General features: G+C 49.8%; 1 protein-coding gene across 3 annotated transcripts; it reads right to left on the minus strand.

Moving 5' to 3' along the window:
• Window positions 1–29,673: 29,673 nt before the first annotated feature.
• LOC144752070 (uncharacterized) lies at window positions 29,674–112,797 on the minus strand. Of its 3 annotated transcripts, XM_078640101.1 has the most exons (5): window positions 112,625–112,797; window positions 105,394–105,522; window positions 34,371–34,449; window positions 32,923–33,893; window positions 29,674–32,673 (listed from the first exon to the last, which is right to left on the minus strand). In XM_078640101.1, the coding sequence occupies exons 4-5, from the start codon at window positions 33,198–33,200 to the stop codon at window positions 31,200–31,202; spliced, it is 1,752 nt and encodes a 583-aa protein (XP_078496227.1). In that variant the 5' UTR covers window positions 33,201–33,893; window positions 34,371–34,449; window positions 105,394–105,522; window positions 112,625–112,797; the 3' UTR covers window positions 29,674–31,199. The 3 variants fall into 3 exon arrangements, with proteins under 3 accessions (XP_078496227.1, XP_078496307.1, XP_078496176.1); XM_078640181.1 differs by lacking the exon at window positions 105,394–105,522; XM_078640050.1 differs by lacking the exon at window positions 105,394–105,522 and having other exon boundaries at window positions 29,674–33,893; window positions 112,625–112,780.
• Window positions 112,798–144,179: the final 31,382 nt, after the last annotated feature.

Raw genomic sequence — 144,179 nt, forward strand, 5'->3', positions numbered from 1 at the left:
CCCCATTTATGACATATTCTGTTACGTTTACATCACATGTCTATGTATACGCCTCTTGTTACACCTACTTTCACCCTTATCTTTCGCGACTGCTATTGACCACACCCACTGCTCCGCCTATCATATGTATTGTAATGCAACTGTTTTAGTATATATGTTCGTGTATTGTTATTAAATGTTAGCGCGCTCATTCCAGATCCTGCCCGGCAGCTGTCGGGGCCCCCCTGTCAGGCTCTGCCATCCTATTCCTATGCAGGTTGTCCTGTTCCTGTCCTTTATGCTGTAATAAACCTGCAAACTCCTACTACCTCGAATCTTGACTCTTATTTATTGAGCTGTCTGCTATTGCTATGCCTAGTCAAACCTAGATCCGGTATTATTTATTTATATACCACATAATGGCGCCCGAATAGGGACTTGCCCTTTCCCACGCGTCGGTGAAGCCACGCCGACCCCCTGACCCTCTGCAGTCGTGACGGAACTCTTCTGCGCACCGGCAGATATTTCTGCTTCAAGTATCCCTCAGGCCCACGGAGGAGACGGAGGAGGCGGTCCAGCATCCAGACGAGACGGTGGAGGAACGCGGCGAGTCCCGACCAGAGCCCAAGCCGAGAGTCCAAGGTCCGAGGTATCCGGAGGCCCACCCGTAACAGAAGTCCGAAGTTCGTCCGTCCGGCGTCGAAGCAGTCCAGTCCAGTCCGAGGCCTTCCGTTCTTGCTGCCCGGTGAGTACCGTTGCTGGGGTAGTATCTAGACAGGGTCAATTTAATTGACTCTGGTCCGTGGGTTGGTGGTACACAGACCCACAAAACGAAGTGTCCACTTCGGTGGATGCGGGTCCTGACGTGTCTCTGTATGAGACCGGTAAGTTTCGTACTGTTTTAGCAGTGCATCTAGTTTCTGTTCTAGTCAGTTCTGTTCTCGAGAAAATTCATGTATTCTGTTTTCCGTATTCCAGGTGGTATTCTGTTCGAACTGTTATTCTGAATGTTATTCATGTATTTTAATGTCGTGGTATGAGTGTGAAGTAATTATCGTGTTTATTGTGTATTGTGTTGTGTCCAGATTATAGTTCAGTCATGCCGCTCTTTTCAAAACTGCGTCAGTTAAAAACCAGAAAAGGTCTGCTAGAAGCAGCAGTTCCTGTTCCGCCTAGGGACAGTCCAGGTCATTTTATGTATCAGAAGCATGGCATAAGCGCCATATTGTATCTAGATTTATGGGTAGAGTATACCAAACAGTTAGAAGAAAAGTATAGATGGCCCGTATCGGGTACATGGGATGCCGAGTGCATCATGCGAGTAGAAGAAGCATTATGGAAAAAGAAAGCCAGACAGTCACAGAAAGATGCCATCGAGTTATGGCGCAAAGAATCTCATAAAAGAACCGAAAAAGAAATCAGAAAGTCAGAACTAAGTAGAGAATCTTTGGAACGAGCCCAAGAAAGGGAACTAATCGAGATAGGTGGACGAGTTAAAACAGAACAGTCAGACAGACAGAGGCATGCTCTTATTAAGGGTATGTATCCTCTTCTTGCCGAGGGCTTGCCAAAAGCGACCCCAGAGGCATCCAGTAATTTCCCGCCACCACTAGTTCCGCTCAAGCTACGTCACAAACCAACCGCAGCTGATATTTTCATTTCGTCCTATTTGGACGACACAGTCCCAGAATATGCAAATCCCGCTCCGCCAGTCCCTGTAAATCAGGCACTTCCCGCTCCTCCAGACACCGGAGTACCTGTTACGGTACCCCCGGTCCAGCCCGCCATACAAGTCCAGCCTGCATTTCCATTTCCCACTCTGCCAGGACGAAGAGCATCAGTAGACGACTCTAGTTTAGGGGCCGCAGGGGGAGGTCCTCCAGGAACCCCGCCGCCACACAAGCGTTTAACGTTAGCCGAATTACATGCACAAGCGTCACAGCGTACGCCCAGATATCAGTCTTTTGCAGAAATAAGAAAAGCCCTTACCGAATGTGGCTATGATCCAGTCCCAGGCGAGGATAATATGGTTTTATATTCATTACGCGTGAGAAAGGTGACCGAGTATCTAGTCACCCTACCAGATATGAAAGAAGATCTAGACAGAATATATCGTTTCATCCGTACAGGGGATGATCCAGAAAGTATTAGTGACGTCATGTGCCAAAGAAAAGTTGAAGTCCAGCTCATGCTATTAAAGTTTCTGATTAATTGTCTAATAAGAGAACAAGATTCCCCGACTAAAGATCAGGCCGAAATGAAAATCCTGACAAGGTGGAGTGATAATATAGCCGAGGGTAAACACAAGACTATCAGTAGTATAGAGAGTATGTACAAGAAAATCCGTAAAGAAATAATAAAGATACACGAACAACGTAAAGCAGCACAAGTAAACGAGAAAGAAAATGACTCTTCTACTGAAGAGGTAGAGGACGAGAATCCCGCCAGAATAGCGTATGTAGGAAAATCTAGATTTCCAGATCGCCATTTGCGCCTAGAACACAAGTCAGTTTTACATCATCCAGCACCAGAACCAGGTTCTCTAGAACAAGTATTTCAAGCTACCGATCACATTCTGAAATCACGAATCGGTTATAGTGAGTTAAGTACTATGCATGAACAAGAACTAGTCCGATCAGCAGTCCGATGGATTACTGATTCTACCACTTTTCCAGACGAAATAGTGGCACAAATGTTTCTGAAAATGCCCCCAGCCGAGCAACGACTGGTGGGTATGTATATGATCCAGCACCTCATTACATTGTATGAGGGTCAACATTCTGATCCAGGTCCGTTACACGATGTCCTGAATGAGTTACTCCAGTATAGATGGAAAGGTTTAGGTACCGATTTGATTAGTGTCATTCTAGAACAGCGCCACAAATACAGAACGTTTTTGAACCCGCATTTTGTTCATGTCTCACTTCCAGAAAGTAAACCCTTTTACATAGACAGACAGAATCCGTTACGAGAAGTGCATCCAGTTAAGACAGAGGGTGGTGAAATGCAACGAGTGTTTGTTTACACCCCTATCACAAAGATGGAACTCTTAGAGATGAAAAAATTAATTCCCTGTCATGATAAAGATCCAGCAGGGTTCCACCGAGAATTAAAAGACATGCTCCGTATGGGAGAATACACGTATCCAGATATTATTAAAATGTTAAAGGTCCTGTTGCCCGCAGGGGTATATGAGAAACTCAAAGAAAAAGAATGGGAGGTGGGAGAGAAAAAGATCGATTGGACAGTTCTAGAAGCTGAAGACAAGGCACGAGTACCAGGTACCGGTCTTGGAGATAAATGTAAAGAATTACCAGAATTATTAATACAAGTTTTGCCTAGGTTATTGACAACTAGAAAAGAAGACTGGGATGCAATCTCAGCCTGTAAACAGAAACAAGATGAAGATATTAGTGATTATTATTCCAGATTTGAGAAATGTTTTACCATAAACAGTGGCCTCAAGACAAGTAGCGAGTCATACCCTCATCTTTTTGTTACTAAATTAGTCGAGAATTCAAGTCCACAAATTAAAAACCGAGTTTTGAAAGTCGAAAGTACCTGGCAAGCTAATACCCCGTCCCAGATGTTACAGATGCTTCAATACCACCAGAATAGAATCAGAGAAGAGCAAGAACACGAAAGGAAACGTATGAAAGACACGAAAATGAAAGTACTAGTTGCACAATCTGTTCCTCAAGACAGTCAGAAGAGGGGTACGAATCAAGCCAGTCATCCTGCAGTTCCCGTTAAAGGGAACTGCAATTATTGTAAACAACCAGGTCATTTTATAAACGAGTGTGCAGTTCTGAAACACAACATAGCTACCGGTAAGACTAAAGAAAGACCACGTCCGCCTAGACAAGAGCAAGTTTCACAGACTTCTCAGCCACAGAATGCACAACAGACAGTTACTGTACCGCAGCCCATCGCTGCAACACAGCATGTTACACAGCAGATGTACCAGTATGCACAGTCCGAGTATCCAGAGTATCAGCCATATTCATGAAACAGCCTAGAGAGGGAGGTAGGCTTGCCTCTCATCGAGATACCTGTAGATCAAGAAGGTCCCTATGTTCACAGTCAAGTATTAGGGAAAGACAGAAAGTTTCTGATTGATACAGGGGCAAGTAGGACCACTATAAGTCACGCCGAAGTTCCAGGGGCTCCGCTCTCAGGCTCTAGAAATGTTTCCCTTGGATTTTCAGGAAAACCTATCGTAAATGAAATTTCAAAGCCAGTTACTCTAGAAGTAGGTCCATTGTCCCGCACTACTGATCTGTTACTTACTAAGTCATGTCCAGAAAATCTGTTAGGCATTAAAACACTGAAAGAATTAGGTGCAGTCATATGCTGTTCCCCAGAGGGAATACGCCTGTTTCTACGTGACTTCAAGGGTCACTATGTATTACGAGATTTTGATCCGAGATTGTCTAATGTTCCGCAGCATCTATGGGCGCAAGGTCCAACTGATGTAGGTTATATGCAAATCACACCCCATCGTGTGACTCTCAAGCCAGGTGTAGTGTTACCACGAATCAGACAGTACAGATTGCCACCTGAGGCTGTAGCAGCCTTATCCAAAATTATTGACGAGCTCATGGCTCAAGGAGTAGTTGTAGAAACTGACTCCAATGTACGTAATTCTCCGATCATTCCAGTCATTAAACGTACTGATCCAAATGCACCCCCAGTATATCGATTAGTGATTGACCTACGAGAACTTAATAAATGTATTATTCCCCAGTACCCAGTTGTCCCAGATATCTCTTCCCTATTGACAGCCATTGATTCCGAAGCCTCATTTTTTACAGTCATAGACCTCAAGAACGCGTTTTTCAGTGTCCCCATTCATCCAGACAGCCAGTTCCTTTTCGGATTTTGTTTAAATGGAAGGAGCTATATGTTCACACGAGCTCCTCAAGGTTTCACAGAAAGTCCTAGTATTTACAGTCAAGCACTCAAGAGACAACTAGACAACATTCACATGCCAACTGACACTGCCCTGCTCCAGTATGTCGATGATCTCCTAATCACAGCCCGTTCTGAACGTGCTTGCGAGCAAGCCTCACTTACAGTTCTGTATTTCCTAGCCGAGATGGGACACAAGGTGTCCCCTTCGAAGCTTCAATTCTGTGTCCAGCAAGTGGTCTACTTAGGACACTTACTGTCCAAGAGGGGTAGGCAGTTGACACCAGACCGTATCCAGTTAATAGCGAGTCTTCCTCAGCCCAAGACCCAGAAGGAGGTACGTGCTTTTATTGGCCTTACTTCTTATTGCAGACAATGGATTCCTCAGTATGCATTCCTAGCTAAACCACTGATACAGTTAACGACACAGGAGGCAGCCGTATCGACTGTCCTCCCTTGGACATCTGAACATACACTTAGTTTCAATGAGTTAAAGAAAGCCTTATGCCAAGCTCCTGTTCTAGCTACACCGAACTACAGTAAGCCTTTTACACTTTTCGTCACAGAACGCGAAGGTACAGCATTATCTGTTCTCACACAAGATCAAGCAGGACAATACAAGCCCTGTGCTTATTTTTCGAGCACACTAGATCCTGTAGCCCAGGCTCTGCCTGCGTGCCTTAAGTCAGTTGCAGCCACAGCACTAGCTATCAGACAAAGTGATTCCATAGTATTAGGGCATTCCTTGACAGTACAAGTTCCACACTCCGTGGAAGTTCTTTTAAACCGAACACAGACTCAGCACTTGACAATTGCACGTTTAACAGGTTATGAATTGACACTGTTCCAGCCACACATAGAAATCAGACGCTGCAACGTTCTAAATCCTGCCACATTGTTACCATCAGTTACTTCGAATTCTGCCACACACGACTGTGTGGAAGTAGTTAACATCATGACAAAGCCAAGACAAGATCTGACAGATATTCCATTACCAGATCCCGACCTGACACTTTATGTGGATGGTTCATGTATGAGAACAAGTACAGGAGAACTAGTAGCCGCGTATGCAGTGACTACTGACACTGAAGTTATTGAAACACACCGTATTGACACCCTGTCTGCTCAAGCAGCAGAGCTAGTTGCTCTGACACAAGCCTGCATACACGCTAAAAACCTGAAAGTTAATGTTTACACAGATTCACGTTACGCATTTGGAGTCGTACACGACTTTGGAGTGCTCTGGCAGGAGAGAGGTTTCATGACTTCTCATGGAACCAAGATTCAGCATGGTCTCCTTATTCAGGCTCTGTTAGATGCCATACATTTACCGACATCCATTGCTATCATGAAATGCAAAGCACATACGAAAGTTACTGACACTATTTCTCAAGGTAATGATCTAGCAGATCGCACAGCCAAGCTTACAGCTCAGACACCAGACATTCCAGTTAATAAGACACCGACATACACTCCAGATCTGACTACCTGTATGACAGTTAAGGACCCTACTCAAGATGTCATAGATATCCAGTTACATGCTACTCCCGATGAAATCAAGAAATGGTCCGAACAAGGAGGGGTCCAGACAGATCAAGGATGGTTAACGAAGGGTAGAGCCACATGGTTTCTCCCCGACTCCATGGTTCAAGTCATTATTAATACCGCACATAGTCCAGCACATTTAGGAGAAAAAGCTATGTTAGACAGTATCCAGAACATTTGGTTCAACAAGCATTTACGAGCTGCAGCCAAGCAGAAAGTCCGTACCTGTATGATATGTTGCCAGTTCAATCCAGGTAAAAGTGTCCCGGTGGAACAAGGTGGATTCCAACCTCCTGACCACCCTTTTGAAGTCCTCCAGATGGATTATATTCAGATGGAGCGATGTCGAGGTTTCAAGTATGTCCTTGTAGTTGTATGCGCTTTGTCCAGGTGGACGGAGGCATATCCAGTTTCAGACTACACAGCCGCGACCACTGCCAAGCAGTTGGTTCGTGAGTTCTTCCCCCGTTACGGACTCCCTAGGGTCGTATATTCTGACAACGGCCAGCCATTCTCATCCGAGCTAATGAAACACGTTTCCCTTTTGTTAGGGTACCAGTGGAAGTTCCATTGTGTACGCCATCCTGAAGCAGCTGGTCTCGTAGAGAGACATAATCAGACCCTGAAAATTCGAATTGCAAAAGTTTGTCAAGAGAAAGGTGTGGACTGGCTCATAGCTCTGCCGGTCGCCCTGTTCTATATGCGCATGGTCGCACATTCCAGATCAGGTCTGTCCCCGTATGAGGTCGTTTTCGGCCGCCCCCCAAACATGTGGGGTACTCCTAGACCCCGAAGTATTACCGATGTTTCAAGTAATATGCTGACAGATTACCTAGCTTCCTTGATGTCTGCCCTCAACTCTTGTCGTTCACAGGTTGCCGCCGCATTTCCAGACAATACCGAGGTGGCACCGCATGAAATCGTTCCCGGATCCATGGTCCTAGTGCGAAATTTTGATCGTTCAAGTCCGCTGGAGCCTCGCTGGAAGGAGCCCCGACAGGTCCTCCTGGCCACCCGCACAGCCGTGAAGTTGGAGGGACGCAAAGGCTGGGTGCATCTTTCGCATATCAAAAAGTTTTATGGATTGAAACCAGTTTCAAAGAACATTTCCGAGGATTTAAAGGACTGCCAAAGTACTATTCTTAGGGACTGTCCCGCAAAAGACAATGATATTGCACCCTCCCTGTTAGAGACAACTCCGCAACAGGAGTATAAGAAAAAGTTAAGGTCTAGTAAAATAAGTCAGCCAGTTTGATTGTCTAAGTCCTCCCCTAGGTGAAACGGTTAGACCGGTTTCTGACATGTATAAAATAGACCCCCATAGTGAGAGAGTTAGTCAAAACTCAATCCGATGTATCGTTTTTCTATGTTTCATATTATTTCTCAGTATTATGATTTCCTGCACCAGTTATGCGTTTTATCTGTATTTTCCAGTTCCTCATGTAAATAAGTCTTCTAATGTTACAGTAGAGCACACGTTTAGTGATCTGCCTCCTCATGAACTCTCTTACCGCCTCGCTATGCGTAACAATTCTTTTATCCGCATGTTACATTATTCACACCAGACCAGCAATGCCACTAATTGTTGGGTGTGTGGTCGACTCCCCCCTTTCCAGACACTGAAGGGAGTTCTGCCACTCTTTCCTTATCCATTTTCACATAATGGTTCGTGTGGAGCATGGTCCGCGTTAACGTCATCCTCAACAGATATGTCTTTTCTTAACAGTACATGTTTCCCAGACAAGCAAGGTCTTCCCCACAGAACAGGGTTAGATCTAGAAAATGAAGTTTATAATTTAGGTAATTATTCTTCGAATTTCATGGTCCTGAATGTTCAGTCTGATTCTACTCCAGACTTACCTGCTATTTCAGTACTACCAGTCAAAGGTGAATTATGTGTCCGAAATAATGGTTCCGTACATGTAGGACATAGCGATTGTACTACTATTGTCAAATATAGTGACAGTGGGAAATCTATTTTCAAAGCTTCACGTCATTCTTATTTTATTTGTGGTCAGACCGCATATGTCCGTCTGCCCCTCGATTGGGAGGAAACCTGTTACATTGCCTTCCTACTGCCACCTGTTTTCCTAGCTCCATCTGATTATCATAGAAACACACGTCTAGTACACCTTAGACATAGAAGGGAGATTGAGTTCCCAATTGTCGATTATACTGAAACTGCTCTAGAACAGTATACAGATTTCAATAGAGGTTTCTTCTTCTTTATAGGACCTATCCAGAATAGTAAGCTAATCCGTAGGTTAACCAGAACCCTTGAAGCAGTAGTCAATGAGACTGCCTCTGCTCTAGGTAACTTAACTGCAGAGCAATCTGCTATGAGATTTGTCGTTTTACAGAATCGTCTCGTCCTTGATGTCATATTGGCCGATAGGGGCGGGGCCTGTAGAGTCATCGGATCTAGTTGCTGCATTTTCATTCCTAATAACGCGCCGTCTGTTTATTCAGCTATAACCAGACTTCATAAAATTGCCCATCTGTTACACCAAGACCCAGGCACCTGGACATGGTCCGGTTGGTTCTGGAATATAATTTCCTCCTGGGGATGGAAAGTCTTGTCCTTTCTAGGTATTACAGTAGCAATCATATTCAGTTGCTGTCTCTGCATACAATGTGGCCCTGCGATTTGCGGCATTTGTGCTACCTCTTGTATTCCTAGTCCCAAGTCCCGTTCTAAATCCCGTTCCAAGAAAATTCGAGACGAGCAAATGATACTGTATGAAATGATAGATGGTATCATGAATATTGATGTTTCCTGATGGAAACGTAGTGACAAGGAGGGAATGTGGAAAAGTAAATTTTGCCATGTTCTGTGTCCCTACGCGTCCTCCATCATATGTTATGTGTGCATGATTAATATGCATATGTATTCCCCATGTTCGATTAAAGACGCAATTACAGTTGTGTCCATTTCTAGTATGCCAGTTTCCAGTTCTCGTGAATACTACGAATATCAGGCCTATGTAAAGCTACGTTGCCACGTTTCTCAGTATGCACGTTATTTCATTGTAAAGTCCCCGTTTCTAGGCCTCAAAAGGGCCCGGACACCAGATTCAGCTCCTGTCTCCTGAGCTTCGCTGAGGAGCGATACAGCCCCCACCTGTATCCCTGACCCTTCACTTACTTCCTGCCTTGCAGTGCCCGGTTCAGCCTGGCTCTGCCTCTGAGTCTGCCAAGAGTATGTTATGATTCTAGTTATCAGTCCAGCCCTCCTTCTCTGCATTCCTAAGCTACTGAATCGCATCAATAGTTTCCGTCATTGTCTAGCCTTTACATCTCCATGTAAGAGAAATAATGCATTTAATGGTCATTTAATATTCTTCATCACGCATTACATGTAGAATAATGCATGCTCCAGTCTTAGAATCAAGTTAGCCTCTCCCCTCCTGACTCTTAGTTTATATCGACATGTTCTCTAAACATCAGATACTAGATATTGTTTAGGTACATGTCGCCCTGACTCTCCAGACTTCAGTCTCTGCTCCTAGCACAGAGTTCATAGCCCCCAGCTTCTCCTAGTAACACGTCATTGTCAGTTTGCGCGCACCATTAGGTCAGAGGTCCCGGCTCCTTAGGTAGCCCCCTCCATGTTTCCGCCCCATTTATGACATATTCTGTTACGTTTACATCACATGTCTATGTATACGCCTCTTGTTACACCTACTTTCACCCTTATCTTTCGCGACTGCTATTGACCACACCCACTGCTCCGCCTATCATATGTATTGTAATGCAACTGTTTTAGTATATATGTTCGTGTATTGTTATTAAATGTTAGCGCGCTCATTCCAGATCCTGCCCGGCAGCTGTCGGGGCCCCCCTGTCAGGCTCTGCCATCCTATTCCTATGCAGGTTGTCCTGTTCCTGTCCTTTATGCTGTAATAAACCTGCAAACTCCTACTACCTCGAATCTTGACTCTTATTTATTGAGCTATCTGCTATTGCTATGCCTAGTCAAACCTAGATCCGGTATTATTTATCTATATACCACAGGCCAGGCATCTCGGGCACGCCGCATCTCGCACCCGAAAGTGCCGGCGGAGTTTCCCCGGGGTCAGATACGCTCTATGCAGAAGGAAGAAGTGTATTTGCTGGAACCTGGCATTCCTGCTACCCTTCCATGTCCGAGCCAGAATGTGGCCCCACTCAGTTTCCGGAATAGGTTTGCCCACACTGTCCTCCCACGCAGCTTTCAGCGCCGTGAGAGGCTCCAGTCCTTTGTTCAACATCCGTGAGTGGAGACAGGTCACCGCCTTGACTGTGCCCACGGCCATCACCACATATTGGCAGGCCATGGTCGTGCTCGGCTCCGTCAGTCCCCCCTGCCAGTGCTTCTGCATCGCCGCAGTTACCGCAGCGTGTAGGAGAAAATCCCCGTCCGGGAGACCAAACTGCTCCCGGAGCACCGCAAACGGGGCCAGCACCCCCTCCACAAACAGATCTCCCACCATCTGTAGGCCCAACTCCTCCCACCCTGCCAGCTGAGACCAATCACCCCCATGCGGTAGAGCCGTCAACATCCCAATGGGAATCTCCGGGGCATACAGCCGCCCCGCTCGAGCCCGCCTCAGGCTCCTATTCCAACAGAGTCGGAGGGTTTTTTCCTCTAAGGTAAGCCCTCGCAACGCCAACCGCTGCTGCATAACAATGTAAGAGAGAACGTGTCTCTGGATGCCCATCCCCCGGACCCGGTCAGGACCCCTAAACTCCCTAGCCACATTCTGCGTCAGAACCTGGAGCTGGGCTGCCAGATAGTATAATTCAAAATCTGGCACTGCCATCCCCCCCTCGAGTTTGGGCCGAGTCATGGTATGCAGCGCCACCCTACGCCTACCCTGTCCCCATAGGAACCCAATAATAATTGACCGCCGCTCCTGAAAAACCCGCTGCGGGATCCAAATAGGCAATGTCCTGAAGTAATATAACAGTCGAGGGAGCGCCACCATTTTCAACAGTGCTACCCGTCCCTGCACCGACAAAGGCAGAGTAGCCCAGAAGGACATGCAGGCGCGCAATCCTCTGATACCTCGTCCCACATTCCCCTCCAGCAGGCTCTCTGCATCATGGTAAATCCGGACTCCCAGGTACGTAAAGCACCTGTCCTCCCACACCACATTCGCCGCAAGAGTCGGGCGCTGAGCCTCCGCTCTCAGCGGAAAAACACAGGTCTTACCCCAATTCACTTTGAGCCCTGAGAATTCACCAAAGGTAGAGAGCAGTCTCATGGCTCCACTCAAGGCCAACTCGGTGTCTTCCAAGTACAGCAACAGGTCATCGGCATATAAAGAAATGTGGTGAGTACTTCCGCCGCAGCGGATTCCAAGAAAGGAGTCCCCCGTCCTGGCCTGCGCCGCCAATGGTTCCATCGCAAGGGCGAACAGAAGGGGAGAGAGCGAGCAGCCCTGTCTGGTTCCTCTACGCACCGGGTAAGCAGAGGATATAAGCGGCCCCACTCGCACCCTGGCCGTGGCCGACGAATATAGTATCTTCGTCCAGCTCACAAACCCCTCACCTAGTCCGAACCTCTCCAGCACCGCATCCAGGTAACACCATTCAAGGCTGTCAAAGGCTTTCTCGATATCCACCGACAGAACAGCCGACGCGCCGTCCGAGCCCAAGGCATCCTGCAATACACCGATCAGCCTGCGCGTGTTGATGGCTGTGTTCCTGGTAGGGATAAACCCCGCCTGGTCACCGTGCACCAACAAGGTCAAGATTTTATAATCTACTGTCAACATGGACAGCGGCCTGTACGACGCCACCTCCAGTGCATCCCTACCCTGTTTCAGAAGCGGGATTACCAGCGCCTCTCTCATAGAGACGGGGAGGCGCCCCAGTGTCATCGCCTCCGAGTACACTGCTAACAATCTGGGCGCCAGTACATCCGCGTATTTGGCATAAAACTCAACAGGTAGCCCATCAACCCCCGGCGTCTTGTTCCTAGCCATCTGTTTAATAGCCCCACGGATTTCCAGCAGTGTAATCGGACCCCCCAGATCCTTCGCCGGCTCCTCGTCTAACACTGGGAGCTGTACCCCCTGTAAATAAGCATTGATATCCGAGGGACCCGCCTCCAACCGAGTATCATACAAGCTCATGTAATACCGCTGAAAACACTGCAAAACGGCCTCCGGTGAATGGACCACCTCCCCCGTTTCGGTTCTGATGCTCAGAATCGGGCCACTCCTCGGCACTGGGTCAGCAATCTTTGCCAACAACGTGCCCACCTTGTCCCGCTCCGCATGGACCTTTACGAGGTACAGCTTATAATCATAACATCTCAACCGTTCCGTCTCCCTTGCCACCACTTCCTTTGCTTCCAGCAGTCGTTCCTGTAGATCCGGTCGTTCCGGCCTATTCCTCTCCATGTCCCTCAACACACATTCCGCTTTTCCCAAATCCGCCAGAACAGACGTCCGCACATTCGAGAAACTGCCCATGCACACACCTCGCACCACCACTTTCATTGCATCCCACTCCAGCGCTCTCGTTGCAGTCGAGCCCTCATTCTCATCAAAATACAGCGTTAAGCCCTGTCCAACCGTGTCCCCAAACACCTGGTCCTCTAAAGTGTCCGGTCGCAGCCTCCAGGTAGGGATCTCAGATCTCGCCCTCTGCCACCTGATCGCTACCAGCAGAGGGTTATGGTCCGAAATGGTCCTAGCAAGATACTCAGTATGGGTCACCATGGCCGCCATATGGGCGTCACACAATATAGAATCAATTCTGACATGTAGATCGTGCAGCGCCGAATGAAAGGAATAATCCCTATCAGTAGGATGCTGCCTCCTCCACACATCCAGCAATCCCCACCTGTCCTGCCATTCCCTCCTACGTTCCGACAGCTTCCGCACCGGGGATTCCGCTAATGGCGGGTGGGACCTATCCCACCCTATATCTGTGATAGAGTTAAAGTCCCCCCCCAGGATAATGGGACACGTCAGATAATGGGCTAAGGAGCCCGACAGAACATCAAAATAACGGGCCTGGTCAACATTAGGGGCATAAACACTACATAACACCACCTCAGACCCATGCAGCCTCCCTCTCACTGCTACATATCGACCTCCGGGGTCCACCACCCGATCCGTAAGGAGTAGTTTCTGTCCTGTAACTCCAGTTCTGTAGTAGGGGTATCTCTGTTATAGTCATAATCTAGTGAATAGTCCCGCCCATGTGCGTGGACCCCGGAGCAATCAAAAATAATCTCTTACAGTGTCAAAAAATGCAGAAAATGCATAGACACGTAAGAGAGAATTTAAAGACAGATAATGCAGCCAAAAAGGCTACACTGTCCAGTACTTCAACTAGAAATTCCACCATAAAATCCACAAAACAGCAAAGCCTGTACAGATTTCCCTTGCTTAACAGCAAAATCCCTCAGGAATGATAGAGAGAAGAACCTGGACAGACAAGCCCCATAGGCTGCCATTATGTGGCTTAATTAGGATACTGTGCCTTTAAGGAACCTTCCAGAACCTTCTCTCAGTATCCCAGAATGCATAGCAGGTCCAACTTAGCCTCAGTTCTTTTTGAAGGCGCAGAAAACGCCAGACCTGTAGCATTATGATCATGAACAACACTCCACCGGGGAGGAGGGAGGGCGCTTATGACTATAACAGAGATACCCCTACTACAGAACTGGAGTTACAGGACAGAAACTACTCCTTCTGTAGTAGGGGATCTCTGTGTATAGTCATAATCTAGTGAATAGAATGGCAAGCCCATCCCCACACCAAGCGGCGGTGGAGAATAAAATAACGCCACTACTGTGCGAACAGATTCCGCAGCGAAGCCTGCCCAACCTGAGCGTCTGCCCTGGCATCAGTGTCCAGGCAGTAATGCTTAGCAAAGGTATGGACCGACTTCCAAGTGGCCTCCTTGCAGATCTCTGCAATGGGAACATTACGAAGCATAGCTGTCGTAGCAGCCTTGCCCCTGGTGGAATGAGCCTTAGGTTTGCCCCCTAAGGTCTTATTAGCTTTGCAGTAACACAACTGAATGCAGGACACAATCCACCTAGAGATGGACTGTTTAGAGGTAGCAAGACCCGTCCTGACTGAGCCATAATTGATGAACAATTGGTCTGACCTACGAATATCTTTAGTCTTATCAAGATAAAACTTCAGCACCCTCCGCACATCCAGGGAATGTAAAGACCGTTCCGCCGGAGATGAAGGATTCTGAAAGAACGTAGGCAAAGTGATAGTCTGATTGATATGAAAATCAGAAACAACCTTGGGAAGAAACTTAGGGTGAGTACGCATAACAACTTTAGCATTATGAAATACAGTATAAGGTTCTTGGCAACACAATACCTGAATCTCACTCACCCTGCGGGCCGATGTAATGGCCACGAGGAACGCCGCCTTCCAGGACAGGTGCTGCAACGAAGCCTTATGAATGGGTTCAAAAGGCTCCTTCATCAATCTGGACAGCACCACATTCAAGTCCCACGAAGGCGAAGGAAGCCTGACAGGAGGGAACACTTTCTTCAAGCCTTCCAAAAAATCTTTGATCACAGGGATCTGGAAAAAGGAAGTCTGTGAAGGGCCTTTCCTGTAGGCAGTCAAAGCAGCCAGATGAACCTTAATGGAATGGACATTAAGGCCCGACTGCGCCAGATGAAGCAGATATGGAAGGATGACATCTTCCTTGCATGACGTAGGGTCATAGTTCTTAGACTTGCACCAGATGCAAAACCTCTTCCACTTGTAAGCATAGGAAGTCCTAGTGGAAGGTCGCTTAGCCTCCTTCAGTATGCCCATACAATCCTCTGGGAGATTCAGATGGCCATATTGCACTATTTCAGGAGCCATGCCGCCAAACTCAAAGACGAGAGGTTGGGGTGCACCATCCGCCCCCCGAACTTCGTGAGAAGGTCCGGCCTGCACGGCAGCTTCATGTGAGGAAGGAGAGATCGGTGAAGCAGGTCCGTGAACCACCACTGTCTGGGCCATTCCGGGGCAGTCAGAATCATTCTCGCCCTGGATTGAGACAGCTTGATGAGAACCGCCGGAATCAGGGGAATTGGTGGAAAAGCGTACAGAAAGCTGTTCGACCAGTTGATCCATAACGCGTTCCCCAGCGTCCCTGGCTGGTAGTACCTGGAGGCGAAGCCTCGGCATTTGCTGTTTTCGGCGGTGGCAAACAGATCTACGTCTGGAGTTCCCCACCTTGCGAAGACTTCTCCTAGTACTTCGTCGTTTATGACCCATTCGTGGTTTTCCTGCACGATTCTGCTCAGTTCGTCTGCCTGAACATTCTGCACACCTGGCAGATGGGTGGCCGTTATCGACAGTCCTCGAGCCAGAAGCCAGTGCCAGATCGCCTGCGCCTCCTGCGACAGAGTGCGCGATCTCGAGCCCCCCTGCTTGTTGAGGTAATACATCGTTGTCGTGTTGTCCGTCTGAACAAGCAGAGAGTTGGTCTGAAAGGACGGATGAAAGGCCTTCAGTGCCAAGTGAACAGCTCTCAGTTCCAGGAAATTGATGTGGTACGTGGACTCCGTCGGGGACCACGTCCCTTGAATTTGCAGGTCTCCGGAATGCGCCCCCCAACCTTGGAGAGACGCATCCGTCACGATGGTCTGTGTGGGAATGTCCTTGTGGAAGGGAACGCCTCTGAGGAGATTCTCCCTCGAGCACCACCACTTTAGAGACTGAAGAGCATGTAGAGACAGCCGTATCCTGTCGTCCCAAGAACCTCTCCTCTGGTCCCACTGATCCTCCAAGCACTCCTGCAGAGGTCTCATCTGTAGCCGCGCGTGAGGAGTGAGAAAGATGCAAGAGGCCATCGATCCCAGTAGAGAAGACACCGTCCTCACAGTCGTAGACGGAGTTTTCATGAGAGCCTGAGCCTTCCGAACGAGTGATAAACGTCGCTCTTCCGAAGGAGACACGCTTGCTGACAGCGTATTGATGGAGGCCCCCAAGTACTGGATGCACTGTACCGGAATCGGGACCGACTTGGACATGTTGATGTGCAACCCCAGCTTGTTCAAGAGAACGCACGTCTTCTGGAAGTGTGCTTGAGCTTCCGAGAAGGAGGAGGCTTTGATCAACCAATCGTCCAGGTACGGGTAGACAAACACCTTGTTCTTCCTCAGGTGTGCCGCTACCACTGCCATACATTTTGAGAATGTCCTGGGTGCAGACTTCAGTCCGAAGGGTAGCACCGTGTATTGATAATGATTGGTGCCGACTTGAAAGCGCAGAAATTTCCTGTGTTTGCATGCAATGGGCACGTGGAAGTATGCGTCCTGTAGATCTATGGCACACATCCAGTCTCCTCGTTGCAGCTGAGGGTAGATCTGATGCAACGACAGCATGCGAAACTTTTCTCTGCGAATCCACTTGTTTGCCTGCCGCAAATCCAGAATGGGCCTGAACTCGTTTCTGTCCTTCTTGCGGACAAGAAAGAACCGAGAGTACAGACCTCTTCCTCTTTGAGACAGAGGTACGTCTTCGATCGCCCTTTTCCTTAGCAGAACGTCCGCCTCCGTCTGAAGCTCGCGCAGTTGATACTGCGAGCTGACGGGAGGAATCGATGGAGGAGGGCTGGTGAAACGTAGACTGTATCCATTGCAAACAATATTCAGCACCCACTTGTCCTGAGTAATTTTTCTCCACTCTGCCAGAAAAAATTGAACGCTTCCCCCCACCGGAGCGGGTAACGGACGAGGGGGAAGTAACAGCTCAGGGACGGGACCCGGCCGGGCCCTTGGTCGCGGTAGAGGACTGTTGACGACCTCTACCACCCTGTCGCTTCTGGAAGGGCCGCCTGTACTGCTGCTGCTGCTGCTGCTGTTGATGTTGTCCAGCAGACTGCCCCCTTCCACGACCCTGCGACCCAAACCGACGTTGGTACTGTCGGAAGGGTTTCTTTTCCTTGGGCTTCTCCAAGCCCACTGCCGTCAGGGTCTCCGCTTCGGCCTTCATCCTGGCCATCTCATCATCCGCGTGTTTCCCGAAGAGGGTATCTCCGGAAAACGGGAGATTCGCCACGCGTTGCTGTGCCTCCGGTTTCAATGACGTCAACCTGAGCCAAGCGTGGCGTCTCTGGTGAATCCCGTGGCAATATCCGTGCGCGGACAGCAATGATATGTCCGCTGCGGCGCCGATGGCCTGATTAGAGACCAGCATCCCCTCCTGGACGATCTCCACAAAGTCCTCCTTGCGGTCTCGAGGGACAAGGTCTGCGAACTGCTCCATCGAGTCCCACAGGGACCGGTCGTAACGTCCCAGCAAAGCCGAGTCACTGGCGGCCTTCATGGACGAGGCGGATGTCCCACACGCCTTACGACCAGCAGAATCGATCCAACGGCTCTCTTTGTCCGGAGGCACCGTGGACGCAGGGGAGGTGGCATGAAGCTTCCGTGCAGCAGTCACGATGACCGAATCCGGTACCGGGTCCTTCCTCAAGAAGGCTGGGTCTGAGTCCGGAGCCCTGTACTTTTTTAGGATCCTGGAAGGTACAGACTTCACCGTTGCCGGCGTCAGGAATAGCTGTTCGGCGGGCTCAAGGAGCCCCGGCACCAGAGGTAACAGGGGGCGAGACAAGTGCCTTTTGTGTAATGTCTCAAATATCACCGAGGTAGAAGCCGTAGGCGCTTCAACCTCAATGCCCAACTTCGCCGCTCCACGCAGGAGAACCTCCTGAAATGTGCTTATATCGTCTATCGGAGACACCCTAGTCTCCGGCGAATCGGACAGCGTGGGCGAGTAGGAACGGGTCCCAGATGGAGAACGTGACCTGGACCGACGTCTCTTGTGATGACGCCTGGATCGTGAGGAAGATCCATGGCCACTCCTTGATCTGTCCCGTCTCCCCGAGCGAGACCTCGACCTCTTGGGCCTCGGACGCTCCTTCGGCCTCCCAGGGTCAGGAGTCCTAGGTTTCTTAGGAGTCTTCTTCGGAGGCGTCGGAAACTTAGGCATCGACACCGCCCTCGGTGGGACCGGGGGTGGAGGAGCAACCGGACGCAGGGTTCTGCGGAGCCGGCTTCGGAGGTGGGGTAGGGGCCTTCGGAGGCGGACCCTTCGGCACAGCAGGCCGCGAAGGAGGTGTAGAAGGCTTCATCGGAGTATCCACCCCGGAATGCGCCGTTCCCGGCGAGCCACCATCTCTTCCGGAGCGTGGGGAGCCCCCCACAGTCCTGGGCCTGTCCTTAGGACCTCCAGACGTTGAAGACCGGTGCCCAGACGACGACCGATGTCCCCTCGACGTCGAACGGTCCTTCGGCGTCGACCGAATCACACTTCTCGACGTCGAACCGTGTCTCCGTCTCGACGTCGACCCCGACCAGATCGACGAGCCACGAAACCTCGACGACGGGCGATGGTGCCTCGTCGGCGACCTCGACCTCTTCGCCGGCCTCGACGTCGACTTCTTGGATCGCTTCGACGTCGACCCTTTGGACCTTCTCGACGTCGACCTCTCTGACCTTCTCGACGTCGATCTCCTTGACCGTCTCGACGTCGGTCTTTTGGAATGCTTCGACGTCGACCTCTTCGGCGCCGGAGACGCCTTCCGTCTCGACGGCGACCTCGACGACGAGGATCCCCTCGACGACGATGTCCTCGACGGCGAACGGCGGTGTCGCCTCGACGGCGAGCGCCGACGCCGGGCCCTCCGATGTCGACCACTCGACGCCGACAGCGACGACGAGGATATCGACACCGGCTTCGACGGCGGCCGGAACACGTTCCTCGACGTCGACGGGCGACGTTTTCTCGACCCAGAGCCCTGGGGAGACCTGGAACTGGCCGTTGACCGTCCCCTCGACGTCGTGGTCAGCGCAACTGACCCAGACGGAGATCTTGGGCGAGGGCTGGTCTTCCTGCCCCTGGGGAGCCCCCCAGAGGCCTCAGCATGGGTAGAAGGAGCCCCTCCTGACCCACCTCGTGCCTTCAACTTCCTCTCCTCAAGTCCCTGAAGCCTGATCTTCTTCCTCTCCTTCAGGGTCCTTCCAGAGAAGCTTCTGCAGATCACACACTCCTCAGGAATGTGGGAAGAGGGAAGGCAGAGAATACAGACCTCATGGGAGTCTGACCTGGCCTTCTTTCTTGAGCACTCAGGGCATTTGTCGAATAATGCAGGCATTATGGACAAAAAAGAGTGCAGAAACACAGAAAGAAAGTCACCAAAGTACTTTAAAAGTACCAAAAATCGAAATTAGTGTAAAACACTAACAAAAACCCTTGAAAAGGGAGAGCTCAATGCTCCAGGGTCCTGCACAGGAGCCGGAAAAAAGAACTGAGGCTAAGTTGGACCTGCTATGCATTCTGGGATACTGAGAGAAGGTTCTGGAAGGTTCCTTAAAGGCACAGTATCCTAATTAAGCCACATAATGGCAGCCTATGGGGCTTGTCTGTCCAGGTTCTTCTCTCTATCATTCCTGAGGGATTTTGCTGTTAAGCAAGGGAAATCTGTACAGGCTTTGCTGTTTTGTGGATTTTATGGTGGAATTTCTAGTTGAAGTACTGGACAGTGTAGCCTTTTTGGCTGCATTATCTGTCTTTAAATTCTCTCTTACGTGTCTATGCATTTTCTGCATTTTTTGACACTGTAAGAGATTATTTTTGATTGCTCCGGGGTTCACGCACATGGGCGGGACTATTCACTAGATTATGACTATACACAGAGATCCCCTACTACAGAACCTGGAATGGGACCCCCGCCCTGACCCATATCAGCACCCCCCTCGCAAACGCCGAATAAGAGGTCCCAAACACTTGGCCCCGCCACCTTTTCTGCAACGCATCACATTCAAGTTTGGTTAAGTGAGTCTCCTGGAGCATGGCAATTTGAACACCCCGCCTCACTAAATAAGCATGCACCTTGTATCTCTTAGACATTGTTCTGAGACCCCGAACATTCCATGTTAAGCACTTCACATCAGGTAACGACCCCATCGCTGTTGTCTCTCCTCCCCTCCGCCAGCATCAACCACCCCATCACATCATTGCAGCTACACCCACCCCCCCCAACACCCCAAAAAACTTCCCCAACCCCACTCCCCAGGACAGGACCTAACAACAGTGCATCAGCCTCCATCCAAACCCACACAATACACACAGTATACTAACCTGTGGCAGCCGCCACAGGAGCCGTAAGGGCAACAGGGGGGTAACCCAGCACCAACCCGCGGCAGGCCAACCCATGCCCCATGTCCAAGATCCCACATGAAAATTACAACAGAGTACCTGCTGAACGCTGGTCAACTGGATAAATGTTCACCACTGCCGAGTCTTCAGCGCTCCCCCACAATTACCCATTAAACAGTCCATCCGCCGTTTGCGGTGTGACCGGCGGCCCCACAGAGCTGTCCGCCTCGGAAAGTTCTCCACCCGACTTGCGGCCTCCGCTTTCCGACTCCGAGTCCTCCTCCAGCTCCCTGAGCAGCGAGCCTGTGATCGTCGCCGTGGCGGCCAACGCTCCTCTCCGTTCCGCCGCCAGCGCTTCCTCCTTCATCGCCTGCTTTAGCCTGTCGCGTTTGCGGATCCTCTGGGACTTGCGGATCTGCGTCGGTCTCTTCTTCTCTTTCCCATCCTTGTGTTGGCGGTCAGTACCCATCCTATAGCTTTCTAGCCACGACCAGGCCTCATCAGGGGTGTGGAAAAAATGAGTCTGTCCATCCAGTATCACTCTCAGCCGTGCCGGAAAGAGCAGCGAGTATTGCACACCCTCCTCCCTAAGCTCCTTCTTGACAGCGAGGAAGGTCGCTCTACTCCTCTGGACTTCCTGGGTATAATCCGGGAAGATAGTCACTCTGCTATTGTCCACCTGGAAGGGTCCCGCCGATCTCGCCCTCTGTATCAACAGGTCCCTGTCCCTGAAATGCAGAAGCCTGGCTACCATCGGTCGGGGAGGACGGCCCTGCATGGGAGGACGCGACGGGACCCTATGCGCCCTCTCAACGTAGAAGAACGGGGATAAGCCTTCAGGAGCAACCGTGGATCTGAACCAGTCCTCCATATAACGCACAGCATCGTCCCCTTCAATTTTCTCCGGCAGGCCCACCACCCTGATGTTGTTCCGGCGATTGCGACTTTCGGAATCCTCCGCTCGTTTCTCCAGCGTCGCCAGTCGGGCCAGGATATCAGAAAGTTTATGTTCCGCGGTGACCACCGCAGGTTTAAGCTCCTGAAGAAGCGATTCATTGTCTTTCACCCTATCAGACAGTTTGGCGTGATCCGCTCTCAGGAGGCCCAGCCCCGTGGCCACCTGACCTATGTCCTGGTGCAATGACTCCTTGGTCGCAGTAATCGCCTCCAATATACCATCCAGGCGAGCATTCAACCGGCGTTCCTGCGCCGTGGTATCCGGGCCTTCCTGTTGTGCTGCAGCCCCGTCCGGCCCAGCCGCCGCGCCCCGACTCTGCCCAGCCGCCATGTTGTCAACCACATCCGCCATCTTAGAGGCCCTCCAAAAGTCCGTCCCAGCACACGAGGGTGAGCTGAACCGCCTCAGCCCCAAATCCACAGGCCTGATTAACGCCCCGTGCCAGCACAGCTCTCACGTCCGAAGCAAGTGGACTCCACTCCGCAGCTGGTCGCCCGGCACAATGAAGCACCCCCTGGTCACAAATATCGAGCAGTGTCCACCTGTGTCCCCGGGATCAACACACCCCAGCTTCTTCTGCAGGCCCCAGGTACACCGTAGCGCAGATTCGCTTTCCACTGCGCCTACCTGCAATTGTGCGGCCCTCCGCCCGGGGCCCGAAGGCAGAAAAGGAGTGGGCCTGCCAGTCCGCCACCTCCGGGAGTCCCTCACCGCAGTCCTCCGGGGCAAGTCCAGCGGTAGTCCCCAGCCGTGCGAGGCAATGGCCACCTTCGACCTCACTGGTCGTCCTCCGAAGCGCCGGCTTGAGCCCCAGGCAGGGCCGCCCCACCTCGTGCAGGCAGCACCTCTTGCGACCTCTCAGTCCCGGTCAAAGGGCAGGAGCGGCCCGTGGCCTCCCTTCAGTTAGCTGCTCCACCTCTGCCTGGGGGCCACTGCAGCACGCCGACACCCGGCAACCACCGGGATGGCCGCCGCCTCCTCCTCCCCTTAATGAGCGTTAGCTATGGCCCCGGTTCTGTAGGGCAGCCCGCGTCCGGGCCCCACGCAGCAGTGGGGGAAGGGTCACCAGCCCACCAGCCGCCGACCCCGCGAGCGCCCCCCTCAGCGCGGACGTCGCTGGCGTCTGCAGCGCGGTCGGGGCCACGTCCCGCTGGGCCCCCGCCCGCAGCCGCTCCTCTCTCACCACTGCCCGGGAGCCCCGCCGACCTCCGCCATCGCAGCCTCAGGTGCCGCCGCTGCCATCTTGGGCGCTGGGGCGCGAGTCCGCAGGAGCTCCGCTCCGGTGTTCTCCACCGCCTCTGATCCCCCGCCGGTCCCGCAACGTTCACTTTCGCGGGTCCGGTGCAGGGGGCGAGCTCTCCAGTATTTTCACCAGCGCAGGTGCAGGGATCTACAGGAGAAATTCGGGATCGCGGACGGAGCTCCGGGCTCACGCCGCCATCACAGTCGGCGCTCAAGCCACGCCCCCTCTTATAGACACATATATTTTAGTATTATTCCAGGAAACCCAGGCCATGGAGGAGTTCAGGCAACCAGGTTATGTGGCCTTTTCCAAACCTGCTGTGTCTGCAGTGCGAGGTAGACGCTCGGGGGGGGGGCCTACAATCTGAATTGCCAACTTTTTAGGTTCCTCAGCAAGGGAGATTGAGATGGGGTCCCATGACCATCTGCTGAGATTCACCTCTGCTAGAACTCTAGTTTTGGTTAATGTACACTCAAGAACAGTCAGTAGGAGCCAAGAATCCCCAGCAGTAGAGCAATTATCAATCATCCTGTCTTTCCTCCAATGGCACGGCGTCAAGATCATAGGGGGTGACTTTAATTGCCAATTTGAGTCACTGGGCATCAGATTGAGCAAGACCTTAGACAAAAAAGTTAGGCAGAGGGCAATACCTGCTACAGCGATACCTGCTACAGCGATACCCCTCTAACTCCTTCAACGGGCGAGCAACGTCAGATAAATGTGGCTATGTTTAATCTGGCTGGGTCCGAGTCCATAATTGATTATGTCTTTGTGGACGCAAAAATGTGGGACTCAGTTCTCGATTTTTTTATTTTACCACCCCATGATAGCGACCATAATGTCTTGGCATTGAATCTGCTAGCGCAAGATGGGAATATACAGGGGAAACACAAGGGCCCATTCGATGCTAGATTGCTTCTGTCAACATCACAGAGATGCATCCATTGGGCCAAAATACAGGAAAAAGGTTCAAGGAAGTGGCCGCAACCCACTCATGCTATGTCGCTGCACTGAGGAACCTTTTTGATGCTGGAGGAAGGTCCAGAGAGAATAAAAAAAAAAATTCCATCCTGGTATAACGGGCACCGTAGAAAAGCCAAATCTATACTAATAATAGCAATATAATCTAAGGATAAAACTCGTATCAGAAGTTTTAGAATAATGTATAAGGATGCCACCAAACAGACCAAGACAGGCTCTTAAACAGAAAGATCCAAGAGCATTCTGGACTATAGTCCCCATCGGCAATCCGGAAGGTAGAAACAATCTAGAGCATAACATCGCGTCCGAAGCCTGGAATGATCACTTTAGTTCACTCTATGATGTCCAGGATCCCCCTGAGGTAGTGACGGTGAATAATGTAGATCTTCAATCATATGACCTAAACCAGGCTGGTATAAAGGCTAATGAGGACCTCCCCATGGTTTCTCTTGAGGAAGTATGTAGAGCTATCTCAAACATAGCCTATCATAAGGCGCCCAGAATCAATAAGATACCTGGGCATGTGCATCTCTCTGAACCTGTTGTCTGGGACCCCTAGTCATCTTTAACCGCATGCGTGCGGTCGATATTCTGCTCCTGCGCTGGGAATCTGTAAAGCCCTTTATTCATGACGAGCTGGGCTCGTCATGAGCGTGCGAGGAGGCTACCTCATGACGAGCCCAGCTCGTCATGAGCGTCGAAGGGGTTAATGCTGTATTGGGTGGTATGCCCATCACTGAGACATGGGCTGCTGCTGAAATAATCCCTGTGTATAAGAAAGATTCCCCCTTCTATCGGGGAATTACAGGCCCATTAGCCTCATCGATGTGGTACAGAAGGTTGTCTCAAGGGTCACCCAAGAAGGAGTGGATAAAGGTCCACGATGCTCTTAGCTCTTTATAAGCAGACTTTAGAAACTGAGCTTTTACCATTGACCAGATATTCTGCCTCCAACTCCTCTACTGGAAAACGGTGGTGCTGGAGAGTGGCAGTCTGTGTCTAATCTTCGTACATCTAAAATCTGCTGTCGACCTAATTCCGAGAATGAAACTCTGGTCTGTTCTATCCAACATGGGGGTTCCCACCTACCTCTGTAATCTCATCATGAGACTACATGAGAAGCCAGAAACATCCCATCTCCATGGAATGGGCCATGCTAATACACAGATTCAAACAGCTGACACTTGAGAGAGCTCCGGAAACTCCCCCGCCCAGTTTCGCCACCCCTGGCCCCCGATGCAGTCATGATCCCAGTCCTGCGGCCCCCTCTCTGATAGCACCACGATTCCGCGATACACCTAGTCACATCCAGTCTCACCAGACCCATACCGACCCCTTTCCTACGCACACTTCGCACCCACATGCTTCTTCCCCTGGTTTATACCCCACACGTTTCTTGCTACTGCTAGCACACGGACCACATGGACCCGACCCACACGCCACTGTTCCTCCATTCTCGACCTCCACTGTTGTTTATGCACCCTATTGTGTATATATCTCATGATATGGTCTGTATTGTGCAATATCGAAATGCTAATAAAAACAAGTTTAAAAAAAATGAGACTACATGAGAAGAACTATGCACAGGTTCAATGTTGGAGACTAGGGGAGCTTTCTGAAGCATTTTAGTAACTAGTTGTGGACAACAGGGCTGTGTGTTGGCCCCAACACTATTTTGTTTGTACATCAATGGGTTGGTGGATACTTTAAATGAGGTCAATAACAACGACGTTCCCAAGTTTTGTTCTACCAAAAATCCACCCCTGATGTTCACTGATGATTTCTTTCTCCTAATCAAAATCTCCCATGGGGATTTAAAAGGATACTCAATGGGTTTAAATCGTTTTGCATCGAGCAGGGCGTGAGAATATTGTTGCCAAGACGAAATGCATTGTTTTCAATTCCATACATTCCACCAGAACCAACCCCATGCTGAATGGAATCCTACTGGAGAAGGCTGGCATTTTTTAGAATTTGGGGATTACAATCAATGAGCACATGGACTGGGCCTTTCACATAGGGAATCAGAGGTTGAAACTAGCACAGAGCACAGGTGGCCTGGCTAAGGTCTATAGCTCTTCATTCTCTAAGCCTCTTAGCCCAATGATGGAAATATACAAAACCCAGTCTCCAGGAGCCATTACTTATGGGGCAGAGCTATAGGGACACAAATTTGTTACACACATTGTATTGGTAGAAAATGTATTTATGGGGGACTCATTGATGCTTCCCCTTAGCACCCCTTGACTCCGCTCCAACTAGATCTAGGACTGTGCCCCATTTTAGAGACCATTGCCTTAAGACTTCACTTCTGGAGGAGAATTTGGTCGACCCCAGACTAGACCCCATACAGACAATCTCTAAAAGAACTGGGAATCCAGGGACAAAACCCCTACCCTTATTTTCTCATCTTAGGGACACCCTGACTAGTATAGGACTAGTTTTTGTATGGGATGACCCTCTAACAACTTTCCTGGCAATTTCCAAGAAGAATCTTGTGGATTGCTACATGGCTTCCAGACTGTCCCCTCTTATGAAGGGCCCAACAGAGGTCATTCTGACGAGGAATTTCCTACAGATTAAAGACATTTAAAGATATGAGACTTTCTTAGATGAGATCCAGCCAGTTCTAGCCAGGAAGTTGTATGTGCAGTTCAGGCATGGCTCGCCCCCCTGGTCGAGGGAATTCAATTGGAATTGTCCCTTCTGTGGAACAGCAGAAGAAACTGAAGCACATGTACTTTACTATTGTCCACCATATAAAAGAGTTAGACAAATGTGGATAGTACAGATCTGCAGGAACGTTGGGATCCCGAACCACCTAGAGACCCCTAGATACTGAAATACAATTTCAACCACGGAAAAGAGTTCGCATTATCTAGATTCCTCTTTTTCAAATGGTGTTTTAGGACAGAGTTCCTAGAATAAGGGATGGACAATTTATATTGACTATAAAAGAGGGTTTCTCGGATGAGGAAGACTAGGCTTATGCTGACATGGCATTTGATTTCGATATTACGTCCAGGGGGGCCAAGATAGTAATTAATTCTATCTTAAGACTTATTGTTAATTAATCAGCGTTTTTATTCAAATCAGACCTTAACGTGCATATATTTGACTTATGTGCTTTTAATGTTTGATGATTTGTTTACGGTTTCCAAAACCCGAAACAAAGACTAAATGTATGAATGAATGGAAATAATACAAACAACTTGGGAGACATAGCGGACCCTATAGGAACATTTTTCTAAGGTCTCTTATTGAGGTTTTGGTCTCTGGTCTTGGAATTTAGTTGGGGGCAGTGTCTGTCAATTTTTATTTTATGACTGAATCTTTATTTTCTCTTTTTACATGTACATTGATATCTGGATGTGATCTGTTTTTATGATCTTTTTATGTCTGTATAATGTCGTATAATGTCATTTGCACTGTGCACTTTTATGGTTCATCGAACCAAAATAAAGCTAATATGACGATGAATTTGGGATCTTATTAACTCTCCCTATAACACATCAATCAAACGTGGAGGTGGGAGAGTTAATACAAATTCTGACCAGAAAAAACAGAAAGATTGTTACCGGAGGTAAGTAACCTTTTCTTATGATGACTTAGTAGAGGGTTGACACCCTGACAAGATGATGTCTACTACCACCCGTGGCAGCTGCAAGCAGTTCAGATGTCCCTGCTGAATCTCCAGGCATGAAGGAGAACGCCTCGGAAATTGGGATGCAGCACCATTCTCTCCAACTGGGAGAGAAGGTCTAGTCTGCATGGGAGCTTGAGAAGGGAACATCTAGGGAAGCGCTAAAGGTCTTCATACCACACTCCCCTTTGGCCAAACTAGGGAGATGAGAATGACTTAGAACCGGGTCTTGGTGTATCTTCCACAGAACACTAGAAATGAAGAGAAATGTGTACTGCAGTTGAACGTTTCACCTCAACACCCCATGAAGGGATACTGACGGGCACAGACCAGCTGCCATTGAGCATTTTCCAAAAAGGCAAACAAGTCCACATGGGGAGTACCCCACCAGGTGAAGATATCCTAAGCTAATACCTATAGCGGACGCCACTCATAATCGGCAAACCACTTCTGCTGCAGCACTGGGGGAGATTATGATAGAGTCAGACAGGTCTCCCCCGTACTGTAGCCACTGCCCATAGAGGCACCAATGCAGGGTTCACATGTGCCAAGGAACATGCACGACTAGGAGAATGCAGAGACCCATCAGACTTGGGAGTCAGAGGACCTTCAGAACTGTGACTCTCGCGATGGGTTGGAGAGAAGGAACCGTTGCAGTCCTTTGAGGTAGAGGAAAGGCCTGGAGAAGAGCAGTGTCCAGTACTGACCATATGAACTGGAGTAGTGGGGGTCAGGTGGGATTTTGGCTCCTTCGTCCAGAACCCAGGTCAAACAGTAGGGCTACACTTGACTGTAGATGGGGAGATACCGCCTCTGGAGATCCAACTTTGATTAGCCAATAATCCAGGTTTGGGAAAATAGGGATACCCGACCTTCAGAGATGGATTGTAACCACTGCCATCACCTCTGAAATCTTGAGGTGCCGATGTTAACTCAAATGGTAGCACTGCAAACTACTACTGCGTAGAACCCCCAACAAAACACAGATACCTCTGATGCAAATGCAGGACCAGGATGTAGAAGTATGCATCCTGCAGGTGTATTGACACCGTACAGTCTCCTGGTTCCAACGCCGGTTACATTGGAGCTAGAGTTTGTCTTTGAAATTTTCAATTTTTACCTGTAGTGTGGTCGGAAGCGGTGTCAACTGCACTCTTCATCCCTGGCCCAGACTATGTAGCGCCTCGCCTCATGGTACTTGACGGCCTTCAGGTGCTTGCTCTGGCAGGAGTAACAAGACCAGTAGTCGTGGTCTGAATCGAGGCACTAGGGGCAGATAGAGAGGGGATCTGTTCTAGATCTCCGTCTTTCCCAGTACCTACAGGGTTTGAACCCTGATCTCTAGGGAGGAGACACAATACTCCACGTGTTGGAAAATGCCTGTGGGTAAACATAAGACTCTTTGAGAGAGTAAGCTCTGGACCAGTGCCTTAGGACTAAAAAAAAGGGAATCGATGACCTTGTGCTGGGATGCTTTGGTGATGTCATTGGCTGCTGCTTTTGCTACTGATGCAATGCTAGAGTCTACTACTGGCAATGTGATAGCCTTGAAGATTCCTGATCCAGACTGGCACCTGGGATTATGCTATAGGTGAGGAATCATCAGGGAGAAGAATCCATGAGAAGTGGTCTCTCATTAGTCAAAGGTGCAGAGATGCTCGACTCTCACTGGTTCACAAAACCTTAAATGCAAAACATGCCATGATGGACAGAACTCTGGTGGCATAGATGTGCTGTGCTCAGTCTGGTATTTAACAGCAACTAATAGTTTCATTTCCAAGTTCTGACAGTGACCTCATCCCAAACTACCACTACAAGATGGTTGTGATGATGCACAGCAGCAAGGACTAGGCACTTTGTTAAAATGAACTCAGTGGAATGCATTTGTTTCTATCATCTTTGGCTACTGAAGATGTTTCCTTTTTTTTCTTCTCACGTGAATATTTTATCGGTGAACTCCTTCCTCTATCCAAAGCTGGGTTATGAGAACACTGTATTTGGTGGCTCCAGCAACACAAAAGCAAATCTCAGATGATTCTGAATGCTACGGACTATCCTATTTCTGGTCTGAGAAAGGCTAAAATGCATCAGAAACTTTCACTCTGCTCATGAGGCAGCATATGCTTTTTAAGTACTTGCATTTACCAGCAACGTTTATAAAAAGAGGGTTCTTTTTAGCTCTTAAACACAAACCTGAATATCATTTGTGTTCCTTTTCTCCTGAATCCAGATTTCTTTCCAAGTGTAAAGGTTGCAGAAATGCATAACAGAGAGTCGATACTTGTGGATTTCAGCTTCTAGGAGCTGGAATTCTTTAGTGCTCAATATTGAATCTTTACTTAACTGTCAAACCTTAAGAAACCTCATTAGAAGTAAACATTTCAACATCGTTTTCTCATATCAATAATTTTGCCATCATGCACTAATTCTATCTATGACACAGTTAGGATTTGGTCAAATGATTATCTGCAAAAAAGAAACTCATAAAATATTTTTACAAGCAATTAATCAAACAATGAATTATTGACATAGTCAGTGGTGAGCAGTCCAATCCCCCAAGGATCCAGCTGTTGAACGTCACTGGGGAAGTGCCACTATGGTGGGTGCATTCACAGATGCATGTGATGATGGAAATGAGCATCGCTTCTCCTGTGTCAGGTCTCGGGAGGTACATGTGCACTGCAAGCACGAACCCAGAGAGTTTGAGATCACAATGTCCTACTTTCACTTCTCATGATTTTGGACTCTGTTCTCCTGCTACAGCCGTGAAACCATCAATGTTGCATAAAGCACCTAAATCACACAATTAACTATAAATATTCTCCAGTGCCTGCCAGTTAAATCAGTTTGAGTGTATTTGGTTTATAGGTTTTAGAACTAATCCCTAAAGTTAGCTGAAAATACCCTTGTTAGTCCAAGCCCTGTCCATAGTGTTGATTTTAAAAGTAGCATGACCAGGCGTGTGTGGATGTTGTTCTTTAGAACTCTACTTTACCAAAGTAAAAAACAACACTATTTCTTTCCTTTTGGTCTGCACTCTGCTAATGTCTTAATGTGTTTCCTGCAACTTCATTTATTTTCTTATCTGTAGAGAAATGAAATGATCAATCACTGAGTAGACATGATTATTCTACAAATATCTGTGTTGCTTCCATTCTGCTAGTCGGGGTGTCTATCTTCTACTTAACATCCTCCGGCATTTGAATGCCCCACATAATTGTAACTTTATCATCTTCTGTACTTCGCTGATGGCTTTGTAGGCTCGGTAACCAACTGAAGCTCTTCTCTTACTAACTGGACTTGAATGGTTTCCCCCGGTGCGTTTTTTCTGATGTCTTTTGAACTCTGAAGATTGACTAAAGCTCTTCACACATTTACTGCAATGGTATGATTTTAACCCTGTGTTAGTTTGCTGATGTCTTAGGAGGTATAATAACCAACTAAAGCTCTCATACATTCACTGCAATTGTATGGTTTTCCCATGTGTGTGTTCTCAGATATCCCTGTAGGGCTGGTCATTGACAAAAGCTCTTCACACATTAACTAGAGTTGTATGTTTTATCCCATGTGTGTGTTTGTTGATGCGTTTGGGTGTGTGATAACCAACTAAAGCTCTTCACGCATACACTGCAGTCGTATGTTTTTTTCCCTAGTGTGTGTTCAATGATGTTTTTGTAGCTCATATAATTGACTAAAGAATTTTGCACATTACCTTCATTTGAATAGCTTTTCCCGTGTATGTTCGGTGATGTCTTGCTGCTCTGATAAGCGACTAAAGCTCTTCACACATCCACTTCCATTGAATGATTCTTACCCTCTGTGTGTTCGTTGATGTCTTTGTAGGTCTGATAACTGACTAAAGCTCTTCAAACATTCACTGCACTTGAATGGTTTTTCCCCTGTGTGTGTTCGTTGATGTCTTTTTAGGTCTGATAATTGATTAAAGCACTTCACACATTCACTGCACTTGAATGGTTTTTCCCCTGTGTGTGTTCGCTGATGTCTGTAGAGGTGTAATAACCAACTAAAGCTTTTTTCACATTTACTGCAATGGTATGGTTTTAACCCTGTGTGTGTTAGCTGATGTGCTTGAAGGTGTGATAACCGACTAAAGCTCTTGACACAGTCGCTGCAATGGTATGGCTTTTCCCCAGTGTGTGTTCGCTGATGTCTTTGGAGCTGTGATAACTGTCTAAAACTCTTTTCACATTCACTGCAGTGGTATGGTTTTAACCCTGTGTGTGTTCGCTGATGTACTTGAAGGATTGATAATTGACTAAAGCTCTTCACACATTCATTGCAGTGGTATGGCTTTTCCCCTGTGTGTGTTCGCTGATGTCTTTGTAAGATTGATAATTGACCAAAACTCTTTTCACATTCACTGCAGTGGTATGGTTTTTCCCCTGTGTGTGTTTGCTGATGTACTTGGAGGGCTGATAACTGGCTAAAGCTTTTCATACATTCACTGCAATGGTATGGTTTTTCCCCAGTGTGTGTTCGCTGATGTACGCGTAGGATTGATAACTGACTAAAGCTCTTCATACATTCACTGCAATGGTATGGTTTTTCCCCAGTGTGTATTCGCTGATGTCCGTGTAGGATTGATAACTGCCTAAAGCTCTTCCCACATTCACTGCAATGGTATGGTTTTTCCTCAGAGTGTGTTCGCTGATGTCTTTGCAGGTCTGGCGATCGACTAAACCTCTTCACACATTTACTGCACCTGAAAGGTTTTTCCCCAGTGTGTGATCGCTGATGTGTTTGGAGTTGGGATAACCAACTAAAGCTTTTCTCACATTCGCTGCAGTTGTATGTTTTTTCCCCTGTGTGTGTTTTCTGATGTCTGTAGAGGTGTGATAACTGACTAAAGCACTTCAAACATTCATTGCACTGGTATGGTTTTTCCCCTGTGTGCATTCGCTGATGTCTTTGGAGATCTGATACCTGACTAAAGCTCTTCACACATTCATTGCACTTGAATGGTTTTTCCTCTGTGTGCGTTCGTCGATGTCTTTTCAGGGTTGATAACAGCCTAAAGCTCTTCACACATTCACTGCATCTGAATGGCCTTTCTTCTGTGTGTTTTTGCTGATGTGCTTGGAGATGTGATAAACAACTAAAGCCCTTCTCAGATTCGCTGCAGTTGTATGTTTCTTCCCCTGTGTGTGTTTTCTGATGTTTGTAGAGGTGTGATAACTTACCAAAGCTTTTCACACATTCACAGCAATGGTAAGACTTTCCGCCTGTGTGCTTTCGCTGATGTCTTTGGAGATCTGATAACAGCCTAAAGCTCTTCACACATTCACTGCACCTGAATGGCTTTTCCCCAGTGTGTGTTCGCATATGTACTTGGAGGTGTGATAACCAACTAAAACTCTTCTCACATTCGCTGCAGTTGTATGTTTTTTCCCCTGCGTGTGTTTTCTGATGTCTGTAGAGATGTGATAACTGACTAAAGCTCTTCAAACATTCACTGCAGTGGTATGGCTTTTCCCCTGTATGTGTTCGTTGATGTCTTTGGAGGTCTGATAACTGACTAAAACTCTTCACACATTCATTGCACTCAAATGGTTTTTCCCCTGTGTGCATTCGCTGATGTCTTTTTAGGGTTGATAACAGCCTAAAGCTCTTTACACATTCACTGCATCTGAACAGCTCTTCGCCTGTGTGTGTTTGCCGATGGCACTTTAATATGGATGAGAAACTAAAGCTTTCGCTGCATGTGTATGATTCTTCTTTCTTGATTAGTGTCTCTGGGTCGGGGATATATTTGTCTACATCCCATGACTGTGTTTCCTGAAGGGCCAGCATGGTTGATAAAGCACCTGTATTATTCCCACATTTCCTGCATTTGTTGGCATTTACAACATTTGATTTCCAATTTAAAAATAAAGTACAATGGCCACTAAACACTTGGCACACTCATAATATTAGACAGGCTTCCTTGCAAGAGATTTTGTCTTCGGATTGGATAACAGGTTTTGACACTTGTGGGTAAAAATAAATCCTTCTCATTGGTGCAATAGGGACAGAGCTCTCAATGTTAGACAGCAGAACTCCTCTTTCTTTTACACTTTAGTTGTTTGTCTCCACTCTGTTGTGCTCTACACTGATTGCTGTGGTATAGCCAGGAAGAGTTTACAATACACCTAGAGCATTGAATGATGGTCTATTATCATTTTGGGAATCAACGCACTGCTGTAACCACGTTATACCGATCCCATGATCACAGCTGAAGGTGGTTTGTCAGTGTTGTGGCCTCACTTTTCTAGAGGTCATTTCCTCAGTCCTGTGACGTGGAGTTGCACAGCTCAGACTCTTACGTCCACTGAATTATCCTTCCCAGCCTCTTCCGGGGTCTGTCAGTTTATATTCAGGTCTGTCCGTCTCTGACTGCGCTGATGTTTTCCTGAATACGGAAGTTCATTATTTCTGACCATTATTTGTAGATTACAGAACAATAGCTGTTATTCAAAAACATTTCATGCTTTCAAATCTTGTTTTCTGTTGGATGTAAAGAGATTTAAAATTACGAAATGCAAATGTAACACAATATGAATACACAATATTTAACTGGCTTTTAACAACATCTCAACTTCACCATCTTTGAAACTTAGCAAGGATTATTTCACCATACACAGATATTTAAGCAAACATTCTGTTGAACATGTCATATCTTATTAACTTCTGCAAAGGAGGTAAATTACCAGTGCTCACAGAGTAACTTAGCATAGAAAGGGCGCTCACGGAGCACCACGTGCTAGAGGTAAAGCTTTAGGTAAATGCACGTGGACAAGATTTAATTTAAACAACAGATTGTGGAAAAAGAGAGAACAGGGTGTACGGTTGTTTATTTAGTTTCAGAAAGTGTACAACAAAGTTGACTCCTCTGGAAGTACACAAGAAAGGTAACTGCATTCACATATTTCAGTGCTTTCCTGTTCACATTATATCAGCTCAAGTACCAACGCTTGTCTTTACCTTGCTGTTCGTTAACTAATCGCTGCCACCATCTCAGCCCTCGCTGGGGTTGGTTCAAGCATTTCTGGTTTCTTCTAATCTGAAAGATTGGAACATTATCATGTGATGAGGTAGATATTTTTATTGCTGTAACATCCGTCCATCTCCCTAAAACTAGTTCAACTTGCAGGACCTGGTTCTGGCCGCACACAATACATACACAAGAGATTCTTTAGTTCTTCCTAAAGTATCTAAAGTTCAGACCTTGTTGCATTTCAAGCCGCAGCTCGTTCCACAGCTCTTGCTATAAAACCACGAGTGGTTCATTGTAATGCCCGACCTTTACATTGTAAGCGCAGATAAAGCAAACAAACACTGATCTATAAGTTAATATTCAGTCATAACAGGTATTTAGTCCTTATTATTAAAACTTTATGACAACCAATAATTTATCTGACATATCAGTGCAGCCAGCAGATGTCTGCATATTCATCTTTTTTGATCTTCCTTTCAGGGGTATCGGACTTAGTGTTGTCTCTTTTGTGCCGAGTAGGCTACTCTTTGGCCGGACGGGGTTTTGGCAGCGCGCGAGGAGGCATCCGTCATCCGCAGCTGAATATAGCATTTCTATCATAAGGCATTTCTTACATCCAGGTTTAACTTGTTCCCTGTTATTACCCGCCCACAATGTCTGTGTACTCATTTAACAGGTTATTTTTTTAGCTGAATCAGGGGAACACACTTGATGCATTCACACAGCTGATGCCAGATAATTGCCTGATAATCATGGGCCCTTTGCTGTCTGTGTAGGATTACAGGCTTCATTGCAGGAGCTCACAAGGTACAAACAGATGACGTGCACAGGCAGGTGCTTATGAGCTATAGACGGAGGAGGTGCACAGGTAGGGGCTTATGAGGTATAAACTAAGGAGTCGAATAGGTAGGTAATTACGATATATAAGTAAAGGTGGTAAACATGTAGGTGATTATGAGGTATAAACAGAGGCGGAGCACAGGTAAGTGCTTATGAGGTATAAAGAGAGAAGGCGCACAGGTAGCTGCTTGTGAGGCACAAAGACAGGCAGTGCACAAGTAGGTGGTTATAAGATGTAAATAACGGAGGTGTATAGTAGGTTCTTATGAGGAGTAAATAAAGGTGCACAGGTAGCTGCTTATGAGGTACAAACAGAAGAGGTGCACACGCAGGTACCTATGAGGTACAAACAGAGGAGAAACACAGGTAGATGCTTATGAGGAATAAACAGGGAATGTGCAGAGGTAGGTGCTTATGAGGTAGAAACAGAGGAGGTGCACAGGTAGGTGCTTATGAGGAACAAACAGAGGAGTGTCGGAGGCTGGATCTTTCTATAGTACACCGAAAAGAGGTATACTGTACAAAGAGTCCACATATTCCTTATAAGTGGACAGGGTTTGCTCTAGCAATCCAAAGATGCTCTTCTAGGGGGTAGTGAGGCCGAGCAGCCTTAGGCTTATCAGAGATCAGTGTTAGACATCTGTAAAATACACATACAATAAATAAACGATGCACACAACTCAATAAGGAGATCCCCCAATTTATGAAAATAACAAATACATTTATATATATGTAAGCGGCAGAATCAATATGATCAGGTAAGTACGTTTTGAGATAGAAATTCTTTCAATTTTAAAAAGTCAATACTTCGTCCATTTTCAGAAGCTGCAATGTTATCTTACGGGAGGAAAAACAAGTATGGGATACAGTAGAGTAATGATACTTACGAGACCAATCTCTTGGACTTAAGGTAAGTATGGGGCAAGGTCCAAGGCAGCGCCAGCAGGTCACCTCCAGTGGCCCTAGGGCAGCAGGGTGCAGTGGTAAAATACAGCGTCCGGTGCCCAATGTTAGTCTATGGGGATTAGTCTGCATGAAAGGAGGCTGCAGGTTTGGATTGGGAGGCCAGACGGGCTGAACCAACAGGGGGGCTCAGGCCACACAATGCTGCGGGACATGGAGAAGCCTTCAGTCCTCGTCTCCTTGGGCCACGGGTAACGGGTGCAAAAGTGTCTTTAGGCATCAGGTTTTGTCACAGGGAGCGTCGCGGTACAGGGGGCCTGCAAGCAGAGGCCGCAAGTGGCATTGATATGTCCACAGAGGTGAAACTCAAGGTGGGCATCGGGTCTGGTGACTGGGTTGGCACTGTCGGCCTACTTCACCCAGGTGCTAGGTGGCTCAGGTATAGCGATGCTTTCAATGTCGGGTTTTCACGGTCTTGGAGCCTTACAGTTCTTTCTTGGTACCTACAAGGTGCAGGGGAGCAGCTCTGCTGTTCCACAGGAGTTTCTAGTTCTTGGTTGAAGTGCTGGCAGTTCTCCCAGGGTTTGGAGACACCGCAGCTGCAGGACAAGTTGTGTTTCGGTGCAACTGTCTAATAACAGACAGGTCGGCAGGGTCGCCGCTAAGTCAGTTGCTGGATCTTCTGTTCTTGTTTCATGCGAGTCTTCACGTCCGTCCGTCTTCTTTTAGGTCGGCAGGATCTGATCTCCTGATGCCAGGGTCTCCCATAAATACTAGATTTAGGGGCGTTAGCGGAGTCTAGGGTAATATTGTTATTGTTATTCTTAATAGATTTCTTGAGCGCCTGGCTGCCCGTGAGCGTCCCCGCGCTGAATAAGTACAGATGGAATCTGAGAGGAAGAGTTTATGGGAACAGCCAGGTTTTCAGAGATTTTCGAAATGTCAACAGGTTGGGCTGTGCGCGGATGTCAGGAGGGAGGGAGTTCCACAATCTGGAGGCGTTGTATGAGAAACGCGACCTCCTGATCGTGATCTCTTGATCTTGGGTGTTAGCGTTAGGTGGGCGTTAGAGGATCGAAGTGATCTGGAGGTGGTATAGGGGGTCACCAGGTCTTTGAAGATAGAAGGGGCTTTCCCGTTGAGGATTTTGTGTGTTAAACAGAGCTCCTTGAACTGCACTCTTTCCAGGATGGGCAGCCAGTGAAGCGCTTTGATGGCTGGCTTGGCCGAACAACGGCTTCTGGTGTTGGTAAGGATCCGTGCTGCCACATTCTGTACTACCTGTAGTTTAGTAGTTACTTTCTTCGGGGCGCCCATATACAGTGCATTACCGTAGTCCAGTCGTGACAAAATGAGGCCCTGGATCAGGAGTTTCCTTGAAAGGAGGGGGAGGAGAGGTAAAATTTTCCGGGCGGACCGCATAAGCCCATAGCAGGCTCCGGCCGTTTTCCTTGCCTGGGTATGCATCGTGAGGTCTTTGTCCAACCATACTCCGAGGCTTTTGATCTCGGATTTGGGAGTGGGGGGTTTACCCATGCATGGGGGCCATAGAGAGTCCGGACGGAATTGGGATTGATTCCCAATCACCAGTATTTCTGTCTTGTCACTATTTAGCTTCAAGTGAGATCTGTCCATCCAGCTAACTATGTCTCTCAGACAGGAGTGAAGGTCGGTGGTATGATTCTCCTGCTGGGAGAGCAAGACGACCAGCTGTGTGTCGTCCGCGTAGGTTAAGAGTTTAATACCATGGGGGGTGACTATGTTTTCCAGAGGGGACATATATACGTTGAAGAGCGTAGGGCTCAAGGAGGAGCCCTGTGGTACTCCGCAACGTATAGGGGTCTCTTTAGATGTATAACTACTCTCTATAACCTGAAAGGAACGGTCCTGCAGAAATGATATTAGCCAGGACAGGGCAGCATCAGTGATCCCAAGGTCTCTGAGTCGCTGAGCCATGATGTGATGGTTGACCGTGTCGAAGGCCGCACTCAGGTCCAGGAGGATCACTGCCACTGATGCTCCTGCGTCTATGATCTTCCTAGCCTCCTCGATCACCGTCACCATAGCTGTTTCCGTGCCCTGACCAGGGCGGAAACCTGTCTGGGATGCTTTGAGTAGTTCATTGGATTCGAGGTAGTTTGACAGTTGGGCATTTATGAATTTTTCTGTCATCTTACTGATGCAGGGGAGAAGGGAGATGGGCCTGAAGTTGGCTAAGTTGAGGGGGTGTAGGTTAGGCTTTTTAAGTAGAGCTCTAACCTTCGCCTTTTTCCAGCTAGGGGGTACTACTCCGACTGCTAAGGAGGTGTTAATTCATTTTACCAGAGGTGCAAGGATGGTAGATGCTACTTGCTTTAGGATTTGGACTGGGGCAGGGTCAGAAGGAGAGCCACTTTTGAGAGAATGAAAAATGGGGGACAAGGTATCCTTACTTATCGGGTTAAATGTATCAAGTCTCATTTTGGGATTGTGGGCTTGACTTGGGGGCTCAGATAGTAGGTCCAGAGAGGTGATGGGCGGGAGTTGTTGAAGGATATTTTGAATTTTTAGGTCAAAGTAAGTGGCAAGCTTGTCACAGTAATTATCCGAGGGGTCTATCGGACATGTGGGCTCTGGGGTGTTCAAGAGTTGTCTTACAATTCGGAAAGTCTCCCTTGATGAGCAGGATGCAGCACTGATTTTCTCCTGGAAGAAGACAGATTGTGCATTTTTCAAGGCTTTTTTGTAGTTGAGTATAGCTAGCCTATAGTCCTGTTTGCTTTTGGGGTTGAAGTCTTTCCGCCACGTTCTCTCGGCCCTTTTGCATGTCTTCTTCATAAGACGAATCTCCTGGGAGAACCATGGGGCGGAAGTTTTTTTACGAGCTACCTGATGTGTTTTTTTTGGGAGGATGGTATTGAGAGAGCTTTCAATCCAGGATCTAAACTCCGCATCAGCTATTATGGGGTCGGTCGTAGAGCTGGACTTGTAGTGATCCAAGGCTTGCTCCCATTTTTCGGTGTCTAGTTTAGCCCAGGGGCGAGCCGGTCTGCCGGGAGGATGGTTGGGGGTAGACATGGTCGGGATCTCCCATCTAAAGGGGATGAGCATGTGGTCTGACCTGGGCAGAGGGACCGGGGCGTTTATTTTCAAAGCATTGATGTTACAAAAGATGGGATCGAGTAAGTGGCCAAGGCTATGTGTAGGTTGGTCACTTTGAAGATGAAGATTGTGAGTGGCTAGGTCTAGGAGCAGCTCTGAGGGAATTTTGTCATTCCTTTTATCAAAATGGAGATGGAGGTCCCCTAGTATAAGCAGATTGGGCAAAGTGCTGGTCATGGCAGATGAAAATTCCACGAGGGAACTACAGAATTGACCCAGAGGGTCTGGAGGGCGATAAATAAGGACTCCTGAAAGTGAGTTACAGGGGGTGAGTTGGATACTAAAGTAAACGTTTTCGCAGTCCATGAGGGGACTGTCATGAAATCTGCATGAGAGTTGGTCCCTATAGATGATAGCTATCCCTCCTCCCTTTCCCTTCGCTCGGTCTAGGTGTTGCACAAGGTAGCCCTGAGGTAGCGCCTGAACTATGTCAGAGTCCGAGTCAGGAGTGAGCCATGTCTCCATAAGGAACAGAATCTCGAATTGCTCTTCTTCTAGGAGCATATGTATTTCGTGGCTATGTTTAGGCAGGGATCTACAGTTTAGCAAGGCCATCTTGATAGTAGTCCGGGGAGTTCGAGTTTTCATTGCTGGAGTGAATTTGAAAGGGCAGTGTGGACAATGAGCATGGGAACTCTCACCATTGAGGACGTTAGTGCAGGAAGGCTGGAGGGGCTGATTGAGTAGGTGCAGGGAGTCACTAGAGTATGCTATCGTAGGTTGGGTGGAAAAATCCAGGGTATCTGGCCCTAGGCCCGTCCTGGCGCGGACGGGCGCAGACGGGCTTGCCTTAGGCGCGCCTTCGGCGCGCTGCTGGCGCGCCCGCTGCGCTTCCGCCAATGGTACATTTTGTATTGGAGGAGGAGGCGGGGTGGGGCGTGGCCTAAAAGGGGGCATGGCCTAGGTGCACGCCGGCAATGGCGTCAGCCAGAGGTCGTTTTCCGCGTTTAGGAACCGCTGCACAGTTACCTTGGTTTGCTTCAGGTAAGGGGGGTTTAAAACACAATTTCCAAATAGTGACACTCAAATTTTAAAAACAACAAGTACAGCTCCCGGCTTCCGCCTCAGGAGTACGAATTCTGTGAAGTGCTCGTATTCAGCGCCTTTTTAAGCTGGGGGGGGGGGCGTGGCCTAAAAGGGGGCGTGGCCTAGGTGTACGCCAGCAATGGCGTCAGCCAGAGGTCGTTTTCCGCGTTTAGGAACCGCTGCTCAGTTACCTTGGTTTGCTTCAGGTAAGGGGGGTTTAAAACACAATTTCCAAATAGTGACACTCAAATTTTAAAAACAACAAGTACAGCTCCCGGCTTCCGCCTCAGGAGTACGAATTCTGTGAAGCGCTCGTATTCAGCGCCATTCAGCTATTGACCCCTGGGGTCCTACACCCCCAATATCACTACTTTCAGGTGTTCTTCAGTTGGCCATCACAAAGATGGCAGACTCTGAAAGGTTGTGATCATTTCAGTCAGGTAGTCCCCCTGAAGGGTGGTACTAGCCTGGAGGTGAACATGCCTAGCTGACTACTAATTTTCCTGCCTTGCTCAAGTGCCAAATGGGCCCTGGTGTCTGATCACTAGGTATATTTATAGGAATCATCTGTTCAACCTATGTAAACTGAACCTTCCTGGTCCAGGACAAATTACCATCATTAGCAAGCCGTTGCATTGTCATAATGATTAAAAGCAAGACTACTCCAATGTCGACTACGTCCACCTCTAGGCAAAAGGCCCAAGTTACCACCCCCCTCCCAAGCCTTACCGCGATTGACAGAATGCTCCAAAAAACTATAAGAGTTGTTGTCAACGCGATATAAAACACGGAGAGGCGCCTTTCACTGCCCCCAAGCATGTGTCTCTCAACGCAGAAGACTCAGGATGTACACACGATAGCTAATTCATCCACACAAACAGTATGCTCTCAAAACTCCATCCTCATGGAATCATTTGCGGGTTTTCCGGTCACAGAGAACAGACAACTAGTCTTTTCTATGACTACTCCCCCGCCTGACTTTGTTACCCGGGAAAATAGGTTATCTATGACACCTAACATCCAGTCATCCGCAGAAACTTCCACACATATTGAAGCCTCTGAGGCAGTAATAGCGACAACCTCTCAAATCCCTATTATATTAACTTCCCCTAACATTTGCATCCGAGGGAAAGGGAATGTAGGCACCTCTACATCTAGGAGGAGGGTGCGGGTGACGCAGAAACATTTGGCCAAATTGAAATATGATAAACAAAAGCCCAGGCATAGTCAGGGGGTAGTTAATCAAACACCCAAAAACCCCACATCACCACATCTAAGCCAGCTGACGCTCAAAGATAATAGTACAGGCCTCCAAACTGTTAATACTGACAGCGAGCTACTTGACAGGGCATGTAATAACGACACCCACCTAGATACTATCATGGGAAAAATTGAGCACCTGTTAAAGTCCCTTATGCCCCCCCTGACACAAAGAGTTAACACGATGACCGAGAAAGTCAATAAAATGGAAGAGGTCCTCTTGCAGAACAACGAAATGCTGTTGGAGTATGTTAAAATCCCCCAAATTCAGGCCAACCAAAAAAATCTTACTAAGCCATTGTGCCCTGTCCCTAAAAAGAAAATCTTAGTTGCAACATCAGGCCCAAGTAAATCGCTTAAATCTTTACAACCATTGAAACGACCAAGGGACATACAGAGCTACCCAATGTCTTACCAGCGGCACCGGGTGCAAGCACAGACGTGTTAACTACCGACTGTTAACTACGTGTGCAACCAAGTAACACCGAACCAGACATTATAGAAGGGGGGGCTGAGAGCGAGTGGGCAGCTGAGGTTCTAAATAACGACATCAGCACCAGCTGACAGGATAACCCGATTAGCTTAGCCCCAGTTAATAAATTCTCACGTATTGACCTGCCACCGGAATCCTACCCTTACACTGTGATCATGATAGGAGTCCCACCCTTAGGTATAGGGAAATCTGAGGGCTATCTAGAATTGAAAAACAAGGTTAGCCATTGGCTAACCAGACATAGACCCATTCCCCAATCACTAAATGGTCAAATCCTTCAGGTCAGGAGAATAAACTGGGTGGGACACAGGAAAAAGGATTACGAGGGCGACTGTATTGTTATAAACTTTAAAGATCGGCGGGTGGTTAATTACAATACTGGTTGGAGGGATGGTGATCTAGAAAGTAGTGTACAAACTGTAGATCTCAGCTATTTCTATCAGCCACCCTCCACGTTTTTAGGGAACGCAAACCGACAATATCCACATAGAACAAGGTTTTACACCCCACACCAAATGGCACATGGAAGCATGCACGCTAATTACATCTCTGGTCAAGGGCACTCTGATCACTTTGACACTCAGTACAGGGTACCAACCTTTAATCGATTTGCTGCCCTCCATCAGCAGGAAGGCCTTGAGGGAGTGGATTGACTTTATGATATCTCATCTACACTTGTAGTAGATGCCTCCCTACACCCCCGTCAAAGTGCAGATAACAGGGGGACGCCACAGGAAGTTGAGACACTTCACATCGATACAGGGGCTATCACCAACCATAGGTCAAAGGCAATACACAAGGACTCAATTGTCACCGAGGGACATCTGCTGACAACTAATGGACTGCCGATATACAGCGAGCCTGATAATATTTGGCATTTACAATTACAAGAATATCCTCAAACCCACATAAGTACATGGAATTATAACATGGAACTAAGATCAGTGGTAGCGGATAGTCCAGAGTCAAGTTCTATCAACCCCGACAACAAAGACTTAATGGGTGAAGTTCCTGTCCCAGAGGTGTCAATAGTAGCGAGGCATAATGTAATCTCGTGGAACATTGCTGGGTTAACTAGCAAAATCAATGATCCATCTTGGGTGTCCTTTATAAAATCCTACCCAATAATTTGCTTACAGGAAACATGGCTGGTAGGAAACAACGCATTTATTGAAGGATACAAAAGCTTCTTTGTGCCCGCCGAACCCTCAAGGAGTGGGAGAGCCAAAGGGGGTCTTGTTGTGTATATCGATCTAGCACTATCATGCTCTGTTAAAATATTTCCTTTCAATAATAGTGATATCCAGATACTGACGATCAAAAAGGGGAAAGAGACTCGAGCATTAATTAATTTTTACAATGCTGTTAACCTTAAAGGGGGCTGTAAGATCATGGACCTTGATCATTTTCTAAGGGATAACTTGGAGAGACTCCCACCCCAGGTTGTCATTGTAGGTGACCTGAACGCCCACCCTTGTGGGAACCCAGCAATTACTCCAATAGGCTTATTAGGATGCAATAGACTTGAAGGCTTTCATTTCGATCATACCCCCCGAGGAAACTTGCTGAATGCCTTCATGGATGATTTCGACCTAGTAACTGCCATGGCTCAGGTGGATGATTACACCTTCTATGAAATCCCTACCTTTAAAGGCAGTGTGGGGTTCCTATATTGACCACATACTTTATTCCAGTAATCTTAGTCCCTGTATATCTGGGTTTAAAATTTTAGAGAACTCACTGAGTGATCACAATCCTGTTTGTATTTGTTTTGAAGGGACGCTTTTCAATGTATTAGAAAATAGGCCTGACAGTGGGGTCCTAAAATGTACGGACGGTAATAGACGTCTAAAGTGGGAAAGGGTGAACTCGGCCAAACTTTATGAAAAGATCAATAGGACATGTAACACTGAGTTATCCACCTGTGTATCTCCCACAACATCAGCTCAGGAAATTCTATTAGCCTTTGACGGTATAATTACGAAAGTTGGGGGAATGTTAACAGTAGCCCCTACAGGCCGGATCTGTAATGCGCCGAAGTGGTTTGACAACGCATGCTCCAAGGCAAGCCGTGATCTAAAATTAGCACTCAAGGCCAGTCCAAGGGTCCAGGTAAACATCAGGGCAGCTCGGCTCACCTATAAAAGGGCCTTGGTTAAACGCAAAGCTGAAGTAAAAGCGGCCACTTGGGAAAACCTGTTAGATCCAGAAATACTTGGTAACAGCTCTAAATTCTGGGGCATTGTAAACAAACCCCTCTTTGCTTCCACAGGTGATTCCCCCTTACGTACCAACATATCCGACAGATGATTGGGTCTCTCATTTTAGTCGTATTTTTAACAGCGATATACCACAATCTATACATGATAAAGGTGTCTCAGGTACTAAACCCTTGCATTTCAACATTTGCGAGGTGGAGAAGGGCATCATGGGTTTAACTAGCAGGAAAGCACCCGGGCCCGATGGTGTGCCTCCGGACCTATTAAAATCAAAGACATCACTTTGGGCCCCCGTTCTCTCCGCCGTATTTAACGCAGCCGCTGACCACGGATGCCCAAAGTCCTGGGGGCTGTCCACAATAGTAGGGGACCGTAACAGCACATCCTGCTACAGACCAATATCCTTAACTGATTCGGTCGTAAAAGTAGTAGGTGGTGTAATTCTGAACAGGCTAACAACCTGGGCTGATGAAAATAATAGTTTTTTCAATCCAATATGGCTTTAGACCAGGCCACTCCCAGTGTCTCAACCTATATATGGTGTTAGTTAAATATACGATGGCACGTCAGGGCACAGTCCACATGGCTTTTATGGACCTCTCTTCAGCCTTCGACTGTGTCAATAGGGGCAAATTATGGGAGGCTATGAGTAACCTGGGGGTGGAGCAGACCCTGGTCAATTTCCTGGCGGACCTACACCAGGACACCCGAGCAAACTTGCGATACACCCAGGATTTGAAGGTGACCAGGGCATTCGGAGTAAAACAGGGTGTAAGACAGGGTTGCATCCTGGCCCCGTTTCTTTTTAATTTATACATAAATAATTTGGAAAATACCCTCTTAAAAACAAGTGCTGATTATCCCTTTGTTGGACGTAAAGGGTTACCTGTTTTACTGTATGCGGACGACGCTGTTTTGTTGGCAAGGACCGCAAAAGGGCTTCAACTGCTGCTTAACACTTTTTTTACGTTTATGAAATCCCGTGATCTCTCCATTAATAACTCAAAATCTTTTGTTATGAATGTAGGTACAGCACGTAAGAGAGAGTTTTTATTTCATGTAAATGAGGAGAAGATTCCCACGACTAAAACCTTCTCATACTTGGGGGTCCTGTTTGATAACCAACTGAAATGGGGCCCCGCCATTCAGAAGAAAAAAGGGGAGATAACATGGGCAAATGCAGCAATTTTTAGTTTTGTGAGGAAAATGGGGAAACGGCCAATTGCTGCTTTGCTAAAAGTATATCGGGCCAAGAGTGTGGCAATAGGCTGCTACGGAAGTGAGTTATGGGGGCACACGAATGTTAAGGATTTGGTGGTAACAGAAAATTATTTTTTGAAACAGCTTCCGGGGGTCCCAAAAGGAACCGCCAATTTCATAGTGCATGAGGAGTTAGGCTCTCCATATTTAGGAGACACCATCGCACTTCGACCTTTAACATTCTGGCTGAAATGCTGGCTAAATAAGGACCTCCCGTTAAACCACCAACTCCTGAGAGAAGCACTGCTGACATGGGATAACATGTTAAAATCCCATGGCTAAAATACCTGAAAAAGTGTTTCACTGCATTGGGGCACCCGGAACTCTTCTCAAATCCCGACTCAATTACTGTAACCGACGTGAAGCTTGTGAAAAATAGCTTTTTTCTTTCTCAGCTTTTCCAGGGGGAGGAGGTGGATTTAAAGAAAAGCAGCAATAGAAACGATGTTGTCATACAAACTACTTTATGTATGGAACCATATATGTCTTGGCCAATGTCGAGCTTTGACCGCTTCCTGTTAATTAGGTTCGGCTGAACCTCTTTCATTTACTACTAGCTGTTCCAAGAGGAAGCCATCAAGGCCAAGTGTTACCTACCTGCGGCTGTGACTCTGTGTCTCCGCAGGATTTGGTGCACTTTTTATTCTTTTGTCCTTTTTTTTTTTTTCACAACTGCGTTTATTGACTGATTAGGCATAGCATAGGCACAGTTCTCCACAATCAGGAGGACACTGTCAAATGGCAAACATATAGCAAGGTGTATACATAGCCTAATCGCTCAAATCACCCCCCCTCCCGCACCCCCTCGCCCCTCCAACCACCCAACGCCCCGACTACCCACCCCTTATCCCACCCTAACCCAATGCACGTGATCACCTTCAACCGCAGCACATGATTAGAGTACAGCAATGATCGAGCGCCCTCCTAGGCCCAGAGGTCCCCATCTGCAGGCAGTCCATCATCCAAGTCAATTGGGGGCTCCAAGGTTAACCCTCTATAATCTGCCCACCGCTTCCAGATCTTATAATGTTTTCGGGGGCATCCCCTGGCTTCAAACACTGGTAACTCTAACCCCATGAGATAATCCAGGCCTGCTTTCCAGGCGCTCAGTGGAGGAGCACGGTCACTCTTCCATGCCCTCGCCAGATCCCGCTTGGCCACTACTAGACCCAACAACAGAAGGTGACGCTTGTAGATGTTCCCCCCCCACATTCTCCAGGACATGCAGAAGACCCAGCCTGGGCGTACGGGGAAGGACCCACCCCAGCACTTCCGACAGACAATTCCATACACCATTCCAGAATCGGGTCAGACCCACACAGGACCACACCGTATGTAATAGTGTGCCTCTCTCAGTCCCACAGCGCACACACTCCGGAGTCGCAATGAGGCCAGCCTTCCACAGTCTCTCTCTGGTGTAATAGGCCCTATGCAGGTATTTGAATTGTATGAACCGGAGTCGCACGGCTATGGCAGCCCCACGGGGGGGATTCCAGGGCCTCCCTCCAGTCATCCTCGTCCAATGGACCAATGTCTGTCTCCCAGGAGTCTTTCAGCGGCAGTAGGGAAGAGGAGCAATGGGTGACCAGTGTTTGGTATATTTTGGAGACTTTCTTATCCCCCAGATCACCCATGAAGAGCTTGGCTTCCACTGGGCTAAATTCGGGAAGCCGATCCAAACCAACCAGGCTAGGTGCAAGCGCATGACGGAATTGTAGGTATTTAAAGAATTGGGTCTTGGGCATACTAAATTCAGAGCTAAGGTCTTGGAAGGACTTGAGTGTAACCCCGGTAAGAACATGACTGAGCAATTAAATTCCGATAGAGTCCCAGCCACCAAACCCCGTCAGCGAAGTCAGTGCGGGGAGCTGTCCATTGTTCCATAGTGGGGTTTCCGCCGTCAGTCTACCCCACCAGCCCATACGGCGCAGTACTTGTCTCAAGATCATGAAGACCACCTGTGTGACCTGCGGTAGTTTCCGCCGCTGCCCAGCCGAGTACAGCAGCGTATGTAATGTGGCGTCTCCCATCAACACGCGTTCCAGTGCGTACGCAGGGTCATTGCTATCGCCGTACCACCACTCGTTCAGAACCAATAATTGGGAGGCCTGGTAGTAGGACAGGAGGTCTGATGTAGCCAGACCTCCACAATAAGTGGATAAGAAGCAAGTCCGCAGCGCCACCCTAGAGGCACCCCCCGCCCACAGAAAGCGGCCCAGTACCGAATTCACCCGACGGAACCACTGTGGTTCGATCTTATGTGGATGGTTCTGCAGTTGATACAAGAGGCGCGGGGGGGCGACCATTTTGAAGATCGCAGACCTACCGTAGATATTGAGAGGCATGCGAGATCATGTTTTGATGTCCGATTGGACTCTATCCCACACAGGCAGCACGTTGCGCTCCCATGCGATAGCGGCGGACTCAGACAGGAAGACTCCTAGGTATTTCAGACCACCGACCGCCACCCGCAGGGCCGAAGCCCAGGGGTATACACCCGTCTCCCCGCCCAGCACCCATAGGGTCGACTTGCGCGGGTTGAGAAAGAGTCCTGACACCTCCCCAAATATACGCATTATTTCCAGTATTCGAGGGCCAGATCGGTTAAGATCAGTCAAAAAGAAAAGGACATCATCCGCATACAGCGCGATTCTATCCGAGAGTCCTGCCCCCCACACAAAGCCACGAAGTTGTGCGTCGATGCGCACCCAAGAGGCCAACGGTTCCATGACCAGCGCAAAGAGGTAGGGGGACAGGGGGCATCCCTGTCGGGTTCCCCTGGCAATCGAGAATTTCTCTGAAACCGCCCCCGATACACGTACCGATGCGGTGATGTCCGTGTACAACAGCTTGACATAGGAGATAAACACCGGGCCCAGGTTGAGGCGTGGCAAAAGGGTGAACAGGTACGTCCAGCTGACCGAGTCGAATGCCCTGTCGATGTCTGCTAGCAGTAACGCCTCTCTTTCCCCAGTAGCCCCCATAGCGTCTACCACCGCCTGTGCACGTCTGATGTTGTGTCGTGTCGCCCTATGCGGCATGAAGCCCGCCTGATCCGGATGAACCAAGTCTGCGACATATGGGAGAAGGCGGTTTGCCAACGCTTTGGCCAGTAGCTTGGCTTCAAAGTTGAGCAGTGATATGGGGCGATAAGACTCATGCCGGTCGGGAGGCCTACCCGGCTTCTGAAAAACTACAATTTCAGCATGGCGCCAGTCCGCCGGCAAGCTACCTTGTTCCCGCGCCGTCTCCAACGCCCGGCTGTAGTGCGGTCCCAGCTGCAGGTGGAAGTTCTTATAAAATTCACTGGGGAATCCACTCGGCCCGGGCGCCTTACCCGTGTTGAGTTGCCCTAGCGCATCCCCTAGCTCCTCCGCAGTCAAGGGGAGGTCCAGAGATTTCCTGGCATCGTCTGAGACTGCACGGGGGGGCAGGTCAGCAATGAACTTGTCTATCGCGTCCGGTGGGAGACTGTCTCGGTGAGCATATTGCTCCGCATAGTAGTGGGCGAAGCTCGCCGCAAGAGTCGCCGGGTCCGTTATGGCAATTTTCTCGCCATCGGTGAGGCCCGGCAGTGTGACTGGCTGTAAAGTATGTTGACATAGCCTATGCAGCATGGTGCAGGACTTATCGCCCCACTGGTATATCCTGCTCCGCGTGGCTAGCCACGCCTGCCTAGCCTCGTCCATTAAGACAGAGGCGTAGGATTGCTGTGCTTGCAGGAGCAGTCGTATCGTCACTTCGTCTCCACCCCCCTGACACCGTCGTTCCAACACCTCCACCCGCGCCGCAGCCGCGACGATGGCCTCTCGACGACGACGACGGGCAGCAGTACACCATGCTATGTCTATGCCCCTCAAGGTGGGCTTCATGGCCTCCCAGACCGTCACCCCATCCGCCCCCTCGACCAGATTCTCCCGCCAGTAGTGGGCAACTGCGCTGCGCATATTTTGTGTATAGTCCACCTGTTGGAGATGCCACGAGGACATCCGCCACCGAAATGGCTGACGTTTCTTGCGCAATTCAATCCACACCACCACAGGGGAGTGGTCGGATATCCCCCTAGGCTGAATTGCGGCCTGTCTTACCCTATCAAGGAAAGCTTCCGGTACGAACACACAGTCCAGCCGTGAGAAGGAACCATGTACAGCAGACACATATGTATATTCACGCGTCATGGCATGCAAGTGTCTCCAGGCATCTACCCAGCCCAATCCGTCCACCATCTCTTTCAGCCGTGTAGGGGAGGCAGTTGCCACAGTCCCTTGTAGCCTCCTGCGGTCCAGGCACACATCCACAACATCATTCCAGTCACCACCTATCACGGCCAAGGATTCCGGGATCTCGGCCCACAGTTCAAATAGTCTCTCCGCCAAGGACCATTGTAGAGGGGGGGGGGGCATACACACTACCAAACACCACCGGTTCTGTACCAATCATGCCCTTTACAAACACATAACGACCTTGCGGATCAATCCATTGACGCTCGTGAGTGTAGGACAACCTCCGATGGATAAGAACAGCCACTCCCCTCGAACCCCTGGAGAACCCAGCATGAAATACTTGTTGGTAACCAAATCTCTGCAGGCTAAGCACCTTTGTCCCCATCATGTGCGTCTCTTGTAATAGCATCACATCAGCTGAGTCCCTTTTACCCCATCGCAGGACTGCCTCACGCTTAATTTTGTCCAACATCCCCCTGACATTCCAGCTTAAGATACGCATTGAGTCCCCAGCGAGTTCCTGCCTTGAAATATCAGCCATAGTCCCAATGAAAAAATCTTCGAGGACCCCAGCACCCAGCCCAGGCACCCAACACTATATACGTCAATGCAGCAGAGATCACATGCACCCCCCTCAAAGCACCCCCTCACCCCCCCGTCACTCCCTTCCAACATCGCCCCCCCAACTGCCCAACACCCGTTCCCCACCCCCCTCCCCTATACCTCATGGAACACTGAAGTACCTGTCGCGGCATGGGGAGCTTCGGGCCCAAAACAGAGCGCCCAAAGCCAACCATGCCAATGGATCCCAACTATACCCACCAACCAAAAGGACCCTCCCTCAGGGCCACCCCCTACTGTGGGGGGACTAGGCAGCCCTTCAAGTCAGTACCCCGAACCCCATTGTACCACAACTTTCTGAGCTCAAGTAGAGTGAGGCAGCCAGACACCACTGCACTGTTCCCCATGATCCAAACCAAGGTCCAGGTCGCACAGCACCAGATGCTCGCCGCTCGGCCGATGAAGCAGTCACGTATGGCCCGCTGTGGAATCCATCAATGGACAAGCGCTAATTGAGGAGAGCTGGACTGCTACAGGGCTCAGTTCTCTTTCCCCGATTGATCGGTGTCGAGCTGCGTCTCATCCGGTAGGCCACTGCGGGAAAGGGAGCGTTTCCGTGACCGAGATTTCCTGTGTCGTTTACCCCTGGCAGCAGAGTCACCCCTCTCCTGCGATGATCCACGCGACGGTCCAGAGCCCAGGCCCGGTTGGGCGTTTGGCCGGAGCCTGACCGACTCATCCGTCCACCTGAACACAGCCTCCGGGGTATCGAAGAAGTGGGTTTTGGACTGAAAAACTACTCGAAGGCGGGCTGGATACAGCAATGAATATTGTATCTTCAGACCACGCAGTTTGGCCTTCGCCGCAAGGAAGGAATGACGTTGCTGCTGTACCAGTTTGGTATAGTCCGGGAAAATCATAATCTTGTGATTATCGAACAGCAGAGTCTCCTTGGCCCTCGCCTCCCGCAGTATTGTGTCCCTGTCGTGGAAGTTCAGTATTTTGGCTATGACCGGCCAAGGCCGCTCTCCCACGGGCGGCTTCTGCGTCAGGGCCCTGTACGCGCGCTCCACCACAAAGCAACGTGACAGGGCGTCCGGGGGAAGCCAGCTCTCCAGCCACCGTGTCAAGAATCCATCCATGGGCCCCTTCTCACAATCCTCCGGAAATCCCATGAAGCGGAGGTTATTCCCGCGCGCTCGCCCTTCAGCATCCTCAACGCCAGCCCTTTTTGAATCCTGTCCATCTCAGCCACTTTCTGTTTCAAGGTGCTCACATCACCCTCCACCCCCGTGATCCTGGTCTCGGCCTCCGTGATGCGAGCGACTGCGTTGCGGAGATCCTGTCGCAGTAATGTCACATCAGCCCCCACCGCACCGATTTTAGCGTCTAACATGTCCCTCGATTGGGTGATGGCCGCCATCAAGGCCGCATTGCGAGGCCCCGTGTTCTGGCCGCCCCCGGAGGCACCGGGTCCCCCACTGGGTCCAGTAAACTTGTCGATGGGCCCCTGTTTGGTTGAGCCACTTCCACCCCCGCCTCTGGTCATGTCTAGGATGTTTCAGGTGGGTTGCTCCGTTCCAGTGGCATATCCTCCGCTCACCGCAGTCCAAATCCAATGTCCACCAGAATGGCCTTGGCCCACTGAATCCAAGGCCGGGGGGACTCACAGGCGCTACGCCGTGCCACGACCGCCACCACAAAGCTCCTCCAGGATTCAGGCACCCAACCAGCAGAGGCCACAGCCGTCACCCGGGCCGGGACCACGGCAAGGCGCCCGAGGCCGCAGGCAGGGCGCCCCAGCCCCTCCGAGGATGGCAGTTCCAGATCCGGTACCTCGCCCCCGGGGATCGCGCAACTCCAAGCCCCGGTTCCCAGGCCCCACACCGGTCACCGCTGCCCTCACTGCTCAGGCCACCTGCACACAGATCTGGTGGGCGAAATGGGCACAGCAGAGCATCCAAACGCTGTGCGCCTAGTTGACGCTATTTCTCTGGGCAACTCCGAGGGACAGCCCCAGGGACGCCCGCCCCGGCTCCACAGAAGTCAGGTCCCGTCTCAGGATGGTCGGAGCAGGCCCCGGGGTCCGCCAGCCGTCCCGTCAGCACAGCCAGCACCGGAGCTCCACTCAGTGAGTCGGAGACACCGCTCCTCGCCCCAGGACTCAGGTCGCTTTTCGCCGGGGGCTGCACAGCGGGGGGGGGGAGGCGCCACTCACCCAGGCGGTCGGGCACCCCCGTCCGCCCAGCCGCCGTCCACTCCCAGCCTCGATGCGTCTATTTTGCTTGGCAACGTGGGGGATCCCCACTTGAATCTCCGGCCGGCGGAGCCCGCTGCCAACACCGACCCACCACAGCTCCCTCCGACGCCGGCACCCTCACTGCCGCTGCGAAGCTCAGCTACTCTCCCTCCGGCCGCGCCGCCTGCCACACAGCCACCGGAGCACGGACCCCGCCGGCGAGCCAGCCGGCCGATGTTCGGATCTTCCGGCCGGGGCCTGCCAAATTCGAGACCCCGGCTCACCACGCTGCAGGTAGGCCCGGAGACGCCGCTGCCGTCAACCTCACCGGCCCGGGACCAGGGAGCCAGATATTAACACCGGAGGGTGCACCCCGTCTTCCGCTACCTCAGTAGTCGTTGTGTGGCAAATTTCAGGTCCGGGGGTCAGGATTAATGTGCACATGAATGTCGGGCCGGCGGGAGCTCTAGTAAGCCACGTCCGCCATTGTCGCCCTCCTAGCCACGCCCCCATTCTTTTGTCCTTTTTATGACATTCCTCGGAGGGTTTACCTTATGCCTCTTCTTAAAAGACTTAATTTTACCCAGTTTAAACCTGCACTTTGCTACCTAAAGCTGCTAAATAACGAATGCACTTTATTGGTAGTCAGTTTTTTAAAATTAGCCCTAAAATTTAGACTCAGCATGGAGGGATAACGCGTGAAATTGTTGTATATATTGTTGTATACATTCACCTACAGATCAATTGTGTTTTATTCCTGTGGACAACGTGGTTTCTTTTATCAAACTGTTTTTATGATGTATATTATACTGTGCTTTTATGGTTGTTCTTTTTTGCAAATAACCCAATAAAGATCTAATTGATTGATTGACTAATCTGACTGCGATCCTGCTAATCAGGACCCCATGTTATCTGCTTTCTCCCTAAATTGTCATGTTCAGTACTTAAGTACACCCCACATTGGATACTGGGGTACCATTATAAGTCCCTAGTACCAGGTTATAGGCACCCCAGATATTATGAAACCCATGAGTGTCAGAAAGACACATCACACAGGGTCCATAGTGGCTTGTGTCATCTGTCGACATCCCCATGGTTTCTACATTAACCATGTTGCAATGTATGTTTAAAAGAATGTTTGCTTTTACCAATGCTTGTATGTTAGACCAACTAACTTTGCCATTGCTCCTTAACATTGGGGGCATCCATTTCTTAGGCCAATTCAAGCTGCCAAATGCTTTGTAAACTCCAAATGGCAGTCGTAAGAGAATGTTCTATTTTAAAAAGAACCGGTACACGCTAAAGAAAAACACGCATCAGCTTTGTTCCCGGTTCCCAGGGCAACACACGAGACTGGGGCATGCTGCAGCTAATCTCGTGGTGAAGCAACGTTGCTAGACATGTTGCTACAACATGCCCGCCTACGCACAACGATTGGCCATAAATAGCCATGCCCCACAACACTTATTGCTTGGCTTTCATTTCCTTTCGTCACAATGGCAGAGTGAGGACTTCCCCTACGGACAAGCCTCCCGCTGCGTCATCGCCTTTCACGGAGATCTTCTGAAATAGCGGAGAACTCCTTCGAGCCGGCTCCCATGGAGGAATTGCATCAAGACAGAGTGCAGGACACGGAGAAGCTAAGTGCACGTTCCTTGATTTCGCTTCGCATGCAACATGCGCTTGGGGAATGTTTGATGACATTAACTTCTTTTTAACCCACAGTTAAATTTGATATCTTAGAGTTTAAATGTTTTCCGTTGGGCTTTGGATGTTGACGTTTCGCTTGCTATAAATTGGGGAGAGGATGTGGCCTTACGGCTAGAGCGTTTGACCACTCTCAACATCTAGTGATTCTAGGCAAATTACTTAATCTCCCTGTGCCTAACAAAAATAAATGAATGTGTCCATCTGTAATGAAACCGGTGCTCTTGTAAAGCTCTCTGATACCTGAAATCCTCGGGTCTAGTTTGCGCTATATAAAACTCTAAAAAGGACAAAAAAAGGCTGTTAGAAAGGCGATCCCAGGGGGAGGCAGAAGCTGTCTGACTGACCACCCCGAGACCCACCTCTCCTTCTGGAGTTGGCCGAGCGCCGTCGAGAGGCCTCCTGGGTGAGGTTCTTCTCCTAGAATCGTTACAGCTGAGCAATCACACCCCTACAAATGGACACCACACAAGAGGATAGATTCTTAGAGTCTTTATCAGTAATCAAGGCAGGTTCTCTCAGCAATATATATACAAATGGATCGAGGGATCCTTAATGTCTCGGTAACTGGGGGAGTAAGGTAGCGGGACAGTCTTAGTACCAGCCTGGCACGGGGATACCCTACGCTCCGCTCTCAATCCTCCAGCTGGGGTTTCCGCAAGGTCGAGCCGCGACGTCGTCAGCAGGGCTCCGAAGATGGTTTCAGCAAGGTCGGGCCGCGGCAGCGCCAGCAGGGCTCCGAAGGTGGTTTCAGCGAGGTCGGGCCGCGGCAGCGCCAGCAGGGCTCCGAAGATGGTTCCAGCGAGGTCGGGCCGCGGCAGCGCCAGCAGGGCTCCGAAGGTGGTTTCAGCGAGGTCGGGCCGCCGCAGCGCCAGCAGGGCTCCAAAGATGGTTTCAGCGAGGTCGGGCCGCGGCAGCGCCAGCAGGGCTCCGAAGTTCCAGGGTTCAGAGTAGCGGGTTCTTTCCAGGGTCAGCCGCGATTCAATCTGCAGGGCTCTCAGCTCCAGGATACAACTGCCGACCCATTCCAGAGCTGCCCCAGATATAGGTCTGGCGTCCTTTGATGTCCGGACCCTCTCGCCTGGGGGTCAGAGGGGCCGGGATGAGAGTGTCCAGACACCCAGCAGGGGGGTAGAGCCAGCGCCCAGGGAGGCCGGAGGGCGATCGAAACCAGGCGTCCGGGGACGGCTGGAGGGCCATCGAAACTCCCCTCCTCCTTGATCTGTCAAGTGGCCGCTTTACCACCTGGTCGGATCTTGGTGCCTCGATATCGGGGGCTGCGCTGGGGCCGCGGCCGAGGTCGGGCCGAGGCCACGTGGTCCGGACGTGGAGGGCCCAAGATGAAGTCGGGGCCTGAGATGGCGGCCTGGGGTAGGGGCCGGACCCGCAGAGTGGGGCGAGTAGGGGTCGCCGTGTTCCTGAGGGGGGGAGCCGGGGGTCGCCAGGAGTGGCGGCTCTCGTTGAAGTTTGGAGAGGGTAGCTTCAGGGGGGAGGTCAGGGGTCGATGCCGTCCAGAGCCCGCCATGCGGGAGGAGTGGGACCACACCACGAGGCCGAGTCCAACAAAGGCCGATAAGGACACAAGAATTTCACCTACACCCCAGAGACTTCATTGCATCCCGGTAAGCCTTAGAGGCAAACACAGGACCTTGGTCAGAATGGAAGGTGCAACAGGAAAATGTCCCAACAAAGACACGCAAATCTTTTATAACAGTTTGAGTGTCAGCACTGCGTTGCAGCCAAACCCAAAGGAATCGAGTGCACAAATCCACTGCAACCAAGATGTGTTTAAAAGCAGTATCAGACGTCAAAGGACAGCAGTGATCAAGAAAAATGCAACCAAATGGCTGCTTCTTAGAGATGTAAAGTTGAGTGTAGGGTGGATGTATAACAGTAGAAGGCCTAATTTGTTGACAAATATCACAAGAAAGAACATATTTACGTGCCTGTTTATATCAACCAAGCCACCAGAAACGTTGCTGTAAAAGTGAAATTGTCAGTTACTCCGGCATGGGCAGAAGTCACGCCTTCATGAGCGGCAATGATCAAAGAAAGTCTGTGGTCCTCGTTGGGAATTAGCCGCTCCCCAACTGACAGAATAGTTGCAAATAAGACTTGATCGGAAGACAAGTGATATGTATAGCATGAAGGGAAACCTTGGGGAAACTCTGTTCCCTCCTTCGTCTTAGCTATAGCCACCAAAATACCATCATCAATTTTAGTCAAAGACCTAATGGCTGCTGCTACTGAACAAGTGGCTACTGCAGATTTGGCTGCCCCCTCAGCCATTGAATTACCAATGTGGGTCCTGAGCTCACTGTGCCACTGGAATCAAGCTATCCTGGCTGATGAGGGGTGAAAATCCGAAACTGGTCCTAGGATGCTTGTTTCCAGTCCAGGGAGGAGGACCTGGCTTGGCAGTTCAGGCTGGACTGTTCCCATGAAGCACAGAGTCAAGACTGATTTGCATATGGCCAGGTCTAAACTGGGGTGGCATGGCGAGCAAAAGAATGATGGATTTAACCCAGATCTCTTGACTCGGGGTGAATGTTTTGAATTGTTCTGCATTCTGTCCATCAATTTTGTATCTTTTGCTTTCTCGCCCTAAGTGTGCCAGGTATGCCCAGATGTGTGTCCTGGGCTCACTGTGCCACTGGATTCAAGCTATCCTGGCTGAAGAGGGGTGAAACCCTGAAACTGGTCCTAGGATGCTTGTTTCCAGTCCAGGGAGGACCTGGCTTGGCAGTTCAGGCTGGACTGTTCCCATGAGGCACAGAGTCAAGACTGATTTACATATGACCAGGTCTAAACTGGGGTGGCATGGTGAGCAAAAGAATGATGGATTTAACCCAGATCTCTTGACTGGGGGTGAATGTTTTGAATTGTTCTGCATTCTGTCCATCAATTTTGTATCTTTTGCTTTCTCGCCCTAAGTGTGCCAGGTATGCCCAGATGTGTGTCCTGGGCTCACTGTGCCACTGGAATCAAGCTATCCTGGCTAAAGAGGGGTGAAACCCCGAAACCGGTTCTAGGATGCTTGTTTCTGGTCCAGGGAGGACCTGGCTTGGCAGTTCAGGCTGGACTGTTCCCATGAGGCACAGATCTCTTGACTGGGGGTGAATGTTTTAATTTGTTCTGCATTCCGTCCATCAATTCTGTGTCTATTGAATTACCACCAGCATGTGCTCCCACACGTTGATGGCCCAAAGTATGGATAATATGTGTGGGTGGAAAGCGCTCCTTAAGAGCAGCCACTTTAACCCAAAACGTTTTATGCTTAATGGTGCTACCTTTAGAATCACGAAAATCATTTTGTGTCTAGAAGAATAAGTTGTCATTGAAGGATTGTACACAGTAAAACGAATCGCACACTACAAGTGTTGGAACCTCAGGGTCAGCAAACTCAAGAGCTAAAACCCAAGCAGGTAGCTCCACCAATTGAGCCGTGTAATCACCAAGAGACTGTGTGTGCACCAAGGAGGATTTAAAATCCCCATCAATAATGTTTCCTGCCACAATTGCGCAGGCTGCTGTATAAGCATGTTTAGAAACTACGGCGGGCTGTGCTGCTCCATCAGTTTAAATAATGCATTTGTACTGATCAAGAGGGAGTATTCATAAAGAAGCTGGATGAACATGTTCATACTGCAAAAACTCCGGCATCTGTAAAGAAGGATCAAAGATAAAGTTGACATCAGCCAAAGTCAAAGAAGTAGCCCATTGTAGCCAACGAGGATGCAAGGCTTTTGAATTCAGGACACTAGCCTTTGTAACTGCTTCTAAAGCAGGAACCGATGAAACCATGAAAATGCGTTTACCCTGAGCCAGAGAGTGTTCTTTCAGAATCGTCATCTGTACTGCTGTCAAAAGAATTTCTGTAGAAGAGAAACGCATCACAGATGTAGTATACAAATGCTATTTATAAGCAATGGGGACGGTGTCCCCTTCATTGAACTTCAAGTAAGTAAAGCCTTACGCCCCAGGTACAATTCTTTTGAGCAAATTTGTAGAATTGTCTTGTGTTAACAAAAAGTTGGTCGCAAGCAGAGCAGACTGCAGAGACCGAAGAATTGTGGGATGTTCCGGAAGCCCACTGGAAGCCGAAAAAGAAGGTTGTATCAATGAGTACACGGTTTGATGCACTGAGCGTAATCAGGAATGTATGTCCTCCCGAAATAAAAAAAAACAGCAAAGATTGCAATTTTTTAAGTGTAGATGGAAGTTGCAATTGAGCACATTTATCCAGAAAGTGGGGGGCCAACCCCCTACCTTCATTGTTGATTTTGTTGCCAAGAAAAAGAACCGCCAAGAAGGCGGTGTGAGACTTAGTAAAATTGAATTTGTAACCAGAGTTTGCAAAATGTGCGATAATGTGGTCCACATGCAAGAGATGCAGCTCTAATTCATCATCCGTCAAGTATATGTCATCGACGTATGAGAAGGCATCAGGGTCGATCTCATGCAAAAGGGACACTTTGCGTGCCGCAAACACACGAGGGCTATTCTTACATCTCATAGGCAATCTCGCGTATCATTGCTGATAACTGTTGGAAATATCCAAAATGATTTTGTTCTTTTTGCAAACAATGTTATTCACTAACGCAGAGCTATGTGTGTTCTGGACTGCAAAGGTACGAACGTGACTGTTTAAATGTCCGTAATCTAAAAGTATGCGATATGAACAGTTCGGTGTCAATATCGGAATAAAGAGGATTATACATCGATGAAACACAGGGTTCAATCACACCCTGGTATTCCAATTGCATCAAGATGTCACTTATGGACACTTTAGCATCTTGTTTGATTGGATAGTGTGGTTAGGGTTGAGGTGTGGAACACAAGGGAATCACATGAACCGGAGAACTCTAGTCCCAATCTGCCTTATTGCGATATAATGCTGGGGCCAATGACAAAGCCAACTGCGAGGCATAAGCCTTTTCATTGTCATCAGGAACATATTGTAAAAAACTTGGTAGAATTACACCTTCCCCTCTGGAGGAAGCTAGGATAAAAGGGGGAGGCCAATCAACCTTCGCCAACAAAATATCATAGGAAGTAGTGAGATTCTCCCAAAACACTGCTTTAATCGGGTTTTTAATATTACCTTCAATTTGGAGAATCATTTAATAAAGTCTATAAGGAGGGGCAACTCAAGTATCAGCTGTTTCTACGGTAATGAAAGTATCAGTTGCTTTCGCCTCCAGATGCTGGTGGAGTGTCTGGCGCACTATGGTAACCTCCGCCGCACTGTCAAGAAGGGATAGTGCCAAACTCCTGTCGAGGAGCAGGGTTCTCAGCATCTGAGGCATACTTTGCAGTCAAAGCAGAGACTTTTTTCTTCTGAAATGGGGCATATTTAGGTGATTCCCCCAGCTTGACTTTCACATAAAACTGGCGCTGCTAGTCGCCTCTTGCTTGCGCACACTAGCCTTCTCAGCTATCCTGTTGTCAACCTCCACCAAATTGTTGATCCGAAGATTCTGAAAGGAACAAGGAGAACGAGGATCAGGAACCTGGAACCTCTCAGGTGTCTTAATTTTAGAATGGTCATGCAAATCATATCTACGTTCAGAAGCATCAGGTGGAGGCAAACCTCCACGGGAACTAGGCTTCTGTTGATGCTGTCAGTGATTTCTGTTCCAAGCCTTTTTAGGAAAGACTGGACAACCCTCCTTATCAGGAGGGGACTTAATTGGTGGTTGACTAAATGGATGAATGCCTAAGCTATTCCAACCTAAAGATGTAACTACATCTGCTATGCTAATCGGCAACTGCCGTTGCTGATCCACATCGGCCACCGCCGCTAGGCGTTGGTGTACTTGCAAGCAAACTGCCTCACCTTTAATGTTGGTCAGAGTCATATCGGAGACAATAGGGAACATTCCCACTAACTTCATCCCCAAATCCAGGGCTGGACCAGCCTCGTGTTGATCTTGAACCTTTTTCAGAACGCTTATGGAGGGAGTGCCAATGCTCAGTGTATACACTGAGGCAAACACCATCCCTCAGGTGGTGCAGTCACCTAAAGCAGGAATCAAACCAATCCGTCAACTCATTGTGAGGATCCTGTGTTTTTCTACAGGAGTAGTATTTGGAAAGACAGCTTCAAGTTGTTCAAATTGTTATGCAAGCCAAAATGGCAAGTCATCACAGTTTTGAGGACGTTTGCCCATCAGTGAATTAATCATGACGGACTAATAACAAGACCACCACCATGTCCTGCCGGAGCCACTTGAATCGCATGCGACATAAACTGAACCAGACTTCTGTGTATATGAATCAGCGTTGTATGTAACTGATGTAGCTCTGTGAGTGTAATATTAAGATAATTTGGATGCAGTGCAAAACCTGCCAAAATTGGCCAAGTGGCTCCATCGACTGATAAGGGGCCTAAACAGACCACAGAAAGAGGGTGAGGAAGGGCACTATTAAACAAGATGGTATGCTCCAAGTCCGTCAACGAGACTTCAAACAATGCATAAGGGCAAAAAGCCTGCGGTAATGCGGCTGCTGTATATTCATGAAACAAATTATCATTCCCATCCACTGCCGGAAATGTATACCAAGAGTAAAAGACCTAAAAGTAGTGAGCCGCGCCCGCCTCAACAACAGAAATAATGTTAGCCCTGCATTGGAAACTCCACGTTGATTCAAGAATGCCGTGACCACTGCGTGGTTAGGTGCCGCAATAGCGACTGCCATAATAAAAATTGAAAAGGATAAACTGAAAGAACGGAAGCGCAAAACCAGGTTGAGAGAGAGTAAAAAGCTTTTTAAACTTCAAGCTTGACAGACCTATAAAATACAAATATAGGAGGCTAAGCCCTCACACCACAGACGTCTCCAGAAACCGGTGAGAGGGGATTGTTGGCGAGCACAAGAAATACTCGGGGGTCTCGCGAATAAATACCAGACCAAATGTTGGTGGCGCCATGTGGCAGGGATTCTGCAGAAATACAGAACTATGCGCAGGAATATGGGACCATGGTGTGTAGGGACTGGGTCTTCCTACCACCTTAGTACCCACGAGCCCAGGACTGACTAGCTATAGTGTCTCGCTTGCCCTCCTACTCACTCATGGAGAAACAAATGATTAGACACCCCAGAACACAACACTCCCATATCTCTCAAGAATCACGGTAACGAGGCACAACCTTTTGCACGCACTCTTGTACTTTTCCACAATCAGATCTGACAGAGACACGGAACATTTTAAAATATTTATTTTAACTAACGTGCCCTAACATGCAGCATACATGCCACAACAAGCAGAAAAATGCATAGTACAGTCAGCATAGCAACTAGTCCATATATCATGAAGGGAGATGTCATCATGAAAAGACAATAGAGAAAAGACTATATCGCCTAACCTCCCTCCCCTTGCTAAGAAGAAGTATTAGTATATAAAAGAAGATCTCTGGGCTTTGTCATCAGACCCCATACCTTAGCCTATAGATGGTAGATCTAAATCATAGGTGCTGTCTCACTCTTTTTCTGGAAAGGTCCCTCTCCAAGTGTCTGTCACCTATTTGTGTATCCTACTAAAAATCCAAGTAAGCTGTCCAAATACCAGCTGCATCTGTATGTTTTGTCAAAGGGCTACGGTCTGGCTAGAACAAAATAACAAGGAGCATTGTTGTTCGCCCTCGCTCATAATGTTCAGTCAAATCCCAGGAACATGCAGAGAGTGAAAACAGCGTTGAGTGCTCATGTGAAAGCAGCTATAAAAATATTGCAAAAATACTGACATGTAGTAAAGTGCACAAAGCAGCAGGTGGGCTGCAACGTGCTCATGCTAAGTTAGAAAAAATCAACAATGTCCTTAGGGACCATGTGACAATAGGCGCAAGAAGCATGCAGAGATCGGAGGGGGAGACGTTGTCTTCCGTAGGAGGGCAATGGATTGTCTTGCTGCTCTTAGCATCTGCACGATAAGGCGCCAATCGGAATGTGCCATGGCTTTGAGTTGAGTTGGTCTTATACCCAGTAAAATCACCAGGGGGGGGTTGGTATTTGGAATACCACTGTGTCCTTGATGTGACTTAGGACCTCTTTCCAAAACATCGTTTAGAGCGGATATATATATCTATATCGAATATGAGATGCCCAATAGTATTCCAGATGGTTAGTGCAAGCGAGGCCGCCGCGATCCCGGAGCAGCATAAGCAATTTGTTTGAAAACTGGTGGTGATCTTTGCCCCATAAGAAAGAGGTTAAGTCATGTTGGAGGCTTTGAATGTCTACCTGAGGGATGGATGTGGGCAGGGATTGAAAAGAGGTAGAGTATTTTAGGTAGGAGTATAATTTTGACCGCGTTGAGGCGACCCATCCAGGAGATCGTGAGTTTTTTCCAGTGGTGGAGTTCTTCCCAGACTTCTTGTCTGCAAGTTGGCCAGTTGTCCTGTGTCCAGGAGGAGAGGGACGGGTCAAGTTAAGGCCTAGGTAACGGATTGAGTTTCCCGACCAATGCAAAGGGGTGAGAGATTGAAGCCGTTGTATCTTTGGAGCAGGGAGGGTAAGATTTCGAGCATGGGACTTGGTCATTGTTAGACTTAACATCATTGGCGTGAGTCTCCCTTCCATTTTCTACCGATTGCCTCCTCTGTTTTTGTGATTCCATGATTGGGTTATTTGATTTACTTGTCAGACCCTAGTACAGTGCACCATGTGTGCCCAGGGCTTGTAAATCAAATGCTGCTGGTGGGCTTGCAGCACTGGTTGTGCCACCCACAGGAGCTGCTTGTAAAGTGTGTCTCAGGCCTGCCATTGCATGGTCTGTGTGCAGTCTAGCACTGCCATGTCGACTTGGCAAGTGCACCCACTTGCTCGTCCCTAAACCTTCCCTTTTCTTCATATCAGATACCCCTAAGGTAGGCCCAAGGGCAGGGTGCATTGTAAGTATAAGGTAGGACAAGCTCTGGTGTGTGTAGCATGTCCTAATAGTGAATTACAGCCATTTTCATTTTTTACTATTGCAAGGCTGCCTTTTCTCCATAGGCCCAAATGGGCAGTTACATTATTACATCTTATAATCCTAACTGACTCAGGGAACATGGTAGACATTCAAATTTATAAATGCCTGAACTCAGAATGATAAAATACATCTTTTAGTAAAGTTCGTTTTAGCATTCTGTGTTTGAAAATACCATTTTTAGAAAGTAGGTATTTTCTTGCCTAACTGTCCAGGACTGCCTCTGCTAGGTTGTGTATTCCTTGTCTGGAGTTGTGAGTGAGAGGGCTGGGGGATTCCAGGAGACAGGCTGGGGCAGCCCAGTGGTGAATAGAGATATCTGCATCTAGATGGGAGGGAGGTGTTGCACCTGGGACCTCAATAGGGCTGGGCCTTCCCTTTACAATGCTGGCTCCACCTCCCGTGGTTTGTCTGATGCCTCTGCCCTGCACTGTGAAAGGAAAAAAGGAGTCTGGTAAACAAAGTGCTCAGGAACTGGTTTGGACCAGGCAGAGGCCTCTCTGCCTTCAGAGAACAAAGGATTTTGGGGTATAAATATTGGGACTCAGACCCAAGAACTTTAGATCACTTCTGGGAACAAGAAACCTTTTGCCAAGAAGAACCAGGGAAGCTGCAGGAGTTTTTGACTGCCTCTCTGCCAGTGTGCTGTTTGCTGGGTTGGCCTGAAGTGGTTGCTTCATTCCCAAGGAAAGGAGAAGGAACTTTTTAAGGACTTTTATTATCTTACAGAATATTCTCCAAGGGCTTGAACTTGTATTTGCCTCCTGCTGAAGTCTCAGGGACAAAAGTCTTCACTACCAGCTCCCCCTGTGAATTATCTTGCTGGGAATTCTATCTACAGGCATTTGAGTGCCGCTAGGAGCTGGAAGCGCGACACATCGAGAGGAAGCGCGTCGCCGCCGTAGCTGAAATCATCGCATCGCCGGAGAAGCGTGCCGCCGCCGCCGCACCTCCCAGGAAGCATGTGTTCATCAAAGCTGCCTGCTGTCGCATCAACAGAGAAGCATGACACCATTGAGAGAGTCGCCACTGGAGGAGCGTGTGGAAGGGCCTGTCGCGGCTCCAAAGTACAGAGTCGTCGCAAGGCTGCCAGGGCGTAAACGCTTTGTCATTTCATTATTGCATCAAGGGCACCATCTTCCCGCATCGCACCCGGATCATCGCATCGAGGCGCCACCTTGCGCATCACAACGGGCCCGTAGGCTGAGAATCTATGCATCATCCCCGCACCGGTAAGGATCACGACGCATCCCCTACTCTGCACAAGCATTGAGGCACGACGCATCCTTTCACCCGGATCACGGAACCGACTCATCTCCCACTCTGCAAGTCTTTTGTTTGTTTTGTGTGACACATCCAGGTACTTTGTTGAGAACTTTGTCGCATTTATCATCAATTTGAACTAAGCAACTTTTTATCATCTTTAAGTCAACTTTAAGTACAGTATTGTTGATTTTTGTTGTTTGTGGTCTTCTGTTAAGTCTATATAAAGAATATTTATTTCATAAAACCTGTGTTGTGCCCAACTGTAGTGTTTTCACTGTATTACTGTGTATATTCACAAATGCTTAACACACTGCCGCCTCTGAGATAAGCCTGTGTGCTCGTGTCAAGCTACCAAGGGGGTGAGTAGGGGTTATCTAGGGGTGTAATCCCCATGTCCTGACTTAGAAGCAAGGGTCCCTATTTGGTCAAAGGTGTACACCATTGCCAACTAGAGACCCCCAGTTCTAACTGTCATATTAATCTTAAAGCCTGAGGCTAGTTCGAAAGAGTGAAGGAGTGAGGTTAACGCCAGAATAGAGGTGGCAGGAGTAGTGAGTGAGAGTATGAGATTGTCTTCAAACAGTGATACTTTTTGGTCGTAGCCTCCAAATGGAAGGTTCATCATTTCTGCTGACTGGCATATCGCAATAGCTAGATGTTCCACTGCTAAGGTAACAAGCATTTGCAATGCAATAGGTCTCGCATTAGGAAAGTTTGAGCTATTGGTATTGTAAATGACATTTTTTTTATTTATGTGTTGGTTTTGAAAATAGCTAAATTAATAGCTTTGTCATTTATAATGCCAATAGTTTTAGCTTTCACAAATGTGACACCTATAGTTTTTGTAATGCAATATGTGTTGTATTTTCACGAAAATCCAAGAACAGAAGTGAAATATTAAAAAAAATGTGTGACATTTATAAGACAGACATCATTGTTGTTCGAGTACTTTACGCTGGTGTTTGGATTCCTGTAAATCCCCAGTGTTGCAGGGTGCTGGTAGAATGCATGCGCTTAATGTCCCGTGACAAAATATGTGTACGTAGTGTCTGTGCTGGTAGGGGCTAAGCGAGTTGTTAGTTATCTTCCCTAGTACCGCCTAAACTTTCCTTTTAGAGCAGCCAAAAAAGCTGCATTTCAGATATTCTAAAATAATTGTTGCAAAATAAGCATAATGTTTGGAACTAGCTCCGTATAGGAAGACCATTACAAGATGAGAAACGAACTCATTGGGGAATCGATCGTGGCAAACCGTAGTCCGTCACAAAGCGCTTACGCAACCGGAGGGCGGCATGTTAGTAGGCGTGACCTTAAGCTGCGCACGCGCACTGCTTCGCAACGTTCTCGTCTGTCGTCCTTTGTCCCGGGCGCTATCTTGCGCAGGGTGATCGGCCTCTGATTGGGTTCTGGAGTCCGGTTGTGGAGCCAGAGCGGGAAGGAAACCGGGAGCGGTGAGAGCGAGGGGGGGGGGGTGGGCTTGTATGGCGGACGCAACCGGAGGGCGGCATGTTAGTAGGCGTGACCTTTAGCTGCGCACGCGCACGCGCACTTCTTCGCAACGTTCTCGTCTGTCGTCCTTTGTCCCGGCCGCTATCTTGCGGAGGGTGATCGGCCTCTGATTGGGTTCTGGAGTCCGGTTGTGGAGCCAATCAGAGCGGGAAGGAAACCGGGAGCGGTGAGAGCGAGCGGGGTGGCGGGGGGCTTGTATGGCGGTGGTCTCTGTATGTGTGTGTGCGTGCGTGCGTGTAGGTGCGCTCCTGTGTGTGTGTGCGGCGGTGGGGTGTTCCGGTGAGTCGGGGGAAGTGGGGGAGGGTGCGCGCGTGTGTGTGCGTGTGCCTTCCTGCCTGCGTGTGCATGTGTGTATGTCTGTGTTCAGGGAATCTGTGGCAGGGGACATGCACGGCGCCGGGCTGGGCGTGCGCGTTAGCGCACCCAAATCCAAGCTCGTAACACTCTTTTGTCCCTCATTCCCCCGAGTCAGGTAACTAAAAGGCTCCCAGCTGGACGCATCCTTCGGAAGAAGTACCAGCGAGCCCTAAAAAAGCAACCACTCAACCTAGGATGAATGTTGTGCACCAAATGCCATTGACTTGACTAAGTCTGGCTTGTGCGCATGTGCTACCGTAGTCACAACCATAGAGAGATACATGAAATGATGTGAGTAGAGGAGAGACCTGGTCATGATTACAGAAATAGGCTAAGAAGAGATGGGCATTAGCATTTAAGGGGCAGCGCGACCTTCACTTCAGGATGTAAAAAGGAATTGCAAGGGGGTGGTACGGACAGAGGGGAGACAGGCACACTGTCAAGGCATAGAAGTAGTGTAATGAGTCAATGCTCACATTGCCTGGTCTCTGCTTCCTACTGCGCTTTACAAATGCTGTATGATTGATTATTGATGCCTGCTTGTTGCTCCGACCACCACATAGTAGCTGGCGACGAGGATGGGGTTCCATCCTCGTTGCCAAAATGTGGCATACTCTCCACAAAAGAGACGTGGGTGCAGGTAAATTTTATTGGTAAATCGGGAGTCACCGGCTTGGGCTACCACACTATGACCATCACTGGCAGGGCCGGGCACGCACTCACACATTCACACAAAATTCAGCACATGGGCGCCAAAGCTCTCTCTGCCAACTAACAACAAATTTGCTTTTCTTAGTTTTTTTTTTTTGTTCTGGGGCGACTTACGTTGAAGACAGCACACCCTACCTTACAAATATAGAGTGATTGGTCCCTGTGCTGTTAGTCACAATGTGGTGCAGGGCCTGCAATGTCCTTATAAGTGAACCATCCTTTCATTATGAAAATAAGCCTCTACTGAATGAATTCCCTGTAGCTCAGCGGGGGGGGGGGGGGGGGGGGAGCGTACTGGCATTCAGCAGTCAGAGACTAGAGCTGACAGGCTTTGCTCTGACAGCCCCATTGTTAGAATCACTTCCCTTCAACCCTGTTCCAGCCCCTGCTCAAAATCCCTGGTTAGGGGTACCCTCCCGGAGCAAGGAGAAGTGCAGGTCCTAAGCAGGCGGAATTCAACACACACCGGTATAGAGTGATTTTATGCGTTTTTATATAGCGTGGACTTTACCCGAAAGTGTCAAAGCGCTTCACAATAGGAACAGAACTGATACATGAGGAGAACATTACAAGTGAACAAATTACAAAAGCAAACGTTAAGTTACATGAGGCAAAAATGACAATTGTGAGCAAACAAAATACAAGAGGTAGCAAACGGTGCATTACAGGAGGAAAACGTGACATGTGTGCAGGTTACAACAGCGCACAAAGTACAATACAAGTAGAGGTATAATACTGCAAAAAATGGCAGACACTGAAGCACAAGAATAGTCGCGCCCTCCTGCGTGCTCGCCCCTCTTGTGGTCACACAAACCCCACAATCCTGTTTCTTTTTGTGTTGCGACCCTCCCCACCCCACCCTCCCAGGTAAATCCACTCGCGCCTTGATTGTCCCGACGACATATCTCGATAGAGCTGGGAAGTTGAAAACAAGACAATCCTGTCAGCTCAACTCCCAGACCCCTAACGTTCACAAAGGGGGTTAAACGGATTACCGATGGAACACAGACCGAGGCAAATATTCTACAGAGACAACACCGCGATAATATAATGCAGCAAGTTACAAATTAATTCGAAAGCGCCAAATGTAACAAAAAAAAACAACCGTTTCAGAGCACTTCATATTTGACTGGCGAGAAAGTCTCTATAAACATTGCATTCTGAGAAAGGTCCAGAAAGGGACAGCACAGGCGAAGGACAGGGTGTTGTTTGGTGCTCGAATGTCCTGCAGTTGATAGCACGGCCCAGGCACAGTGTCCTTCATTACCTCTAACCTAGTCTCGAGACCTAGTTATCTCTCGCGCCAGCCTCCTCTGGAACCAGCAAATGAGCAGACAAAACGGCGGCTGGCTCGGCCGCTGAACCATCAGTGACACTAGTCCATTGAAAGCATCTCCGAAGGCGCAAGCCTGTTTGTACATGGAAAGTAATAAGCGTGTATGCACACACTTACATTGAACTTTAGAACAATAAAAACCTAAGGCATGCTCATCACAACACAATTAAACATTTACTGAGGTGGTGCCATTCCCGACACTGTTAATAATTTATTTTGCTATCACTTACATTATATGTCGTATTGCGCTAAAAACAAGTATAATAAAAACTCACCGCCGCAGCCCGGCTTGTACAGGAAGCCAGGCAACCTGTGTTGGGACGGGGGCGGGGCCGCAAAAAGACAGGAAGCTGACGGGAGCCTACCCCGCGCTCCTGTGCCGAAGCGCTCCTGTGCCCGTCAGCCGGAAGATTGCCGGAAGATTTGCGCGTCAGCTAGCGGGGCTCCCGTGCTCGTGGAGAGCCCCGCCTGCTGCTAAGGATGACCCGCTGCCTGCCGCTGCCTGCCGAAGGAGAGAGGGACACAGGAAAAGAACTCGGTGAGTGGGGTGGGAGTGGGGGGGGGGACATGTGCGCGCGAGTGTGTCTGTGTGTGTGTTTGTGCCTGTGTGTGCGCGTGAGTCTGTGTGTGTGTTTGTGCCTGTGTGTGCGCGTGTGTCTGTGTGTGTGTGTATGTATGCATGCATGCGTGTGTAAAAAGATCCGATGACTGGTGGGGGGATGTAAAGTGAAAGTAAGCAGCGCGCGTGTGGTGGCTGGCTGTGTGCGCACGCGTGGACGGAGGCGACGTGCACGTTCGCGCACCCGAATCCAGGATGAAAAGCTTGCGCACCCTCTGGTCCGTCATTTCCCCCAAAGTGATCGCTACTGGTCTCCAGCTGGATGCATCCTTACCGATGCATTTCCAGCGAGACCCAAAAAGTAGAGGGGAGAGTGGGAATCTGTCTGGTGCTCCTGTATACCCAAATTGGGGGTGTGAGTTGACGGTTGATATGGAACCGAGCTTTGGGAGAGGTGTAGCGGGCCATTAGTTTTGAGATAATTTTGTGTCCTAGACCAATCTTATGTAGTACATTGATAATTATGCCACAATATTTTTGTAGGACGATATTTGGAGGGTCGACCTTTTTGTCAGTGAACCGTTCTCATGCGCTTCCTGTACGTTTTCATGCACTTACCCACACCCAACACTTACTGCACTAACATCACCCAACACCCCACTCTCATACAGTCACACAGTCCTCCAACTAGACATTACACTACCTACTCGCATGCATAATCATCAACATCCGCTCATTCACCAATCACGCCACAGAGATCTGGGAACTTCTGTTCAACAACACCTTGACCTACTTTTCCTCAGGGAAACCTGGCTGAATTCTTCATCGGCACCAGACATCACCACAGCCACCTCCCCCCATCCCCCCCAGGTGTAAGATCAGCCCAGAGGTGGAACTGCCCACAAGAACTTAAACAGCAGCACCACATCCACAGGCACGTCACCTCCATAATAGAAAACATGTTATTCAAACCCAACATCACCCTAAGCGGCATTCTCATCCGCAGACCGCCCAGACCGTGCACTAACTTCACTGACTACATCACAGACATCGTCACACCACTTACCCTGGACGTTAGCATTCATATCCTGCTCGAAGACGGTGAGTTCCATCTGTAAGGCCAAGCCAACTGCAACTCAAAAGCACTTGTCAATGAAACATAGGTCTCACCAGAAGAGCAAAGGAGCCTACCAGGGTCGCCGAACACCTCCTGAACCCTATATTCACCACCTTAGACAACATCAAAGTCGAGGATCCCACACAACTCTCCTGGAAAGACCAAGCAATCATTAAGTTCAGAATTCCAGCCCAACACACACGTACCACAGCTCTCAACACCCAGCAACCTGAACATAGCAACAGCATCCTCAAAGCCATCGAGAATTTCAACAATTGGATCACCTCCTTCGCCGACTCCATGGCACCTCTCAAACACTGCAATACAGTTCTAGACTCCAAGCCAGCTGGTACACAGAGGAACTCAGAGTAATGAAACATCACTGCAAACAACTAGAGTGCAAATGCAGACTGCGCCAGGACAATATAGAGAGAAGAAAGTTCAAATTCCCTTTGAGACGCTACTACAAAATGATCCAGATCACAAAGTGTTCCACTCTGGCAGACCTTAAAGACGGTAGCACCAACAGAAGCAAAGAAAACTTCACCATTGTGAAGGATTTCACCTCACCAGCGGCTGCCTCCAACTCGATCATCCCCTCGAAGGAGCAACAAAATCGCAGCAACTTCACCGCTTCCGCAAACTTCTCAGGTGCTTTGAAACTGTACGAACTCCAGTGGTGCGTGGTCTAGGGCCTGCACGTGGGAAGATCCCTTTCCTACCTCAGGGATACTCAAGCAAAGTACAACTACCTTGTGGAAAACCCCTCTGCAGCTTGCAAAGACCACCAAATGGTGGTCCTAATGCAAATTCCACTCTGTCAGGTAACACCTTGGCCCCTGCCTGAAATGGTGTCTACATGGATTGCAATATGCGATCAAGAGTGCTGCTGTAAATTAATGAGAGAACAAATATTGTCTGTTATTACTGCCTTGAACACCTGCCTGTATTGGTGTTTTCATTTAATGCAAACTGTGAATAACATTGCCTGCTGTGATTCAAAGCGAGAACTAATCTAGCCTGTGTTTGCCGTCTTGGACCGCTGCCTGTACTGGGTTGCATGCAATGCAATAGCAATCAATATTGCCCGCTGCGATTCTATGATTCAATATGGGAACTAATATTTCCGTATTCTAGTTCCATAAACAAGGGCGCGTCAGCGCTATCAATCTGAGAAGCGATAAGCGCTGGTCCTCTTGGGTGGGGCTAGTGTATAAAACTGGCCCTGCCCAGAATCACGCGCTCACTGTTCCAGGAATTGATCAGAGGAAAAGCTTTCTTCCTGGGCTCCCGTGCTAATCTGGATCTCTCCGTCTCCGGAGTTTGTTGGCCAACGTTTATTCAGCCGAGCGCTTTGGTGGTGAGTACGCTTGCCCTGCCAGAGATCTGGCCTCCACTTGGGAGAGAGTGAATCCCCTGGTAAGGGCTCAGTCCGGCCTCCACTCGGGAGAGAGTGAAACCCCTGGTAAAGGCTGAGTCCGGCCTCCACTCGGAAGAGAGTGAAACCCCTGATAAGGGCTGAGTCCGGCCTCTACTCGGGAGAGAGTGAAACCCCTGGTAAGGGCTGAGTCCGGCCTCCACTCGGGAGAGAGTGAAACCCCTGGTAGGGGCTGAGTCCGGCCTCCACTCGGGAGAGAGTGAAACCCCTGGTAAGGGCTGAGTCGGCCTCCACTCGGGAGAGAGTGAAACCCCTGGTAAAGGCTGAGTCCGGCCTCCACTTGGGAGAGAGTGAAACCCCTGGTAAGGGCTGAGTTGGCCGAACTTTTTAGCGTTTCAAGCCTCATCATAGTTTTGGATCTAATTCGAAGGAATAGACTAAATGTAACCTGATTTCTTGCGCTACCAGTAAAGACCCTTATTAGTTGAAATAATTCCAGGGAAGGCAGGTCCATAGAGACAAAACAGTTTGATTGAAGAGCAAAGAACACGATTCATGAATATTATTGTTCAGTTCATATAACTCTTACTATCAACCCAGGTGGCTTAACCTGGGGTGTTGAACAATTTAAAAAGAGAGAGAGGGAGAGAGAAATGTTTAATGGAAATCTTTCTAGTATGTATGTCTGCAGCAGTGTTAGAATGCAATGGAGCTAAGGTGTTAAAAGGTTAGCGTTGAACAAGTGAGTTTCCCTAATCCCTTTTATCTGACAGCCTACTATTAAAAATTCCTGAATAGACACTGAAACCCTCAAAAAAGCAGAAAAGAGAGAGAGAGTTCACCATTCCGGGTAAAAATCTAATCCTTCAAAAGCAGAGGAAGATTTACGGGAACTCAAAACTCAAGCTCCATCTGAATATTATGTGTGTTCTCTTTTTTAAATCTCCTTCCCCGCTGTTCCTATCCCCTGAACCCCTTTCCCTTGCCTGGCCACTCCAATGCTCTGCGCTAATACAGCATTCAGAGTTGGCGGTGCCTGAAGGTGGATCTCTCGATTTTTATATAGACCCGAGGAAGAACCGGCCTGATAGAAATACACAATGCAGACCCCCCAATGATCGCCAACTACAGGCCGATCTCTCTGCTACCATTCCCGGGTAAGGTCTTAGAGAAAAGGATCAACTGACACCTTGTTAAATACCTCAAAGACCACCGGCGCCTCCCCACACCTCTCAGTCTGGTTCTAGACCCAAACAATGCATGAAAACTGTCCACAACCCCACCATGAATGACATCCGCATGACTCTGGACACAAGAGACAAGGTGTCCCCTCTGCAGAGTTTGAGACAGTCTCCCACCCCATCCTCATCCACCGCCTCCAGGAGATAAGAATCCGAGGGATGCACTTCAATGAATCTGATCCTTCCTGACTGGAAGAACCAAGTCAGTCATCCTGGCACCGTACACCGTGGATGCCCGCGACTTCACCTGCGGAGTTCCACAAGGATCTTCTCTGAGTCCGGCCCCATTAAATGCATCACTGATCCCTCTAGCCAGAATCATCCGCTCTCAAAGCATCAACGTCCTCTCCTGCACTGCACACAACTGTCTCTCATGGTCGAGACGCCCACTACCCGGATCAAGTTCAATTCCTGCATGACGGGAATCGCCCACCGATCGAATGATAACTGCCTAAAACTGAACACTGACAAGACTTAAATTGTGATCTTTGGGAAGAGCACTTCACAGTGGGACGCCACCTGATGGCCACCAGAAATAAGACCGACACTCCCCCCTGCCCATGCCAAGAACCTTGGCATCGTCATAGACAGCAAACGCATCATGACCGCCCAAGTCAGCGCAGTCACCACCTTATGTGTTGTATCCTAGCTGTATTGTAGTTTATGTCATCCATCGCTCCACCAGCGGACCTCTGTAAGAATGATGACATAAAGAATGATGGTGTCTGGAAACCACAGTTGAGACGGGCTGAGCAGCATGCTGGCTGCTCCTGGTGGGGCTGAACCTTTGGACATGTAACTTGTACAATAAATACTACTGAAATATCACTATCAGTCTCGACCATGCTACTACATCATGCTTCCATTCCATGATGCTGTGGAAGATTTTCAAATGCCGCCCAATCAGCACCCTGCAAACAATCCCACACGCCCTGGAAAAAGGAAGCTGGACTACGGGAACACCATCAATCCTGGAGTCAGCAAAAAAAGTCACCAGAAAGCAGCAGACTATTCAGAACTCAGCAGCAGAATCACTATCAACCTCCCACGCGGCACATATGACACCAAACCTAAACGAGCTCCACTGACTCACCACACCTAAAGGAGCTGCACTGACTCACCACACCTGAAGCAGCTCCACTGAATCACCACACCTAAAGGAGCTCCACTGACTCACCACACCTGAAGAAGCTCCACTGACTCACCACACCTGAAGCAGCTTCACTAACTCACCCCACCTAAAGGAGCTCCACTGACTCACCACACCTAAAGAAGCTCCACTGACTCACCACACCTGAAGCAGCTCCACTGACTCACCACACCTGAAGCAGCTCCACTGACTCACCACACCGGAAGCAGCTCTACTGATTCATCACACCTAAAGGAGCTCCACTGACTCACCATACCTAAAGGAGGTCAACTGACTCACCACCCCTAAAGGAGCTCCACTGACTCACTACACCTGAAGCAGCTCCACTGACTCACCACACCTAAAGGAGCTCCACTGATTCACCACACCTACAGGAGCTCCACTGACTCACCACACCTAAAGGAGCTCCACTGACTCACCACACCTGAAGCATCTCCACTGACTCATCACACCTGAAGCAGCTCCACTGACTCACCACACCTAAAGGAGCTACACTGACTCACCACACCTGAAGGAGCTCTACTGAGTCACCAGACCTGAAGGAGTTCCACTGACTCACCACACCTGAAGGAGCTCCAGTGACTCTTCAAACCTAAAGGAGCTCCAGTGACTCACCACGCCTGAAGGAGCTCCACTGACTGACCACACCTGAAGGAGCTCCCGTGACTCACCACACCTGAATAAACTCCTATGATTCACCACATCTGACGGAGCTCCACTGATTCACCACACCTGAAGGAGCTCCACTGACTCACCACACCTGAAGGAGCTCCACTGACTCACCACACCTACATGAGCTTCACTGACTCACCACACCTGAAGGAGCTCCACTGACTCACCACACCTGAAGGAGCTCCACTGACCCACCACACCTGAAGGAGCTCCACTGACTCACCTCACCTAAAGGAGCTCCAGTGACTCACCACGCCTGAAGGTGCTCCACTGACTCACATCTGAAGGAGCTCCACTGACTCACCACATCTGAAGGAGCTCCACTGACTCACCACACCTGAAGCAGCTCCACTGACTCACCACACCGGAAGCAGCTCCACTGATTCATCACACCTAAAGGAGCTCCACTGACTCACCATACCTAAAGGAGGTCAACTGACTCACCACCCCTAAAGGAGCTCCACTGACTCACTACACCTGAAGCAGCTCCACTGACTCACCACACCTAAAGGAGCTCCACTGACTCACCACACCTACAGGAGCTCCACTGACTCACCACACCTAAAGGAGCTCCACTGACTCACAACACCTGAAGCAGCTCCACTGACTCATCACACCTGAAGCAGCTCCACTGACTCACCACACCTAAAGGAGCTACACTGACTCACCACATCTGAAGGAGCTCTACCGACTCACCAGACCTGAAGGAGTTCCACTGACTCACCACACCTGAAGGAGCTCCAGTGACTCTCCAAACCTAAAGGAGCTCCAGTGACTCACCACGCCTGAAGGAGCTCCACTGACAGACCACACCTGAAGGAGCTCCCCTGACTCACCACACCTGAATGAACTCCAATGATTCACCACATCTGACGGAGCTCCACTGACTCACCACACCTGAAGGAGCTCCACTGACTCACCACACCTGAAGGAGCTCCACTGACTCACCACACCTGAAGGAGCTCCACTGACTCACCACACCTACATGAGCTTCACTGACTCACCACACCTGAAGGAGCTCCACTGACTCACCACACCTGAAGGAGCTCCACTGACCCACCATACCTGAAGGAGCTCCACTGACTCACCTCACCTAAAGGAGCTCCAGTGACTCACCACACCTGAAGGTGCTCCACTGACTCACATCTGAAGGAGCTCCACTGACTCACCACATCTGAAGGAGCTCCACTGACTCACCACACCTGAAGCAGCTACATTGACTCACATATGAAGGAGCTCCACTGACTCACCACATCTGAAGGAGCTCCAGTGACTCAATACACCTGATGGAGCTCCACTGACTCACCACACCTGAAGTAGCTCCACTGACTCACCAGACCTGAAGCAGCTCCACTGAATCACCACACCTGAAGGAGCTCCATTGACTCCCCACACCTGAAGAAGCTCCACTGACTCACCACACCTGAAGGAGCTCCACTGACTCACCAGACATGAAGGAGCTCCACTGACTCATCACACCTGAAGGAGCTCCACAGTCTCACCACACCTGAAGGAGCTCCACTGACTCACCACACCCGAAGGAGCTCCACTGACTCACCACATCTGAAGAAGCTCCACTGACTCGCCACACCTGAATGAGCTCCACTGACTCACCAGACCTGAAGGAGCTCCACTGACTCACCACACCTGAAGGAGCTCCACTGACTCACCACACCTGAAGAAGCTCCACGGACTCGCCACACCTGAAGGAGCTCCACTGACTCACCAGACCTGAAGGAGTTCCACTGACTCACCACACCTGAAGGAGCTCCAGTGACTCACCACAACTGAAGGAGCTCCACTGACTCACCACACCTGAAGCAGCTCCACTGACTCACCACACTTGAAGGAGCTCCACTGACTGACCACACCTGAAGGAGCTCCTGTGACTCACCACACCTACAGGAACTCCACTGACTTACCACACATGACAGAGCTCCACTGACTCACCACACCTGAAGCAGCTCCGCTGACTCACCACACCTGAAGGAGCTCCAGTGACTCACCACACATTTCAGAGCTCCACTGACTCACCACACATGAAGGAGCTCCACTGACTCACCACACCTGACAGAGCTCCAATGACTCACCACACCTGAAGGAACTCCACTGACTCACCACACCTGAAGGAGCTCCACTGACTCACCACACCTGACAGAGCTCCACTGACTCACCACACCTGACAGAGCTCCACTGACTCACCACACCTGAAGGAGCTCCACTTACCCAGCACACCTGAAGGAGCTCCACTGACTCACCACACCTAAAGGAGCTCCAGTGACTCACCACACCTGAAGGAGCTCCACTGACTTGCCACACCTCAAAGAGCTCCACTGACTCACCACACTCACCACACATGAAGGAGCTCCACTGATTCACCACACCTAAAGGAGCTCCACTGACGCACCACACATGAAGGAGCTTTACTGACTCACCACAACTAAAGGAGCTCCACTGACTCACCACACCTGAAGGAGCTCCACTGACTTACCACACCTGAAGGAGCTTGCTCCACTGACTCACCACACCTGAAGGAGCTCAACTGACTGACCACACCTGAAGGAGCTCCACTGACTCACCACACCTGAAGGAGCACCACTGACTCACCACGCCTGAAGCAGCTCCACTGACTCACCACACCTGAAGGAGCTCCACTGACTCACCACACATGAAGGTGCTCCAATGAATCACCACACCTGAAGGAGCTCCACTGACTCACCATACCTGAAGGAGCTCCACTGACTCACAACGCCTGAAGGAGCTCCACTGACTCACCACACCTGAAAGAGCTCCACTGACTCACCACACCTAAATGAGCTTCACTGACTCCCCACACCTGAAGGAACTCCACTGACTCATCACACCAGAAGGAGCTACACTGACTCACCACACCTGAAGCAGCTCCACTGACTCACCACACATGAAGGAGCTTCACTGACTCACCACACCTAAAGGAGCTCCACTGACTCACCACACCTGAAGGAGCTCCACTGACTTACCACACCTGAAGGAGCTTGCTCCACTGACTCGCCACACCTGAAGGAGCTCCACTGACTCTCCACACCTAAAGGAGCTCCACTGATTCTCCACTTCTAAAGGAGCTCCACTGACTCCCCACACATGAAGGCGCTCCACTGACTCACCACACCTGAAGGAGCTTCACTGACTCACCAGACCTGAAGGAGCTCCACTGACTCAGCACACCTGAAGGAGCTCCACTGACTCACCATACCTGAAGGAGCTCCACTGACTCATAACGCCTGAAGGAGCTCCACTGACTCGCCACACCTGAAGGAGCTCCACTGACTCACCACACCTAAATGAGCTTCACTGACTCACCACACCTGAAGGAACTCCACTGACTCATCACACCAGAAGGAGCTCCACTGACTTGCCACACTTGAAGGAGCTTCCCTGACTCACCACACCTACAGGAGCTCCACTGACTCACCACACCTGAAGGAGCTCCACTGACTCCCCACACATAAAGGAGCTCCACTGACTTACCACACATGAAGGAGCTCCACTGACTCACCACACCTAAAGGAGCTACACTGACTCACCACACCTGAAGGAGCTCTACTGAGTCACCAGACCTGAAGGAGTTCCACTGACTCACCACACCTGAAGGAGCTCCAGTGACTCTTCAAACCTAAAGGAGCTCCAGTGACTCACCACGCCTGAAGGAGCTCCACTGACTGACCACACCTGAAGGAGCTCCCGTGACTCACCACACCTGAATAAACTCCTATGATTCACCACATCTGACAGAGCTCCACTGACTCACCACACCTGAAGGAGCTCCACTGACTCACCACACCTGAAGGAGCTCCACTGACTCACCACACCTACATGAGCTTCACTGACTCACCACACCTGAAGGAGCTCCACTGACTCACCACACCTGAAGGAGCTCCACTGGCCCACCACACCTGAAGGAGCTCCACTGACTCACCTCACCTAAAGGAGCTCCAGTGACTCACCACGCCTGAAGGTGCTCCACTGACTCACATCTGAAGGAGCTCCACTGACTCACCACATCTGAAGGAGCTCCACTGACTCACCACACCTGAAGCAGCTCCACTGACTCACCACACCGGAAGCAGCTCCACTGATTCATCACACCTAAAGGAGCTCCACTGACTCACCATACCTAAAGGAGGTCAACTGACTCACCACCCCTAAAGGAGCTCCACTGACTCACTACACCTGAAGCAGCTCCACTGACTCACCACACCTAAAGGAGCTCCACTGACTCACCACACCTACAGGAGCTCGACTGACTCACCACACCTAAAGGAGCTCCACTGACTCACAACACCTGAAGCAGCTCCACTGACTCATCACACCTGAAGCAGCTCCACTGACTCACCACACCTAAAGGAGCTACACTGACTCACCACATCTGAAGGAGCTCTACTGACTCACCAGACCTGAAGGAGTTCCACTGACTCCCCACACCTGAAGGAGCTCCAGTGACTCTCCAAACCTAAAGGAGCTCCAGTGACTCACCACGCCTGAAGGAGCTCCACTGACTGACCACACCTGAAGGAGCTCCCGTGACTCACCACACCTGAATGAACTCCAATGATTCACCACATCTGACGGAGCTCCACTGACTCACCACACCTGAAGGAGCTCCACTGACTCACCACACCTGAAGGAGCTCCACTGACTCACCACACCTACATGAGCTTCACTGACTCACCACACCTGAAGGAGCTCCACTGACTCACCACACCTGAAGGAGCTCCACTGACCCACCATACCTGAAGGAGCTCCACTGACTCACCTCACCTAAAGGAGCTCCAGTGACTCACCACACCTGAAGGTGCTCCACTGACTCACATCTGAAGGAGCTCCACTGACTCACCACATCTGAAGGAGCTCCACTGACTCACCACACCTGAAGCAGCTACATTGACTCACATCTGAAGGAGCTCCACTGACTCACCACATCTGTAGGAGCTCCAGTGACGCAATACACCTGAAGGAGCTCCACTGACTCACCACACCTGAAGTAGCTCCACCGACTCACCAGACCTGAAGCAGCTCCACTGAATCACCACACCTGAAGGAGCTCCATTGACTCCCCACACCTGAAGAAGCTCCACTGACTCACCACACCTGAAGGAGCTCCACTGACTCACCAGACATGAAAGAGCTCCACTGACTCATCACACCTGAAGGAGCTCCACAGACTCACCACACCTGAAGGAGCTCCACTGACTCACCACACCCGAAGGAGCTCCACTGACTCACCACATCTGAAGAAGCTCCACTGACTCGCCACACCTGAATGAGCTCCACTGACTCACCAGACCTGAAGGAGCTCCATTGACTCACCACACCTGAAGGAGCTCCACTGACTCACCACACCTGAAGAAGCTCCACGGACTCGCCACACCTGAAGGAGCTCCACTGACTCACCAGACCTGAAGGAGTTCCACTGACTCACCACACCTGAAGGAGCTCCAGTGACTCTCCACAACTAAAGGAGCTCCAGTGACTCACCACAACTGAAGGAGCTCCACTGACTCACCACACCTGAAGCAGCTCCACTGACTCACCACACTTGAAGGAGCTCCACTGACTGACCACACCTGAAGGAGCTCCTGTGACTCACCACACCTGAAGGAACTCCGCTGACTTACCACACATGACGGAGCTCCACTGACTCACCACACCTGAAGCAGCTCCGCTGACTCACCACACCTGAAGGAGCTCCAGTGACTCACCACACATGACAGAGCTCCACTGACTCACCACACATGAAGGAGCTCCACTGACTCACCACACCTGAAGGAGCTCCACTGACTCACCACACCTGACAGAGCTCCAATGACTCACCACACCTGAAGGAACTCCACTGACTCACCACACCTGAAGGAGCTCCACTGACTCACCACACCTGACAGAGCTCCACTGACTCACCACACCTGACAGAGCTCCACTGACTCACCACACCTGAAGGAGCTCCACTTACCCAGCACACCTGAAGGAGCTCCACTGACTCACCACACCTAAAGGAGCTCCAGTGACTCACCACACCTGAAGGAGCTCCAATGACTTGCCACACCTCAAAGAGCTCCACTGACTCACCACACTCCCCACACATGAAGGAGCTCCACTGATTCACCACACCTAAAGGAGCTCCACTGACGCACCACACATGAAGGAGCTTCACTGACTCACCACACCTAAAGGAGCTCCACTGACTCACCACACCTGAAGGAGCTCCACTGACTTACCACACCTGAAGGAGCTTGCTCCACTGACTCACCACACCTGAAGGAGCTCAACTGACTGACCACACCTGAAGGAGCTCCACTGACTCACCACACCTGAAGGAGCACCACTGACTCACCACGCCTGAAGGAGCTCCACTGACTCCCCACACCTAAAGGAGCTCCACTGACTCACACCTGAAGCAGCTCCACTGACTCACCACACCTGAAGGAGCTCCACTGACTCACCACACATGAAGGTGCTCCAATGAATCACCACACCTGAAGGAGCTCCACTGACTCACCATACCTGAAGGAGCTCCACTGACTCACAACGCCTGAAGGAGCTCCACTGACTCACCACACCTGAAAGAGCTCCACTGACTCACCACACCTAAATGAGCTTCACTGACTCACCACACCTGAAGGAACTCCACTGACTCATCACACCAGAAGGAGCTCCACTGACTCACCACACCTGAAGCAGCTCCACTGACTCACCACACATGAAGGAGCTTCACTGACTCACCACACCTAAAGGAGCTCCACTGACTCACCACACCTGAAGGAGCTCCACTGACTTACCACACCTGAAGGAGCTTGCTCCACTGACTCGCCACACCTGAAGGAGCTCCACTGACTCTCCACACCTAAAGGAGCTCCACTGATTCTCCACACCTAAAGGAGCTCCACTGACTCCCCACACATGAAGGCGCTCCACTGACTCACCACACCTGAAGGAGCTTCACTGACTCACCAGACCTGAAGGAGCTCCACTGACTCAGCACACCTGAAGGAGCTCCACTGACTCACCATACCTGAAGGAGCTCCACTGACTCACAACGCCTGAAGGAGCTCCACTGACTCGCCACACCTGAAGGAGCTCCACTGACTCACCACACCTAAATGAGCTTCACTGACTCACCACACCTGAAGGAACTCCACTGACTCATCACACCAGAAGGAGCTCCACTGACTTGCCACACTTGAAGGAGCTTCCCTGACTCACCACACCTACAGGAGCTCCACTGACTCACCACACCTGAAGGAGCTCCACTGACTCCCCACACATAAAGGAGCTCCACTGACTTACCACACATGAAGGAGCTCCACTGACTCACCACACCCGAAGGAGCTCCACTGACTCACCACACATAAAGGAGCTCCACTGACTTGCCACACCTGAAGGAGCTCCACTGACTCACCACACCTGACAGAGCTCCACTGACTCACCACACCTGACAGAGCTCCACTGACTCACAACACCTGAAGGAGCTCCACTTACCCAGCACACCTGAAGGAGCTCCACTGACTCACCACACCTAAAGGAGCTCCAGTGACTCACCACAACTGAAGGAGCTCCACTGACTCCCCACACATAAAGGAGCTCCACTGACTTGCCACACCTGAAGGAGCTTCACTGACTCACCACACCTAAAGGAGCTCCACTGACTCACCACACCTGACAGAGCTCCACTGACTCACCACACCTGAAGGAGCTCCACTTACCCAGCACACCTGAAGGAGCTCCACTGACTCACCACACCTAAAGGATCTCCAGTGACTCACCACACCTGAAGGAGCTCCACTGACTTGCCACACCTCAAGGAGCTCCACTGACTCACCACACTCCCCACACATGAAGGAGCTCCACTGACTCACCACACCTAAAGGAGCTCCACTGATGCACCACACCTGAAGGAGCTCCACTGACTCACAACGCCTGAAGGAGCTCCACTGACTCGCCACACCTGAAGGAGCTCCACTGACTCACCACACCTAAATGAGCTTCACTGACTCACCACACCTGAAGGAACTCCACTGACTCATCACACCAGAAGGAGCTCCACTGACTTGCCACACTTGAAGGAGCTTCCCTGACTCACCACACCTACAGGAGCTCCACTGACTCACCACACCTGAAGGAGCTCCACTGACTCCCCACACATAAAGGAGCTCCACTGACTTACCACACATGAAGGAGCTCCACTGACTCACCACACCCGAAGGAGCTCCACTGACTCACCACACATAAAGGAGCTCCACTGACTTGCCACACCTGAAGGAGCTCCACTGACTCACCACACCTGACAGAGCTCCACTGACTCACCACACCTGACAGAGCTCCACTGACTCACAACACCTGAAGGAGCTCCACTTACCCAGCACACCTGAAGGAGCTCCACTGACTCACCACACCTAAAGGAGCTCCAGTGACTCACCACAACTGAAGGAGCTCCACTGACTCCCCACACATAAAGGAGCTCCACTGACTTGCCACACCTGAAGGAGCTTCACTGACTCACCACACCTAAAGGAGCTCCACTGACTCACCACACCTGACAGAGCTCCACTGACTCACCACACCTGAAGGAGCTCCACTTACCCAGCACACCTGAAGGAGCTCCACTGACTCACCACACCTAAAGGATCTCCAGTGACTCACCACACCTGAAGGAGCTCCACTGACTTGCCACACCTCAAGGAGCTCCACTGACTCACCACACTCCCCACACATGAAGGAGCTCCACTGACTCACCACACCTAAAGGAGCTCCACTGATGCACCACACCTGAAGGAGCTCCACTGACTCACCACACCTGAAGCAGCTCCACTGACTCACCACACATGAAGGAGCTTCACTGACTCACCACACCTAAAGGAGCTCCACTGACTCACCACACCTGAAGGAGCTCCACTGACTCACCATACCTGAAGGAGCTTCACTGACTCACCAGACCTGAAGGAGCTCCACTGACTCAGCACACCTGAAGGAGCTCCACTGACTCACCATACCTGAAGGAGCTCCACTGACTCACAACGCCTGAAGGAGCTCCACTGACTCGCCACACCTGAAGGAGCTCCACTGACTCACCACACCTAAATGAGCTTCACTGACTCACCACACCTGAAGGAACTCCACTGACTCATCACACCAGAAGGAGCTCCACTGACTTGCCACACTTGAAGGAGCTTCCCTGACTCACCACACCTACAGGAGCTCCACTGACTCACCACACCTGAAGGAGCTCCACTGACTCCCCACACATAAAGGAGCTCCACTGACTTACCACACATGAAGGAGCTCCACTGACTCACCACACCCGAAGGAGCTCCACTGACTCACCACACATAAAGGAGCTCCACTGACTTGCCACACCTGAAGGAGCTCCACTGACTCACCACACCTGACAGAGCTCCACTGACTCACCACACCTGACAGAGCTCCACTGACTCAAAACACCTGAAGGAGCTCCACTTACCCAGCACACCTGAAGGAGCTCCACTGACTCACCACACCTAAAGGAGCTCCAGTGACTCACCACAACTGAAGGAGCTCCACTGACTCCCCACACATAAAGGAGCTCCACTGACTTGCCACACCTGAAGGAGCTTCACTGACTCACCACACCTAAAGGAGCTCCACTGACTCACCACACCTGACAGAGCTCCACTGACTCACCACACCTGAAGGAGCTCCACTTACCCAGCACACCTGAAGGAGCTCCACTGACTCACCACACCTAAAGGATCTCCAGTGACTCACCACACCTGAAGGAGCTCCACTGACTTGCCACACCTCAAGGAGCTCCACTGACTCACCACACTCCCCACACATGAAGGAGCTCCACTGACTCACCACACCTAAAGGAGCTCCACTGATGCACCACACCTGAAGGAGCTCCACTGACTCACCACACCTGAAGCAGCTCCACTGACTCACCACACATGAAGGAGCTTCACTGACTCACCACACCTAAAGGAGCTCCACTGACTCACCACACCTGAAGGAGCTCCACTGACTTACCACACCTGAAGGAGCTTGCTCCACTGACTCACCACACCTGAAGGAGCTCCACTGACTCACCACACCGGAAGCAGCTCCACTGATTCATCACACCTAAAGGAGCTCCACTGACTCACCATACCTAAAGGAGGTCAACTGACTCACCACCCCTAAAGGAGCTCCACTGACTCGCTACACCTGAAGCAGCTCCACTGACTCACCACACCTAAAGGAGCTCCACTGACTCACCACACCTACAGGAGCTCCACTGACTCAACACACCTAAAGGAGCTCCACTGACTCACAACACCTGAAGCAGCTCCACTGACTCATCACACCTAAAGCAGCTCCACTGACTCACCACACCTAAAGGAGCTACACTGACTCACCACATCTGAAGGAGCTCTACTGACTCACCAGACCTGAAGGAGTTCCACTGACTCACCACACCTGAAGGAGCTCCAGTGACTCTCCAAACCTAAAGGAGCTCCAGTGACTCACCACGCCTGAAGGAGCTCCACTGACTGACCACACCTGAAGGAGCTCCCGCGACTCACCACACCTGAATGAACTCCAATGATTCACCACATCTGACGGAGCTCCACTGACTCACCACACCTGAAGGAGCTCCACTGACTCACCACACCTGAAGGAGCTCCACTGACTCACCACACCTACATGAGCTTCACTGACTCACCACACCTGAAGGAGCTCCACTGACTCACCACACCTGAAGGAGCTCCACTGACCCACCATACCTGAAGGAGCTCCACTGACTCACCTCAACTAAAGGAGCTCCAGTGACTCACCACACCTGAAGGTGCTCCACTGACTCACATCTGAAGGAGCTCCACTGACTCACCACATCTGAAGGAGCTCCACTGACTCACCACACCTGAAGCAGCTACATTGACTCACATCTGAAGGAGCTCCACTGACCCACCACATCTGAAGGAGCTCTAGTGACTCAATACACCTGAAGGAGCTCCACTGACTCACCACACCTGAAGTAGCTCCACTGACTCACCAGACCTGAAGCAGCTCCACTGAATCACCACACCTGAAGGAGCTCCATTGACTCCCCACACCTGAAGAAGCTCCACTGACTCACCAGAAATGAAGGAGCTCCACTGACTCATCACACCTGAAGGAGCTCCACAGACTCACCACACCTGAAGGAGCTCCACTGACTCACCACACCCGAAGGAGCTCCACTGACTCACCACACCTGAAGAAGCTCCACTGACTCGCCACACCTGAATGAGCTCCACTGACTCACCAGACCTGAAGGAGCTCCACTGACTCACCACACCTGAAGGAGCTCCACTGACTCACCACACCTGAAGAAGCTCCACTGACTCGCCACACCTGAAGGAGCTCCACTGACTCACCAGACCTGAAGGAGTTCCACTGACACACCACACCTGAAGGAGCTCCAGTGACTCTCCACACCTACATGAGCTTCACTGACTCACCACACCTGAAGGAGCTCCACTGACCCACCATACCTGAAGGAGCTCCACTGACTCACCTCAACTAAAGGAGCTCCAGTGACTCACCACACCTGAAGGTGCTCCACTGACTCACATCTGAAGGAGCTCCACTGACTCACCACATCTGAAGGAGCTCCACTGACTCACCACACCTGAAGCAGCTACATTGACTCACATCTGAAGGAGCTCCACTGACCCACCACATCTGAAGGAGCTCTAGTGACTCAATACACCTGAAGGAGCTCCACTGACTCTCCACACCTGAAGTAGCTCCACTGACTCACCAGACCTGAAGCAGCTCCACTGAATCACCACACCTGAAGGAGCTCCATTGAATCCCCACACCTGAAGAAGCTCCACTGACTCACCAGAAATGAAGGAGCTCCACTGACTCATCACACCTGAAGGAGCTCCACAGACTCACCACACCTGAAGGAGCTCCACTGACTCACCACACCCGAAGGAGCTCCACTGACTCACCACACCTGAAGAAGCTCCACTGACTCGCCACACCTGAATGAGCTCCACTGACTCACCAGACCTGAAGGAGCTCCACTGACTCACCACACCTGAAGGAGCTCCACTGACTCACCACACCTGAAGAAGCTCCACTGACTCGCCACACCTGAAGGAGCTCCACTGACTCACCAGACCTGAAGGAGTTCCACTGACTCACCACACCTGAAGGAGCTCCAGTGACTCTCCACACCTAAAGGAGCTCCAGTGACTCACCACAACTGAAGGAGCTCCACTGACTCACCACACCTGAAGCAGCTCCACTGACTCACCACACCTGAAGGAGCTCCACTGACTGACTACACCTGAAGGAGCTCCTGTGACTCACCACACCTGAAGGAACTCCACTGACTTACCACACATGACGGAGCTCCACTGACTCACCACACCTGAAGCAGCTCCGCTGACTCACCACACCTGAAGGAGCTCCAGTGACTCACCACACATGACAGAGCTCCACTGACTCACCACACCTGAAGGAGCTCCACTGACGCACCACACCTGAAGGAGCTCCACTGACTCACCACACCTGACAGAGCTCCAATGACTCACCACACCTGAAGGAACTCCACTGACTCACCACACCTGAAGGAGCTCCACTGACTCACCACACTTGACAGAGCTCCACTGACTCAACACACCTGACAGAGCTCCACTGACTTGCCACACCTCAAAGAGCTCCACTGACTCACCACACTCCCCACACCTGAAGGAGCTCCACTGACTCACCACACCTAAAGGAGCTCCAGTGACTCACCACACCTGAAGGAGCTTCACTGACTCACCACACCTAAAGGAGCTCCACTGACTCACCACACCTGAAGGAGCTCCACTGACTTACCACACCTGAAGGAGCTTGCTCCACTGACTCACCACACCTGAAGGAGCTCAACTGACTGACCACACCTGAAGGAGCTCCACTGACTCACTACACCTGAAGGAGCACCACTGACTCACCACGCCTGAAGGAGCTCCACTGACTCTCCACACCTAAAGGAGCTCCACTGACTCACACCTGAAGCAGCTCCACTGACTCACCACACCTGAAGGAGCTCCACTGACTCGCCACACATGAAGGTGCTCCAATGAATCACCACACCTGAGGGAGCTCCACTGACTCACCATACCTGAAGGAGCTCCACTGACTCACAACGCCTGAAGGAGCTCCACTGACTCACCATACCTGAAAGAGCTCCACTGACTCACCACACCTAAATGAGCTTCACTGACTCACCACACCTGAAGGAACTCAACTGACTCATCACACCAGAAGGAGCTCCACTGACTCACCACACCTGAAGCAGCTCCACTGACTCACCACACATGAAGGAGCTTCACTGACTCACCACACCTGAAGGAGCTCCACTGACTTACCACACCTGAAGGAGCTTGCTCCACTGACTCGCCACACCTGAAGGAGCTCCACTGACTCTCCACACCTAAAGGAGCCCCACTGATTCTCCACACCTAAAGGAGCTCCACTGACTCCCCACACATGAAGGCGCTCCACTGACTCACCACACCTGAAGGAGCTTTACTGACTCACCACATCTAAAGGAGCTCCACTGACTCACCACACCTGACAGAGCTCCACTGACTCACCACACCTGAAGGAGCTCCACTTACCCAGCACACCTGAAGGAGCTCCACTGACTCACCACACCTAAAGGATCTCCAGTGACTCACCACACCTGAAGCAGCTCCACTGACTCACCACACCTGAAGGAGCTCCACTGACTGACCACACCTGAAGGAGCTCCTGTGACTCACCACACCTGAAGGAACTCCACTGACTTACCACACATGACGGAGCTCCACTGACTCACCACACCTGAAGCAGCTCCGCTGACTCACCACACCTGAAGGAGCTCCAGTGACTCACCACACATGACAGAGCTCCACTGACTCACCACACCTGAAGGAGCTCCACTGACTCACCACACCTGAAGGAGCACCACTGACTCACCACACCTGACAGAGCTCCAATGACTCACCACACCTGAAGGAACTCCACTGACTCACCACACCTGTAGGAGCTCCACTGACTCACCACACCTGACAGAGCTCCACTGACTCACCACACCTGACAGAGCTCCACTGACTTGCCACACCTCAAAGAGCTCCACTGACTCACCACACTCCCCACACCTGAAGGAGCTCCACTGACTCACCACACCTAAAGGAGCTCCAGTGACTCACCACACCTGAAGGAGCTTCACTGACTCACCACACCTAAAGGAGCTCCACTGACTCACCACACCTGAAGGAGCTCCACTGACTTACCACACCTGAAGGAGCTTGCTCCACTGACTCACCACACCTGAAGGAGCTCAACTGACTGACCACACCTGAAGGAGCTCCACTGACTCACCACACCTGAAGGAGCACCACTGACTCACCACGCCTGAAGGAGCTCCACTGACTCTCCACACCTAAAGGAGCTCCACGGACTCACACCTGAAGCAGCTCCACTGACTCACCACACCTGAAGGAGCTCCACTGACTCACCACACATGAAGGTGCTCCAATGAATCACCACACCTGAAGGAGCTCCACTGACTCACCATACCTGAAGGAGCTCCACTGACTTACAACGCCTGAAGGAGCTCCACTGACTCACCATACCTGAAAGAGCTCCACTGACTCACCACACCTAAATGAGCTTCACTGACTCACCACACCTGAAGGAACTCCACTGACTCATCACACCAGAAGGAGCTCCACTGACTCACCACACCTGAAGCAGCTCCACTGACTCACCACACATGAAGGAGCTTCACTGACTCACCACACCTAAAGGAGGTCCACTGACTCACCACACCTGAAGGAGCTCCACTGACTTACCACACCTGAAGGAGCTTGCTCCACTGACTCGCCACACCTGAAGGAGCTCCACTGACTCTCCACACCTAAAGGAGCTCCACTGATTCTCCACACCTAAAGGAGCTCCACTGACTCCCCACACATGAAGGCGCTCCACTGACTCACCACACCTGAAGGAGCTTCACTGACTCACCAGACCTGAAGGAGCTCCACTGACTCCCCACACATAAAGGAGCTCCACTGACTTGCCACACCTGAAGGAGCTTTACTGACTCACCACACCTAAAGGAACTCCACTGACTCACCACACCTGACAGAGCTCCACTGACTCACCACACCTGAAGGAGCTCCACTTACCCAGCACACCTGAAGGAGCTCCACTGACTCACCACACCTAAAGGATCTCCAGTGACTCACCACACCTGAAGGAGTTCCACTGACTTGCCACACCTCAAGGAGCTCCACTGACTCACCACACTCCCCACACATGAAGGAGCTCCACTGACTCACCACACCTAAAGGAGCTCCACTGATGCACCACACCTGAAGGAGCTCCACTGACTCACCACACCTGAAGCAGCTCCACTGACTCACCACACATGAAGGAGCTTCACTGACTCACCACACCTAAGGGAGCTCCACTGACTCACCACACCTGAAGGAGCTCCACTGACTTACCACACCTGAAGGAGCTTGCTCCACTGACTCACCACACCTGAAGGAGCTCCACTGACTCACCACACCTGAAGCAGCTCCACTGACTCACCACACCGGAAGCAGCTCCACTGATTCATCACACCTAAAGGAGCTCCACTGACTCACCATACCTAAAGGAGGTCAACTGACTCACCACCCCTAAAGGAGCTCCACTGACTCACTACACCTGAAGCAGCTCCACTGACTCACCACACCTAAAGGAGCTCCACTGACTCACCACACCTACAGGAGCTCCACTGACTCACCACACCTAACGGAGCTCCACTGACTCACAACACCTGAAGCAGCTCCACTGACTCATCACACCTGAAGCAGTTCCACTGACTCACCACACCTAAAGGAGCTACACTGACTCACCACATCTGAAGGAGCTCTACTGACTCACCAGACCTGAAGGAGTTCCACTGACTCACCACACCTGAAGGAGCTCCAGTGACTCTCCAAACCTAAAGGATCTCCAGTGACTCACCACGCCTGAAGGAGCTCCACTGACTGACCACACCTGAAGGAGCTCCCGTGACTCACCACACCTGAATGAACTCCAATGATTCACCACATCTGACCGAGCTCCACTGACTCACCACACCTGAAGGAGCTCCACTGACTCACCACACCTGATGGAGCTCCACTGACTCACCACACCTACATGAGCTTCACTGACTCCCCACACCTGAAGGAGCTCCACTGACTCACCACACCTGAAGGAGCTCCACTGACCTACCATACCTGAAGGATCTCCACTGACTCACCTCACCTAAAGGAGCTCCAGTGACTCACCACACCTGAAGGTGCTCCACTGACTCACATCTGAAGGAGCTCCACTGACTCACCACATCTGAAGGAGCTCCACTGACTCACCACACCTGAAGCAGCTACATTGACTCACATCTGAAGGAGCTCCACTGACTCACCACATCTGAAGGAGCTCCAGTGACTCAATACACCTGAAGGAGCTCCACTGACTCACCACACCTGAAGTAGCTCCACTGGCTCACCAGACCTGAAGCAGCTCCACTGAATCACCACACCTGAAGGAGCTCCATTGACTCCCCACACCTGAAGAAGCTCCACTGACTCACCAGACATGAAGGAGCTCCACTGACTCATCACACCTGAAGGAGCTCCACAGACTCACCACACCTGAAGGAGCTCCACTGACTCACCACACCCGAAGGAGCTCCACTGACTCGCCACACCTGAAGAAGCTCCACTGACTCGCCACACCTGAATGAGCTCCACTGACTCACCAGACCTGAAGGAGCTCCACTGACTCACCACACCTGAAGGAGCTCCACTGACTCACCACACCTGAAGAAGCTCCACTGACTCGCCACACCTGAAGGAGCTCCACTGACTCACCAGACCTGAAGGAGTTCCACTGACTCCCCACACCTGAAGGAGCTCCAGTGACTCTCCACACCTAAAGGAGCTCCAGTGACTCACCACAACTGAAGGAGCTCCACTGACTCACCACACCTGAAGCAGCTCCACTGACTCACCACACCAGAAGGAGCTCCACTGACTGACCACACCTGAAGGAGCTCCTGTGACTCACCACACCTGAAGGAACTCCACTGACTTACCACACATGACGGAGCTCCACTGACTCACCACATCTGAAGCAGCTCCGCTGACTCACCACACCTGAAGGAGCTCCAGTGACTCACCACACATGACAGAGCTCCACTGACTCACCACACCTGAAGGAGCTCCACTGACTCACCACACCTGAAGGAGCTCCACTGACTCACCACACCTGACAGAGCTCCAATGACTCACCACACCTGAAGGAACTCCACTGACTCACCACACCCGAAGGAGCTCCACTGACTCACCACACCTGACAGAGCTCCACTGACTCACCACACCTGACAGAGCTCCACTGACTCACCACACCTGAAGGAGCTCCACTTACCCAGCACACCTGAAGGAGCTCCACTGACTCACCACACCTAAAGGAGCTCCAGTGACTCACCACACCTGAAGGAGCTCCACTGACTTGCCACACCTCAAAGAGCTCCACTGACTTACCACACTCCCCACACATGAAGGAGCTCCACTGACTCACCACACCTAAAGGAGCTCCACTGACGCACCACACATGAAGGAGCTTCACTGACTCACCACACCTAAAGGAGCTCCACTGACTCACCACACCTGAAGGAGCTCCACTGACTTACCACACCTGAAGGAGCTTGCTCCACTGACTCACCACACCTGAAGGAGCTCAACTGACTGACCACACCTGAAGGAGCTCCACTGACTCACCACACCTGAAGGAGCACCACTGACTCACCACGCCTGAAGGAGCTCCACTGACTCTCCACACCTAAAGGAGCTCCACTGACTCACACCTGAAGCAGCTCCACTGACTCACCACACCTGAAGGAGCTCCACTGACTCACCACACATGAAGGTGCTCCAATGAATCACCACACCTGAAGGAGCTCCACTGACTCACCATACCTGAAGGAGCTCCACTGACTCACAACGCCTGAAGGAGCTCCACTGACTCACCACACCTGAAAGAGCTCCACTGACTCACTACACCTAAATGAGCTTCACTGACTCACCACACCTGAAGGAACTCCACTGACTCATCGCACCAGAAGGAGCTCCACTGACTCACCACACCTGAAGCAGCTCCACTGACTCACCACACATGAAGGAGCTTCACTGACTCACCACACCTAAAGGAGCTCCACTGACTCACCACACCTGAAGGAGCTCCACTGACTTACCACACCTGAAGGAGCTTGCTCCACTGACTCGCCACACCTGAAGAAGCTCCACTGACTCTCCACACCTAAAGGAGCTCCACTGATTCTCCACACCTAAAGGAGCTCCACTGACTCCCCACACATGAAGACGCTCCACTGACTCACCACACCTGAAGGAGCTTCACTGACTCACCAGACCTGAAGGAGCTCCACTGACTCAGCACACCTGAAGGAGCTCCACTGACTCACCATACCTGAAGGAGCTCCACTGACTCACAACGCCTGAAGGAGCTCCACTGACTCGCCACACCTGAAGGAGCTCCACTGACTCACCACACCTAAATGAGCTTCACTGACTCACCACACCTGAAGGAACTCCACTGACTCATCACACCAGAAGGAGCTCCACTGACTTGCCACACTTGAAGGAGCTTCCCTGACTCACCACACCTACAGGAGCTCCACTGACTCACCACACCTGAAGGAGCTCCACTGACTCCCCACACATAAAGGAGCTCCACTGACTTACCACACATGAAGGAGCTCCACTGACTCACCACACCCGAAGGAGCTCCACTGACTCACCACACATAAAGGAGCTCCACTGACTTGCCACACCTGAAGGAGCTTCACTGACTCACCACACCTGACAGAGCTCCACTGACTCACCACACCTGACAGAGCTCCACTGACTCACAACACCTGAAGGAGCTCCACTTACCCAGCACACCTGAAGGAGCTCCACTGACTCACCACACCTAAAGGAGCTCCAGTGACTCACCACAACTGAAGGAGCCCCACTGACTCCCCACACATAAAGGAGCTCCACTGACTCACCACACCTGAAGGAGCTCCACTGACTCCCCACACATAAAGGAGCTCCACTGACTTACCACACATGAAGGAGCTCCACTGACTCACCACACCCGAAGGAGCTCCACTGACTCACCACACATAAAGGAGCTCCACTGACTTGCCACTCCTGAAGGAGCTTCACTGACTCACCACACCTGACAGAGCTCCACTGACTCACCACACCTGACAGAGCTCCACTGACTCACCACACCTGACAGAGCTCCACTGACTCACCACACCTGAAGGAGCTCCACTTACCCAGCACACCTGAAGGAGCTCCACTGACTCACCACACCTAAAGGAGCTCCAGTGACTCACCACAACTGAAGGAGCTCCACTGACTCCCCACACATAAAGGAGCTCCACTGACTTGCCACACCTGAAGGAGCTTCACTGACTCACCACACCTAAAGGAGCTCCACTGACTCACCACACCTGACAGAGCTCCACTGACTCACCACACCTGAAGGAGCTCCACTTGCCCAGCACACCTGAAGGAGCTCCACTGACTCACCACACCTAAAGGATCTCCATTGACTCACCACACCTGAAGGAGCTCCACTGACTTGCCACACCTCAAGGAGCTCCACTGACTCACCACACTCCCCACACATGAAGGAGCTCCACTGACTCACCACACCTAAAGGAGCTCCACTGATGCACCACACCTGAAGGAGCTCCACTGACTCACCACACCTGAAGCAGCTCCACTGACTCACCACACATGAAGGAGCTTCACTGACTCACCACACCTAAAGGAGCTCCACTGACTTACCACACCTCAAGGAGCTTGCTCCACTGACTCACCACACCTGAAGGAGCTCAACTGACTGACCACACCTGAAGGAGCTCCACTGACTCACCACACCTGAAGGAGCACCACTGACTCACCACACCTGAAGGAGCACCACTGACTCACCACACCTGAAGGAGCTCCACTGACTCAACACACCTAAAGGAGCTCCACTGACTCTCCACACCTAAAGGAGCTCCACTGACTCCCCACGCATGAAGGCGCTCCACTGACTCACCACACCTGAAGGAGCTTCACTGACTCACCACACATGAAGGAGCTCCACTGACTCACCACACCTAAAGGAGCTCCACTGACTTACCACACCTGAAGGAGCTTGCTCCACTGACTCACCACACCTGAAGGAGCTCAACTGACTGACCACACCTGAAGGAGCTCCACTGACTCACTACACCTGAAGGAGCACCACTGACTCACCACGCCTGAAGGAGCTCCACTGACTCTCCACACCTAAAGGAGCTCCACTGACTCACACCTGAAGCAGCTCCACTGACTCACCACACCTGAAGGAGCTCCACTGACTCGCCACACATGAAGGTGCTCCAATGAATCACCACACCTGAGGGAGCTCCACTGACTCACCATACCTGAAGGAGCTCCACTGACTCACAACGCCTGAAGGAGCTCCACTGACTCACCATACCTGAAAGAGCTCCACTGACTCACCACACCTAAATGAGCTTCACTGACTCACCACACCTGAAGGAACTCCACTTACTCATCACACCAGAAGGAGCTCCACTGACTCACCACACCTGAAGCAGCTCCACTGACTCACCACACATGAAGGAGCTTCACTGACTCACCACACCTGAAGGAGCTCCACTGACTTACCACACCTGAAGGAGCTTGCTCCACTGACTCGCCACACCTGAAGGAGCTCCACTCACTCTCCACACCTAAAGGAGCCCCACTGATTCTCCACACCTAAAGGAGCTCCACTGACTCCCCACACATGAAGGCGCTCCACTGACTCACCACACCTGAAGGAGCTTTACTGACTCACCACACCTAAAGGAGCTCCACTGACTCACCACACCTGACAGAGCTCCACTGACTCACCACACCTGAAGGAGCTCCACTTACCCAGCACACCTGAAGGAGCTCCACTGACTCACCACACCTAAAGGATCTCCAGTGACTCACCACACCTGAAGCAGCTCCACTGACTCACCACACCTGAAGGAGCTCCACTGACTGACCACACCTGAAGGAGCTCCTGTGACTCACCACACCTGAAGGAACTCCACTGACTTACCACACATGACGGAGCTCCACTGACTCACCACACCTGAAGCAGCTCCGCTGACTCACCACACCTGAAGGAGCTCCAGTGACTCACCACACATGACAGAGCTCCACTGACTCACCACACCTGAAGGAGCTCCACTGACTCACCACACCTGAAGGAGCACCACTGACTCACCACACCTGACAGAGCTCCAATGACTCACCACACCTGAAGGAACTCCACTGACTCACCACACCTGAAAGAGCTCCACTGACTCACCACACCTGACAGAGCTCCACTGACTCACCACACCTGACAGAGCTCCACTGACTTGCCACACCTCAAAGAGCTCCACTGACTCACCACACTCCCCACACCTGAAGGAGCTCCACTGACTCACCACACCTAAAGGAGCTCCAGTGACTCACCACACCTGAAGGAGCTTCACTGACTCACCACACCTAAAGGAGCTCCACTGACTCACCACACCTGAAGGAGCTCCACTGACTTACCACACCTGAAGGAGCTTGCTCCACTGACTCACCACACCTGAAGGAGCTCAACTGACTGACCACACCTGAAGGAGCTCCACTGACTCACCACACCTGAAGGAGCACCACTGACTCACCACGCCTGAAGGAGCTCCACTGACTCTCCACACCTAAAGGAGCTCCACGGACTCACACCTGAAGCAGCTCCACTGACTCACCACACCTGAAGGAGCTCCACTGACTCACCACACATGAAGGTGCTCCAATGAATCACCACACCTGAAGGAGCTCCACTGACTCACCATACCTGAAGGAGCTCCACTGACTTACAACACCTGAAGGAGCTCCACTGACTCACCATACCTGAAAGAGCTCCACTGACTCACCACACCTAAATGAGCTTCACTGACTCACCACACCTGAAGGAACTCCACTGACTCATCACACCAGAAGGAGCTCCACTGACTCACCACACCTGAAGCAGCTCCACTGACTCACCACACATGAAGGAGCTTCACTGACTCACCACACCTAAAGGAGCTCCACTGACTCACCACACCTGAAGGAGCTCCACTGACTTACCACACCTGAAGGAGCTTGCTCCACTGACTCGCCACACCTGAAGGAGCTCCACTGACTCTCCACACCTAAAGGAGCTCCACTGATTCTCCACACCTAAAGGAGCTCCACTGACTCCCCACACATGAAGGCGCTCCACTGACTCACCACACCTGAAGGCGCTTCACTGACTCACCAGACCTGAAGGAGCTCCACTGACTCCCCACACATAAAGGAGCTCCACTGACTTGCCACACCTGAAGGAGCTTTACTGACTCACCACACCTAAAGGAGCTCCACTGACTCACCACACCTGACAGAGCTCCACTGACTCACCACACCTGAAGGAGCTCCACTTACCCAGCACACCTGAAGGAGCTCCACTGACTCACCACACCTAAAGGATCTCCAGTGACTCACCACACCTGAAGGAGTTCCACTGACTTGCCACACCTCAAGGAGCTCCACTGACTCACCACACTCCCCACACATGAAGGAGCTCCACTGACTCACCACACCTAAAGGAGCTCCACTGATGCACCACACCTGAAGGAGCTCCACTGACTCACCACACCTGAAGCAGCTCCACTGACTCACCACACATGAAGGAGCTTCACTGACTCACCACACCTAAGGGAGCTCCACTGACTCACCACACCTGAAGGAGCTCCACTGACTTACCACACCTGAAGGAGCTTGCTCCACTGACTCACCACACCTGAAGGAGCTCCACTGACTCACCACACCTGAAGCAGCTCTACTGACTCACCACACCGGAAGCAGCTCCACTGATTCATCACACCTAAAGGAGCTCCACTGACTCACCATACCTAAAGGAGGTCAACTGACTCACCACCCCTAAAGGAGCTCCACTGACTCACTACACCTGAAGCAGCTCCACTGACTCACCACACCTAAAGGAGCTCCACTGACTCACCACACCTACAGGAGCTCCACTGACTCACCACACCTAACGGAGCTCCACTGACTCACAACACCTGAAGCAGCTCCACTGACTCATCACACCTGACGCAGTTCCACTGACTCACCACACCTAAAGGAGCTACACTGACTCACCACATCTGAAGGAGCTCTACTGACTCACCAGACCTGAAGGAGTTCCACTGACTCACCACACCTGAAGGAGCTCCAGTGACTCTCCAAACCTAAAGGATCTCCAGTGACTCACCACGCCTGAAGGAGCTCCACTGACTGACCACACCTGAAGGAGCTCCCGTGACTCACCACACCTGAATGAACTCCAATGATTCACCACATCTGACGGAGCTCCACTGACTCACCACACCTGAAGGAGCTCCACTGACTCACCACACCTGATGGAGCTCCACTGACTCACCACACCTACATGAGCTTCACTGACTCACCACACCTGAAGGAGCTCCACTGACTCACCACACCTGAAGGAGCTCCACTGACCTACCATACCTGAAGGAGCTCCACTGACTCACCTCACCTAAAGGAGCTCCAGTGACTCACCACACCTGAAGGTGCTCCACTGACTCACATCTGAAGGAGCTCCACTGACTCACCACATCTGAAGGAGCTCCACTGACTCACCACACCTGAAGCAGCTACATTGACTCACATCTGAAGGAGCTCCACTGACTCACCACATCTGAAGGAGCTCCAGTGACTCAATACACCTGAAGGAGCTCCACTGACTCACCACACCTGAAGTAGCTCCACTGGCTCACCAGACCTGAAGCAGCTCCACTGAATCACCACACCTGAAGGAGCTCCATTGACTCCCCACACCTGAAGAAGCTCCACTGACTCACCAGACATGAAGGAGCTCCACTGACTCATCACACCTGAAGGAGCTCCACAGACTCACCACACCTGAAGGAGCTCCACTGACTCACCACACCCGAAGGAGCTCCACTGACTCGCCACACCTGAAGAAGCTCCACTGACTCGCCACACCTGAATGAGCTCCACTGACTCACCAGACCTGAAGGAGCTCCACTGACTCACCACACCTGAAGGAGCTCCACTGACTCACCACACCTGAAGAAGCTCCACTGACTCGCCACACCTAAAGGATCTCCAGTGACTCACCACACCTGAAGGAGCTCCACTGACTCACCACACCTGAAGAAGCTCCACTGACTCGCCACACCTGAAGGAGCTCCACTGACTCACCAGACCTGAAGGAGTTCCACTGACTCACCACACCTGAAGGAGCTCCAGTGACTCTCCACACCTAAAGGAGCTCCAGTGACTCACCACAACTGAAGGAGCTCCACTGACTCACCACACCTGAAGCAGCTCCACTGACTCACCACACCAGAAGGAGCTCCACTGACTGACCACACCTGAAGGAGCTCCTGTGACTCACCACACCTGAAGGAACTCCACTGACTTACCACACATGACGGAGCTCCACTGACTCACCACATCTGAAGCAGCTCCGCTGACTCACCACACCTGAAGGAGCTCCAGTGACTCACCACACATGACAGAGCTCCACTGACTCACCACACCTGAAGGAGCTCCACTGACTCACCACACCTGAAGGAGCTCCACTGACTCACCACACCTGACAGAGCTCCAATGACTCACCACACCTGAAGGAACTCCACTGACTCACCACACCCGAAGGAGCTCCACTGACTCACCACACCTGACAGAGCTCCACTGACTCACCACACCTGACAGAGCTCCACTGACTCACCACACCTGAAGGAGCTCCACTTACCCAGCACACCTGAAGGAGCTCCACTGACTCACCACACCTAAAGGAGCTCCAGTGACTCACCACACCTGAAGGAGCTCCACTGACTTGCCACACCTCAAAGAGCTCCACTGACTTACCACACTCCCCACACATGAAGGAGCTCCACTGACTCACCACACCTAAAGGAGCTCCACTGACGCACCACACATGAAGGAGCTTCACTGACTCACCACACCTAAAGGAGCTCCACTGACTCACCACACCTGAAGGAGCTCCACTGACTTACCACACCTGAAGGAGCTTGCTCCACTGACTCACCACACCTGAAGGAGCTCAACTGACTGACCACACCTGAAGGAGCTCCACTGACTCACCACACCTGAAGGAGCACCACTGACTCACCACGCCTGAAGGAGCTCCACTGACTCTCCACACCTAAAGGAGCTCCACTGACTCACACCTGAAGCAGCTCCACTGACTCACCACACCTGAAGGAGCTCCACTGACTCACCACACATGAAGGTGCTCCAATGAATCACCACACCTGAAGGAGCTCCACTGACTCACCATACCTGAAGGAGCTCCACTGACTCACAACGCCTGAAGGAGCTCCACTGACTCACCACACCTGAAAGAGCTCCACTGACTCACCACACCTAAATGAGCTTCACTGACTCACCACACCTGAAGGAACTCCACTGACTCATCGCACCAGAAGGAGCTCCACTGACTCACCACACCTGAAGCAGCTCCACTGACTCACCACACATGAAGGAGCTTCACTGACTCACCACACCTAAAGGAGCTCCACTGACTCACCACACCTGAAGGAGCTCCACTGACTTACCACACCTGAAGGAGCTTGCTCCACTGACTCGCCACACCTGAAGGAGCTCCACTGACTCTCCACACCTAAAGGAGCTCCACTGATTCTCCACACCTAAAGGAGCTCCACTGACTCCCCACACATGAAGACGCTCCACTGACTCACCACACCTGAAGGAGCTTCACTGACTCACCAGACCTGAAGGAGCTCCACTGACTCAGCACACCTGAAGGAGCTCCACTGACTCACCATACCTGAAGGAGCTCCACTGACTCACAACGCCTGAAGGAGCTCCACTGACTCGCCACACCTGAAGGAGCTCCACTGACTCACCACACCTAAATGAGCTTCACTGACTCACCACACCTGAAGGAACTCCACTGACTCATCACACCTGAAGGAGCTCCACTGACTCACCACACCTGAAGGAGCTCCACTGACTCCCCACACATAAAGGAGCTCCACTGACTTACCACACATGAAGGAGCTCCACTGACTCACCACACCCGAAGGAGCTCCACTGACTCACCACACATAAAGGAGCTCCACTGACTTGCCACTCCTGAAGGAGCTTCACTGACTCACCACACCTGACAGAGCTCCACTGACTCACCACACCTGACAGAGCTCCACTGACTCACCACACCTGACAGAGCTCCACTGACTCACCACACCTGAAGGAGCTCCACTTACCCAGCACACCTGAAGGAGCTCCACTGACTCACCACACCTAAAGGAGCTCCAGTGACTCACCACAACTGAAGGAGCTCCACTGACTCCCCACACATAAAGGAGCTCCACTGACTTGCCACACCTGAAGGAGCTTCACTGACTCACCACACCTAAAGGAGCTCCACTGACTCACCACACCTGACAGAGCTCCACTGACTCACCACACCTGAAGGAGCTCCACTTGCCCAGCACACCTGAAGGAGCTCCACTGACTCACCACACCTAAAGGATCTCCATTGACTCACCACACCTGAAGGAGCTCCACTGACTTGCCACACCTCAAGGAGCTCCACTGACTCACCACACTCCCCACACATGAAGGAGCTCCACTGACTCACCACACCTAAAGGAGCTCCACTGATGCACCACACCTGAAGGAGCTCCACTGACTCACCACACCTGAAGCAGCTCCACTGACTCACCACACATGAAGGAGCTTCACTGACTCACCACACCTAAAGGAGCTCCACTGACTTACCACACCTGAAGGAGCTTGCTCCACTGACTCACCACACCTGAATGAGCTCAACTGACTGACCACACCTGAAGGAGCTCCACTGACTCACCACACCTGAAGGAGCACCACTGACTCACCACACCTGAAGGAGCACCACTGACTCACCACACCTGAAGGAGCTCCACTGACTCAACACACCTAAAGGAGCTCCACTGACTCTCCACACCTAAAGGAGCTCCACTGACTCCCCACGCATGAAGGCGCTCCACTGACTCACCACACCTGAAGGAGCTTCACTGACTCACCACACATGAAGGAGCTCCACTGACTCACCACACCTAAAGGAGCTCCACTGACTCCACACACATAAAGGAGCTCCACTAACTCACCACACCTGACAGAGCTCCACTGACTCACCACACCTGAAGGAGCTTCACTGATTCACCAGACCTGAAGGAGCTCCACTGACTCAGCACACCTGAAGGAGCTCCACTGACTCACCATACCTGAAGGAGCTCCACTGACTCACAACACCTGAAGGAGCTCCACTGACTCACCACACCTAAATGAGCTTCACTGACTCACCACACCTAAAGGAACTCCACTGACTCATCACACCAGAAGGAGCTCCACTGACTCACCACACCTAAAGGAGCTCCACTAACTCCCCACACATAAAGGAGCTCCACTGACTTGCCACACCTGAAGGAGCTTCACTGACTCACCACACCTAAAGGAGCTCCACTGACTCACCACACCTGAAGGAGCTCCACTGACTCCCCACACATAAAGGAGCTCCACTGACTCACCACACATGAAGGAGCTCCACTGACTCACCACAACTAAAGGAGCTCCACTTACTCCCCACACATAAAGGAGCTCCACTGACTCACAACACCTGAAGGAGCTCCACTGACTCACCACACCTGAAGGAGCTCCACTATCTCACCACACCTGACAGAGCTCCACTGACTCACCACACCTGAAGAAACTCCACTGACTCATCACTCCTACATGAGCTTCACTGACTCACCACATCTACAGGAGCTCCACTGACTCACCACACCTAAAGGAGCTCCACTGACTCACCACACCTAAGGGAGCTCCACCGACTAACCACACCTAAAGGAGCGTCACTGACTCCCCATACACAAACTACCATGATTCAAACTCCTCACCCACACTATCAAGGCGCTACATAACACTGGCCCAGCAAACCTCAACAATCAAGTTTGCTTTCACAAACGTTCCAGAGACCTCAATCCATCCGCACTCCTACTTGCAGACATCCCACGCATACGAAAGACCAGATCCAGCAGTCAAGCCTTCTTATACATTACTCCTAAAGCATGGAACGACCCGTCACTGCACATAAGAGCCTCCTCCTCACGTCTTGAATTCACAAGAGGCTGAAGACCTGACTTTTGGAGTAGTCCCACGAGACCCCAGGCTCGACTAGACTCACCCCTGCCCAGCTCCATGCTAGCTTCCTGGAAGATAGTGCACTCTATAAATCAGCGAAACATAACATACTACGCATACGTTTGATACCACAACAAATAGGTCATATAATATATATATATTAGTGGTTTGATTTAGATATATATTAAGTTTAAGTAGGTGTGCAACAGAATTTAGATGCTAATTTGTGAATTTTACATCACAATCATGAGGTCTGATGTCATTACAGCAAAGTGAAAGTAAAACAAGTCGATGGGCTCACTTTACTTTCACTGCATCAATGCTTTGGAGGGGAGAGAGAAGGTGCATATGAAAATGAAATGAAATACCAGTATTTGTAAAGCGCACAGCTACCTCCGAAGTGGTGTCCTGGGGGCTGTCGGGAAGATTAAGCGAGCTACTGCCCAGAGTCACATGGTGCTGGGCTAACCTGCCGCCGGCATTAGGGATCGAACCATGAACCCCGTAGTCCAGAGTCAGGCACCCTGGCCGCTGCGCCACACCTCTTCCTCCTCCCTACTGAGCACTGATTGCTTCAGGAGAGGTGTAGTTGGAAAGTAGAGAAGCTCCCCTTCCCACTGATATCTCTGGCCACCGGATCCCTCCTTGGGAATCGCCACAGGAGAGCGACACCCACACAGGGATACATCGACTAGGCCCCTGGGACATTGGGAGCGGCCCATTAAGCACGAGATTGTGCTCCCCTCCGACCCCCAAATATCTTGATATTTCTGCCTCATGGGGGGCGGATGGGGCGATTACCCCCGATCTTCCCCTTAATGGGGGGGTCAGATAGCCCACTGGACACCAGGAGGGGGGAAAGAAAATTTGGGATGGTGGTTGCTCCCGATGGGCATGAGCATGCCCCTAACCTAAACAAGCATTGGTATATCCAATAGGTCTCGATTTTGGGAATCTTATAAGTATTTAGTTATCCAGCACAATATCGTTGGTGCAACAACATTAACTGTTGCATGGCTAAGCACTTATAAGGTCCCAAAGCCGAGAACTATTGGCTATGCCAATGATTGTAGTCAGTGTGTTGTGCTGCTGATACTTGATGGTGGTGAGACCTATTAGCAAGGTTTTGCAGCCATGCTGTACAGCGGGCCGGATGCTTTGCAGTCTGCCTTTTGTTAAAAGTGCATGTTGGATGCATCATGGTCTTATAGTAGCCAGGCTGCACATCAGCCACCCTCCTTGCAGCATACCATTGCCAAAGTTGTCAATGCCATGCTGTACAGCAGGAACAAAAGTCAATGACAGAGCCGATAGTCTCAAAGGCGAGACCTATTGGCTTTGCTAATAATGCTCATATGTAGTTAATTTCCTCAAACATTTTGGAGGAGATTTATGAATAGTAAAGGATGAAATAGCCATGATTAGAATGCAGCGCATTCAGAAATACATAACATGCTTCACAACAGAGCAGTTAAATATCCTGAGCATTTAACGACGGGGCAGTGTTCAGGTGGGTATAGGAAAGCAAGATTGTTCTGAGCGAAAGAGAATCCAGTCAAGCAGACACTTTAAAACAAATGATCTCGAAGGCAAACTGAAATCCTCAGGTTCTAGTTCAAGGTATACTAAAAGGTGAAATAGCAGTTTCTATTGTGCCGTTCGATGTAAAGTTACGAATGAGTTCTTTCTACTCTTAAAGTGGTAATAGATGCCGCGACTCAGTTGAATGAGCGTTCGCCCAGCCACGCGATTTTAACAGGAAATCATGATTGCTTAAGTAACCTGCAGAAGCCATGAGTTAGAGCTACCAATCAGGAAGCGGTGTGTGGCAGTGAGCAGATAACAGAAATCGACACCATGTTGCAACATAACAGGACAACGCTGCAGCCAGAGAAAAAAAACAAGTAATCACAAATCTATAACCAAAAGCACGAGCCCGCGAGTGGTGCACGTGAGCAGCCCACCTCTCTTTCCTTCATCAAGGCTGAACCAATCCCATAAAAGACAATAAACATCACCCCGTATAAAAACATATACAATGACATTACAAACTTACATGTAAAAGCACAAACCACACTTTGGGGTCTCTATGTATCTCATAGAGGTCACATCCTAAATCACAAGTGATTGGCACATAATACACCACACACAAAGTACACTCTAGGTCGTTTACCAACCAGCAACCCGAAGGTTACATGTTTCTTCATAATTCTATACAAGGTACTTCAAGTGATATAAGGATATTAAAAAAATATAACATTACATACAACATCCTAATTTACCATACAATGGTGTACAGTTCACAACTAAATTCCAATGTAAACAATGAGAGAGTAAAACATGAGGGCAACCTGGATTGGGAAGAATTCACTTTTTTAGAAAGACAATTACACTCCACTAAATTGTCTGTAGTAAAGAGAGTAAGGGGGAAGTCCAAGGCACTGGGGTAGAATTATAGCACTGTAGATCATATATAGATATTGTAGTTAATAGGCAGTTCTCACCTTAGCATGTAGTGTAGCGTATTCACAATATTTATATTATGTGATTGGTGGCAGTCATCATATCACAGGGTGTTATTCATCCCGTCCATAGATGGTATAAGTGGCCCAAATCACATCCCTGCTCAGGACCTATACAAGAAAGACCCAATGTTGCGAGTGTGATGGAGAAAAGGAACTGGCAAACGTACCACCATTCGAATAATCATACCCCACCTTCTTACTACTCATAAATACCGAACATATTTGGAAACACATAAAGTAGGATAAAGAGTCCACGAGAGAACAGCCCATATCTCCTGCATCCTACCGCCCTTACACATAGTAAAGCGGATGGTACCAATTCCTTAAAGCGTCCGATCACTATTAAAGATAATAAATTCTGGACTATTCCATTAAGGCAATTGTAACCATCTGTTCAAAAACCCAAGGCTCTCACCAGCTGCCAGTATTCTAAGGACCTCCCCTTTATACAGTATCATTGAACATCAATCCTGAACATCCTCACCCAGGTACTGTGGGTAAACGAATATGTCCTGTGGTCTGTGTCTGTAAAGACGCGCCATATTTTCCTTGTTATATGTACCGTCAGAACGTGGGGTCAAAGGCCTATGTGATCCTGAACAATGTAAAATGTCAAATGATAGATAAAGCAACCAGGGGCGCCATATTGAAGTGACGATAGTGATCTAAAGTTAGAAGGAATCCTGTATGTTGTAATGCCCGTCAATGCCTATCCCGACCAGCTAGGATTATCTAGACACATCCAAAGTAATATTCTGATGTTTCTACGTTATAGGTATTACCAGAAAGTAGATAGCCCGCTTCCATGAACCCGAGCAAATGGCTGCACTTTTTGGGATGGGTAGACTGCCGCCTGGAAAAGTCCACAGGAAACCACAAATTTCCAACCACCATAAGTCCCCACGTGTCCCCCGAAAAGAACGGTATCCCACTTGTCTGGGTGGGTCAAGAAACCATGACACAAATGCCCTAAAGCGCTACGTTGATTGATAAGCAATAGGGTTAGCTGTGGTATTTGAGGCTCAGCTGTGGTGCCATCCATGAAACCAACATACCAAAGAAATATTTGAAAACTAGACAACAAGGGAATTCCAGGGCGGTGTATATTGCATGGATCCTATAAGGTTTTCTTACCCAAAATCCCCTGCAAACCTCATACTTCGCCTAAAATTACGCATTTTCATTACATTTCTGTGATAGAAGCATCTGGAATCTGGAGGAATCCACAAAATTCCTAGCACCCAGCATTACCCTACTTGTGCTGATAAAGCGGTGTGTCTCCTGCGTGGCTCGGCCTAGTGCCCAAGGCAGAAACAGATCAAACCATGGTTAATGGGAGCCCTTGTGAGGGGACTCCAATTGACCAAGTCACCCCACCCTGGATACCCCTCAGTATCTAGGATTCCCTAGGTACATGCTGAGCTAGGCCCCAAAACCTCCAGCTACCTACTTTACAGCTAAATGGGTCCGTTTTGATTGAGTAAATGTAATGTATTCATGTTAGGTTTTGGGCCATTTCCCGTTGTGGGCACTAGCCCCACCCACACAACCGAGGTACCATTTTTATCAGGAGCCTTGGGGGAATGCAGGGTAGAAGGAGGTGTTTGGCTCCCCACAGACTGCAGAACTTTCCATCACAGAAATGTGAGGATAACGTGTTTTGTTAGTTAACATTTGAAGTTTGTAAGGGATTCTGGGTAAAACAACCTGGTGAGATCCATGCAAGTCACCCCATCCTGGGTACTCCTGAATGTCTAGTTTTCAAAAAGGTGCTAATTTGCTAAGTTTGCCTGGGTGCCGGCTAAGCTGGGGTTCAAAATCCACAGCTAGGCACATTGCAAAAAAAGGGTCAGTTTGAGTGAAAAAATTTGATGTATGCATTGTGTTTTGGGAAGACATGTGGGAGAATAGAATAGTCAAACATTTGTTATTAACAATTGAATTTCACTACATTTTTTACCTTCCAAAACATTAGCCAGTGTGTAAAAAGGCAGACATTTTGAAAAATACCTTCTAATCATATTCTCGTATGGGCACCCTCAAATTCAGAGATGTACAAATAACACTTTTGTAAATTGCCCATTGTGACAGAAATTCACAGATGAAAATATAGTAACATTTTTTACACTCATTTTCAATACTTCTTCATTTCAACTGTTGGCATCTTTGGGAAAACCTTGAGGGATTTACACATGACCCTTTCTGAATTCCGAATTTTGTCTAACTTTCAGAAATCTGCAGCCTTCCTGGATCACCCATGGGTATCACACTGGTTTCCACTAAAAACGGTGAGCTGTGAGAACAAAAAATAGGACATATAGACTGATACTGTGGTAAAAATTAGTTTTTGCCCATAATAGTTGGGAGGATGGTGACCTTAGCACAGTAAATGTTTGTTGATGACATTTTTAGGAAATAAAATAGAAATTTTTATCCAGAGCTTTTTTTTCAAGATTTAAAAAAAAACGATAAATGTGGCTATATTTTGCCTATTTTCTCGGTCCCAGGCAAGGTAATCCACAAATTCTGGGTACTTTTAAAATCCCCAGGGTGTTAGAAAAAGGAAGGCACCAATTTGCTTTAGTTACCTTTTGTGGAAATAACTTATGGACCCTAAGCACGAGCTACCCCAAAAAGCAAAAAAGTGCTCAGCAAGTGGGGGAGGGGAGAGAGAAGGGCCAGCATTTAAGGGGTCAAAGTGAGCAGTCAACAGACATTTCAGGTAGATTTCTTTTCCAGAGCGGACCACTAGGGGAATTTTTCAGCACAAAACTACTAATCCAAACAAATCTGTGGTATTTGCACATTGGATCTTTCATTAGTTGAAATGGTTCTTTAACCCCCTGTGTGCTAGTGACGAGCTCAGCTCGTCATGAGGGACGGTTGAGCTACCTTCATGACGAGCTGAGCTCGGGGATAATTTCCCTGCTGTGCTGAACGTTCTAAAAATGAGTGTGGTGTGTCACGAGGGCAACTCCGCTGTGCCTCATGACGAGCTCAGCTCGTCAACAGCACAGCGGCGCCACTCGCGGCCCCCCTCGCACCCGCACAGCGGGGTAAAACACCCCGCAGCCAAGGGGTTAAACATGGAGCTCCTGGTTTGATAGGAGTCAATCACAGGGCAGAAGTTACACAACATTGTGAAGACATAGGCAACCCTGAGCACAGGGGGGCAGTAACATTTGTTGTACATGCACATGCAGTGTATGCCTTTGAAATGCTTTATTCATGGGTGAACTTTGATCCTATAGATGCCGGTACTACGCTTTCCACTCCTACAAAGATGCAGCCGTTCCTACTCAGCCCCACGCATATCACAACTCCGTGGACCCTTTCACCCTTCCAGTTCATAAGATTGGTTTGTTGGTCACTTAGCCCCCACATACCTCAGAATGCCCGACTGAGTTCCCTCAAGCGGGGGGCACCTGATACCGTACTGGCTCGGTCCACACAGTATCCTGTATAGGTGGCTCAGACAGTATGTATTGCAGAACAAAGCAGGCAGAGCGGGTCGAGCGGGACCTGTACCACAGACTCAGGGTTCCATACAAGCAATCCACAGACTATAAGCGCGACTATGAGCAAAGTGCACGTAAAAAGCAACAAAACTGCCTTCTGGAAGGTTTGCAACACCAACCAGAGGAGCAGCATTGTGGCGATGAGACGTCCCCTTCATGGGCGGTACTACCCGATGTACTAAGGCAAGAACAATTGAGTACAAGGCTGCACCAGCCCTAGATCTAGGAATGAGATGAAGTATCAACCTTACTACCCATGGCACACCGTCATGGGCGGTACTACCCGACATACTAAGGCAAGAACAATTGAGTACAAGGCTGCACCAGCCCTAGATCTAGGAATGAGATGAAGTATCAACCTTACTACCCATGGCACACCATCATGGGCGGTACTACCCGATGTACTAAGGCAAGAACAAATGAGTACAAGGCTGCACCCTCCCTCGATCTAGAATGAGATGAAGTATCAACCGTACTGCTCATGGAACGCCGTCATTGGTGGTACACCCGATGTACTAAGGCAAGAGCAAATGAGTACAAGGCTGCACCCTCCCTAGATCTAGGAATGAGATGAAGTATCAACCGTACTACCCATGGCACGCCGTCATGGGCGGTACTACCCGATGTACTAAGGCAAGAACAAATGAGTACAAGGCTGCACCCTCCCTAGATCTAGGAATGAGATGAAGTATCAACTGTACTGCTCATGGCACGCCGTCATGGGCGGTACTACCCGATGTACTAAGGCAAGAACAAATGAGTACTAGGCTACACCCTCCCTAGATTTAGGAATGAGATCAAGTATCAACCGTATTACCCATGGCACGTTGTCATGGGCAGTACTACCGATGTACTAAGGCAAGAACAAATGAGTAGAAGGCTGAACCCTATAAAAAGACGAAAAAGACTAACATAAATAGAAGGACTGAATTTCCATCAACTCAGAAGTCCAGCCATGGTGGATACAATTTGACGGACCGTATCTTCACTTCAGCTGGGCTGTCCACCAGCGCCATCACCCAAGTCCTGTTCTGCAGAAGTATCCGTAGTTTGCATGGCATTTTCTTTAGTTAATCAAGTTCCTTTCTTTCTTTTTGATATGAGTAATAGAGTTCGACCTTTCTCTTCCTTCTTTACACTAACCTCAGTGTCTTGTTCTGATTCAGTCCGTCCACTCCTCTTGGCCCAAAAAGAATGAGAAGTAATGCTATTAGAATACAAACCCGGGGACCTGAGGGAAAAGAATGCCTGTGAGTGAGATTTAAAGTAGGCTCCAGCGCTGTATGGAATCCAAGAAGGGTGGGATAAAGAATCTATTCTACAGGTCATTGCTGAGCCCCAAACACAGTCTCAATATCCTCCGAAGCCTGAAGCAAACACAACATTAAAGCTATCCACGGTCAGCTGAAGATCACGCCATAATAATGCCTTGTAGTTGTACATTAAATAATCCTCTTTTTCCAGTTTTAAAACCTGATTGAACATACAGAAGTTTTAGATTAAAGTCACACACACTCTCATAAGCTGTACAATCGACTTTTCAGACAAAATATAGCGCCTGAGAGAGAGTGTCTAAGCTCTTTATCAGTTCTGTTATACATGATTGCCAGTGGCTTTAAGAATAGTCCTGGTTTATTTGCAGCATCAATTATGGAGCTCTTACAGAAAGATCCAGAGGCGCCATCTTACATTGACACCATTTACACAACAGATGATGACGCAGAACAACACCCTACCAGGGCGGAGTGTACAGTGACAATACCGGCAGCAACAGATGATGACGCAGAACGACACCCAACCAGGGCGGAGTGTATAGTAATAATACTGGCAGCAACACATGATGACGCGGAACGACACCTGACCAGGGTGGAAAGTATAGTGACAATAGTGGCCACAACAGATGATGACGCGGAACGGCACCTGACCAGGGCGGAGTGTATAGTAATAATACTGGCCACAACAGATGATGGCGCGGAACGACACCTGACCAGGGCGGAGTGTATAGTGACATTACTGGTCACAACAGATGATGACGCAATGACCTACATCTTTAACCGCATGCGTGCGGCCGCGATTTTCGCGCTGTGCGGCTATTTACAAAAAGCCGCGTTACATGACGAGCTAAGCTCGTCATGAGCATGCGAGCGGCGCAACTCATGACGAGCTCGTCATGCGCATGGAAGGGGTTAAGTGGAGTTGATGTAACATTTGAGTATGATCTGACTCTCAGCATTTAAGAATGTATGCACTATACACAAAATATACCACAAAGTCCTAATATCCTACCCACGGAGGAATTTAAGAGAGTCTTCTATACAGATGGCTCTGCATGTCCTGTGGTTGTTATGATACAGAAATACTCTGTGACATGTGTTGCATGCAGGGAAATTGTGAAAACGCCAAATTCAAACCACTATAGACTCACATTAAAAACTTTGGTGACCGCACTACACAGCTCGCAGAAGGCTGATCCATCCATTCTCACACTGATAGTGTCAGATTCATCCTTCCGTGCAAGGGTACAACGTCAATTTAGCACAAAGGCATTTGAAAGGTACCAGAGATTCAAAAAGGAAACCCATTCAAAATAAGCAAGCATAAGGTAAGAGGTTTTCTTTTTTTTAATTTTAATTTTCCTTCATCGTCGACTGTTGACTCCCTCCTCACCCCGCCCCGCCCCACCACCCTTACCGGCACGGGCAGCTCCAGTGCATAGATTCCTCATAGTGCACTAAGATGCAGCGCACAGATCCCTGATAGAAGAGCCTAGCTCAGCCCACAGGGGCCCTGGATAAAAGAGCCCAGCTCAGCCCCAGGGGCCCCCGGATAGAAGACCCCAGCTCAGCCCCAGGGGCCCCCAGATAGAAGAGCCCAGGTCAGCCCCAGGGGCCCCGGATAGTAGAGCCCAGCTCAGCCCCAGGGGCCCCCAGATAGAAGAGCCCAGCTCAGGCCCCAGGGCCCCCGGATAGAAGAGCCCAACTCAGCCCCAAGGGCCCCCGGATAGAAGAACCCAGCACAGCCCCAGGGGCCCAGGAGAGAAGGGCCCAGGTCAGCACCAGGGGGCCACCGGATAGAAGAGCCCAGCTTAGCCCCAGGGGCCCCGGATAGAAGAGCCAAGCTCAGCCCCAGGGGCCCCTGGATAGAAGAGCCCAGCACAGCCCCAGAGGCCCCCAGATAGAAGAGCCCAGGTCAACCCCAGGGCCCCCAGATAGAAGAGCCCAGCACAGCCCCAGGGGCCCCGGATAGAAAAGCCAAGCTCAGCCCCAGGGGCCCCTGGATAGAAGAGCCCAGCACAGCCCGAGAGGCCCCCAGATAGAAGAGCCCAGGTCAACCCCAGGGCCCCCGGATAGAAGAGCCCAGCACAGCCCCAGCCCCAGAGGCCCCCAGATAGAAGAGCCCAGCTCAACCCCAGGGGCTCTGGATAGAAGAGCGCATCTCTGCCCCGGGGTCCTCTGATAGAAGAGCCCAGCTCAGCCCCAGGGCCCCCAGATAGAAGAGCCCAGCTCAGCCCCAGGCCCACCCGGATAGAAGGGCCGTGATTAGCCCCAGGGGCCCTGGATAGAATGGCCCAGCTCAGCCCCAGGGGCCCCCGGATAGAAGAGCCCAGCTCAGCCCGGCTCCTAAAGAGATTCCCTCCAGGATTATTCAGTCTATTTCTACAAACACAGCAGAAGGTGCTGACAATCTCCTACCTGAGCAGAGAACTATGCAGACGTGTCCAGGCTCCCTCCCCCTCCTGGGGGGCCGTGGTGGGGCAGGGGGAGATCTGGGGCCTGAGGGGGGTCTGTAGATGAAGGTAACTGCACAGACAGATGAGGTTCCTTCCTCCTCTGCAGCAGGCTGCACACAAGGAGAGACAGGAAGTGATGTCACCCCGCTGCTCGTGCTGTCTCTGCCGCTGCTGACCTGGAAGAGGAAACTCTTCTTCTTACATCCAATGTGCAGATCAGTGGGTTTCATCAGCAGGCGAGGAGCGCCCTCTGGTGGCCGCTGACAGAACCGCCGTAACCAGGCTCCAGCAGAGCAACAAGCATTGGCGCCTGCAAAGACACAGACATGGTTCTTTCACTCACAGCCCATGACAGGGTCTCATTTGGGAAACAAGCATTGGTGCCTGCAAAGACACAGACATGGGTGGACACTCAGAGTCCATGACAGGATCTTGTATGGGAAACAAGCATTGGCGCCTGTAAAGACACAGACGTGGGTGGACACTCAGAGTCCATGACAGGATCTCGTAAGGAAAACAAGCACTGGCGCCTGCAAAGACACAGACGTGGGTGGACACTCAGAGTCCATGACAGGATCTCGTATGGGAAACAAGCATTGGCGCCTGTAAAGACACAGACGTGGATGGACACTCAGAGTCCATGACAGGATCGCGTATGGGAAACAAGCATTGGCGCCTGCAAAGACACAGACAAGGGTGGACACTCAGAGTCCATGACAGGATCTGGTATGGGAAACAAGCATTGGCGCCTGCAAAGACACAGACGTGGGTGGACACTCAGAGTCCATGAAAGGATCTCGTATGGGAAACAAGCATTGGCGCCTGCAAAGACACAGACGTGGGTGGACAGTCAGAGTCCATGACAGGATCTCGTATGGGAAACAAGCATTGGCGCCTAATAAGACACAGAAGTGGGTAGACACTCAGAGTCCATGACAGGATCTCGTATGGGAAACAAGCATTGGCGCCTGATAAGACACAGACGTGGGTGGACACTCAGAGTCCATGACAGGATCTCGTATGGGAAACAAGCATTGGCGCCTGTAAAGACACAGACGTGGGTGGACACTCAGAGTCCATGACAGGATCTCGTATGGGAAACAAGCATTGGCGCCTGCAAAGACACAGACATGGGTGGACACTCACAGTCCATGACAGGGTCTCATATGGGAAACAAGCATTGGTGCCTGTAAAGACACAGACGTGGGTGATTTTTCTTAAGACACTCGCAGTCCATGGAGACAGGGTCTCATATGGGAAACAAGCATGGGCGCCGGTAAAGACCTGGGGGTTTAGATGTGACAGTCTGCGTGATGTGAAAGTATACTCGTGATTGGCTCGCGCTTGTTTTACTTGTACTCCTCAGCTTGTAGCTAGCTGTTGGGCAGTGCGACGCTGCTGTTTATACTCACGCTCTTCAGCGGATTGCTCCGTTCTATGCAATGGCGACCGTTGTCTTCAAGGGTCAGGAGATCACCGAGCTGCGCGTCGTGGCCTGGACATCAGGGGAATCAAAACTGCACTCATTCCTCACCTTAAACAGCTGAGGCACTGTTACAGTTCTTGTGCCATTTTACAAAGGGTGAGGCCGCGTTTAAATCAAGCCTCTGTCTTGGCTGTGGTTGTCAGTCTGGGCTGTTGTTGTCAGTCTGGGCTGTGGCTGTCTCTCTGGGCTGTGGTTGTCAGTCTAGGCTGGAGGAGATGGAAGGAAGTGTGAGAGGCAGCGGGTGCTCCTGGAATCCCCAGCAGCCACCCCTGGCCTGGAGGGGCTCAGCACTCAGAGCGCAGAGCTGCGGCTCGGAGGCCGGTGGACAGAGGCAGGGCTAGGGGAGAGAGGAGGGAGTGCAGGCTAAGAGGGCACAGCCCAAGGGGCACGGGCTAGGGGAGAGAGGAGGGGGTGCAGGCTATGAGGGCACAGCCCAGGGGGCACGGCGCTTGAGTCTCTGGAGGGAGGATGAGTCAGACGGAGCACGGCCCGTGACTCGCCCTTCCCGGCCTCTTTACAACCCGGGGGTGAGGGGCTCTTAAGTGTCTGGAGTGAGTAGGACCAGAGAGCCCCCCTCCTGTGAGATCCCTGCAGTCCCCACCCCCGGCGGCAGATGTGACCGGGCCAGGGGGGAGCAGACTGCACATGGGACCACCTTTGAGCACAAGCACCACACACTTGCTTTGAGTAAAGATAAACATAAAATACATACACAGGGATTGATTGCATTTCACAACTTTAGTTCAATTAACGAGCCGCGCGCACTATTCTTGCAAACTGCCCAGAAGTGTGAGAATTGTGTGACAGGCACCTGGTTTGACCACTAAGTAATCTGTCTGCTACTTCAGCAGTTAACCACGAGCTTCTGTGAAACCGTCTCGGTGTGATCTAAATCAGCCGTTTCAATATTTCCACATCTGTCTGCTGTAACTGTGCTCTCATAAACGGTGCTTCCTACAAAGAACGAAGTCTTTATAGGAAGCATTTTGAGAAAAGTGTACTTTTATTACATTTAAACATTTTGTAGCCAGCTCGTTCCGCCACAAAAACCACTTTCTCAGGCCGCACAGTACTGTCTTATCTCTATAGCCAATTAAATTATTTAGGAACATAGATGCCAACCTTTTAAGTAAAAACATGCGGCAGTCTCCATCCATGTAAACTTAAGTTGAAGCTCCAATCTCTGGTGCAGTAGGGTGGCCACCAAAGGCGCCGCAGTATCTAATCAGAAGTTTGACATGCTACATTAATGCAGACGCAAAGCTGCTCCAAACTGACCAGCCACCATCAGGTTCTCCCATCCACTTCACCGATTTTACTTTAAGATTACAATTACCATATACTTGAAAAAAAAATCATTTCTGTTAGAAGTCCCTGTCAGGAGGTGACCGGAAATAGAAAGTGACAAGGCAGCGGGGCACAGTACCAGCTTGTGCCAGAGTGTTGCTGCCAGCGTTGGCGTTAAAAGACACTATGCAGGAGCATCACGACAACTCCTTCTGTGCACAATGACCCAAAATATTTCCCAAACTGGGCACTTTTGAAAGGCGCTCTGGCCACCTAGCTCCAGTGGGGTTTGTCTTCTTCTCTCTAGCGGTGATACTGTGCTGGAGATGGCCTCCAGCCTGCGGTGAGCATCTCGAGACTCCCACCCTGTTCAGTCTCAATAGAAGTGTTGATTACCTCTCCATAAGGCCTAGTCTGGAAAGGTACAGACATCTGCCTGTGGAATGTGACTCCTGTCACGTTTGAGGTGCACTTACCCTACTGCGAGGTTCCAGGACTGTTCCATCCAGACCTTCGACCTCCTCAAAAAGTGCCTTTCGTGCCCTCGAGTGGAGGTTCAATATGCGTTTCGCTCTATAAGTCCTTTCTGCACATTTTGACCTTGAACATGAAGACGTGTTTTCCACAGTTATAGATTTTCTGCATTTGCCATATATTCCATCCCCTGCAAATTTTAACAAGAAAAAGTTTGAGCTCAAATGGTTCAAAAGTTCCTATAAACATGGCAGTACGTGCTACTACACAGTGGAAGGATCCTTGCAGAGCTTCACTGGTCAACTTTATGTTGCTTATTGCTATATATTTGGGTGTTAGACTGGTAATAATGATGAGCAACCAATGGCCACACAGTGTTAACGGGAGTAAAAATGATAAAATAATGAAGTAATACAGTCACAAAATGCGCCGCATAATTTGTCTTTTCTTGCTGCATAATTTACTCAACCGTGCCACATAAGTTTCTCTTCACTGCCACATAATTCCAGTAGCCTTGGTGGTTATAGCCTCATATAACCAAGGAAAGACCCAGGTGGGTGTGGTGTCTTCCTTACATCTGCACTCTGCAGCCACAACCCTCTGAATAGTTAATCTGAGCTCTGACATACTTTCACCTTTTGACTGGCAAACTTAGTCTGTCATAAGCGTTTTGATTTTTTGCGGTGTAGGCTTCATTTCTGCTTGTTCATGGTTCTTTTAGTTTTGTTTACTCTTGTAGGACAGCACTTCTGAGGCGCGCGGATTAACTAACTTCCTCCAGAAAAAATAATCACGCACCGCACTCAGCTACGCTCCCAAAACTATTGCACCTGACACCGGTAAACAAGCGGCTTACATCACATGTCACACCCCACTGAAATGAAAAACCACATCTTAGTAAAATAAACTCACCTAAAACATAGAAAGACCAAGCATTAACCCAATGCGATAGGTCTCGCCTTTCATTTAGTTAAAGCCATTTGCTTTGCTATACTGTTCCATTAGCAAAGCAAATGGCTGTAACTTAATCAAAGGCGAGACCTTTTGCGTTTTCAATGCTTGTCTGTAAGTGGTTGTATTTATTTTCTCTGGTATTCATCTGCCAACTGTACGAACAGCAGAGATTATTTACACTTATACTGGTGGCTCTGCAAATAGCAAACAAGCTTCATTATTTACCAGCCATTGTGCAAACAGCAAATAAATGTAAGTTTTTACCCAGCTGCCTGCTAAATATAAGAAGTTATGCGTGGTTTAGCCAGAGGCAGTGGAAACTGCAAATAACTTCACAATTTTCCTGGCTGCTGGCTATCACAAGAGTCTGCACTGTGGACCTGCTCCTTATCAATAATAAACGCTGGCTAAGGGGCAGATATTGAATCCTATCTGGATGGCGGATGCATTACTATTCACCCAGCTACTGGTTACACACAGGACTTATGCACCATCTGGCCACAGGTCAAGAAAACTTCACTGTTTACACAACTGCTGGTGACAGAGCAGGTATTATGGGCTCGAATCACCAGGATAAACGTACACTTGGGCATACATGTACTCTTTTTTTCACTCTGATTAGCGCCTGAGTACATTACACCATCTGATTGTGCTCGTTCTGGTGATGTTCTGGCCTGGGAGCCAGGTCCATGCTGTCAGGAGTATGACAGCAAAGGAACTATACGTTGTGTAAATTGGTAAAGCGGTTCGGTCAGGAGTTCTCAGTTGCATCTGCTATTTGTCAGTGTGGATGAGGGCGATGAGGCTGAGACGTCAGTGTGCGCGCTGGTATACCCTTAGACACTGTTCTATTATAGCGGTGCCACTGATTCACAGCGTAGCAGCGACACAGGAGACACATGAGTAAGCTATCACAGATGGTATCGGTTATTTTAAGAAAGCACGAATGAAGGTATGTGAGTGATGAGTGATGATTGGTCTGAGCAATGAGTGATGATTGGTCTGAGCGATGAGTTAGGATTGGTCTGAGCGATGAGTGATGATTGGTCTGAGCGAAGAGTGAGGATTGGTCTGAGCGATGAGTGATGATTGGTCTGAGCGATGAGTTAGGATTGGTCTGAGCGATGAGTGATGATTGGTCTGAGCGAAGAGTGAGGATTGGTCTGAGCGATGAGTGATGATTGGTCTGAGCGATGAGTGATGATTGGTCTGAGCGAAGAGTGAGGATTGGTCTGAGCAATGAGTGATGATTGGTCTGAGCGATGAGTGATGATTGGTCTGAGCGATGAGTTAGGATTGGTCTGAGCGATGAGTGATGATTGGTCTGAGCGAAGAGTGAGGATTGGTCTGAGCAATGAGTGATGATTGGTCTGAGCGATGAGTGATGATTGGTCTGAGCGATGAGTTAGGATTGGTCTGAGCGATGAGTGATGATTGGTCTGAGCGAAGAGTGAGGATTGGTCTGAGGTGTGAGTGATGATTGGTCTGAGCGATGAGTGATGATTGGTCTGAGCGATGAGTGAGGATTGGTCTGAGCGATGAGTTATGATTGGTCTGAGTGATGAGCGATGGTTGGTATGAGTGATGAGTTATGATTGGTCTGAGCGCTGATTGAGGATTGGTCTGAGCGATGAGTTATGATTGGTCTGAGCGCAGAGTGAGGATTGGTGTGAGCGATGAGTTATGATTGGTCTGAGCGATGAGTGATGGTTGGTATGAGCGATGAGTTATGATTGGTATGAGTGATGAGTGATGGTTGCTATGAGCGAGGACTGATGATTGGTATGAGCGCTGAGTGAGGGTTGGTCTGAGCGATGAGTTATGATTGGTCTGAGCGATGAGTGATGATTGGTATGAGCGCTGAGTGAGGATTGGTCTGAGGGATGAGTTATGATTGGTCTGAGCGATGAGTGATGGTTGGTCTGAGCGATGAGTGATGGTTGGTATGAGCGATGACTGATGATTGGTATGAGCGCTGAGTGAGGGTTGGTCTGAGCGATGAGTTATGATTGGTCTGAGCGATGAGTGATGATTGGTATGAGCGCTGAGTGAGGATTGGTCTGAGGGATGAGTTATGATTGGTCTGAGCGATGAGTGATGATTGGTATGAGCGATGAGTGATGGTTGGTATGAGCGATGAGTGATGATTGGTCTGAGCGATGAGTGATGGTTGGTATGAGTGCTGAGTGAGGATTGGTCTGAGCGATGAGTGATGATTGGTCTGAGTGATGATTGGTATGAGCGATGAGTGATGATTGGTATGAGCGCTGAGTGAGGATTGATGATTGGTCTGAGCGATGAGTGATGATTAGTCTGAGTGATGATTGTCTGAGCGATGAGTGATGGTTGGTCTGAGCGATGAGTTATGATTGGTCTGAGCGATGAGTGATGATTGGTATGAGCGCTGAGTGAGGATTGGTCTGAGGGATGAGTTATGATTGGTCTGAGCGATGAGTGATGATTGTCTGAGCGATGAGTGATGGTTGGTATGAGCGATGACTGATGATTGGTATGAGCGCTGAGTGAGGGTTGGTCTGAGCGATGAGTTATGATTGGTCTGAGCGATGAGTGATGATTGGTATGAGCGCTGAGTGAGGATTGGTCTGAGGGATGAGTTATGATTGGTCTGAGCGATGAGTGATGATTGGTATGAGCGATAAGTGATGGTTGGTATAAGCGATGAGTGATGATTGGTCTGAGCGATGAGTGATGGTTGGTATGAGTGCTGAGTGAGGATTGGTCTGAGCGATGAGTGATGATGGGTCTGAGCGATGAGTGATGATTGGTCTGAGCGATGAGTGATGATTGGTATGAGCGATGAGTGATGGTTGGTATGAGCGATGAGTGATGATTGGTCTGAGCGATGAGTGATGGTTGGTATGAGTGCTGAGTGAGGATTGGTCTGAGCGATGAGTGATGATTGGTCTGAGCGATGAGTGATGATTGGTATGAGCGATGAGTGATGATTGGTATGAGCGCTGAGTGAGGATTGATGATTGGTCTGAGCGATGAGTGATGATTAGTCTGAGTGATGATTGTCTGAGCGATGAGTGATGATTGGTCTGAGTGATTATTGATCTGAGTGATGATTGCTGATTGGTCTGAGCGATGAGTGAGGATTAGTCTGAGTGATGATTGGTCTGAGTGATGAGTGATGATTGGTCTGAGTGATTATTGGTCTGAGGGTTGATTGATGATTGGTCTGAGCGATGAGTGATGATTGGTCTGAGCGATGAGTGAGGATTGGTCTGAGCGATGAGCAGGGGCGGCTCTAGGCTCTGGGCAGGGAGCGTAGGTATGGGGCCACAGAAGAGGGGTTCCGGGCAGGGTGGAGCGCGGAGGCCAGTGAAGGGGGTGGGGGTTCAGGGTGTTTGGAAGTGGAACAGAGCCTGAGGCCGCCAAATCCCTGCCAGGGGCCATCACGCTAATATGTATCCATCCTCAGAGGATTATTATATTAAGGTAATATATTGGCGTGGTGGCCCCTGGGGTTTGGTGGCCCTGTGCAGGTGCACAGCTTGCACATGCCTAAGGCCGCCCCTACGATGAGTGACCGTTTCAGGCCAGTCCGCTCCCCCACCGCATCAGCACACCCTGATGGTGCCGTGTCCCTGCCCCTCGCTATCGCTGCTACTGTTGGAAGTTCGAGGCCCTCCATCGCAGGCTCCCGCCTGCGCCTCATCCCTGGTGGCCCAGTGGTGGGCTATAAGTATTGTAAGTATTGTTCTGCCTGTTTCTGTCTGCTTTCTCTTTTTTTGCTCATTTGTGCTTGCTCTGTCCATCCGATTGTATTCTGTCTGCTTTCACTCTCTCTACTCATCTGTGCTTGTTTTTCTGTCCGTCTGATTGTGTTGTGTCCCTGTCTACCTCGATTTTCTTTCCGTTATTCGTGATCCCCCGTTGTGCTGCCTCTGCTCCCCTCTGCCTCCCCCCGAGTGAATAAAGTTGCCTCCTTGTCTTTTTGCTTTTTTCGCTGTCCTTTCCTCCTTTCCCCGCCGCTCGCTTCCCGCTCTTTACTGCTGCTGCATCCCCTGAGGCCCCATCCCCCTCCCTCCCATTGGCTCCCGCTACCAGCTGCTCCTCCCTCCCTCCACCCCATCTTAATGCAGGCCGCTGCGTGGCCGCGCCGCTGGCAAACTGGAGACTCCGCCAGAGGCAAGCTCGTCTGCGCCCGTCCGCGCCAGGACCTCGCCCAGCGCCAGAACCCCTGGCCCCCGACAGGTCCACCACGCACAACGGACCTTCAACGCGCCACCCTCCTCGCACTCAACACCGGCCGCTCAACTGCCTGCTACCAAGCCACCCCGAAGTGCACTCATGGACCATTCTCCTGCCGAAACTGCTGCTACACCAGGACCCGAACCACCGCCTCCCACACCAGCCCAGTAAACAACAACGACCTCCAGTGCATCCTACTCAACACCCGCTCCGTACACAAGCACGCCATCGAACGCTTGGACCTCCTCGACTCAACAGCCCCGGACGTCGCCTTCCTGACGGAAACCTGGATGAACGCCTCTTCGGCCCCTGACATCGCCATTGCCATCCCGGACGGCGATAAAATCATCCGGAGGGACCGGAGGAGGAATCGCCATCGTCCACAGGAACACCCTCAGAGTCACATCCAGCACCGAAGAAACTCTCAGCACCGCCGAGCACCTACACTTCCAGATCCACACCAACCCCAAGACCATCCTCAGAGAAACACTCATCTACAGGCCACCAGGTCCACGCCCACAATTCAGCGAATCCATCGCCGACTTCGTCAGCACGCACGCCTTCGCCACCACAGACTACATCCTCCTGGGGGACCTGAACTTCCACCTGGAGAACAACAACGACAACAACACCACCACCCTGCTCAACAACCTCTCCAACTTCGGACTGAAGCAACTAGTGAACACCTCGACCCACCGCGCAGGCCACACGCTGGACCCCATCTTCTCCGCCAGCACCAACGTCACGGTCAGCCACACCACAACTCTCCACTGGACCGACCAACGATTCATCCACTTCTCCTACAAGAAACTCACCGCACACATCCAACCACCGCAGATCCCCCGAAGATGCTGGAGCAAAGTCACCACTGACCAGCTGACCACCTCCCTCGCCCAGGGCCCCCTGGCCAACGCCTCGGACACCAACACCACTGCCCAAAACCTCACACAGTGGATCAGCAACTGGGCCAACACCCTCGCCCCTATCAAGAACCCTCCGAACAAGCAAAACAGCAGGAGAACCACCTGGTTCACTACAGACCTCAAGGACTTCAAAAATCCCGCCGAACTCTAGAGAAAGCCTGGCGCCAAGAACGGACTGCGGAGAACCTCGAGTCCCTTAAGACCGCCACACGCAGACACCACCAGCTCATCCGCATCGCCAAGAGAACGGCCTTCAGAGAGCGCATAGACAACAACGCACACAACAGCAAGGAGCTCTTCAGCATCATGAAGGAGCTCCAACTCCAACGACATCCCCCCTCACAGGACCTCTGCGACTCCCTCGCAGCCTTCTTCCACCGCAAGAGCGCCGACATACATGACAGCTTCCCAAACCAGATGCCTCCACCAGCCGCAGAACCAACGCCCCCCCGGCCCTCCTCAGTCGCTGGACCCTCGTCAACACCGAAGACATCACCCAGATCATAAACACCATCCACTCCGGCTCTCCATCCGACCCCTGCCCTCACCAAATCTTCAACAAAGCAGACACCATCATCGCACCCCACCTCCAAGACATCATCAACAGCTCCTTCGAATCTGCCACCTTCCCTGAGAGTTAGAAACACGCTGAAATCAACGTCCTCCTTAAGAAGCCGAAAGCAGACCCCAAGGACCTCAAGAATTTTCGGCCCATCTCCCTGCTCCCCTTGCCGGCGAAGATCACCGAGAAAGCAGTCAACAAGCAACTGACCAACTTCCTCGAAACCAACGGCTCCCTCGACCCATCCCAGTCGGGCTTCTGCAGCAACCACAGCACTGGGACCGCCCTCATCGCCGTCACCGACAACATCAGAACCCTGCTCGACAACGGAGAAACTGCAGCCCTCATCCTCCTAGACCTCTCAGCTGCCTTCGACACGGTCTGCCACCGCACCCTAAAAACACGTCTCCACAACACAGGGATCCAGGGAAAGGCCCTGGACTGGATCTACTCCTTACTCACCGACAGAACCCAGAGAGTCCGCCTACCCCCGTTCCACCCAGAGGCCACGAAGATCATCTGCGGCATACCCCAAGGCTCATCACTCAGCCCGACGCTCCTCAACATCTACATGAGCCCCCTTGCCGACATCGTCCGCGCACATGACCTCAACATCATCTCCTACGCCAACGACGCCCAAAGACCCAGTCACTGCCAAATCCAACTTCCAAGAAGGAATGAGGACCGTTGCCGAATGGATGAAGAACAGCTGCCTGAAACTGAACACAGACAAGACGGAGGTCCTCATTCTTGGACCATCCCCCTCTGCCTGGAACGACTCCTGGTGGCCCGCCGCCCTGGGCACAGCGCTGACCCCCACCGACCACGCACGCATCCTTGAGTTCGTCCTGGACTCATCGCTCACTATGACCAAGCAAGTCAACGCCATCTCCTCCTCCTGCTTCAACACCCTCTGCATGCTACGAAAGATCTTCAAATGGATCCCCACTGAAACAAGAAGGACTGTCACCCAAGCCCTCGTCACAAGCCGGCTCGACTATGGCAACGCACTCTATGCAGGGACAACGGCCAAGGTACAGAAAAGACTACAATGCATACAGAATGCCTCCGCACGCCTCATCCTGGACATCCCCGCCACAGCCACATCACCACCCACCTGAGAGATCTGCACTGGCTCCCCGTCAACAAGAGGATCACATTCAAGCTCCTCACCCACGCACACAAAGCGCTCCACAAAGCCGGACCCGAATACCTCAACAAACGCCTCTGGTTCTACGCCCTGACTCGCCAACTCAGATTAGCCAGCCTCGCCCTCGCCACCGTACCACGCACCAGAAGAACAACAACAGGCGGCAGATCTTTCTCCTACCTCGCCGCCAAGACCTGGAACTCCCTCCCCACCCACCTCCGACTGACCCAGGACCTTCTCACCTTCAGGAGACACCTCAGGACCTGGCTGTTCGAGCAGTAGCAGCACCCCCCCCCCCCCACCCTCAGCGCCTTGAAACCCTCGCCGGTGAGTAGTGCGCTCTATAAATGTACTGATTGGTTGATTGTTTGATGATTAGTCTTAAGTGATTATTGGTCTGAGTGATGAGTGATGTTTGGTCTGAGCGAAGAGTGAAGATTGGAATGAATGATGATTGATGATTGGTCTAGGAGTGCAGAGAAGGTGAGGCCTGTCCAGGGATGCAGAGGAGGTGAGGCCTGTCCAGGGGTGCAGAGGAGGTGAGGACGGTCCAGGGGTCAGAGGAGGAGAGACATCTCCAGGGGTGCAGAGGAGGTGAGGCCTGTCCAGGGGTGCAGAGGAGGTGAGGCCTGTTAGATTCTGACATATTCCCAGGTTCACAATGTATCGTAAATCTGAGAATGCGTCTGGTTCCACGAGTGTTGTGTGGTAACACCAACAGTAACACCCATGGAACGCCAGTTTCATGCAGTGTTCTGCGTGAAAGGGGCACATATTAAAAAAGGCCATGAAAAGCTTTACGTGGCCTTAGAAATATGCAGTGGCACATTGTGCCACTGGAAGATCAAAAAAGTGAAATTCTGGTGGCACAAAAGTGCCAGTCTCTGGGTTCTACGTGCACCAGCACGGGACCTGGCTAGATGCCAACCATCTGGTCAGCTCTCAGCCTGAGTTGGATTCATCTTGCCGACCACGAGCGGCATCTCCTTTTGGATTCTGGTGAAGAACATGCTAGCTCTGTGGGTCCCCCTCAGGTTGACCGATTTGTAACTTGTGATAACGCCCATTGTCCACAATTGAGTGTCCTCCAGTTTACACTGGGAAATGTTAGGGGACACATTTCGGTTGAGGTGGAGTTTTCCGCTTCACTACACCTTTCTTCCCATATCCTTAATTCCTCCAGTTGTCAGGAACATTCACCATGACTGGTGCGAAGCAATTCTTACCACCCATGACTGGTCAAAAGGCTGTGGTATGTGGACCATCTGAGCCTCTCTTTGTGCCACCCTCTACATCTGCCTCTCAGAGTGGACCTTCTTTCTCAAGGTCCACTCTGAGAGACAGATTGGAAAGTCTGGAGATCGAGAGGGGCAGGATACGCACCTCACTCTCCAGAGCCTCCACCTTCATGTCTGGAGACTGAGAGGGGCGGGACCCTCACCTCACCCTGCAGAGCCTGCACCTTCATGTCTGTAGATTGAGAGGGGCAGGACCCGCACCTCACCCTGCAGAGCCTGCACCTTCATGTCTGTAGATTGAGAGGGGCGGGACCCTCACCTCACCCTGCAGAGCCTCCACCTTCATGTCTGCAGATTGAAAGGGGCATCAGAGCTCCTTCCAGCTGCCAATGGAGGTGGTCGATATAATTCTTTCAGCTTGTTGCCCCTCCACCTAGTCAGTCTCTTCTGGAAGGTAAAACTCATACATCGTCTGACCTGTTAATCATAACATGGACCCTTCGAAGGCTCTTCTTTCAGAAGGTTTCCATTGTGCTCTATGCCCTTTCTTATTTGTCAATGGACTTGTTTTCACATATCTGAGCCCTTCCACAAATAGCAGCTTTGGTCACTGATCCTGTGCACCGTTTTTTATTGCTATTATTTTGATGATAAACAACAAACAACAATGCTTCACTGTAGACTTATTATGAACTAAGACAGTTTACAAACCTTAGAACGAAATGGAGTGTCTATAGTGCCTGGAAGTCACTCGAGGAGTCGAGTCATACGTCTTCACTTTGTCTCGATGCACCCCTCACTTCTTCATTCACATGAGCAGCTGTTCACATCTTGAGCACTTTGTTTCACTATTATAGCTGACTTCATTTGCTAAATTCCGTGAATAGAGTGAATCAAGTGTGATTGTTCTATTGTTGTTTTTGAAATGTATTTTCCAAATTGTCGAAGTCATGTCAGCAAATGTTAAAACTGTACATTTCTGGTTAATGGACCGCTCATGGAGAGCGGCGGCATCCACACAGTCATCGAGTTGGTATTTTTCAGATATCAATCTACAGGGAAGCATTGCTCCTTGTTATCTGCTGTTCCCCCGGTTCCTGCTCTAGCAGTTTGGGCATACCTTTGTTCTCTTTATAGCATCACTTCGTTGCAGCACATGAGTGAGTTACAGGCACTGAGCGTGCGGCCGGCCTTCACATGCTTCTTCCTGGAGGAATTATTCCTCAGAACTACATCGCCTCTCCTTCCCAAGGTGGTGACCTCTTTCCATCTGAGGCAATCTGTCACCCTTCCCACCTTCTACCCCCAAAAAAGGTGAGATCAGATCAGATCAGATCAGAATACTCTTTATTCGATTTAAGAAGATGTTAAACCATAAAAGCACAATACATAATAAAAAACATGCATTTCATTTATGTATACAAAATACAAATTCAAATGATATTTTAAGAAGGAGTGGGACAATCCATTGTCAGCCGTTGTCTAACCACCCCTTTCAAGGATTTAACAATGTGATCAGTCACAGATCTGTCATTCAAATATTGCAGCTTTAGAAGGGCGGGCGGCATTGTCTCAAGTCATAACTCATTAAAATTGGTCAGTGAGTCAGTCAGTCAAAGATTCTTTATTTCGATTAATTAAAATCATAAAAGAGCAATAAAAACACATAAATCCTAAAAACAAATAAAAATATATAAAATAATTAATATGCGTTTGATTATTCCAATTCAGCAACAGACTGTTTAGAATACAAAAATTCATTGTATACTATTATCAAGTATAATTAAAAACCAACAAGTTTCCCACTATAAGTCCTACTAGTCGATTACATACAGACTCTCTTTCTATTATGGATCCGGACAGCGGCCACCAGAAAGCACGCTACACTATAAGTGACATGCATACTACTGAGCATTTGTAGATAGAGCAGGGCCGGCCTCACTTGTACGAAGCCGACCTCACGCAATAAGGTATATAGAAATTTTTTCCTTGGCTCTAAATAATGCTCACAAAACATCACGAAATGTAGAGTGTCCTGTGTAGAAAACATATTACAAGAACAGGGAGCTGAATTTTCCGGTTTACCCTACCTTGGGAAGGTACCAAAGGTTAAATTTGATTGAACCGGAATCTAACCAAAAGGAAGCGATGGAAAGGCTTAGTTACAAATTTTAAGTACGGTTCAATAGCTGGGGAGGTGACTAACAAATAGTTGTTTCTACCCCTGGTTTCCTTAGCTCCTGCTCTTCCAGGTCTGTCACTAACAGATTCAAAAAATTACGTTTAATCCAACCTATGTCCTCTGTTTGTAGGCCCTCAGGTGATATGTACAGTTCAGGACGCCCAAGCCTGAAGCACGCCGCTCTAACGTAACTCAGCCATGGAATCCTGTTTGCCCTATCCAGGGCTACACAATCTTTTAAAATCAAGTGGCTTAGTGTGATTACTTCATTTAACCACGATTTCACCCAGCATATTATTGGGGCAATTTTTAGGTGGTCTGAATTATAACCCATACCTAGTTCAGTGTGTAGGGTGTAGGTCGGAGTCGACTGGGGAAGTGACAGGAGTGATCTTAAGAACCTGTTTTCTGCAACTTGGATTTTATTCAGAGCAGTATAGCCCCATAGATCTGCCCCATACGAGGCAATCGCTAGGCACTTAGATTTGTAGATTTTTAACATTGCCTCCATAGGTCTTGCTCCCAACCTCTTTGAGAAGCCCAGGAGTGCTGCTGTGGATCTTGCAACAACATTACCCTTGAGCTTCAGTTGTGGGCCCCAATTTCCCTTCTCATCAAAAAGGACCCGCAGATAAGTAAAAACCGGGACCTTCGATAATTCTGCTCCATTGCACGTAAATGTTTTTGCTTTTATGTTCCTGCTTCCTGCTCTGGCCACCATTACATGGGATTTTTGAATGTTCACTTTTAAATCTAGTGAATCCATGAAGCTACCGAAATGATCCAGCAGCCTCTGTAGGCCCAACCCTGTACGAGCCAGGAAAACTGCGTCATCCGCGTACAGGAGAACCGGGATACCCAGTCCCCTGCACGCGGAATATCTAAGGTGGCCACTCCCAGGGACTCCTCCAGGGCGTTTATGTAAATAGTCCTGGTGACCCTAACTGAAGCTGAGAGGTCCCGGTGTAAATCACTTAAGAAGTTTACCAAGGCGGGATCTTAGTTCCCTGAGGATTCGCCATAGTTTGGAACGGTTAACCAAATCGAACGCAGATGCGAGGTCCATGAAACCCATGTACAGTAGCCCATCCTTGGCGACTGTGTACTTGCTTATTAAGAGATATAAATTTAAGCATTGGTCCATGGTACTCCTGTGGCCTCTAAAACCATACTGAAGGTACGGTATCGTATGCATATTGCCTTGGTGTGCCTGATATCGTATTCGCACTGTATCTCCTGCATTCTGTGCCATTATTATTGCATTGTTTTGGTATTTGTGCCAGCGACCTCCTTGGTTGTGCCCCCGATCTCACCTGTGCCATTATTATTGCATTGTTGTGCCCTTAGCCCGTCTCTCCTCCCCGATCCCTGCCGCTGCTCCCCCGTGGCCCCACCCCTGCTCCCTCCAGCATCTCTGGACCTATCCCCTCCCCACTCGCCACCCCACTCCCGCCTCCCAGCTGCTCCTCCCTCCTCCCCCTCAACTCTCCACTTATGGCAGAGTTGCATATGCGCTGCGGGCACGCACTAAACGCGCCGAAGGCGCACCAAAGGTATGCCCGGCTGCACCCGTCCGCGCCTGGACCGCGCCCAGCGCCAGACCCCCTGGATCCCGCAGAGGCCATCCCACCCGCCAAACGTACGACGCCGCCACCCTCACTGCACTCAACACCGGCCGACTTCCCGACTGCTATCGAGCCAACCCAGGGCGCACCCATGGACCCTTCACCTGCCAATCCTGCAAGTTCTGCTGCATCAAGACCTACACTGCATCCGCTCACGCCAAGCGGAGCTCCAACATCAACCACCTGAAGTGCATCCTGCTCAACACCCGCTCGGTTCACAGACACGCCATTGAACTATGGAACCTACTCGACTCAACAACTCCGGACGTCGCCTTTCTCACTGAAACCTGGATGAACGCCTCATCAGCACCCGACATCGCCATAGCCATCCCTGACGGTTACAAGATCATCCGAAGGGACCGCATCAATCAAACAGGAGGAGGCATTGCCATCGTCCACAAGAACACCATCCGCATCACGACCAGCTCCGACGACACCCTCACAGCCGCCGAACACCTACACTTCCAGATACACACCGACCCCAAGACCACACTCAGAGGCACCCTCATTTACAGACCCCCAGGACCACGCACACAATTCAGCGAACACATCGCTGACTTTGTCAGCCCACACGCCCTCCCCTCCGATGACTACATTCTCCTAGGGGACCTCAACTTCCACCTGGAGAATAACAACAACAGGAACACCACCACCCTGCTGGACACACGCTCGACCCAATCTTCTCCTCCAGCAAGCACATCTCCTTCAACCACTCCACGGGACTCCACTGGACAGACCACAGCTGCGTCCACTTCAGCTTCAGAAAGACCACGACCCACCACCACCCACAACAGGTCCCCCGCAGAAGCTGGATCAAAATTGCCACCGCCCAGCTCACCACATCACTAAACCAGAACCCTCCTGCCAGATCAACGGACCCCAATCAAGCAGCCAACAACCTCGCACAGTGGATCACCAACTGCGCTGATGACCTAGCACCCCTGAAAAAACGTCCCAACAAACCAGGAAGCAAAAAAGCCTCCTGGTTCAACGACGACCTCAAGAACTCCAAAAAGAACTGCCGCGCCCTCGAGAAAGCCTGGCGAAGAAACCCAACCACAGACAACATGACCGCCCTCAAACACGCCACCCGCAAACACCACCAGCTGATCCGCACCACCAAGAAGTCAGCATTCAGGGAGCGTCTAGACAATAATGTCCACAACAGCAAGGAACTCTTCAGCATCGTCAAAGAGCTCACCAACCCCAGCGCCGACAACAACGACATCATTCCCTCACAAGACCTCTGCGACTCTCTCGCCTCGTTTTTCCACAGCAAGATCGCAGACATACACAACAGCTTCGGTGACCAGACCACTCCCCCACCCACAGAATCGAACTCCCCCCCACCACCACCCTCCGCGCCTGGATCCCGATCAGCACTGAAGACACCATCCGCACGATGAACACCATCCATTCCGGATCGCTAACCGACCCATGCCCCCACCACATCTTCAACAAGGACGACTCCGTCATCGCCCCTCAACTCCAGGACATCATCAACTGCTCCTTCAACACCGCCACCTTCCCGGCAAGCTGGAAGCATGCCGAGCTCAGCGCCCTCCTGAAGAAACCTTCAGCAGACCCCACCGAACTTAAGAACTACCGCCCCATCTCGCTCCTCCCTTTCCCCGCCAAAGTCATAGAGAAGACCGTCAACAGTCAGCTCGCCGCCTTCCTCGAGTCCAACGGTTCCCTCGACCCCTCACAGTCCGGTTTCCGATCCAACCACAGCACCGAGACCGCCCTCATCGCAGCCACAGACAACATCCGAACCCTACTCGACAATGGGGAAACAATGGCCCTCATCCTCCTAGACCTCTCCTCAGCGTTCGACACAGTCTGTCACCAAACCTTAATTCAACGCCTTAGCAACATCGGGATACAAGATAAGGCACTGGACTGGATCATCTCGTTCCTCGCCAGAAGAACCCAGAGAGTCCGCTTCCCCCGTTCAGATCAGAGGCCACCGAAGTCATCTGCGGCGTCCCACAAGGTTCATCGCTCAGCCCCACCCTCTTCAACGTCTACATGAGCCCCCTCGCATCCATCGCACGCCAACACAACCTCAACATCATCTCCTATGCCGACGACACCCAGCTGATCCTCTCCCTCACCAAAGACCCAACCACTGCCAGAACCAACCTACACGAAGGGAAGAAAGAAGTAGCAGAGTGGATGAAGAACAGCCGCCTAAAACTGTACTCAGACAAGACGGAAGTCCTCATCCTGGGATCATCCCCTCTGCCTGGGACGACTCCTGGTGGCCCCCGGCCCTAGGCAGCGCACCCAAACCAACGGACCATGCACGAAACCTGGGCTTCATCCTAGACTCCTCCCTCTCGATGACCAGACAAGTCAACGCCGTCTCATCATCATGTTTTAACATCCTACGCATGCTCCGAAAGATCTTCCGATGGATCCCCATCGAAACAAGGAAGACGGTCACCCAAGCACTTGTCACCAGCTGCCTGGACTACGGAAACACCCTCTACACCGGAACCACAGCCAAACTGCAGGAAAGACTTCAACGCATTCAGAACGCCTCCGCACGACTCATCCTGGACATACCTCGACACAACCACATATCCGGACACCTGAGACACCTGCACTGGCTCCCCGTCAGCAAGAGGATCACGTTCCGTCTCCTCACTCACGCACACAAGGCCCTCCACGACCTAGGACCCAGATACCTTAACAACCGCCTGACCTTCTACACCCCCACCCGCCAACTGGGTTCGTCTAACCAAGCCCTCGCCGCGATTCCACGCATTCGAAGATCCACCATGGGAGGTAGATCCTTCTCCTACCTGGCGGCTAAGACCTGGAATTCCCTCCCCTCCCACCTCCGTCGTACCCAGAACCACCTCTCCCTCAGGAAGCAACTCAAGACCTGGTTGTTCGATCAGTAGCGAACTCCTCTCCCCTAAGCGCCTTGAGACCCTCTGGGTGAGTAGTGCGCTATACAAATTTCTAATTGGAATTAGAATAGAGAGCACCCCCCTGTCCTTGAGCCAATCCCCCAATCTCTGTAAAACCACTCTGCCCGGGATTTTTACTGCAGAGTCTATTTATTTATTTATTTATTTATATGCTTATTTCGCGCCTGAATCAGCCCCGAAGGGGTATCTCCGCGCGTAGCTTCTGAATAGGTATCATAGAACAACCAGGGACATAAGACTATAATGAGTGCAAAGCAAAGGGGAGCATCAATCTTGTGAGAAAAGGAATGTTTTTAACTTTCTTCTAAAGGACAGATGGTTAGGGGTGTGTCTCAACAATGGGGGCAAAGAATTCCAGAGCATCGGGCCTTTAAGTGAGATAGCACGTCCTCCCTGTCTTGCTCTCGTCACCCTGGGAACCTGAAGCAGCATAGTGCTGCTGGAGCGTAGGACACGACCTGGTAAGTAGGGGACAAATATGTCTTTTAGATATTGAGGGCCGGATCCGTAAATACATTTATGCATTATACAACATACTTTGAAGTCAATGCGCTGTTTCACCGGGAGCCAGTGAAGAGAAGAGAGGAGAGGGCGTGAGGGAGTTCGTGGCAGGGCATTCAAGATGAGTCTTGCCGCGGTATTCTGTACCACCTGCAGCCTGCCCAGCTGTTCTTGATTGGCAGAAATAAGAAGTCCATTGCAATAGTCTATCCGACCGATGACCAGTGATTGAAGGGAAATTGGCCTATAGCAGGCGTGGTCCCCTTGATCTTTGGTGGATAAACTCCTATTTTAAAAATTGGGACTATAACCGCTGTGGCCCACGATGGTGGGGCACCAACTAGAGATGCAGCATTAAAAACATTAGTCAGAATTTTTTCCCAAAAGACTGGGTAAAGACTATATAAGTCCGCGGGAACCCCGTCGGGGCCTGGAGCTTTATGTTTTGACATTTCTCTAATGGCCCTCTCCACTTCTGTCGAGTCAAATGTAACAGGGTTTACCTGTCGAGCACCCATGATATCCACTTCCACTATATCAGGGTGCCCCACGCCATAGATATTATTGAAGTGTTGAAGCCACCGTTCATCTGGAATTACACAGTCCATCCCCTCTTTTTCCTGTTCCGAGAAGAACGGGTGATTAATTGTAGTCCACAACTTCTTACTATCCCTAAGCACATCAATGGATTGAAGATTGTCCCACGCCTCCTCTCTGATTTGCCGTTTACGTAGGGCGATGGCTATTTTATAATTCTTGCGCAGGGATGCAACTAGCGCCCTATCTCTTGGCCTTTGTTTAAGTGCCAATAGTAGTGCTCCATGAGCCCCTGAGCAATTATTATCGAACCATTTGTGTGCTTTCCTGGGTTTGGCCCTATTATCTGCCTCTACAGTTTTTGACAATCCGATCGCATATGGCCGCTTAGGCATCCAGAATCTCAATGCCCGAGGCCATACCATTAAGGCAGGTTGCAAAATTTGCCTCAGCCTTGCCTGTGAGTTCTTCAAAGAACACTTCAGCGACCACCCTGTCCCATTTGATTCTTCTCCCTTGATCTTTTGTGGATAAACTCCTATGAACCCCCCCCCCCCCTGTATTCCTTAGTACCACTGGAGTGCCCTAAGACCACCTCCAGCAGGACAGGATTGTGTGTATGTGTCTTGTGTTGTGGTCGCTAAAGATTGAAGTCACCACTCTATATAGTGTAGTTTTAGCCCAAACTGCGGGGGATGAAAAGATATAGTCAATGACTGAGACTGCTCCCCGCCCTATAAAAGTGGGTACTCTCTCCTCTCCTTTTTCAATATAGGGTTCAAAAAGGTTCATGTTAGACAAAAACTCCTCAAGAGCCTCTCCCTGCCTGCTATGCTCAAAGTGGGGAACCCCACCACTTAGCGGCCCAAAAGGTTCACCTAAGGAACAGTCCCATTTACAAGGATGCATTTTAAAATCGCCCAGAAGGATCACTTCGGTGCAGAGTTCTGTTTCAGCTTAAAATCTGACAAAAACAGGTCCAAAGCACATATGTGCTCATTGTGCTATGATCCGTCAATAGAGTTATAACAATTAATTAATAAATAACTCTTACGCTCAAAACCGCTCCATTCAACTATCAAAATGTTGCCAGAATCTGCCTCAAGTTTTTGGAAAACACCTGGAAGGTTAAGCGAAAAGAGGAAGAGAAGACCCCCCTTTGCTCTCCCCGGCTTCCCTACAACCGCTGGAATAACGAAACTTACGTACCCATCAAAGCTAAAACTGCTTGCGGGGTCCCAAGTTTCCTGCATGGCAAAAATATCATGCTGACCCTAAAAATCCTCTCAGATAGCATCAGTTCGTTTAGCTCTGGTGCCTGACACATTCCAGCTCAAAAACGTACGTGCAGCTATAGGGTTAGGCCCTCCCGCTGTGACACCTTGCCCTTGAAAACTGGCGGATTGTCAATCATTGGACTCCATATGAGACAGAGGGGAGAAGCGATTTGTAAGAGCCACATCTGCGTTTATCTGATGCTGTGGGGGGGGAGCAGGTGTTATCGGCATGAAAACCCTTTCCACCCTCTGAGGTAATCCCCCTTAAGTCTAGGCTGTGTGGTATCATCACTTGGATATGGGGTCGTATGTGGGCTACGTCGACTATGCCGTTCCCGAGTTGAAATCGGATCTGGTACCAGAGGCTTCGCCAGGGGATAAAAATATCACAAAGGAAGTGGTCTAATGCCCTTATTAGCAACCACTAAGGCATCCCAGAATAATCTTTCCGCACATGCCCGATTATTGAAATTTACCACCACACAGTCCCCCAAGATACTTTTTGGGCCCTGACCAACCCATCTAACCCTCCTTGCCATAATAATAGAATCTGTTATATCTGTGCCTCCGCTACTATGTTGTGCACACCAGAGACTGGCTTGTTTCGTAAGATCATGGGTAGATTCATTTGCGCCGCGCCTTAATGGGGGAACCCCTGTAAAAACAGCCACCAAAGGGGCAGCCTCTGGTGGTAACTGCAAGGTCAAGCCCTGCTGAATGGTCTGCCTATTTCTATCTGGACCCGGTCTCCTGATATTACTCCTGATGTTACTTACTCCGGGATTGGGATTCCCCCCCTCCTTAAAGGTAACAGGCAACAAACTTCCATGTAACTTATCCGGGCTTTTCCCCCGTGGAACCTTGGACTCCCTGTTCGAAATATCGACCCTATCCCTGTTCCCACTAAAGGCTTGTGTCTGGACCGAACACCCCCCGTGACATGTGAGCTGGTTAATAAATAAATCAATTTTTTCGCATTTTTTTAGCAGTCCTGCAACACATGTATTTAAGGTGTCCACAATGTCTTTAGCAATATCCTCCAAAGCTGGTTCCTATCGCGCTATGAACAGCTCCTCCACCATTTTCCCAAGATATTCTCTAGAGCTAGAGTCTGAAAAAAGGGTCGCGTCTACAAGTTTTTGCCTTCTCATAGTTTTTTTCGCTGTCTTGTGCTTAGGGGGTAATTGTCTAACAGGTCCAGCGTAGCTATTGTTCTCCAATTTCTCCTGTGTCTCTGGCACTACCAGAGTATCTGACAGGCCTAGCCGGGGCTCCGCCCCAGAGGGGCCATTTGTTATTACGATGTTCGGCTCCAACGGTACAGAGGGGATCTCATTGTTTGCTAGTGCAGGTGGTGAATTAGTGATATCCAAGCCAGTTCTTTCTCGCCATTAGCAATTTCCTCCGATAATACCCCCACCGCAGATGTCAGATATGTAATGATTGACTCTGATTTTCTAGCTACCTTAGCTTGATTCCCCTCATGCACCCCAGGGCATTGGTTTTTTCTCTTACCCATTGCTGCTAACAGATGTCAGAGGGGTAGCCCGGTCCGTCCTCTTCCGTCCTCGGACAGCCACAGACGGCCCACCCTTTGCCCGGGCTTAGACCGGCGCCGCCCGTACGCGTCGCGTGGGGCAGGAGATGTTAATTAGTTAAATACTCTTGGTGGTGGAGGGAGGGGCTGCCTCGCTGCGCAGAGCCCCGCTGGTGTCTGGGGCGAGTAGTCCGTGTCGCCAAAGAGCCCCCTGCAGCCTCAGGAGAAGCGTCCATTTTTTTCTGGGCATAGAATAAAACTTGCAAAAACACATAACATGAATTGTCGACTGAGCAGAGATGTTATCACACGGGCATAAACATAGGGTGCAGGACCAGTCATTAGTTTTTGGGAAGGTAACCCTAGTGTGAAAGCTGCCAAGGTGTAGGCAGGTCAATAACAATCTATCATAGGCTCCTGCAGTGTTTAATAAGTATGGTTGTATTCCTGGTTGAGTCAAGAGTAGTTGGTGTGTACTCACTGACGGTTTTACAATGTTGCTAGATAGATTAATGGACTCCAAATAGTCCAGACATAGTGATTTTAAACTATTTCTAGTAACATTGTTCAAGCTGTCCGGGTTGGAGAAATATTCAGGATTGCCTAGACTCTCTAAAAAATGTTTGACATAGGTCAACCCCATCAAGGGACAGACAATCATTGATCAGGTCCCTGTTCAAGCCAGTAGAAGTGCCAGTCCAAACTTTATGCCACAACAAGATGGGCTGCAGTTTAATTAAGTCTAGGAGATAAGGCAACCACAGCTCAGCGTGGCATACGAATGCAGCTGTATTACTGGGTACAGCTAAAAGATATCTCAGGAACCTATTTTCAATTATTTGCAGGCACTCGGCATTGGCATGACCCCAGATGCCTGCTCCATACATGGCAACAGGAATGCATTTGGCTTTATAGTTTGTTATTAAATCTGCAACTGGGCAACTCCCCAAGTTCCTTGCAAAATTAATTATGGCACCAGTGGCTTTACAAAATAATAACTTCCTGGATTCAATAGCTTTAGACCACAGACCCCTTTCTTCAAATACATTGCCCAAGTAGGAAAAATGAGCTGTGAATTCGAGTTTCCTGTCTTCAATAAAGAATTCACAGGCACTTGGTACTGGGCTTACAGCATTTCATTGTAAATGTTTTATTTATATTGACACGAAGGTCAAGATCTAGCATATAGGCAGAAAAGCTGGTAATTATATTTTGTAGGCCAATGGGGGTACGAGCCAATAGGACGGCCTCATCTGCATATAATAAAGCTCTTATTGGCCGTCCGTTTATGCATGGCAAGTCCTGACAATCATTACCTAATTTTGCTCCCATGTTATTAATATAAAGAGTGAACAGGAGGGGTGCCAACACGCACCCCTGCCTCACCCCCTTCTTTACCGCTAGGGTCTTACTGAGTTCACCACCCCTTCCATAGTGCACCCGGGCCCTAGCAACTAAATAAGACTGTTTTAAAAAGTTAAGAATGGGTTGATCAACCACCATGGCGTCTAAAATGCTCCATAGCTTCTGATGGTTAACACAGTCAAAGGCTGTACTCAAATCAACAAAGCATAAAAATAAATTCCCCCTTTTAGCCTTTAAATACTTTCCAACCAGTAAGTTCAGGTTTAAGCATCGTTCGATGGTTCCCACACCTTGGCAGGAAGGCATACTGTAATTCAGAAACTATACAGCTTTCCTCTGCCCATAACTGGAGGCGGTTTAAAGCAACAGGCCCAGCCACCTTTGCAAAAGAATCTAGTAATGAGATTGGTCTATTGCAGGACGGATCGTCACGATTGCCCTTCTTGTAAATAGGGACCAGTATCGATTCCGTCCAAGTGGCTGTAAATCCCAGGGCCAAGCAAGCTTTTAAGACCAGGGCTAACAGGGGTCCCCATTGCAGTGGATCTGATTTAAATAAGTCCACTGGTATGCTATTGGGGCCTGGGGCTTTGCCCTCCATACTTTCGTTGATGGCCAAGATTACATCCTGGGCATCAAAGTCGATTTCAATAGGAAGATGGTTTGAAGGGCTTAAACATATGGCCGCCTCATTTTGCGGATCCACCTGATTATTATAAAGGCCAGAAAAATGGGACACCCATTTATCCTCCTCTATTTCGATACTAGGCAGGTTACCCGAGGCAAGGAAAGGGGCATTCACTGCCTTCCAGAAACCTTTTGTTTCTTTCAAGGCTGATGCTCGTTTTAGATCTTGCCATAATTCGGACTTTATGTTCGCCTTGCGTTCCTTAAGACATCTCTTATAGGCTAATCTTGCCCTTTTTATATCTGCTCGATCTTTTATGGGTCTATGTAAGGAGGTTATCATGGCTGTATTGGTTTGAGAACATTTGGCATCAAACCAACCGCTTCTCTTGTCAGCCCATTTCTTACTTTTTGCCCGTAGTCTATTTTGTATAGTCTGAATTATTTTCCCAAAAGAACTAAGAATATCAGTTTTGTTAATGTTTTCATCGAGATAACCTGTAAAATCATCTTTGCAGATGGTTAAGAGGTGCTTACAAAGTTCAGATTGATTTACACCCGCCCATTTGACTGTGTAACCATTTTGTCCATCAATAGCAACATCTACTGCCAGGTGTGTTGCCAGTGTTTTACTTGTTAATGCTTTGGCAGGGAGTTTTAAAACGATGCTAATCATTTAATGATCACTAAAAGCAACAGGATGTACTTTAAAATTGTGTATTCTGTCCGCATATCTATTTGATACCAGTATATGGTCTATGGCTGAAAACAAGCCACGTCCGTTAAAGGTACTATTAAAAGGAAATAGGGACGAACACACACTATTTGCAAATCCCAAATCCAAAGAATATTTTAGCAAATTAAATGAATCTCCAGAAGCAGTGTGCAAGAAATGGGACGCATCCTTTGCATCATCTGGGTCTATACCACAAACATCTCCCTCGATATATGGGCAGGGTCCACAATTAAAATCCCCGCCCCAGATTATACAGTAGTCTTTACCAGAACTTCTTTGGGTCTTGTACAAATCTCTCCGCAAATGCATCAAGATTTGTCTCGTGTCCGCAATTGGTGTATTATTATAAAAATTTGACAAGACTTAATAATACTTATTATCTAAGTTGATTTTTAACACCTGATAACAGGTTTTAGACTTCATGAGGTCTATCTTGTGAGCATTTAACTTGTAAGACACATAGATGCAAAGGACGCCCGTATTCCTTCCCTTACTTGATGGCACTGCTGAACTGGAAAATGTCTTAAAACCATTAATATGTAAGATGTTATCAGACCAAGTTTCTTAAATACTTATAAGGTCAAAATTATGGATGTATTCCAGCCAGGCAGCATTAGACAGTTTCGCTTTAAGACCTGCCACATTCCAGAACAGGATCTCTATTTCTTTCAGTCTAGGCCCAGACTGTGATATACAATCAGCGGGGGTAGGGACTACGTTGGGGCCACCAGAGCTATTTGGTGTTTCACTATAAGAAATGCTGGCCTTCGACTGAGTTATTTCACTCTGAGTATTACAGTTGTTACAATGATTAGCGGCATTTCTTGCCCTAATGTCGGGTTGTTCTGTATTTACAAGTAAAGCTGTACATTGCGAGATTGTTCCTATTGATTGACATTGTACCCTATTGCTATTACTGTTACTGAGTCAATCGTTATCGTCCAGGGAAGAAAGGGCCTCAAATCTATTAGTCAAAGGTATGCTAAATTGAGTGTGGAGCATGTTATTCATGAAATGGGCTGGGAGTTGCATCTCCTGTCCTGCGTGTCGGAGGTAGTTAGTGGGGGGATACAAGTAACCCAACGGGAGTACATTTATTCCATGATTGGTCACATAGAGGGAACCCTGTAGGCTCAAAATTTCTTGTGTTAAACTTGGTGTTCTAAAAGTGAGGACTATGCAATCTTATCACATTTCCCCACCCATCCCACTCTCCTTGCCATTTTAAATTCACTAAATAGGGCATCAGTTAAGCCAATTTTAAACCCGAGCCTGCAAAGAGACTTATTATGTAAAGTCTCCCAGGATTCAATTGATTTGGACGTGGATTGTGGTATATTTGCCAACATTATTGTATATGGTGTAGGTCCTGGAGGTAGATTCATTTACCCTGTCCCTTACCCTATATGTGATATCGGGGTTGGGCAGTCTTTGATTAATAACGGGTGCTATATCAGATGGCGCTTTATTATAATCTAAATTAAGATGACTCGTATGTCCAACACCCCTCCCAGATTGCACGGCTGGTTGTGAGATGTCCGCCAGATGGGGGTTGGCTATATTTCCACCATTTGATGTGCTCCCTAGACACCCTAAGCAACTGGGCGTATGTTATTTGTGCCTACACCCTGCATTTTGCTCAACAGTTCCTCGATCACCAGGGTCATTGCCAGCAGTTTCTCTGATGTGACCGAGGCCGATAGTGGTATAGATGGTATGGCGCATTGCCAGAGCTCTGCCCCTCACTGAGCACCAAAGAGTTCACGGAAATGGAACAAGACTCCAGGCGCCCAGACAAATCAGTCAATGTACCTTCCAGAAGCTTTAAACGGCCGTCCAATGAGGCAACATTTTTGTCTATAGATTCCCTGGTCCGACAATGGTCAGTGTCCAATACTGTCATATTAATGGCATTAATGGCTGTGCCGTCCTCCTTGGGTCAGAATTGCGTAGACAATGCACCATCCATGGTCTGAGTACCTACAGAGCAACTCTTTACCGCTGTATTGGTCTGGGAGTCACACTCTGATTCCTTTTGAAGTTTTTGTTTTGATGGACCCTTACCCTTCTTACGGTTCACGGATGCCTTTGCCTTCGGCTTAGCCCTTGTGCCCCCGATAGAAGAATTGGAAGTCTGGGTTCTAGAGGCTATGCTTGGCCCGTTAGAGATATCCATTTGTAGTGCTGGCGGCTCATCATGTACAAGGGCCAACACATCCGAGACCACTGGTAGTGTCCCCAAGTTATAAGGTGATGAGCAGGATTGGGTTAAGTTTTGGGAGATACCTGCTGGATTATGTAATCCTAATGAGGTTCGTCTTGAATGAGATAGGGGGTCTAGAGACAGCCGCCTCTCTGTTAGTTTTATCTCATGGCATAGTAATGATTCTTCCCGCGTTATGAATGCGTCAGATAATCACTCCACCACGACGTTAAGTACCAATCCTGCTTCACACGAATCAACAGAAAGTTATAATTAAAATCTGTACCTGAAGGTCGTTATAGAGGTGGTATGATGTGGGGCCACTTGTTAGAGGGGGGCCCAGCCCAGCCTCCTACGGGCTTCGACGGGCAAGGGCGGGCCCGCCCTTGGCCCACGCGCGTCCCAAGCTGTGGGATCCCCGGGAGAGTTTTATGAACCCAGTGGCTGGCTGGCGCTGCTCCTCACGCGAGACTGCACTGCCCTGTGGGAGATGTAGTCCAGGCAGTCTGCGTCCGTGTTCGGGAGCAGAGAAGAAATAATACGGAATCCTGTGGTGGTGCCACAATATCCCAACAAGGGTCCAGGTAGCAGCACAAACAGCAGAGCAGCAATGCGGGCAAGTAAGGGCGTGATCATATCAGTAAGAGCCCCAAAAGGAAGTCTATTTTTATATTGACCCTAGGTGCGGCCTGTAGAGGCTTCAAGAAGGGCACCTCTGCCCAGAAGAGGACCTTATCTCATTGCATCATCTTGTGCATCACAAAGGAACTGACTGAGGGAATCTGAGCTCAGTCCCCGAGAGCAGAGTCCTCTGCATCAGCACTTGTCAGGGGTGTTCCTGTGGCTGAGATTTACTGTGCGGTGACATGGGCTTCCCTCCTCCACACCTTCACTAAGCGTCATTGCATGGATTCAGAGGAGAGGCGGGAGGGCCAGTTCAGACGTTCAGTGCTTCAGGGTCTTTAACAGCGTTATTTTCCACCGCAATCACTGTTGGTGTGGTTCCAGAATCATGGAAGTCTTCCAGAACTGTGCCGATTCACAAGAAAGGGGGGGGGAGAGATGACCCCTCCAACTATCGGCTAATTTCCCAATTAGGCAACATCAGGAAAATCTTTGGGAAACTCTTTCGGTCACGACTCGAGACCTGGACAGAGGAGGACAATATTGCCTCTAACCCTCAGGCCGGATCCTGAAAAGGCCAAAGTAGAATCGACCCGGCTCTTAGGTTGTACATGATCTGTATGAAGTTTGTGTTCCTGGAAACTCCCCGCTCTTCTTGGTCTTCTGAGACCTAAAAACAGGATTCGATTCTGTTGCCGCTTCGTCCTTCTGAGTCTTCTGGTGGAAGGAGGTTCCCAAGCAACTATTTGAGAATCCGAAAGGATCTGCCTCTGCAATCATTCCAGAGTAAGATTCGGTGTAAAAGAAGAATGCACAGAGAAGTTTGAAATAAACATTGACGTTGGGCAGGGTTGCGTACTTGCCCCAGCTTTATTCAACATTCACATCAGTGGAACAGATTCTCTCTGGAATCTTCGTCTTGATGTTCCAATATTGGAGAAGAAAAATATTCCGATCCCGCTGATTGCAGATGATGCAGTAATATTAGCGCGTACTGAAAAATCAATGCATCAACTTTTGGAAGGCTTCGAGCTATCCTGTAAGATACAGAAGTTAATAATCAATAAAGAGAAAAATATATGGTAATTATTCCTAAATCAAAGGTATTGTTGACATTCAGGATTAATGGTAAACCAACTAAGCGACTTAAAACATGACTACCTCGGCATACGAATGGATGACCATTTATATCGGAAAGCTCATGTGGCGAAGGCGGAAACAAACTTGACGCCACTATTCTACATTTTGCTAACTCAAGCAGCGAGAGACCAATAAAACTAGCACTGATGCATTCAAGACAAATGCACGTATGGCCTGCCCTTATGGTACTGAACTGTGGGATTTTACGAAAGTTCAGGCTCTTCTTAAACTGGGAAACATCTTCTTGTAACATGTACTAAACCTGGGTCCTGGAATCCCACTGACAGTGTTAAGAACTGAGCTGGGGTTCACTGGAGGATCACACCCCGTAAGATAATGGATGCGAGTGTGGTCAAATCTATCCTTTGCATCATATAGTATGGTTCCACAGGAACTGCGACGATGCAGGATTACAATAATTTACTCCGGTTCAAGCACGCTGAGAACATTCTAACATACACTAGTTGAGTAGAGAAATAGAAACATCTGGAACTGATGAATAAGGCAACACTATAACTGGTTAAAAAAAAATATTTTGCATTCATGTGGAGCAAGCAAGAAGCAAGGAAAGGCATCCTTCCGACTAATTACCAGAAAGTAAAATGTGAACCGCGCCTGGAGCAGTTCATGGACTTGCTGTTCCCTGCTGAGAAAAGGGCTTTATATCTCATGTTCAGATTAGGAACTCTTCAGGTGCGGACCTTAACTAAATCATGGGTAAAGCCCCTGGAGGCGGATCTGACACGTGTCGCCGTACATAAGGGGGCCCGAGTCATTTATGCATTTTATGCTGCTGTGTGATATGTCGCATAAAATCCGTAGGTACTACCTACGTCCACTTTTTCTAACACGTAATCTGAGATGCTGCAGTGCAGTACTTTTCTTATGTTATAGAACTAATCGTATGGAGATTTGCCAGGCAGTTGCTTCGTATATGCAGACCTGCCATAGACAGCAGCGAAGGAAGTGGGTTCAAACCGTAAACCAACTGTAGTGATGGTTTTGAAATTTTCCGTTTTTCTCTGGGGGCTGTGCTCGTCCTTTGACATATTTGCCCTCATAAACTGGAGCGTAGCTCGACTCCAACATGAAAGGCACTGGAGAACCTTATGGACTGGACAGAGCATCGAGAGGTATTGTTGCACATTTCTACTTGTACCTGCACTTTATAAAATGCTCGCTTAGGTGTTGGCCGTCTATTGGGCCATATCTGAGGGTTTAATTTCCACCCGGCTGTCAGCAAAACAAACTATTTGGACAATCCTTGTTTTTATAACACACTAGGTAACGTCTGCGCAGCAGGCTTGTGCTCTTCTTTTATTTCTGATGTTTATAAGACAGCTGTCAGGCTTGCTAGGGGTTGACTTGCTCTGAGTAGGCAACAAGCAGACAGAGACGCCGGTATCTGCACCTGTGTACGTGCTTTTTAGCTGGTACGCTCTGTAAGATCTAATGACCGCTCTATCTAATTGATTGGTTTTAAAAGTGATGTACGTCATCTATTTGCACTAGCATTTTACGTCAGATCATGGATTATGCGCAAAGTGAAGTATTTGTACGAACTGCGCTTAAGTCATTTTAAATCAACAAGAATTGTGATTGTTTTATTTTCTGCTGTAAATAACGCTAACAATAAACCTTTGCTATCAAGTACCACACCTGCAGGAATACTCAGTGGGTTGTGCGAAGCTAGATTTAACATTGTCATCTGTAGAAGTGTGTCCCTCCAGAAATCAGAGTAGATCATACGGTGGGGGTCAAGAAAGGTTTATTTAAGTATCACAGATGCAGAGACCCCATCCATCATCAAGCTAAGACCAACGGACAAATGTCTCTATTCCAGCTCACGGCCTAGCAACCATCCCCACTTTCCAGAATATCAGGACACAGGACGTCACACCTTCTCCCCCCTTACATATAGGGAGGAGC

The sequence above is a fragment of the Lissotriton helveticus genome, chromosome 1_1 (genome assembly GCF_964261635.1).
Source record: "Lissotriton helveticus chromosome 1_1, aLisHel1.1, whole genome shotgun sequence".
Taxonomy (NCBI): domain Eukaryota; kingdom Metazoa; phylum Chordata; class Amphibia; order Caudata; family Salamandridae; genus Lissotriton; species Lissotriton helveticus.

Coding starts and splice junctions, on each gene's coding strand:
- LOC144752070 (XM_078640050.1), bottom strand. CDS start 33,200: ATGCTGGCCCTTCAGGAAACACAGTCATGGGATGTAGACAAATATATC.